We start from the raw sequence: 118,279 nt of genomic DNA, 5'->3' as shown, positions 1-118,279 counted from the left end.
AACGACGCGCCACAAAGATGATTCCAACCTTAAGGGCTCAACCGTACGAGGAACGACTCAAGCGACTCAATCTCTTTACATTGGAGAAAAGACGCCTACGAGGGGATATGATTCAAGTTTTCAAGTATCTGAAAAAATTCAATAACGTCGATTACTCCAAATTCTTTGAACTGCAAACCAACTCAAGAACTAGAAATAACGGTTTACCCATTCAGTCTAGTCGATGTAACACAGACATCGGAAGGAGTTTCTTTTCAAACCGAGTCATCCGTCACTGGAACAATCTTCCTTCAGAAGTAGTAAATGCGAATACTATCAACTCCTTCAAATATAGAATCGACCGTCACTTCGCTGCGTCGGGAGTAAACTGAATATTGAGGTGTCTTCATCTGCTCCTCAATATCGAGGTGCTTTCATCTGCTCCTCAATGTCGAGGTGCTTTCATCTGCTCCCCAGGCCCCAAGTGGCTGTCGAGCAGATTAAATCACCTAAGCGGGCAACCTCGTAATGAGCCAACAGGCTTTCTGTTGCCTGCCTTTCCATGTTTCCATGTTTCCATGTCCATACTAAGCTTCTGCTGCACATCTAATATTTTTTATTTATTTATCTGTCACCCTGTGTTGGCCGTTTTCCTACAATAATATCTGTAAACGTTTTCTTACACATCCTGTCTCTTATTATTTAAATTACTAGCCTACTTTTATTACGGCCTCTTTCTAATCTACTAAATGCTGAATGAACTTTTGCTACTACTACTACTACTACTACTACTACTACTACTACTACTACTACTACTACTACTACTACTACTACTACTACTACTAGGACTACTACTACTACTACTACTACTACTACTACTACTACTACTACTACTACTACTACTACTACTACTACTACTACTACTACTACTACTACTACTACTACTACTACTACTACTACTACTACTACTACTACTACTACTACTACTACTACTACTACTACTGCAACTACTTCTACTACTATTTTTTTTTTTACGGGCCTCCATCTATTAGAGTTGCGTTTTGAGCGGTATATTCTCTCATATCCTTTCACAAAGCAATTCATTGGCCCCACCCCGCCAATGACTGTGGCCGACTACCATCTTTATTTAATATTACAAACTTTACTTAACATTTTATTTTCTACTACTACTACTACTACTACTACTACTACTACTACTACTATTACTACTACTATTTTTTTTTACTACATAAATGATACCTCCACCCATGTTTATTTTCCCAACACATAATCATGGAGGGCTCCATAGCTTGGAGGTCATTAGCCCCAACTCTGTTCGCTAATGACTGTGGCATCCAACCATATCACTAATACTACCTAGCACTAAATCCCCTATCACCTATTACGTCCAGATCCCCCTTTCCTTAAGTACTCAAGTCACTCCCGACCAACCCTAACTACTACTACTACTACTACTACTACTACTACTACCACCTATTACTATTACTATTATTATTACTATGAATACTAATATTACTACTACTACTACTACTACTACTACTACTACTACTACTACTACTACTACTACTATTACTATTACTATTACTACTACTGCTACTACAACAACTACTGCTACTACTACTACTACATAAATGATACCTCCACCCATGTTTATTTTCCCGACACATAATCATGGAGGGCTCCATAGCTTGGAGGTCATTAGCCCCAACTCTGTTCGCTAATGACTGTGGCATCCAACCATATCACTAATACTACCTGACTACTACTACTACTACTACTACTACTACTACTACTACTACTACTACTACTACTATCACTACTATTACTACTACTACTACTACTACTACTACGGGCATCCATCTATTAGAGTTGCGTTTTGAGCGGTATATTCTCTCATATCCTTTCACAAAGCAATTCATTGGCCCCACCCCGCCAATGACTGTGGCCGACAACCATCTACTACTACTACTACTACTGCAATTACTACTACTACTACTACTGCAACTACTACTACTACTACTACTACTACTACTACTTCCAGTAATTATAATAATAATAATAATAATAATAATAATAATAATAATAATAATAATAATAATAATAACGGTAATAAAAATAATAATGGTAATATAATAGTAATAATAATAAAGCTATTAATATCATATTATTATTATTATTATTATTATTATTATTATTATTATTATTATTATTATTATTATTATTATTATTATTATTATTATTATTGTTATCAGTAATTATATTATCGTCATCATCATCATCATCATCATCATCATCATCATCATCATCCTAATTACCACCACTTAATTATTATTTCCTTATTATATCCACTGCTCCACTTCATGAACATGGGAGTTCATAAGTCTAACATGAAACGCTCCACGGTTTACTTGGACTCCACGAGAGAGACTGGTATGTGTGGTGTTCATGCTGAAGGGTTGTTTACCGCCCTGCAAGCGAGAAAACTTTATTTAATGGTGGAGGACAGGGAGATGAACGTTTTTTTATCGGTTTCCGGTTGACCAGTCTCTTGGTATTCCACATTTTCAAAGCTTATCTCCCTTGATTGTCTTTTTCCTGTTTATTATATCAGTGAAACGGTCTCGTAGCATAGTCATCGTTCAGTTTTTTCCTTAATTATTATGATAAGATTGTGAATCCAGTCCACTGGCCTTCCAATCTACTTTGGTTTGTCCGCTTAGAGTAATTAATCAATCAGTCAATGGGGGCATACGCCTTGGGCGTGCCGCCTCGTCCACCCTTAAGACAGTAAGGAAGATAGATTAGACATACTGTATGGTGTCCAGGCCACTCAACATTGAGTCTATTAGCGGGTAACTGAGGAGTCCAGGCAATGTCACCTGGTCACCCTGATGTCTCGGAGAAGTCTTTGTTCCTGCTTCACCGTAGATACAAAGGCAAATTTTCAGCTTAGTGGCTCCCTAGGTTTTAACAGGTATGGGGTTGAGATAGTTTAGATATCGAAGTTCTGAAGTCTTAAGGTCATTTATGGACAACCCCATGATGCGCTGCACCTCAGTACACGCATAGTGATAGCAACTATACAGGCGCCCAACCTTAGGCATCTGCCACCTTCCTCTTGTAAACGTTTCTATTATATATTCATTTGGATGCCTAACAGTGTAAATGTGAAACAAATTCAAGTGTACTTTGTGAGTAAAGGAAAACGTATGCTTCGATTCTGAAAATGAATAAAAAAAAAAAATTATGCATGTACGCTTATATCCCAAAGCTCTCATCGTGAAGGACGTGGCCGTGGCGTCGGGACTTCCCATTGCTTCCCCAGGAATCCCCAGCAGGATGTTACCTGGATCGCTTACGTGTGATGATGTATGGTTGACAGCTACCGTTTTCAGGCTTAGGACTGTCCCTGTCATGTTCGAACACGTTAACTGATGGCCATGTGTGACTAAACATTTTTCATCCTTAAAGTAGCGATAGACGATTACAAGTTGTTTACCACCTCTGGAGACTTACAGGTGGTCAGGATGTTGTGCCGTCCCAGGGGAATGTTTATCCGTCGGGGAAGCTCCGTGTCCACACATTACATTTGTCAATTAACTGCGAGAATATCCCCAGCCAGTAGCTGCTTCAGCATTTATGGCTTACCATCAGTTATGATCACGGGTTCCCGAGTCAAGAATATACCGACAAGCTTTGCTCGAGTGTTTACAAGAAGGGATGGGTGGTGTGCCCACGCCTGTGGCGCAGCTGTAGGGGCGATAAACATCCAGAGTAAAAGATGTAACAGGCACGCACACTGTCCGGAGAGGTGGATGGAAAGGGATAGGTAGACACATCTTTACTTATCAAAACTTAATTAAGTTAAATATTACAAATTAAAGACAGCATGTCTAAAATGTGTGTAGAGAGCACGAGAGTATACCAACGACGTTAAAGTAATGGACTCATATCAAAGTTAACTGGATTTTCGATGAAAAAGAAACTGTAAAAAAAAATCAGAGTCGCAGATGTCTTCCCAAGTGATTCTGAAGAAAACTAAAAAGAAATGATCGAAGAATTCCACAAAGAGGGGGAAGTCTGAGACTAAGACTGAAAATGAATATGAAGGAAACAAAAGTCATGTTAGAATTAGTTGGCTATAGAACAAGTAATGATCGATAACGAAACACGTGGGAGAGCAGAGTAATACACATATCTAGTAGAAATAATTAATTAATGGAAATCCAACCCACGAAAAAATAATTTAGAAAGAGAATGAATAAAATGGAGTGCTTTGAGTTAACAAAATATTATAATGAATAGTAACCTAGTATACCCTCCCTGAAGAGAGGGGTGTGCAATGAATGTATTCTGCCAGTCCTAACATACTGATCAGAAACTTGTCATAGACACACGGAGTGACAAACCAAGAAATTTCAGCATAAATAGCTAAAGAACTTAAAAAAGAGAAATGAGTTTTAAAGTTACCAAAAATTACGTAAATCTCTATTGCAAGGCTAAATCTCCAGCAGCGATGGAGCAATTGGCCAGGGCGGCAACGGCGACCAGACCTCCTCCAATTTAGGGGATTTAACAACGTTTGGGTACTATTACATCAACTATGAAATCTGACCCTGGCAACGAACAGTCTTAGGATTCCGGCAAGTGAAAACAAATTTGTTATATTGCTAAAAGCCAACTCCATTAATACACTATGCATGACTTTCATACATTATGAAAAAGCATGTACCCAGCTAAAACGTCAACAGTCATACAGGCACTGAGGAGGCAGAAAGTAGGTGAGCCTACATAAAGTTGTTGAAAAATGTATAGGCCTTTTGAAACAGCACGGCAACAACTAAATTCCATAAAAAAGTGAGAAGATTCCACTAAGAAGAAAGGAGTTAAGGAAGGCGACACACTATCTCCGAAATTATTTACGACTTGCTTAGAATAAATATTTAAGAAGTTAGTGAGATACATAGGAATCAAGATAGGCATTGAATATTTCCTTGGAGTAGTGGTTAGTGTACCTGGCTACGACTCTGCGGGCCCGGGTTCGAATCACGGGTGAAATTAAAGCATTTTGAGGAGCGGGATGGTGTACACTAACATCAGACACAGAGAGAGGAAGATAACGTTGGGAAAGGCTCTTGTCCCGCAGTGGAACAATAATTACTGAAGTGGACAACATTATGGTTACCATGTTAAAATAATAGTCATCATCACTGCTATAGTCATTATTATTTTTGTTAATATTATCATTACTATTGTCATCTTCGAGGTTTATAATAATGAATGTAATAATAATAAACACTTGCCTGCGCCACAAGGGGCTGGGGCCGACCATCAGGCCCTATCAAGAGAGCTATAGGCGAAAACGTAAAATAAATAAATAAATAGATAAATAAATAATAATAATAATAATAATAATAATAATAATAATAATAATAATAATAATAATAATAATAATAATGCTTGTAATAATGAAAAAAAAAATAATAACATTACTATCATCAATATTATTTTTCATTATTATTAATATTAATATAATTATTATTATTATTATTATTATTATTATTATTATTATTATTATTATTATTATTATTATTATTATTATTATTACTAATATTAGGTGTATTATTATTACTATTATCAAGTCAACAAATTATATGAAATGTATGGTCACCTACAATGGGGTATATTCATTCTTAGCAGGTGTCACCAGTGACCGAGTATCAGGGCCCACGAAGCTTGAACTATTCTTTCAATTATCCTAAATTACCTGTGTTTCTCTGAGACTTGTAACAATTACACTTCAATACAGCAAGTGATACTTTTGTTAACAAAAATGTTGTTGATCATTCTCGTTTTTTAATTTATTGGTAAACGAGAGAAAATAAATGACCGATGCAAGGTTCTATTTAAAAATCTTTCCTGCATGAAAGCCCTTCGAAATCAAGCAGCATTGAGCTTTTCAAAAAAATTATATCTATATTACAATATTTGCTGTGTACCTGCTTTGGGTGTATCAGTCTCGCCTTTGACGGAATTTATCAAAAACCTTAAAAAGTCAAGCGTCTCGACAGAAACCGTAGCATTCATTGTTTGATCTTCCGGGGGGACGCTGGCTTCAGCTTCCAGTGTTACGCTCCGCCCTCAACCTCTGACCTCAAACCCCATCACCATTGACCTGCCCACCCTCTTCATGGCGGCAGGCATCCACATAAGGTCTTGGTCCACCCCAAATAAAATGCAGCAGTCATTTGAGGGTGGAGTGTAGTAAGTTGGAAGCGGACCCAAACACTTAATAAATTCCGTCAGAGGCGAGACTAATGCACACAATGCAGGTACTCAGCAAATATTGTAATACAAATATAATTTTTCTAAAAGTTCAGTTCTGCTTGATTTCGCAAGGCTTTCATGCAAGAAAGGATTTTAAAGAGGAAAAACCTGCATCGGTCATTCACTTACTCTCGTTTACCAATAATCAAAACAAAGAGAATGCTGAAGTACATTTTTATTATCAACAGTATCACTTATTGTATGAAGCGTTAATTGTTACAAGTCCCAGGGAAACACTGGTCATTTATGATAATTGAAAGAATAGTTCAAGCTTCTTGGGCCCTGAGACCAGGTCGCTGGTGACACCCACTGGCTGGCAACTCTGTAGACCTTGCCTTCCCTTCGTCTCTCCCGCAGACCTTCGTTCCAAAAATGCTAGTGACTATAGGTACGCACCGCCCTTCCCTTCGATCTTCGTCGCTAAACCTTCGTGGCTCTTGGTACGGGCCTCAGTGAATATACATACCTCATTGGAAATCACAAACAAATGCAGCCAGAGTTACCGTGACAGACTGTAAGCTTTAAAGTATTTTGAGGAAATGGATTCTCATCAGTTGTTAATAAATTTCTGATTTTTCGTATTATAATAAATTAAATGTTCTACGATATACGCTATTGAAAAATTATATATAAAATATATGTCCAAGGCTAGTGTTTCAGCGGCGTGAAGTCTAAATCTCTTCCCACCCTGAAGCGACTGATTCTTGCCGGAACATATTTTTGATTTTGATTATTCAAATATAAAGTTGCGTGGACTATAGACTTTTTGAGATATAATTAGATATAATTCTTTACACACACACACACACACACACACACACACACACACACACACACACACACACACACACACACACACATATAAACATTCCTCTGATAGCTTAGTCGGTAAAGCGCTGCGCTGCCAGGCTTCTCGGCCTGACAGGCGGCGGTTCGAGCCCCGCTCAGGCCCATTTTTTTCCGCTGACTAGGAGTGGTTACTGTCCCCCTTTGAGCAAGGGGGATGAGGTGTGTGCTGTGTGAGGTCCTGACCGTACCCAAACATCGATTAATGAGCCTTGCAGTTGCTCTAATTGGGAGGGTACTTGCTGGTGATTGCGGGTCCAATTCGTGATCAGGCCGTGGCGAAATACACACACCAGTCCGATAACTCAGTGGATAAAGCTCTGCCCTGTCAGACTCCGGACTGGTAGACTAGGCTCGGACCCCGCTCAAGTCAGGATTTTTCCGCTGACAAGGAGTGGTTACTGTCCCCTTTTGAGCAAGAGTGATGGGGTGGTGTGGTGTGTGAGGTCCTGGCAGTACCCAGAGATCGACTGTAATGACCTTGCTCTAATCGGGAGGGTGCTTGCTGACGATGGCGAGTCTCTCTCTCTCTCTCTCTCAACTGTTTTTGTAGCATGCAACTGGAAAATTAGAAGAGGTCTTTCATGTTTTACTACTCTTTAACATTGCAATTAAAAAGCATGTTGGAGAAGCTGCATTTTGCCTCTTACAGATTGTATGAAGATGAAATGAATATTTTGCTAAATCCATCTCTAAATCTATCTATAATTCCTTTTCAAACTCATATATGTATATACGGATAGAATTACTGGAATAAACATACTGAAAAGCTAAAAAAAAAAAAAAAAATTGTGGTCTAAACCAAAAAAAACTGGTTTAAACCAAAAAAAACTGGTTTAAACCAAAAAAAAAAAGGTTTAAAAAAACATTGGTTTTTGCCAACCCTTGTTTCTCTCTCTCTCTCTCTCTCTCTCTCTCTCTCTCTCTCTCTCTCTCTCTCTCTCTCTCTCTCTCTCTCTCTCTCTCTCTCTCTCTCTCTCTCTCTCTGTCTGTCTGTCTGTCTGTCTGTCTGTCTGTGTGTGTGTGTGTGTGTGTGTGTGTGTGTGTGTGTGTGTGTGTGTGTGTGGAGCGTTAACATCTGCGCATGACAAGTGTTCCACAGGCTAATGGTAAGGGGGGGAAGCTGTACACCATGAACATTAATAAAACTCGAACGTATACGGACAGAAACTGGTAAACCAACACTCGGAAAGGCACCAAAGCTTGCGAAATAGACATTCTCCTTAATGTGTTTTTTTCTTCTCAGTTACGGCTGAATACTGACTGGAAATTATCGTAACTCGTTGCGTCCTTAAATTTACATAATTACTGACACAATAAAAAAATAAAAAAAATATGGAGGCTGTTTTGATAGCAAGCCCAAGGCGCACCAACAGCCCTACACAGTTTTTTTTTCTTGACTAGTCTTGTTTTGGGGCACTACGCGCCTTTAATCCTTCCTGAAGTCTGTGTCATTCGATTAAAACCGGCAGCGTATCTAACCAAACATTATTGTTGTTTTATCTATACTTTTTTTTTAATTTTCCAATATCACCGTTTCTTAAAACTTTCTTTTTTATCATTACCTAAACCAGTAGTGTCAGTGCATCGCTTGCTAATGTCATGGCATGGTCAAGGAGACAGTGGCGGTGACCCTGTGCAAAGAGACACAAAGTTGCGTCCTCACCAAGGAATATAAGGAACTCGTGGCCTTTTGATCTCCATGGGTGAATTGACATTCTCTTAGCCGCTTATGTCCGTGCTACACTGCATAGGTACCCACCTGAAAAGAAGAAAAGAAAATGACGGAAATACTTACGAAAAGGCCAACAGCCAGGACGAAGACGAAGTACAAGACAACTACCAGAATGTCTGGCCACTTCATAGGCATTTTCTCCCCCGTCTCATCCGCCATGTTGCCGAGCTGCTGCCGAGAGTCTCTCGAGTACTGTAACTTGCACTCCCTTCTTGGTGAATGCCACGCCGTACACTGCTTATGCTCGTCGCTAGTCCCTGCTCACCCGTAACTCGCTGCTGTTGCAGCGCCTGCGCTCATTAAATCTTTCCCCACACTCTCACTGCGCACGCTCCACCTTCCTGAAATTCCGCTCCCCCCAGTTAGTACTAGGTATTGTTACGACTTGTTAATCAGTACACTTTGGCCTTATCTACACTGCTCCAGCTGATGTGTGCGCTCGTCGATAACTCACTTTCCGAAAATGACATGGAACGAGCTACACTTTCAAGAAAAACTTAAGTGCCTGTTATCTGTTGAACCATATTTTCGAAATATATTATATACTCGCATACCAGATCCGATCTGTGGGCTACATTTTTTTCTCTATCTTTGAACCAAATATCAAACTTTGTAAAGAAAAAAAATCTCTCTCTCTCGCTGGTGGTTAAATCAGAGCACGTTGTTTATATGACATGGTCGTAACTTTTAGTCAGAAAAGTTCGTTAGTTACTCGTCTCTTAAGATTAATTGAGCAGAAAGTTTTGTTTCATGTTATGTTGCAAGTTCTGTCCCCACATTCTACAAGGCCTTTCAGAGACTCAGGTAAAACACTGATAAAAAAAAAAAGCAAGACAAATGGGATATGCCATCCCAAGTTTTTTCTCTAAGACTAACCAGACAGAAGAAGTTATTGATTTTTTCGTATAAATTAAAAAGGCGCAGAATGTCAAAAATCTTATGATATATATTCAGTCGCAATTTACTCTAAACGGTCTAACAGTGCAATGAAACTGTGATTAAAATAATGTGAAAACTGACTGACTCAAATGCATTTTTTCTTTCAACTGGGTAATCAGACCTCGTTTCGCAACATCAGTGCCCTCTCTGTCCTCACCATGCTAGGGGTGTCACAAAATCATAATTTTTTCAGGGCAGGGAATACGTCAATAAGAAAATCCAACTACAGAAATCGAGAAAAAAACGAAAAAGATCACGAAAACTGTGAAAAAAATTATGTGTAATGGTTAGCCTTTTGCCTGTATTTTGTCAAAGTTTTAGTCCGTTATCCGCAATAATTATATCGATGTGTATGTATTATTCACCTCCCCCCACTCACTCAATTTACTTTTCAAGACAAAAACTTTCAAAAACTGCACAAATCATCCGGTGGTTTCTGGCATGTAGACAAGTGACACATACAAGAGACAAAGAACACCAATAGGCTGCCAGCCTTCACTGAGCGAGAAGGTTTGTATATCTCTGTCGCAGCCAGGCCCAACTTGCCTTGAAGCGACTTGCTGCTTGTATGGCATTTTTCAGAGTAATGACTTGGTCTTCAAAAAATAATGTAGCTCTGAAGTGACCTAGAGTGAAGAGTGCTGAGGCAAGGAGGGCAAATAAGCAGCGATTACAGGAGGAGCGAGGAGAAGATGAAGGAAATGACACGTCTCACAGACGAGATAATACCTTGCCTCTATGGAGGGCAAAGAGGTAATAGGAGCTCAATTAGCTATAAATACAGCTAAACTTACAGGTATAATGTATATCATAAAACACAACGTATATGCGTAAAATATCTTCATAATATGACGCCACACATTGAGCACTTTATCAGCTCGGATCTTGAAAAAAAAATTTGAACTTTATATCTCGGCCAGTTTTTATTTGATTATAATGAAACAAAATTAGAAGCAAGATGAATGATCATTTAAGAGTACAGATCTTTTTTGTTATGTATGTGAACACTGATTTTGATATTTTTAAATAAAACACCTTACGTATTTGTTTAATTATAAAACGTAAAATGTTACAAGTGACACAAAAAAAACATTCTGAGCTTTTGAAGCCCACCAAGAATGTTGTTAACCTAATTAATTTGAAAGTGGAAGCACCATAATGAAGTTATAAAAGTCAAAATGTTGAACGGGGGATTGGGGGAGTAAAAAAAAAAAGGGGGGGGGGGTTAAGGTATGATGATGCACATCCAACCACTACATCAGGACATACATTTTAGATTGGTTCACCCATAATCAATGGCGGTACAGCATACCTTGATCTTTGCCGGACTCTGACCTTAAGATCATCTATCTGTCATAACGTATAGAAGGATTATCTGACGAGGATAAATCTGTCATATGCTCTGAAATGCTATTTCCGATGAAAACAACAATATATATTTGAAATTATCAAGTGGAAGATCTATGTCGGTGCGTGTAGGTTATTTATATTTGTTGACTTGCCACGGGGAAGAGTTAAAATTATTCTCAGTGACGTCATGAGTAAGAGAAATAGGTCACCACCTGTAACAAGATGATATTAAATATGGCAAGGCTTTCGTTTGTCCGCGAGGATGAGTTGATCAAAGTCATCGCGGCTTGTTACCGGGATCGGTGGAGTTTTTTGGTCAGGCCATCTGTACTGCAGGGTCTGAGATGCCTTCTAGGACTTTAATCGCCGTCCGCCTCGCTGCAATAATGTTTTTGTCGTTGTCCGTCCGCCCCTCCGTCTGTCTGTCTACCTCTCAGTTACTTAAGTGTCTGTAAAACATATTAACATATAGTTACCAAATACATATGAGAACATCATTAGTTGAAAATCACAAAGTGATTAACTTCTGGAAAACTCTGATAAAACATTAGATTTTTGGAAATGAATTTTAAAGACTGACTGACTGGATGTCTTAGTGTGGCAACATAGGAAAACCCTCTTGTGCTTTGAAGGAAGACCATGAGTGCGTTCAGAGGAGGGAACAAGAGGTTAGAAGTGTTTCGACTCTGGCCATGCCTAGTTCACGCAGGGGTAGTTCAGCCACTTCCTGATAAAATACGAGAAAAAAAATGGATGAATGATGACCACTTCCAAAATATAATTATGGGCAATGTGGTGGGTGATACGTTTTCTCTTGAATAAGCTTTTTCTTTTTTCACCCCGAAATTCATTTCGAGAGTTAACTTCGATGATTATGTAAAAGGTAAAGCAGCACTGTGGCTGTAGAGTTATTACTTATATGTGTATAGTGTAAAGTAGATATATATTGATTATGTAAACTAATGTTTTCTTAAGGATTAAAAAAGGATTAAAACTTTGCTTTGAGGTCATTCATATTTGTCATACTTTGAAAAAGGGAATTCATGTTTAGAATCACGGTTAAACCTCAACTAATATGGGTCATACGGCATGTGTAATCATATAATATAAATTATAGGGAGAGATAGATAGAAGATGCATACATACATACATGCATACACACATACATACATACATCAATACATACATGCATGAACAGATATCTTACACACACACACACACACACACACACACACACACACACACACACACACACATACACACACACACACACATTCTAAACGATTGCGTATATCATTTTGTTTGACTGGCTCTTCGTCACTGGAAGTAAAACTCCATAAATTTTCATAGATAACTTTAATCAACGCCTCAAATGGTGAGAATTGTAAGCTCTCCCTCGAAGAAGATAGAATAAGCGGTTCTCCTCCCATCCCAGGTGTATCCTTGGTAAAACGACGAAACATAACAAATAATATTGACTTGTCCTATGTTCCACCGTGATTTATCAAGAGTCAAGGTTTGAGTTTCGTTCCAAGATGTGCGGTGTGTTATAGGGAACCACTCATGAGATTGGTAACTGAACCTCATACTTGGTAATTAACGATAGTTATATCTACTGAATTTTAGGTAAAAGGGCATGTCGCAATAAGTGTGAATGTTCAAACGCAGTTCCTAAGCGGAAGAGTCAAGTGCCGTGATTCGGAGAAGGAGATAAGGAACGAGTGGCCCAAATGCGTCTTGCACGGAGCAGCCCGCCACTGGAGAGGCACTTGAGAAGCTGATCGACAGGTAACAGAGAACGTGATAACAGAGGGAAATGCGCCAGGTTTTACGCCTTGATTAATAGGTTAACTAACAAAATCTTCTAAATATAACTGAATAATGTCAAAATGCAGCCTAAAATCGTATTTTTTTCATATCTGTTCTTTCGGTTAATGATTCCGTCGTAATACTTTTAAACTCAAGAACATACTTCGTATTCATTGTTCAGTGCTGCCCGGGAGTTGATGGAAAGCTGGCGCTGCTTATTCTGTCTCCTGACGGTTACTGAGCTGAGTTGCTTCACGTGGCCACCAGGGAAAATTTATGTTTCACCGGACTCAACGGCAAGTATGCCGTGATATAATGCTGTATGTACCGTCACTTAAAGGTATTTTAATCAATGCCGTGCCATTCCTATGTTTGGTAAATTAAAAAGTAAGAGTGGCGTGGTCACATTTTTCATATGAACTCACAGACCAGGCATTTCTAAAAGTTTAGACTAGAGAAATCCAGTTTCCATGCAACGATAATGATCACCAGCATATTACAACTTTATTTTTGCTTCGGGACGAGGCAGAAACTGTGTGTGTGTGTGTGTGTGTGTGTGTGTGTGTGTGTGTGTGTGTGTGTGTGTGTGTGTATGCAATTCACTATGTGTGTAATTTAACTTCACTCTTCTCTCACTAAATCAGCTTCCTCGAGGTTGGGCGTTCTGTACCGTCTCCGCCAGTTCTTTTCCCCCGCAGTTGCTATGGGGGAGCTCCACTCACACAGCACTTTTAGACACAGTAGTCTAAGGCTCTTCGTCTCATCAACTCCTCTCCTCTTACTGACAGTCTTCTACCTCTTAAATTCCGGCGCCATGCTGCATCTCTTTCTAACTTCTATCGATGTTTTCACGCTGACTGCTCTTCTGAACTTGCTAACCGCTTGCCTCTCCCCCTCCCGCGGCCCCGCTGCACACGACTTTCTACTCAAGCTCATCCCTATACTGTCCAGATCCCTTATGCAAGAGTCAACCAGCATCTTCACTCTTTCATCCCTCGCGCTGGTAAACTCTGGAACAATCTTCCTTCATCTGTATTTCCTCCTGCTTACGACTTGAACTTTTCAAGAGGAGAGTATCAGGACACCTCTCCTCCCGAAATTGACCTCTCTTTTGTCCACTTACCTTAACTCTTTTTATAGAAGCAGTGATTTGCGGGCTTTTTTTAATTATTATTATTATTATTATTATTATTATTATTATTATTATTATTATTATTATTATTATTATTATTATTATTATTATTATTATTATTATTATTATTATTTTCCTTTACTGAAAAAAATCACTACGGCCTGATCACAAGTTGGACTCGCAACCTCCAGCAAGTACCCTCCCGATAAGAGCAAGCTCATTATAGTCGATCTCTGGGTACTGCCAGGACCTCCACACACCACACACAACATACCGCGACAACGAGGTCACAACTCCTTGCCAGACGTCGCGTACCTACTCACTGCTAGGTGAACAGGGGCTACACGTGAAAGCAGATAAACCCAACTTATCTTCACCCGGCCGGGGAATCGAACCCCGGTCCTACTGGTTGTGAGGCAGACGCTCTATCCACTGAGCTACCGGGCCGTGTGTGTGTGTGTGTGTGTGTGTGTGTGTGTGTGTGTGTTCGCGGGCTTGTGTGTGTGTGTGTGTGTGTTTGTGTTTGTGTGTGTGTGTGTGTGTGTGTGTGTGTGTGTGTGTGTTCGCGGGCTTGTGTGTGTGTGTGTGTGGGTGTTTGTGTGTGTGTGTGTGTGTGTGTGTGTGTGTGTGTGTGTGTGTGTGTGTGTGTGTGTGTGTGTGTGGGCGCGCTTGTGTGTGTGTGTGTGTGTGTGTGTGTGTGTGTGTGGGCGCGTGTGTGTGTGTGTGTGTGTGTGTGTGTGTGTGTGTGTGTGTGTGTGCACGGGTGACTGGTGTTTAAGAAAGAGCTATATTTTATACCAAAGGAAGAAGCTCAAGGGCAAACAAAACCATCAGCAACAAAATGAAGTCCGCTAGACGTTGCTCCGAACAAAAGCAGAAGGAACGAGAGGCCAAAAGAGAGGTCAATTTTGGGTGGAGAGGTGCTTTGATACTCTCCTCTTGAAATGAGCTCAAGTCATAGGCAGGAGGAAATACAAACGAAGGAAGGCTGTTTTAGAGTTTACCAGCGGAAGGGATAAAAAAAAATGATGCTGGTTAACTCTTGCATAAGGGATTTACATAGAATAGGGAGGAGCAAGAGTAGAGAGTCGCGTGCATCGGGGCCGCGGGAGGGGGGAAGGCGTGCACTTAGCCTAAAAATATCAATAGAAGATCGAAAGAGATGCAACAGTGCGGCGGAATTTAAGAGCTAAAAGACTGCAAGTAAGAGGAGGGGAGTTATTGAGACTAAGCTTTTAACTCCACTCTGTCTAGCCTAGCTGTGTGTGGCGCCCCCCCCCCCCCCCCCCCCACACACACACACACGTGAGATGCATATCTACATCATACGAGGATGGACGATGCCCCTGTATATGGAAAACATCTGTGGGAGTTGAAAGAACTGGCGGAGACAGTACAGGACGCCTAACCTCGAGGAAGCTGATTTAGCGAGAGAGGAGATATGAAGTGATATGGATGTTCCAGATTATAAGTTAAGAATACACCGAGAATGTTTATTATAGAAGACGGGGACAGCTGTGTGTTATTAAAGAATAGGGGATAGGCGTTTGGAAAATTGTATCGTGCTGAAAGATGGAGAAATTGAGTTTTTGAGGCACTGAAGCACACCAAATTCCTCCTGCTCCATTCAGAAATAATAGCAAGGTCCGAGATTATGCGTTTTGCTACGTCCAGCCGAGAACCACGTAGTTCCTGTAGGTAGGGTCTTTTGTCAAATGATGTTGAGTAATGTAGAATAGAGTCATCAGCGTAGAAGTGGATAGGACGGTTTGCTTTGGAAAGAAGATCATTAATGAACAACAAAAACAGAGTGGGAGATATAACAGAGCCCTGAGGGACACCACTGTTGATAAGTTTAGGGGAAGAACAGTGACCGTCTGCCACAGCAGAGATAGATCTGCCGGAGAGGAAACTGGATATAAAAGTAGAGAGAAGAATAGAATCCGTAAGAGAGTAATTTAGAAAGCAATGTGCCAGAATATGCTAAAAGCTTTCGAGATGTCAAAGGCAATAGCAAAAGTTTCACCGAAACGGCTAAGAGAGGAAGACCAGAAGTGATGTGAATCGAAAATATCCTAATACGTAACATTTTGAGGGTAATATTTACGAGAGGGTAGCCACCTCTTGCGAAGTTAATTAATACCCACAATATGATTTTTTTGTCCCTGAATGCAGTGCAGTAACAAATGACTTCCGAAAAATAGAAGGTGGGTCGAGGAGGGTGAAGCCCTCCCATTAGGGGGGTCGAGAGGGGCGAAGTCCCCCCCCCCCCCGTGAACCCCTTGGTTACCGAACCAACAACCAAATGTAAACGAAACGTTTCCTGCCGCACCGACCGCCCACGCACTCATCCGCATTGTACGTGGTTTGTTTCAACTCATTCCCACACCCACCCTATGATATTTATTTTTGTTTACTAGATAAACTCCCACAAGATATCATTTTAGTAAAAAGAATATGGTGTCAATGCTAGAATGGACAAAACGAAAAAGGAAACGCTGGGCCCGTGTCTCGGTCTTGGTTTAGAAGTAAAGTTCAGCATCAAGTCTATCATTGTACCCATTCTAGCATTGATGTGGCAGCGGTGGTATTGTGTCAGGGCTTATATAGAAACAACGATGGACGAAACGCTTGGTTTTGATCTTGTTTTGGGAGTAGATAGAGTTACTGTTGTGTATCAGCAAGATATTGAGAATGGGAATACCTTGCTATGTTATTATAACCCCATCTGCGATTCTCTTTTCTTTAGTTCGTTCGTTGATAGAGCTCCCCGTTTGTGGATTTTATTTTACTTTTTTCGCTGAATAAGTAAGCTGACTGTGTTTCCTGCTGTATTCTTGGGCTTCCTCGAGTCAAGGTTACGGTAACTGGCGACGACTACGAGGATGGGATTGGCCATAGGATGCAGAGGGTAAGGTTGACGTCACTGAGAAACATCTAGATCAGTGGTTCCAAAAGTGGGCGGTACCGCCTACCTGGGGGCGGTGAAAAGGGTCGGGGGGAAGTAAGGAAGAAGAGGGCGGTATGGGGACGGCTGGGTGGCATTAGGAGTAATTAACAACTTTTTGTTTCTATAAAATCTGAATGATAAAATCTATGTCGCAAACACTAAGGCTTAGCTAAAGGAACATGTAACCCTTGTTTTCAATGTTTTTTTTATAATTTGCAGCATAACAGTTACCGAGAAAGAAGTGTGTCTTCGTATATGTGTGTGGGGGGTGGACGCTAGAAACTCATGGGAGCCAAGGGGGCGCCAGCCTGGAAGAGCTTGGGAACCACTGGCCTAGATAGACGAGTTTCCCAGTTGGTGTTTGCATCCTTAAGGGACGCCGAGTTGTTCCTGCTCCAGGGTGAGGTCGACCTGCTTGTCTAGGCTTCTTTCACACGACGCGGGCCAGACCCGCGTCCGTGCTTGTTGGCGAAATCATGGAAACATCGCTGTGTCTCCGCCACAACACCGCCGTGACACCGACGTGACACGGCTGTGACACCGCTGTAACACCGCTGCAACTAGTGCGACACTGCTGAAACACCACTGTGACTCCGCCGTGACTTCGCTGTAAACTACAAAATGGAGAAGGTCGAGTATTTTCCTTTCATTCCACATACGTCTGTGCCTGAGAGTGTGTGATTTCACGTGTGCGGGATGGTGTCGCCTTGCCCTGAAATAGAATTGTTACAATTGGAGTTGGACCTTCTAGCAGAGGAGATCGAGACAGATCATGTCTTAATGGAACTGCGGGAAAAAAATCAAGAAAGAAGCAAAAGAAAAGGTCGTACTGGACGAGGCAGTGGCTTTTGAGGCGACAAGAGTTTGGCCATTATGATAATTTAATCCAAGAACTCTCTCTCGAAGATACCCAAAGCTATAAGAACTACCTGCGGATGCCCAAAGAACTGTTTGACGAAATGGTCTCAAGGATTACGCATAGGATTGAGAAGGACACATTCTGGAGAAAGGCACTTGAACCTGGGATGCGCCTGGCAATAACACTACGTTATCTTGCTGCAGGAGACAGCTACAAAAGCCTGTCGTATGCTTTTAGAACGGCCTCTAACACAATAAGCAAGATCATTCCAGAGACCTGTGAGGCAATAATCAGCGAGTACTTGGAAGAAGTAATGCCATGCCCTAAAAATCCCGAGGAATGGAAGAAGGTTGCCAAAGAGTTTTCAATCTGGTGGGACTTTCACCACACCATAGGTGCCCTGGATGGCAAACATGTGGCCATAAGGTGTCCTCCTTCAGGCGGGTCTCTATACTTCATCTACAAGGGATTCCACTCCATTGTACTGTTGGGGTTGGTAGATGCTGATTATAAATTCCTGTACGTTGACGTCGGGGCTTATGGTCATTCACCTGATGGTGATGTTTTTTTTTTTCTGACACGCTGAACGGATAGCGAGACGGCCCCGCGTTCAGGAGGACGCGAGTTCAATCCCCGACCGGTGCCACCAAGCTGGGATTTTTCAGCCGCCGCCGAGTGGCTTAAAACCTCCCACATGCTGTCCAGAAGACCACCTATCAACCCGGACTCTAGATTCTAGGATTAAAGATGAACTCCGGGAGGGCAGCATGAGCCAATGCAAGATGGCGCCACTATAAACACTCGCCTGCGCCAGAGCGGGCTGGGCCGACCATCAGGCCCCACCGGGAAGAAGCCTCAGACCGACCATCAGGGATTCAGGATCCAGCGGGAAGAAGCCTACCTGCGCAATAGGCCAAGACGTAAAAAAAAAAAAAAAAAAAAAAAAGGCTCTAGAAGCGAGCACAATTGGCTTACCTGATCCTGAACCCCTGCCAAACGACAACAAGCCAGTTCACTATCATATGGTGGCCGATGATGCTTTCGCTCTCCGAACGTGGACGATGAAGCCCTTTCAGGGCAGGCACATGAGCCAAGAAGAACGTATCTTCAACTACAGACTGTCCAGGGCAACAAGGGTAGTTGAAAATGCCTTTGGAACTATGTCAAGCAGGTAAGCTTAATTACTGTGGATCTCCTAAAATTGTGTTTATGTTTGTAATGAAAGTAATGTACCTATGTATTTTATGAACATAAAATTAGTGCTACTTTATGTCGTTTGATTATTTTCAAGTGTTCCGTATTTTTCTATATTTATTACTTCCATTCCAGATTTAGGTTTCTTTCAACAATCCCCTTGCTTCCGAAGAACGTAGAGTCGGTGGTTATGGCTGTTTGCTGCCTCCATAACCTAATACGAATGAGATACCCTACCGAACATTCCAGGCAGATTGACGTGGAAGACCCGGAAACACACGAAGTGAGACCAGGCCAATGGAGAGAAGGGGATAACCTTGTACCAGTGGAACCTCTCATCAGGAACACTTCAACTGCGTCAGGAAAGAGACTAAGGGAATACTTGAAGGAGTACTATAATTCGCCTGCAGGTAGAGTCCATTGGCAAGACAATATGTCATGAAGTGCAACTGTTGTACTGAGTTCAAAAGATAAATAAATATATAGTTCTTTTAATATTTCATAAAGTAATTAGAGAGAATGTGAGTGTATTGCTACTCTTTAATAAAGTAAGTTATATAATAAACCTTTTTTTATATTGTATTGTTAGAGGCCAGCCTATATATAAGCATAAGCTTTTCAGGCAAAAGTGAAGACAATAGATATATAAGAAAAAAAAAAGGAATATTGCAAATATAACTTTGAACAAAAAAAAACATACAAAATACAGAATACTGAACATTAGTTAGAAATATAACAGTGGTAGGATATACATACATAATAGAAGCTCGGCGAAATCAATAATACCATAATTAAAAATAATAAACCAAAGTAAAATAAAGAAAGAGAAAAAAAATAATGTATAAAGAAGCAAATGAAATTATATACAGAATTATAGGATGAAGCAAAATGAAATAATAATAATAATAATAATAATAATAATAATAATAATAATAATAATAATAATAATAATAATGATAATAATAACAATAACAATAACAATAATAATAATAATAATAATAATAATAATAATAATAATAATAATAATATTACAATAATAATAATAATAATAATAATAATAATAATAATAATAATAATAGAGGGAAGGACAGAATAAATGGGTAATTCATTACGGAACAAGTGTGTATACACATGTAGCTTTTCTAATAATTATCTCAAGTAATAAACGGAGTGCGTGTGTGTGTGTGTGTGTGTGTGTGTGTGTGTGTGTGTGTGTGTGTGTGTGTGTGTATTGGAAATGTCTTCGCGTTGAGGTGTGAGGAAGGGAGACGGACAGATATGATATGGGTGCAGGTGTGTCTTATCTGAGTAGAGGGAGTAGCGGGGAGAGGTGGGCTGGAAGGGAGGGGTAAAGGCGTTCAAAAAGGTGGAAGAGAGAGAGAGAGAGAGAGAGAGAGAGAGAGAGAGAGAGAGAGAGAGAGAGAGAGAGAGAGAGAGAGAGAGAGATTTACATAGATTTACATAGAAAATCAGACCACACAGACCCCATGGTCCAGACTTGGTGGTCTGTCCTTAAACCTAAGTGATTTTACATTAATCAGAAGACTCCAAAACGTTGCACTTCTACTCTAGTTGATATTAAGTTGAAGGAAGTGACGGTCGAGCTTATTTTTGAAGGAGTCAATCGTGTTACACTGGACCACTGATGGTGGAAGCTTATTCCATTCTCGCACTACAACGTTGGTGAAGAAAAATTTTGTGCAGTCTGAATTTACTTGTCTACATCTGAGTTTTACGCCATTGTTCCTCGTGCGCAAAGTGTCATCGATCATAAACAATGTTGATCTGTCTACATTCGTGAAACCATTAAGTATTTTAAAACATTCGATCAATTTTCCTCGGAGGCGACGTTTCTCAAGAGAGAACATGTTAAGGGTAGAAAGCCTTTCTTCGTAGGATTTGTTGCGCAAGGAAGGGATAATTTTCGTTGCCCGACGCTGAACACCTTCTAATTTAGCAATATCCTTTGCATGGTGGGGAGACCAAAACTGTACCGCATATTCCAAGTGGGGTCTGACTAAACTGTTGTAGAGCGGGAGTCTTACATCTTTATTCTTAAATAAACAGTTTCTTTTAATGAAGCCCAACATTCTGTTCGCTTTATTTGCTGCATCGATGCATTGCTGTGAGAATTTGAGGTTTGACGCTATTTTGACCCCCAAGTCCTTGACGCATTGAACGCTTTTGAGTTTAACGCCGCGCATTTCGTAATCAAATTTCTTATTCCTCGTTCCAACTTGAAGGACCTGGCACTTGTCTACGTTAAAGGGCATCTCCCATCTATCCGACCAAGCTGAAATTTTGTGCAAATCCTCTTGGAGGCTTTGCCTGTCTTCGTCAGTGAGAACCGAGTTACCAATCTTTGTGTCGTCTGCAAATTTACTAATGCGGTTATTGAGTCCAACATCCACGTCGTTGATGTAAATAATGAAGAGCATTGGGCCAAGAACCGAGCCCTGAGGGACGCCACTAGTGACCGGCGCCCACTCTGAGTTAAATCCGTCAATCACTACTCTTTGTTGTCTGTTGCTCAACCAATTCGCGATCCATTGGTTTACCTGACCGTCAATACCTATTTGCTTTAATTTGTAAAGTAATTTATGATGCGGGACTTTATCAAACGCTTTCTGGAAATCAAGATAGACTACGTCCAGTGATTTGGTTACGTCATAAACAGTGAAGAGGTCGTTATACAAGGTTAATAGCTTTGATAGGCAGGATCTTTTGTTTCGAAGCCATGTTGTGAGTCCCCAATTAATGAGTGGCTTTCAAGGTAACTCACAATTTTGTCTCTAATTATGCCCTCAAGTAGCTTACCTACAACCGAAGTTAGACTAATGGGCCTGTAATTACCTGGTACTTTTTTGTCTCCTTTCTTAAAAATCGGTGTCACGTTAGCCTTTTTCCAATCTGAAGGACAATGCCTTGTCGCAAGGACATATTGAATACGGTTGTGAGGGAGGAGAGTATTTCGCACTTTGTTTCTTTCAGCAGAGTTGGATATACTTTATCAGGTCCAGGACTTTTATTTGTTTTAAGTGATTTGAGGGCTTTAAGGAGTTCATCGGGTTTTATTTCAAAGTTAGACAATACATGCTCGATTTAGATTAGTACTGGTGTTGGTGGTGGTGGTGGAGGACTGTTATTATTAAACACCGAGGAAAAGTAATTATTTAATAGGTTTGCAACGTGTTGGCTGTCAGTAATAAGAGAGAGAGAGAGAGAGAGAGAGAGAGAGAGAGAGAGAGAGAGAGAGAGAGAGAGAGAGAGAGAGAGAGAGAGAGAGAGAGAGAGAGAGAGAGAGAGAGGGGGGGCATTATATGTTAGTCAGCCATTCAGGTCAGGTCATGACCAGGTCGCGACAGCTATTGGTTGAGCGGTCGGGAGAGAGGGGGTGTCCGAAATGGGCTAACTTCCTTGCCAAACCTGGAGGTTACACTTTTATCGTATCCGACAAGAGGTAGGAGGAGTTGTAGTGGTGTCACGGCGGTGTTTCCATAGTTACAACGGAGTCACGGCGGTGTTGTAGTGGTGTTACGGCGGTGTTTCCATAGTTGTAACGGAGTCACGCCGGTGTAGCAGTGGTGTCACGGCGGTGTTTCCATAGTTGCAGCGGAGTCACCCCGGTGTTACAACGCGTTTTCCTCCACCATCATGGAAACATCGCTGCAACACCGCTGTGACACCGTGGTGTACGAGGAAACTCTGTGGTGACTCCGTTGTAACTCCGCTGTGACTCCGCCGTGACACGGCCCACGGAAACACCGGCGTGACTCCGCTGTGACTTTTTTGGACAGTTCAAAAAAGTTTCCATCAAGACGCTACTCGTGGAAACAATGGAAACACCGGCGTGACTCCGGCGTAACTCATGGAAACACCGCTGTGACTTGGGAGGAAACACCGCTGCAACTAGTTGCACTGGGGTCACGGTGGAGTTTCCATAAAAAGTTTCCTATGTGGGAAGGCTCCTTTACACACGAATTATACTGTACCATTATACGGTGTGTGTGTGTGTGTGTGTGTGTGTGTGTGTGTGTGTGTGTGTGTGTGTGTGTGTGTGTGTGTGTGTGTGTGTTACACACGAATTGTACTGTACCATTATACGGTGTGTGTGTGTGTGTGTGTGTGTGTGTGTGTGTTACACACGAATTATACTGTTCCATTATACTGTGTGTGTGTGTGTGTGTGTGTGTGTGTGTGTGTGTGTGTGTGTGTGTGTCTTACACTTGTATATGTATATTTCTTAACCCATCAAGAAGCTCAGATGTCTTGACATTAAATTCTTTAACATTTAAGACTTCGATGATAAGTTTTAATTAATGTATATGTGTCATTATCACTTAATGAATACATTATTTGTTCAGCACATTCGTATACAATAATAGTTAAATAACAGTTTGCAGTCAGTTACCTTTTCATTATGTATGTTAAAATAAGTAATAATACTAATAAACAAACAAACAACAGAAGGAAAACAGTGAGGTTGAGGCCTGACAGCAGCCCAGGCTGAGCTATCCCTACCCGACTGACGTCACGGAGGAAGTGAAGAGGCCTCCCGTCTAGTTGGCCTTGTTCATGCCCCCTCCTTGTTTTCCTCCTCCAAGATTATTACGATGTGGGTGTTTCCTTCAAAATACGAGTGTAATATTTTTTGAGAGAGAGAGAGAGAGAGAGAGAGAGAGAGAGAGAGAGAGAGAGAGAGAGAGAGAGAGAGAGAGAGAGAGAGAGAGAGAGAGAGAGAGAGAGAGAGAGAACATAAGAACATAAGAACGCAGGAGTCTACAAGAGCCGGTAGGCCTGTACGAGGCAGCTCCTTTGACCCTAAGCTCCCGTGTATCTAACCCCACCTAATATCGCTGTCCATGAATTTATCTAGTCTATTTTTGAATGTGACAATTGTATTGGCACTCACCACATGACTGCTAAGCCTATTCCACTCATCCACCACCCTGTTAGTAAACCAATTTTTGCCTATGTCCCTGTTGAATCTGAATTTATCCAGTTTGAACCCATTACTTCGTGTCCTACCCGGTTCTCTTACCAACAAAACCTTATGAACGTCTCCCTTATTAAAGCCCTTCATCCATTTATAAACCTCGATCATGTCTCCACGCACCCTTCGCCTTTCTAGAGAATGCAAGTTTAACTGCTTGAGTCTTTCCTCGTATGGCAAGTTTCTCAACCCCTGAATCATCTTAGTCATCCTCCTCTGCACCGATTCTAACATTTTGATATCCATTCTATAGTAAGGTGACCAGAACTGAACCGCATAGTCAAGATGAGGTCTAACTAATGCTAAATATAATTTGAGGAAGACTTCGGGGCTTCTGTTGCTTACGCTCCTTAAAATAAATCCCAGTACCCTATTAGCTCGATTTCTAGCTTGAATGCATTGTGCCCTTGGACGGAGATCAGAGCTCACTAAGACCCCTAAATCCCTCTCGCACCCAGACCTGCTTATGGGAGTGTCATTTAAGCAATAGTTATGTGAGGGGTTGTTCCTACCTACTCAGAATACTGCAGTTCCCTACATTGAACTCCATCTGCCATTTATCCGCCCAGTCATACAATCTGTTGAGTTCACCTTGGAGAATACTAGCGTCCCGATCCGACTCAATTACTCTACCGATCTTGGTATCATCTGCAAATTTACTAACATCACTACTAATTCCTGTATCTAAGTCATTGATATAAATAATAAACAAAAGTGGACCTAATACCGAACCTTGTGGGACCCCACTCGTAACACATCCCCAGTCAGATCTTTTACCATTGATTTGCACTCTTTGCTTCCTATTGCTAAGCCACGCCTTGACCCAGTTCAAAACTTTACCCTCTACTCCGTGAGCCTGTAATTTAAGCAACAGTCGTTGGTGAGGAACTTTGTCAAACGCTTTACTAAAATCAAGATAGATTACATCATAATTTTCATCTCTGTCAACCGCCTCAAATACTTTATTGTAGAAGGACAAAAGATTGGTGAGGCATGACCTACCTTTTGTGAACCCTTGCTGCGAGTCGTGAATTAAGCTATGTTTCTCTAAATGCTCCCGAATGTTCCTGGCTATTATGGACTCCAGCATCTTGCCTATAACCGATGTTAAGCTAATTGGGCGATAGTTTGAAGCAACTGACCTGTCCCCCATTTTAAAATCGGCGTCACATTAGCTACTTTCCATAGGCTCGGCACATAGCTAGTATTTACCGACATCTTAAAGATGTCGGTTAGTGGGTCACTGAGTACATTACCTAATTCCTTTAATACCCTCGGAAATATCCCGTCAGGACCTGGCGACTTGTTCTTCTTAAGCTTATCAATCTCATCCTGAACTACTTGCCTGGTAATGATTATATCCCTCAATTTGTCGCCATCCCCGCCCTCGTACACCTGAACTCTTTCCGGTATAGTCGTTCGATCCTCCTGTGTGAATACTGAAAGGAAGTAGTCGTTCAACAATGTGCTCATATTTTCGTAATTTTCTACTAGCTCCCTGTGTTTGTTTTCAGCGGTCCAATTTTTTTCCCGTGTTTTTGTTCTATACATCTGAAAGAAGCCCTTAGGATTGCTTTTCGCCTCATTTGCTACTTTGATCTCATAGTTCCTTTTTGCTATCCTGGTGTTTTTCTTAACTAATCTAGATAGTTCGACGTACCGGCCCCTGAGATGTGTTTCACCATTCATTATTTTCTGATAAATTCCCTTCTTTAACCCAATCTCGTGTTTTAGTCCACGAGTCATCCACTTAGGATCATTGTTTTCTTTTCTAAGTGTTCGCTGTGGTATATGCTGTCCTTGCCCCTCTACTATTACTCTAACTAAGTTATTGTAAGACATATCTACCTGGTTCTCCTGGCTCTCCAATCCGCAGTTCTGGCCTCATGAATCCTAAATTATCCCAGTTTACCCTTCAAGATGTCTTCGAAGCCCTCGTAATTTGCTCTTCTGAAATCTGGCACTAACACTGGGTTTGGTTCGCGGGTTACCGCCCAGTCTAAGCTAAAACGAACCGTTCTGTGGTCACTATTTCCTAACTCTCCGCCCACCTCCAACTCACGCAGCAAGTTCCCATTATTGGTTAGGACTAAGTCTAATATGTTATCTCCTCTGGTAGGTTCAGTAACTACCTGCTTAAGGAAATTATCTTGTATAACTTCAAGAAAGTCCTCGGCTTCCAGGTCACCCACTAGATCTTCCCAGTCTATATTCCTATAATTAAAGTCCCCCATTACGCAGACATTTCTACTCATACTCGCCCTGCCAATCTCCTGTAGTAACATACTCGTGTCCTGCCTGTTAAGGTTGGGTGGCCTGTATATAACTCCTAGAGTTAGTTTTTCTTTCCCTTTGTAAACGTCCACCCAAACTGATTCTGAATCCATGCTAGTTTTGACTGAGTTGTTAACTAAACATTTAAGTGAGTCTTTAACATATAGCAACTCCACCTCCCTTTCTGCCCTTCTGTCTTTGTGAAACATCTGATAACCCGTTATTTCAAATTCTGATCTAAAATTTCTATTAGCAGTGTCTATCCATGTCTCAGTGATCGCTATTATGTCAAAATTTTCTGAACAAGCTTCACCCCTTAGTAAGTCTATCTTGTTTCTGAGGCTCCTGCTGTTAGTATAGAAGATTCTTAGCCCGTCCTCTGTTACTCCTCTAGAATTACTTCTAAGCTGCCTGGTTATATTATGAGCTAGATGTCCTCCATTACCCTCCCATTGCTCCCATTACTCCTCCCCTCGCCTATACTAAAAATCCTCAGGGTACCAAGTGCTCGCTCAAGGGAGTCTGAGAGAGCCTCAACACCCTTGAACGTCAAGTGTATCCCGTCACGGGCGTAGAGGGCGTCGTTGCCAAAGAAGAGGTCCCAATTGTCGACGAACAGCCACCCATTGCGCCCGCAGTGCTCAGCAAGTCTGCTGTTCACTGCTATCGCCCTGGACAGCCATCCATCGCCAACGCCCCTCCTTGGCAGGACGCCACACACTACTGGCGACCCACCAGCGTCACGTATCCTGCCTAACAATTCTCTAAAACGCCTGAGAAGGTCCTCGCTTGGAACACGAGAAACGTCGTTTCCGCCACAGCTGAGAAAGACAATGGGGTTCGATCCCTCGCTTGCCATACACGCCTCAATCCTGTCTGATATATGGCCCACCCCTGCCCCTGGGAAACACCCTCGTCCTGTTCTTATCCTTGGAGCAAAAATACCTGTCAACATAACGAACCTGAAGATCACCACCAACAAGAACCTGACGGTCGGAAGAGGGGCCAGGAGGGGTGGATGAAGGGGAGGGGAGCGCGGGACGGGTGGGGTGGGACCTGCTGTGAAGAACGAGGAGAAATTGTGGAAGAGGTGGAAGGTGGAAAGGAGGAGGAGGAGGAGGAGGAGGTGGAGGAGGAGGAGGAGGAGGAGGAGGAGGAGGAGGAGGAGGAGGAGGAGAAGGAGGAAGAGGAAGAAGGAGTAGGAGAAAGGGAGGGTGAGGTGGTGGAGGGAGGAACGGACGAGGAGAGGAAGGAGGAAGAGGGGGAAAAGGAAGGTAAGGGACAGGTGATGGAGGGAGGGACGAGCGAGGAGGCGGAGGACAAGGAGGAGAAAGAGGGAGAGGAGGAGGAGGAGAAGAGTGGGCGGGAAGAGGGGAGAGGGGGGACGGAAGAGGAAGGCGAGGAATTGGAGGCGGAGGAGGAGGAGGAGGAGGAGGAGGAGGAGGAGGAGGAGGAGGAGGAAGGAGGAGGAGGAGGCGAAAGGGAGAGTGAGGTGGGGGAGGGAGGACGGACGAGGAGAGGGAGGAGGAAAAGGGGGAAAGGGAAGGTGAAGGACAGGTGTGGGAGGGAGGGACGAGCGAAGAGGCGGAGGACATGGAGGAGAAAGAGGGAGAGGAGGAGGAGGAGGGTGGGCGGGGAGAGGGGAGAGGGGGGACGGAAGAGGAAGGCGAGGAGGAGGAGGAGGAAGAGGAGGAAGAAGAGGAGAAGGAGGGGTGGGAAGCGGGGAGAGCGGAGATGGTCGAGGAGGAGGAGGAGGAGGAGGATGGGAGGGGCTGTTGTGTGGGAGAAGACAATACTTGAGGGGAGGAGGACGAGGAAGAAGAGGAAGAGGAAGAGGAAGGGGAAGAGGAGGAGGCGGGGCTTGTTGCTGCTGCACTAACTAGTAAGTCCACCTGGGCGGCGAGAGTCGTAACCCTATTCTCTAACTCTAAGATCCTCTGATCATCCTTCTGAGTCTTAACGCAGAACCTACAAACGTCCTTGGAAAGAAAGTGCTGCTTGGCCATGCGAAGGCCACACCCAGAACAGCGCTTGAGAGAGAGAGAGAGAGAGAGAGAGAGAGAGAGAGAGAGAGAGAGAGAGAGAGAGAGAGAGAGAGAGAGAGAGAGAGAGAGAGAGAGATAATAATAATAATAAACTTTTATTTCCACTAAAAAGTGGTTATTCTAAACATCTAAATATACATGGTAGGTTATACATATAAAGATACATGGTGTATTATACATCTAAATATACATGATAGAATATACAGAAGGCAGTAAAGTAGATAATACATTCATGCAGAGGTCAACAGCTTCTTTTTAAGAATTGATTTTAATGTGGTCAGATTATGAGTCTTTTATTTCATTCGGTAGTTGGTTCCATAATTTAGGACCTAATACATGAAAGGCTCTTGCACCTGTGTCGGTGTTGGTTCTCGGGACGTAGAGATTGTTTTGTTGTCTTGTTGTTGAGTCAGTCATATAGTTAACAGTTGGGAGAGAGAGGATGTGGTCTGGGTAATCTTTTATTTTCTGCTTAAACACTTTTGTGATGAGGTTAAAGGTGAATAGGTCTTTGATTTTAAGCCATTGTAAATCTTTAAATAATGGAGTGACATGATCGTATTTCCTGGCTTTCCCATCTGCCACTTTTATCGCGAAGTTTTGTAGTTTTTGCACTTTGTTTATTAAAGTTGAGTTTGTTGTCCCCCATATTGTGATGCCGTATTTTATGATGCTTAATACCAAAGTCTGGATAACCATTAAGCGTGTTTCTTTGTTGAAGAGATCTTTGTGTCTGTTAATGAAATTTAAGGTTCCCATTGTCTTCCTAGTCATTTCATTTATGTGTCTGTCGAAGGTCATGTGTGAATCCAGATGAAAGCCAAGGTTCTTAACATGGAGGAGGGGTTGTATAACGCCATCAGCACATCTGATGGTGTTGTTGTTAGGTATGTGTGCCAGGAGTTGGCGTGTGCCTAGGAAGATACATTGTGTCTTATTGATGTTTAGCTGAAGGCCGTTCTGTAGAAAATAGGTTCTTATTTGTTTCAAAGTGATCTCAGTTTTATTAATTAAAGTATTTATTTCGTTGATATTACCGCTGTGGAGGAACTGTGTGTCGTCAGCGTATTGTACTAGAAGGCAGTTATTGATATAGGTAGATATGTCATTTACATGGATATTGAATAATGTTGGGCCTAGTATTGAACCTTGGGGGACTCCAAAGGCTACTGATTTCTTGGCTGAGACGATGTTTTTAATGCGGACTGACTGTGACCTGTCATCGAGGTAATTGTCAAACCAGTAGGTGTCAACATTAATCTGTTGAAGTTTTCGGTGTAAGATGGTGTGGCTGACACTGTCGAAGGCTTTAGAAAGGTCGCAGATTGTTAAAAGTGATATTTGTTTGTTATCTATATTATCATAAATTTTATTGGTAATGATTTGCAGCGCTGTCTCTGTAGAGAGTTTTGGTCTAAAGCCGTGTTGGGTTGGAGAGAGAAGTTTGTTACGTTCCAGGAATGACATTAATTGATTGGCAACTACCTTTTCTAATATTTTTGAAAAAATTGGAAGTAGAGAGATGGGACGATAATTTCCTATTTCGTCTGGGCTACCGTTTTTATATAGTGGGGTGACAACAGCGTTTTTCCAGGAGGCAGGAAAAATGCCTGTGACGATTGAGGTATTTATGATGGTTGTGAGGTAGAAGATGATAACTATAAGTGAGTCTTTGATAAACCTTAGGGAAATGTTATCACAACCAAACGATTTAGTATTTTGAAGCTGTTGTACAGAGAGAGAGAGAGAGAGAGAGAGAGAGAGAGAGAGAGAGAGAGAGAGAGAGAGAGAGAGAGAGAGAGAGAGAGAGAGAGAGAGAGAGAGAGAGAGAGAGAGAGAGAGAGAGAGAGGTCATACTGATAACACCTCTCACCTTATCAATTAAGTCAACATTTCCCAGAAAGTATATCTCTATTTTCCTTGTTTAATCATTGATAGTTAAGCCATCGCCGGACAGCTTTTTACTCAAACACTGTCGTACTGATTTTTCTCTCTTATATGAAGATGTAAACACGTGAGTCATCATGGCTGATTATCGGGAAAGAGGAGGCAGGTGTGAGGCTTTGGGTGCCTGCACGTTGTCTGGAGGTCGAGTGGTCTCCCGAGGCTTCCTCACGTGGCGATAATCGTATTGCTGGAGACACTCGTGAATGAAAAACATGATGGCAGGTATGGCTTTCCTTAGTAGAAGTGCATGACTCCTTCCCTCCATCGGCTTCCTTGTAAACGATAAAGGAGAGAATGATCGAAATCTAGAGAGGTTGGATGGACACTAGTAACCAGAGCTGGGCACTTCCGATCGGTAGTCCGATCTTCCGATCTTATCGGAACAGCAATTGGCGATTGGAATGCATAGATTGGATCATCTTTGTAAAAGGTAATCGGACTGTGGAGATCGGAACTTCACAAACTAACTTCCGATCACCGATCACAGAAAAGAAAGTGGTCAACGTTGTCATGGCAACAAGTGACTGCGGACTTCTTACAATTATTTTTATACACGTTGCTAACAAGACCTAAGCTAAAAGAGGGGGCTTCGCCCCTCCTCGACCCCCCCCCCCCCCACCTTCTTAACCGGGGGGAGGGCTTTGCCTTCCCTCGACACCCCCACCCACCCGTCGGGCTCCTCCCGCAACAAGAGGAAGAGGAGGAAGGAGGTCTCGCGAGACAGCGCAATACATGCCGCCTAGACCACGGGACCAAACTAACGCCCCAAACCCCTCTCATCCAAGAACTTACCTAACCTCTTCTTGAATGTATCTATCGTGTTGGCGCTCACCACATGACATCTACGTCTGTTCCACTCATCCACCACTGTTGGTAAACCAATTCTTGCCTATGTCTTTCTTGAACCTGAACTTATCCAACTTAAACCCATTGCTACGTGTCCTACCCGGTGTGGTGTCATCTGCCATCCACGTATCCTAAGGTATTCCATCCAACCTGCGCATGCGCGGGATTTGTTTACAAACAAAGGGTGGATGAATTGCGACACGGTACCGTGTCTTTATCGACTGCCTGTCGCGATATGTCCCACCTGAGTTTTTATTTTTTATTTTTTTGAAAGTAAATGTTGACGTATGTTTTGAATTTGAAAATTGCTTGAAATATGGAAGTTTCTTCCTGCACCCTTTGTATGTCAGTAAATTTAATGAGGTAAATGAGGTATGTCGGTAAATGTGATAAATGAGATAACCTGCTCCCCTTGTATGTCGGTAAATGTGATAAATGAGATAACCTACACCCCTTGTATGTCGGTATATGTGATAAATGAGATAACCTACACCCCTTGTATGTCGGTATATGTGATAAATGAGATAACCTGCTCCCCTTGTATGTCGGTAAATGTGATAAATGAGATAACCTACACCCCTTGTATGTCGGTATATGTGATAAATGAGAAAACCTACACCACTTGTATGTCGGTAAATGTGATAAATGAGATAAGCTACACCAGTTGTATGTCGATAAATGTGATAAATGGGCTACCCTACACCCCTTGTATATCGGTAAAAGTGATAAATGAGTTACCCTACACCCTTTGTATGTCGGTAAATGTGATAAATGAGGTAACTTACACCCCTTGTATGTCGGTAAATGAGATAACCTGCACCCCTTGTATGTCGGTATATGTGATAAATGAGATAACCTACACCCCTTGTATGTCGGTAAATGTGATAAATGAGATAACCTGCACCCCTTCTATATGTCGATATATGTGATAAGTGAGAGAACCTACACCCCTTGTATGTCGGTAAATGTGATAAATGACACAACCTGAACCCCTTTGTATGTCGGTAAATGTGAGAAATGAAATAACCTACACCCCTTGTACGTCGGTAAATGTGATCAATGAGATAACCTGCACACCTTGTATGTCGGTAAATGTGAGAAATGAGATAACCTGCACCCCTTGTATGTCGGTAAATGTGATCAATGAGGTAACCTACACCCTCTTGTTTGTCAGTAGATGTGATCAATAAGATAACCTACACCCCTTATAAGTCGGTAAATGTGATAACTGAGATAACCTGCACCCTTGTATCTCGGTAAATGTGATTAATGAGATGCCTTCCACCCATTGAATGTCGGTAAATGTGATAAATGAGGTACCCCACACCTCTTGTATGTCGGTAAATGCGATAAATGAGGTACCCTACACCCCTTGTATGTCGGTAAATGTGATAATTAAATGTGGTAACTTTTTTTTGTTTACATCTCAGCCTTTTTTTTTTTTTTTTTTTTTTTTTTACATTGTGGCCTATTGCGCCGGTAGGCTTCTTCCCGGTAGATCCTGATGGTCCAAGCCTATAGCGCCGAAGGCTTTCTTCAGGGGCCTGGTGGTCGCCCAAGCCCGTCATGGCGCAGGCAATTTTTATAGTGGCGCTAGTTATGCTTGGCTCATGCTGCCCCCTGGAACTCTTTTTTGATGCGCTTGTACGGTTTCTTCTAGAACCCGGGATGATAGGTGGTCTTCTGGACAGCCTGTGTGTAGTCTTAAGCCACTCGGCGGTGACTAAAAAATCCCAGGTGGTAGCGTGGGGATTCGAATCGACATTGTCCCTGGCGTGATATGAATGCTGGCCCCGCACGCTAATCACTCGGCCACCGCCTACCCTTGTATGTCAGTAAATGTGAAAAATGAGATAACCTAAACCCCTTGTATGTTAAATGTGATAAATGAGGTAACCTGAAACCTTGTATGTCAGTAAATGTGATAAATGAGATAACCTGCACCCCTTGTATGTCGGTAAATGTGATAAATGAGATAACCTACACCCCTTGTATGTCGGTAAATGTGATAAATGAGATAACCTACACCCCTTGTATGTCAGTATATGTGATAATTGAGATAACCTACACTCTCTTCTGATTGATGGTCATGTTTCTCGGATTCTCTCCATTTAATGGTAGGCTATCTAAATTATGGGGTCCATGTCATTGAATTTGGCCATTTTCCCATAAAAGCTGCCATGCTGTCTTGCCGCCATCTTGCCTGGACAAACTACGATATCAACACTGTGTTTGTAAACATCGGGTTCCGCACATGCGCAGATCAGGATGGGATGTTTAAGGATACGTGGATGGCAGATGACACAACACCGGCTCACTTAAAATCAAAACCTTATTGCTTATGAACGTTCTTCTTGTAACTAATTTATTTATGGACCAATATCTTTTATTCAGAAAGCTATTTAATCAGGAAGGATAGGAGATTAATGATCACTATCGCTCGTTTTTATAGAATAGTAAAAAATATTTCCTAGATATCGATGATAAAATATTAAAAAGTTGAAAAAGTTTGTCAAAAATCTAAATCAACTTCAAACAAAAGTTAAAATAGCGAACATAATTCCTTTTTCATACTTTCAGAAATTGAATAAAAAGAGTAGACTTAAATAAATGTCTAAAATAAGAAGTTAAGATAACATTTTTTCTTTACCATGTCCTATATACCAAAAGAAAGAGGAAAAATAAAGATATTAATTTATAAGCAAATAATTAAGTTATTACTTATTTGAAATTACTACTTACAGAACGCCTAAAATAGGTGTTTCTTGTAATTATTATTAAAAAAAAATAATAGTAATTATTATAAGTTTTAACGATCGGATGATCGGAAGGGTGATCGGAACAGCAGTACTTTAAAAATGATCGGATGATCGGAATCGGAACAGTTGTCCAAACTGCATCGGATGATCGGGGATCGGAACAGCAAAAAAGTGATCGGTGCCCACCACTGCTAGTAACTGATTATGGCAGAGAACTTACATTTCTACCATTGACCGGAAAAAAAGATGTATTCATCAGCCTCCTTGTAATCGATGCATCAGATAATGTGAGAAGACTATTATGGACGGAACAAGTAAACTGTCAATAACGTGCTTCTCAAGTTGTTTTCATATTACTTAATGTTGTGAAATAGACTAATTTTTGGGGGTGTTAAAGATGAAATAGATTAGCGAAAACTAGAAGGAATGGGTGAATGATAATAACTGTTGGCACCCATAATATATATATATATATATATATATATATATATATATATATATATATATATATATATATATATATATATATATATATATATATATATATATATATATATATATATATATATATATATATAAAGTAAGTGTCTCTTGTAAACGATGCAATGTAGTGACCAAAAAAATGTAGGAGCGATAGAGGAACACTTTATGACTGTAAACGTAAATAAATACAGACTGTTTTGTAATCCTTCGTGTGCTGGATATATGATCTAGTTTCCTGGTTGACTAGACAACCTCAACCTCAGCTCGTGCACAAACAGTATATGTGAAGATAATTTCTTTCTTGTGACCTTTATTAAACAGCATCTTTTTTTTTTGTCAACTATTAACCACATGTCTTATGATGATCATGATTGTTGTATTATATGTGTTGTTACTATTATTATCATCATTATTATTATTATTATTATTATTATTATTATTATTATTATTATTATTATTATTATTATTATTATTATCATTATTATTATTATTATTATTATCATTATTATCATTATTATTATCATTATCATTATTATTATTACCATTATAAGTTGTAATAGTAGTTGTAGTAGTAGTATAATAAAACCATTTTCGCCAGTCCGTTTTGGTGTTGGCCACTGCGGGTCAGCCCCGCCCCCCCACTCTGCCATATCTTTGTCTCCAATTATCAAAAAAATGCATAGGTGCGAAGTACAGGCCTTACACACACACACACACACACACACACACACACACACACACACACACACACACACACACACACACAATGGCGGATCCAGGGGGGGGCGCCGCCTCCCTCAGGACCTAAATTGCGCCCTTTCAAAGATTCACTGAGATCTGGGGGGGTAGGTATCATTCCTGTGAACCATATTACTAGGTACTAGCCTACTAATTATAATGATAATAATAACACTACTACTACTACTACTACTACTACTACTACTACTACTACTACTACTACTACTACTACTATTATTATTACTATTACTATTATAAAAACTACTACTACTACTACTACTACTACTACTACTACTGCTACTACTACTACTACTACGTACTAATACTAGTACTACTTCTACTACGTACTACTACTACTACTACTTCTACTATTAAAAGAAATAATAAACATACAAAATAAATAAAAGAAATTGCGAACATTATTGTATTTATATTTGTAAAAGAAAAAAAAAGAAAAAAAAGAAGCGCGCCAAGCGGCGCCAGATGGATTTGGTGGATTCAAATTTTGTTTTCTTCCTTTATTATGTAGATCTAACAGATCTAACCTTCAATTGCAATGCTAGCAAATATTATGTGAATATTAAACAAGAAATAGGCATATATATATATATATATATATATATATATATATATATATATATATATATATATATATATATATATATATATATATATATATATATATATATATATATGGCGCCCATCTTGTATATCAGTTCCCCCCTTCACCTGGAGCTGGATCCGCCACTGCATACACACACATGCACACACACACTCACTCACTCACTCACCCGGTCTGAGGAACTGCTGGACAAGTACCGTAGGCTCATCCAGCAGTATAAGTATAAATCCTCTAACATTTTCATTTCAGGAGTTCTACCACGGACGTGGGCGGAGAGCGACTTCTTCAGCAAGGCCTTCAACCTCAACAACCGCTTACTGACTCTTTGCAGAGAGCTTGACGTTGAGTTCTTCAACGCCTGAGACAATTTCTACGGCCAGAGTGAGCTCTTCCACAGGGACGGAATACACCTGTCCCCCATCGGGACAGCCAGATTCGGAAGGCTCCTGAATGACGCAGTACGTGACACCCGATCAAAAAACTGCTTTCAGCCATGTCCCTCCACCCCGCCCGTGTAAATAGACGCCATGCATCACAACAAATGCATAACCATGAACCCGCAAGTACCACCACCTCTATTACCAAGTCCCAAGATAACTTAAAAGTCCTTAGTTTCAATGCGCGTAGCCTAAGAAACAAGTTTGATGAACTAAGATGTCGTGCTCTGACAGAAAATTTTGACGTAATTGCTATACCCGAAACATTTATCAACACCACAAATATTGATTTAAATACAGAATACAACATAGATGGCTACAGACTCTTCAACAAAGATCGTGTAAACCATAGAGGTGGTGGTGTCGCCCTTTTTGTCAAAAGCTATTTGCAACCCACTGACAGAACACCAAGAGACATTAACGTTGAACATTTGTGCGTGCGAGTAAACATTAGGCGTTTTCAGTTGTGTCACCGTCAAGTCAAACGATCGCAAACAAAACAGCATTACGTACTGAACATGAATTACAGCCCCGCTGCCAGACGACATCTAGGCACCACCGCCCGGGAATAACTCGTGTGCATCACTCTCCAGACCCAAATACTCAGAGTGCACATTGTTAGAAGTAGGAAGATGGAGGAATTCGACGATTTGTTCCTAGAGGATGACTACAGATCGCTTGTGCTTAATCCTTTGTATGGCCTTCATCCAGCGGCACAGACGAATTCTCGGTGGCAGGAGTTGTGTTTACGTTCGCATGCACGAGTTCTGAGCCAACTCTAATTTTCTCCTTATTTTAGTTTGATATCAATTATAATATTCCAAAATTATATATTTCCTCGCCCGCACATGATGATTATGTTAAGAGATGATGCAAGAAACGCACCAACATATGAAAAAAACAGCTCTGCTCCAGGATTAAAGTCATAGCCACGAATTAGAGTCGCACAACGCTGCCTAGCGGTAAAAAAGATGCGAAATATCATCAGAGAAGGCAGCATCTTCCCTTTTTTCCCTTGCCTTAAGGCATTTTCAGGTTCTTTTTAATGTGAAATGACAAGAAAATAAATATTTCTTTATAGAGCACCAACTTTCTGGATCTCAAAGAGCATCATATTTATTCTTCAAAACATTCCTACGGGAACTCGACTGCAGTGTGGTGGTGTGTGGTACTACTCGCTGATTGGCTGATGAAAAATGTCTGTTCGCGTTTGCTAGCGAGAGCCTTTTGGACAAACATATCCCGGAGCACGTTTGACCCCGTTCCCATCTTTCTGCCTTCATTTGACTTGTCGGTGATACTACTGAAAACGCCTCTTGCAAAAGTCAATTTAAATATATCTGTCACCTACAGGCCTCCGGGGCAATCACTCGATGCCGATCTTGAAATGTACAGCTTTTTAAGGCAGTCACTTAATAACAATGACTCACTGATAGTAGGAGACTTTAACCTCCCCCATATCGACTGGGCGACACTGTCAGGTACAGAAGGCGAGTCACATAGAATGATTGAATTTTTAGAAGAAAATTATCTAAGCTAAATGGTTTCTGAACCAACTCGACAAAACCTTATTGTTATAACGACCCAAGATAACCTAGTCAGTAATGTTACGGTAGGAGAACACCTCGGTTCTTGCGATCATAAATTAGTGTGCGTCGACATTAGAGCTCAAACATTAATGACTGAAAATAAAGTAAAGGTGCCCAATTTCAAAAGAGCTAACTTCAGAGAAATCTGACAAAACTAACAGAAATACAACTATCAGATGACGGCAATGTAGTGGAAGCCTGGCTAAGCTTTAAAAATCATTTACTCACTCAGCAGAACACATTCGTCCCTTTTTCTGTGAGAAGCGAAGTAACACTACTAAAAGCCCACCTTTTTTTTTTTTTTTTTTTTTTTTTTTTTACAGCAAAGGAGACAGCTCAAGGGCACAAAAAAGTAAACATTAATAAAAAAAGCCCGCTACTCGCTGCTCCTAAAAAGAATCCAAAGAGGTGGCCGAAAGATAGGTCAGTTTCGGGAGGAGAGGTGTCCTGATACCCTCCTCTTGAAAGAGTTCAAGTCGTAGGCAGGAGGAAATACAGATGAAGGAAGATTGTTCCAGAGTTTACCAGCGTGAGGGATGAAAGAGTGAAGATGCTGGTTAACTCTGCATAAGGTTTGGACAGTATAGGGATGAGCATGAGTAGAAAGTCGAGTGCAGCGGGGCCGCGGGAGGGGGGGAGGCATGCAGTTAGCAAGTTCAGAAGAGCAGTCAGCGTGGAAATATCGATAGAAGATAGAAAGAGGGGCAACATTGCGGCGGAATTTAAGAGGTAGAAGACTATCAGTATGAGGAGGAGAGCTGATGAGACGAAGAGCCTTTGCCTCCACTCTGTCCAGAAGAGCTGTGTGAGTGGAGCCCCCACACATGAGATGCATACTCCATACGAGGCGGACAAGGCCCTGTATATGGACAGCAACTGTGCAGGGGAGAAGAACTGGCGGAGACGGTACAGAACGGCCAGCCTCGAGGAAGCTGATTTAGTAAGAGATGAGATATGAAGTTTCCAGTTGAGATTTTGAGTTAAGGATAGACCGAGGATGTTTAGTGTTGAGGAAGGTGATAGCTGGGTGTTGTCAAAGAATAGGGGATAGTTGTTTGGAAGATTGTGTCGAGTGGATAGGTGGAGAAACTGTGTTTTTGAGGCGTTGAAGGACACCAGGTTCTTCTTGCCCCAATCGGAAATAATAGTAAGGTCTGAGGCTAAGCGTTCTGCAGCCTCCAGCCTTGAGTCGTTAAGTTCCTGAAGGGTGGGTCTTCTATTAAAAGAAGTTGAATAATGCAGAGTGGAATCATCGGCGTAGGAATGGATAGGACAGTTCGTTTTGGAAAGAAGATCATCAATGAACAACAGAAAAGAGTGGAGATAGGACAGAACCCTGTGGGACACCACTGTTAATAGTTTTATGGGAAGAACAGTGACCGTCTACCACGGCAGAAATAGAACGGTCAGAAAGGAAATTGGAGATAAAGGTACAGAGAGAAGGATAGAAACTGTAGGAGGGTAGTTTACAAAGCAAAGATTTGTGCCAGACCCTATCAAAAGCTTTTGATATGTCCAGCGCAATAGCAAAAGTTTCACCGAAACGGCTAAGAGAGGATGACCAAGAGTCCGTTAAGAAGGCTAGGAGATCACCAGTAGAACGCCCCTTGCGGAACCCATACTGGCGATCAGATAGAAGGTCAGAAGTGGAAAGGTGCTTTTGAATCTTCCGGTTAAGGATTGATTCAAAAGCTTTAGATAGACAAGAAAGTAAAGCAATAGGACGGTAGTTTGAGGGATTGGAGCGGTCACCCTTCTTAGGTACAGGCTGTATGAAGGCATACTTCCAGCAAGAAGGAAAGGTAGATGTTGACAGGCAGAGGCGAAAGAGTTTGACCAGGCAGGGTGACAGCACGGAGGCACAGTTTTTAAGGACAATAGGAGGCACTCCATCAGGTCCATAAGCCTTCTGAGGATTGAGGCCAGAGAGGGCATAGAAAACATCATTTTGAAGAATCTTTATAACAGGCATAAAGGAGTCAGAGGGGGGATGAGTAGGAGGAATATGCCCAGAATCGTCCAGAGTGGAGTTTTTAGAAAAGTTTGAGAGAAGAGTTCAGCCTTAGAGACAGATGAGATGGCAGTGTTGCCGTCAGGACTGAGGAGTGGAGGAAAGATGAAGAAGTGAAGTTGGAGGAGATGTTTTGGCTAGATGCCAGAAGTCACGGGAAGAGTTAGAGAGCAAGGTTTTGACATTTTCTATTAATGAAAGAATTTTTGGTTAGTCGGAGAATAGATTTGGCACGATTTCGGGCAGAAATGTAAAGTTCATAATTAGCATTAGTTTGAAGGCTCTGGTATCTTTTGTGAGCTACCTCTCTATCATTGACAGCACGAGAACAAGCGTGATTAAACCAAGGCTTTTTAGCGTGAGGAGTAGAAAGAACGAGGAATGTATGCCTCCATTCCAGAGACAATCACCTCTGTGATGCGCTGAGCACACACAGAGGGGTCTCTATCCTGGAAGCAATAATCATTCCACGGGAAATCGGAAAAGTACATCCTCAGGTCGTCCCACCGAGCTGAAGCAAAATGCCAGAAGCATCGCCTCTTCGGTGGGTCCAGAGGGTGTACAGGAGCGATAGGACAGGATGCAGAAATAAGATTGTGATCGGAGGAGCCCAACGGAGAGAACAGTTTGACAGAATAAGCAGAAGGGTTTGAGGTAAGGAAGAGGTCTAGAATGTTGGGCCGATCTCCAAGACGGTCAGGAATACGTGTAGGGTGCTGGACCAACTGCTCTAGGTCGTTGAGGATAGCAAAGTTGTAGGCTTGTTCACCAGGATGGTCAGTGAAAGAGGATGAAAGCCAAAGCTGGTGGTGAACATTGAAATCTCCTAGGATGGAGATTTCAGCGAAGGGAGAGTGGGTCAAGATGTGCTCCACTTTAGAATTCAAATAGTCAAAGAATTTTACATAGTTGGTAGAGTTAGGTGAGAGATAAACAGCACAGATGTATTTAGTAATAGAATGACAGTGAAGTCTTAACCAGATGGTGGAAAATTCAGAAGAGTCAAGGTCGTGGGCACGAGAGCAAGTGATGTCGTTAAGCACGTAGGCGCAACATCCAGCTTTGGATTGAAATTTAGGATAGAGATAGTAGGAGGGAACAGAGTAGAGATTGCTGTCAGTAGCCTCAGAAACCTGTGTTTCGGTAAGGAAGAGAAGGTGAGGTTTAGAGGAGGAGAGATGATGTTCCACAGAATGAAAATTAGAGCGAAGACTGCGAATGTTGCAGAAATTGAGAAGAAAGAGGTTCGAGGAGTTATCAAGACACCTCTCGGGTCGGCAGCCAGAAGGGGAGTCCTCCCTGGGGGAATTTGTGGTCCCCCCCCCAGGCGGGGACTCCGAGGCTTGGTGTTTGTGCGCCATTTGGTTTAATAGCGTAATTAAACACTCAGTCAGGAGAGAAAATTGGTTTACAGGCTAAAGAAAGAACAAAGCACTCCCGAAAACATTAGATTTTTTCATGATGCTAGGCGATGAGTAAAAAGATTAGTATGTCAGGCAAAGCGTAGATATGAAGAAAATATTGCAGTCAACTGTAAAAATAATCCGAAATACTACTTCAGTTACATAAACAACAGAAAGGCGATCAGAAGTGGAATTGGACCTTTAACAAACAGGGACGGTGCACTAGTGACTGACAGCCAACACATTACAAACCTCTTAATGACACTAGTGATACCGGTATCCAGTTCTCAAACTGGTTAGCGGTACTGTTAGTACTGCTAAGGTACCGGGTTGCATATTTCCGAACTGTACTCACCTGCCGCACCAGCAGTGAGAACGGTAGTGCAGAAACCTTTCAAGGGCCAGGGGGTCACTCAACAAACTTTGACATTCCCGCGCACTAGCACGCTCAGGCCCTTCCTCTCCTCTTTCCTTTTCTTTTCTTTTCTTTTCTTTTCTTTTCTTTTCTATTCCTCTCTTTTCTTTTCCCTTCTCTTCTCTTCTCTCTGCCAGAAAATTATGTATTTTTTTCATTTTTATCTAGATAAGGTAAAGGTGGGTGCATATGCTATAGCTGTGCAAGGCTGCGGTGCTCATCTCTGAACCATTGGCCCTTTGAGCCTGTGGTAGGTAAGAACCAATTACTCCGGGACACGGGCCAATGTGAAATCCAGGATTGCCACAGTTTACCTTCCCCAGGTTTCCCCAGATACCCATTTATTGACCAGACCATAAGGGAGGATGAACAGCTGGGTGAGCTGCATGCTGACTGCCCAGGCTGGGATTTGAACCTGGGCCTCCAGAGTAGTAGCCAGGGACTCTAACCACTGCTTCACAGATGGAAAAAAATAAATAAATAAATAAATAAATAAATAAATAAATAAATAAATAAATAAGTAAATAATAAAAAAAGAATGAGTCTCCTTAAAATCTGGCATGGAAAGGCTCCGAGTCTCAGGAAACATTCCTACTCTACCCCATGCAGACCCTAGGTACTGACTAAGATGGTCTGGCCTCAACTTATTGAAACATCAAACCAAATGGCTACCAAGACTCCATTTCTGTCATAGTGAATATTTAGATGGAGGAGTGGCAGTTGAGTTTGTTTCTAAAAGAATCATTCATGTCACACTTAACCACTAAAGGTTGGATCCATCATTTTCTCATGCTACAACACTGGTAAAGAAAAATTAGGTGGTTTGAGTTCATTTGTTGACATTTAACGTTTGTACTTTTATTTCTCTTTCATAGTGTGTCAGTGATTATAAACAATTCAGATTTGTCCACATTCGTAAATCCATTATATACATATTTTCAAACATTCGATCAGTCTCTCTCTCTCTCTCTCTCTTTTTAAGGCTAAGCCTTAAAAATCACTTACTCACTCAGCAGAACACATTCGTCCCCTTGTGCGAGAAGCGAATTAACACTAATAAAAGCCCACCGTGGTTTAATAGCGAAATTAAACAATCAGTCAATGAGAGAAAATTGTTTTACAGGTTAAAGAAAGAACAAAACGCCCGAAAACATTAGACTTTATAATGATGCCAGGCGAGTAAAAAGACTAGTAGGTCAGGCAAAGCGTGAATCTGAAGAAAATATTGCAGCCAACTGTAAAAATAATCCGAAATCTTTCTTCAGTTACATAAACAACAGAAAGGCGATCAAAAGTGGTATTGGACCTTTAACAAACAGCGACGGTGCACTAGTGACTGGCTGTAAACAACAGAAAGGCGATCAAAAGTGGTATTGGACCTTTAACAAACAGCGACGGTGCACTAGTGACTGACAGCCAACACATTGCAAACCTTTTAAACAATTACTTTTCCTCGGTGTTTAATACTAACAGTCTTCCTCTCGCTACCACCAACACCAGTACTATTGTAAATCTCGAGCATGCATTGCCTAATTTTGAAATAACAACCGATGAAGTCCTTAAAGCTCTCCATTCACTTAAAACAAATAAAAGTCCTGGACCTGACAAAGTATATCCAACTCTGCTGAAAGAAACAAAGAGCGAAATACTCTCCTCCCTCACAACCGAATTCAATATGTCCTTGCGACAAGGCATCGTCCCTTCAGATTGGAAAAAGGTTAACGTGACACCAATTTTCAAGAAAGGAGACAAAAAAGTACCAGGTAATTACAGGCCCATTAGTCTAACTTCGGTTGTAGGTAAGCTACTTGAGGGCATAATTAGAGACAAAATTGTGAATTACCTTGAAAGCCACTCATTGATTGGGGACTCACAACATGGCTTCCGAAACAAAAGATCCTGCCTATCAAACCTAGTAACCTTTTATAACGACCTCTTCACTGTTTATGACGTAACCAAATCACTGGACGTAGTCTATCTTGATTTCCAGAAAGCATTTGATAAAGTCCCGCATCATAAATTACTTTACAAATTAAAGCAAATAGGTATTGACGGTCAAGTAAACCAATGGATCGCGAATTGGTTGAGCAACAGACAACAAAGAGTAGTGATTGACGGATTTAACTCAGAGTGGGCGCCTGTCACTAGTGGCGTCCCTCAGGGCTCGGTCCTTGGCCCAGTGCTCTTCATTATTTACATCAACGACGTGGATGTTGGACTCAATAACCGCATTAGTAAATTTGCAGACGACACAAAGATTGGCAACTCGGTTCTCACTGACGAAGACAGGCAAAGCCTCCAAGAGGATTTGCACAAAATTTCAGCTTGGTCGGATAGATGGGAGATGCACTTTAACGTAGACAAGTGCCAGGTCCTTCAAGTTGGAACGAGGAATAAGAAGTTCGAATACGAAATGCGCGGCGTTAAACTCAAAAGCGTTCAATGCGCCAAAGACTTGGGGGTCAAAATCGCGTCAAACCTCAAATTCTCACAGCAATGCATCGATGCAGCAAATAAAGCGAACAGAATGTTGGGCTTCATTAAAAGAAACTTTGTATTCAAGAATAAAGATGTAATACTCCCGCTCTACAACAGTTTAGTCAGACCCCACTTGGAATATGCGGTACAGTTTTGGTCTCCCCACCATGCAAAGGATATTGCTAAATTAGAAGGTGTTCAGCGTCAACGAAAATGATCCCTTCCTTGCGCAACAAATCCTAAGAAAGGCTTTCTACCCTTAACATGTTCTCTCTTGAGAAGCGTCGCCTCCGAGGAAAACTGATCGAATGTTTTAAAATACTTAATGGTTTCACGAATGTAGACAGATCAACATTGTTTATGATCGATGACACTTTGCGCACGAGGAACAATGGCGTAAAACTCAGATGTAGACAAGTAAATTCAGACTGCACCAAATTTTTCTTCAACGTTGTAGTGCGAGAATGGAATAAGCTTCCACCGTCAGTGGTCCAGTGTAACACGATTGACTCCTTCAAAAATAAGCTCGACCGTCACTTCCTTCAACTTAATATCAACTAGAGTAGAAATGCAACGTTTTGGAGTCTTCTGATTAATGTAAAATCACTTAGGTTTAAGGACAGACCACCAAGTCTGGACCATGGGGTCTGTGTGGTCTGATTTTCTATGTAAATCTATGTAAATCTATGTAAATCTCTCTCTTTCTCTCTCTCTCGACTTATCAGTTGTTGCTGCCATCTTTACTGTCTAAGGCAGTGGTTCCCAACCTTTTTCAGCTTGTTACCCAATTTAGCATGCCACATTAAGCATGTTACCCCTTTCACAAAATGTTGTCAACATTTATATATATATGGCTAAACTAAAACACTAGAGATAATTTCTTTTATTTATTGTATTAGTACATTTTGCATCTCTAATGACTTACCAAAGATGTCAAGAGCATCAGTGAGATGGTTGGAGTTGCATATTTGAAGCTAGTTGAGGAATTCTTGGCTTCGTGGTTGAAAGTGCCAGCCTGGCATCGTTTGCAACATTCAAGAGAGTCCTCTTTTTTGTTTTCATCCCCAGCACAGTTGAGAACCCCTTCTCGCACAGATACGTTGTTGAGAATGATACCAACAACTTCAAGGCTCTCTTGGACAGAGTTGGCGAGTCGGCTAGTCGTGAAATCCAAAAGGAATCTGCATTTTGGTTTTGGAATTCGATTTTCAAGGCTTCATTGGCTCGCATTGTGATCCACTCCTCCTTTGCAGGGAAATCATCATCATGAATGGCCTCATCAGGTACAGAGAAGGGATGAATGATCCACTGACGACTGGCTGTTTCTTGGTCACTCTGGAAAGTAGTGATGCATGCTTGTTTCAAGCCCCTTCAAATGGTCGCTCATCTCTTTGTTGATGGTCTGTAGAAGAGATCCAGTATCATGACTATTCTCCTCAATAAACTGGTCTAGGGTGGGGAACTGGGCGATCACTCCTTTCTCCAAGCGCCGAATCCAGAGTCTCAGTTTCGCCAGAAATGCAGCCACAGTGTGACGGGCATCAATGACAGTCGTGTTTCGGCCCTGGAGTTGCAGATTACCACTGTTCAGCTCCGCAAATATGTCAGCCAAGTAACAAAGTCGAGCAAGCCACTCCTTATCAGTGAACTTGGTAGCAAAAGGAGATCCTTTTTGTTCCAGAAATTCCTGAATAGCCTTTCGGAGCTCAATGACACGATGTACAACCTTGCCTCGTGACAACCAGCGAACATCGGTGTGGTAAAGCAGAACTTGATACTGTTCTCCCATTTCCTTGCACAGCTCCTTGAATATGCGCGAATTCACATCCCTGGACTTGATGAAGTTGACGATTTTCAACACAAGACTAAGTTAACATTAATCCTAATACCAATGCTTACTTGATTTTCAGAATTCTTAACATTTTTCTGTCACCCCTCCATTACCCCCGAAAAATTGCTAAATTACCCCCAGGGGGTAATTTACCCCCAGGTTGGGAACCAATGGTCTAAGGACATAAAATATACAGAGTGTTTGTGTCATAGGTATCAATTTATTTTTAGTATCCCAGAGCTGTAATGGAAAGGATTTTTTTAATATATATAATTTCACAAATATGGAAAGGAAAAAAATCACTAATGTATCTAGCAAATAACTAGGAAAAAAATGATCACATGTTTACCCCCCAAAACAAAAGCAAGAATAATATATATGTACACTAAAGATATCAAAATAATTAAATATTTCAATATTTAGTACATGTACAGAAATTACTGATAAGATCAAGTTTTTGCAGCTTCAAGTCCCTGAGACTTTAGATTAGAATTAAATCATGAAGTAACACTACAACATTTTTATGAAAATGGTTTAGACCAGGAGTTCTTTACACATAAATTCTCATTGTCATTGGTGCTCACCACATCACCCCTCAATGGCATTGCAAGTAATACAATTTTTAAGTAATAGGTACTACATAGTGACACAGTAAGTTCTCACCAATAACCAATAATGACATACAATATTGTATTCAAGAATAACGGTAGGTTGGAAAAGATGTGCATTTATTTTGATAATGCTATCTAGATTCTCTTGAGTAACATATATTATGTGGAAAGTGTGTGAGTGCGTCACGGATAGAATTTGTTTGCTGCTACGTTGGTGATGTGGTTGCCTGTCCCGGTTCACTTGCACTGTCTAGACACTCAGTGAAGTACTGTTATGGCCAAGTATGACATTTTTAACTCTATAGCCAGTGGTTACTAGGGTCTGTGGTTAATAATGGGTTCTGCAGTTTTGCCTGTTGGAGCTATGAGAGATGATGCAGGGTGTGATTTGCTGCATGAATGCCAAAGAATTTTGGGATGGGTAAGGAAAAAATTTAAGGCACCCACAAGAAACCTCCACTGAGGGCAAAGATAAGACAGAATGATGAACTTCTTGAAAGTGGTGTATTATACGTAGTACACTGACATGTGGAAACAGAACTGTTTAGAATTAACAGTGCTAAATATTAAGAGAAACTAACAAGTGACCAACAAGAGTATTGCAGTGGCTAAATATTTTTTGGTTGTGATGGAAATGTGAGGCAAGCTATGGAGTCAATTGTGAGGAGGGCTTCACATATAAGCTACCTAATTGTTACACAAATAACAGTTTTACTAGTAATCTTATTTATTCGCCATCCATTGGATATTATTGGTGAGACTCTACTGTCCATTTGTTTTTAAAACCATTCCTATGAAATATGGTTGCACTATATATTGCAGATTTGTTAAGTAAATAATTAGTAAACAGAAAAAAACCCTATATATATCTAAATTTGTAACAATACCAAAGCAATATTCACTGTATCAATGATAATAAAGTATATAAAATATTTGATTGGAATTGCAAGGGACCAAATTACAATGAAAATTATAAATTATTTTACTAGTTTGCTGGTATCTACACTACATCAAACACTATATCAATTTTTATTGAGAATCTTTTTGACAAAGACCTTCATTACCTCTCTGGAGTTAGCATACAACCCCTTTAGTTAATATACAACACCTTGAAAGGAAAGTACCCAATGATTGAGAACCCCAGGTTTAGATTAGTGGCCCTTAAAGTTTTAGATGTGACCCAATTAGACTTTCTGTATCACCCTCATGACCCCATCACAAGGTTCTTGATAGCACTGCACACAGTGAAACATTTTGTCCAAAATTTATTTAGCTAAATGCCTGTTACAAAAAATATCCTGTGATCTAGTACTAGGCTACAACCTGTATTTTAAAGAATGCATGGCATTTCTACAGATGAAAGGACTTTGGTTGCAAAAAACGTTGTTTCATAAAGAATATAGAGGTAATTAATAAAGGACATTTAATTATGCAGATCTACTCATAGTTGTACTTTCTAAATTCTGACATAAAATTTGTTCAACTTTCATTAATAATAATATTAGTAATAATAATCATAATAAGGGGACCCTGTTTCCCAAGAAGTTATGGTTGGGATTCATCCTTCTGTATTAAAGAAATTATTGAATATTTGCTGGCGCTGAAGACACTTTTCTGAAGTTCAGACTAAAAAAATAGCATGCAACAACAATGAATGTTGCATTACCTGTAGGCTTAACCTAGGCCTTTAGGAAGTGTACAGGCTATGGTGGTCAAGCAGATGCTACTCGTCTTGGCAGTGTCCAATGACGACAAGAATGGAACCCCTTGTAACTGATGTTGGTGTTAGTCTTACGATAGCCACTGTTATTGTTTGGTATTAGTCTTGATTTTGGTGTTGGGGTTGTCAACTCCAGGATGTCATTTGTTCATACTGAGAGGTTTTGTTTGCTTGCCATGTTTGTGTGGTAATGAAAAAGCTGTTGTAAAATCAGTAATACATACAGTGCTAGCAGTGGCAGGTGATGCCGATGCTGCATGAACCTGTTGTACTTGGGAACAGGATGATTAATAGAGTTGAATATGGTATTAAAGATGATATTCACTAAAATGAATAACTTGTAGGCTACTCTCAGCTCTTAACAATCTGAACATGCTTGGGAAAGGAATCACTCAGGTTTACAAAAGTTCCTGTTTAATATTGCCCCATGTCTCTTGAATGGCACCTTTAACCTGGTAGCAGCAGGGATCATGTTTCTTGATGGTCCCTCTAAGCGAGAAAAATTCATCACTTACATAAACCATTTCTTAATATATATCAAAGAATTTGTGATCAGTTTATGTATCATCTATTTTGGGGGGTTTAAATCATGGCACAAATTTGGCCCTTTGCTCCTACACCGTAAAGCCACAAATTTGGCCCGTTGCTGCTACTGGGTTAACCCCCTCTTTACCACAGCTTCCCACTGATTTAAACATGTGCCTGCAGTACATAGCTCCCATTCCCCTGCTTCATGTAAGGCTATCTTACAAGACCGCTCATACACACATGCTGACAGTGTGTCTGCCTAGTAACACTGTCTGTTAGTTTCTCTGTCCTCCACCTGTTTCAAGATCTTAATCTGACTCATACTTATTTTGAGTCTTCTCAACTCCTCGCAATCTATCTCATAGTTATGATCTTTTTCACTGCTATCTGAAGGAGGATATTACCTCCACCAAACAGTAAAATATTAGTCACTCGAGTAGCAAGATTATTGAAAACAGAGAATCTTCGAAGGCCTGGGATAATTATATTATCCTACTTAAGCATGAGAAATGGACTCTATAATTGATTGGCTACAGGTTGTGACTTTGACAGATGAGTGACTGTAGGTAATGGTTAATGCATTTTTTTATCTTTCTCGAGAATATTGGCATGTGGGATATGAAAAGCTAAGATCCGCACTCATGATTTGGCTGTACACCACGTCCATGTAACAGTCTGGTATGTGTGTACCACACTCATATTGCTCAGTACTACAAGGACGCTTCTGCACATGTGCCTGCAGTACCGCAGCTCCCATTCCCCCGCGCTTCGTGTGAGGCTATCTTACAAGACCGCTCATACACACATGCTGACAGTGTGTCTGCCTAGTAACACTGTCTGGTAGTTTCTCTGTCCTCCACCTCTGTTTCAAGATCTTAATCTGACTCATACTTATTTTGAGTCTTCTTAACTCCTCGCAATCCTCGTGGGATCTGAAAAGCTAAGATCTGCACTCATGATTTGGCTGTACACCACGTCCATGTAACAGTCTGGTATGTGTGTACCACACTCATATTGCTCAGTACTACAAGGACGCTTCTGCACGTGGTACACACATACGTCAAAACAGCACTGCAGGTACAAAGGGTTTTAAAGCATGGAATAAGGAAGTGTCACGTTCATGTAGATGATGTGTTTAGATTGCCCAGAGGTTTTTGATAGGAATAAGATCCAGTGAGTTGCCAGGCCAAGGTGTTAGCAACTTTACATCATTAAGTCCAAACCAGTTCACCACTAACTTTGTAGTGTGACACAGTGCCCTGTCTTCCACGAAAACATCACCTTCACACCGATTCATACAGTCAGCTCATCCAGGACAAGTTCAAAGTAGTTTTACTGGTTTACTGATTTTGAGGTCCAGCATTGCACAGTTGTGAGTGAATCCTGTGTTTACATCTAATTCCTTGTTACTTGTTCTCCCTAACCAATGCACATATCACTCCAGTCTGGGGCTCTTTGAGCTTTTGTGGTCCCATAGTGAGAATCATGGGGGGAATGATAAGGGGGAGTGGCAGTCAGATGGGGCCCAATATGGGGCATTAGACAAGCATTCATCTATTCCCTGTGGAAGGCTGATAGCCACTGGCTTCAGAAGACTTTTGGGACTAACAAAGAGCTGTCAGTAGAGTTGACAGATGTAAATATTTTCCAGATCATCGCAGAACAGAAGGAGAAAGAAGGGGTTGAGTGAATTTAGCTGTGGTGGATGGTGTGTTGCTATCCACGTCATCTGCCACCACCAGCACTGTACAATATATTGCAATGGTCGTATGAGGTTAAACCACACACTCCCTCTACCAAGCCTTGGTTGTTGATTGGGCACCACTAGTCAAACAGTCTCACCATTGGTAAACAAACCTCTAGAGTGAACAGGTCACCTTCCACATGGTGCTGTTCTTACAGAATGGTTATGTGTGTGTATTGTATGGAATATAGTCATCTCAGCTTATGTCATTAATTGGTTCCAAAAACTGTCATATAACTCATCTTTTACATAAACCAAACATAATGCCTTAAAATGACTAATAATAATGTAAAACTTGCCATAAAACACCCAGGAAGCTGAAGTGTGGGAAGTGCGCATGTGGGTGGAGCCTGGGCAGGTCAGTACACGTACACGTTTTATTGTGAATATTTCATGCTTGGCAGTTTCATAGCTTTGGAAATATGGCAAATAACTGTGCAGTATATGCATCCTTTAACATAAAGCTGAAAAGTTGGCTCAGCCATTTGTTACTTTCGGTTTCCCAGAAATGAAGAGATCAGAATAAAATGTTTTATCTTAATATGGTTATGTCCTGACAGTCATTACATGTATTTTTTAATATTTACTGGTCTATATAGAGGTGGATGTGTATATTACTAACTGTATTCTATAACATTATATATATTTTTACTATACTATATTATCAATATAACAAATATATAACAATTATAACTATGTATAGTATAACTTTACCAAAAAGTAAAAAAAATCATTATGAGTATAACTAATTGTTCATTAGGTAAAGATATTTTGTTATAACTTTAACATGGTTATGTCCTGAGTTAGTACATGTATATTTTAATATTTACTTGTCTATATGTATATAGATGTACACAATTTCAACTGTATTCTATATCTGTAAGGAGATTTTCGACAAGTTGGGTGAAGGAGATGGAAAGAAACAAGGGTATGTTGAGGTGAGTTTCTTCTCGACTAGTTTAACCTTTGCTTCTTCAGGGGAACTGAGGTGGCTCAGGTGTCATCCTGCTGTATATCATATATACAGCATATGCTATATGTCCTATATATAGCAAGATGACGTACGAGTCACCTCAGTTCCCCTGAAGAAGCAAAAGTGAAACTAGTCGGTAATAAACTCACCTCAATACAGCTGTTTCCTTCCTTCTCCTTTACCTATTCTATATCATTATATATAATTATATCATTTATTGAATCAATTGCTTTTGCTTTTTCTAATTCTTCTCAGGACTTCTGGCACCTAGCCAAAAATATCTCCTCCAATTTCACTTCTTCATCTTTCCCTCCTCTCCTTAACCCGGTAGCAGCGACGGGCCAAATTTGTGCCATGATATAAACCCAAAAAATAGATGATACATAATCTGATAACAAATGTTTGAAATATATTATGAAATGGTTTGTATGAGGGGTGATTTTTTCTCATTTTTCTTGCTTTCTTGCTACCGGGTTAACCCTGACGGCAGCACCGCCGTCTCATCTATCTCTAAGGCTGAAAAGCTTCGCTCAAACTTTCTGTAACAACTCCACTCTGGACGATTCTGGGCATATTCCTCCTACTCATTCCCCCTCTGACTCCTTTATACCGGTTATTAAGATTCTTCGGAATGATGTTATCTATGCCCTCTCTGGCCTCAACTCTCAGGAGGCTTATGGACCTGATGGAGTGCCTCCTATTGTCATTAAAAAATGTGCCTCTGTGCTGACACCCTGCCTGGTCAAACTCTTTTGCCTCTGCCTGTCAACATCTACCTTTCCTTCCTGCTGGAAGTATGCCTTCATACAGCCTGTGCCTAAGAAGGGTGACCGCTCCAACCCCTCAAACTACCACCGCCCTATAGCTTTACTTTCCTGCCTATCTAAACCTTTTAAATCAATCCTTAACCAGAAGATTCAAAAGCACCTTTCAACTTCTAACCTTCTACCTGATCGCCAGTATGGGTTCCGCAAGGGGCGTTCTACTGGCGATCTTCTTGCTCTCTTAACTGATTCTTGGTCATCCTCTCTTAGCTGTTTCGGTGAAACTTTCTCAGTTGCGCTAGACATATCAAAAGCTTTCGATAGAGTCTGGCACAAGTCTTTACTTTCTAAACTGCCCTCCTTCAGATTCTATCCCTCTCTCTGTTCCTTTATCTCCAGTTTCCTTCCCAGCCGTTCTATCTCTGTGGTGGTAGACGGTCACTGTTCTTCCCCTAAACCTATCAACAGTGGTGTTCCACAGGGCTCTGTCCTATCACCCACTCTCTTCCTGTTATTCATCAGTGATCTTCTTTCCATACCAAACTCTCCTATCCACTCATATGCTGATGACTCCACTCTGCATTATTCAACTTCTTTTAATAGAAGACCCTCTCAACAGGAATTACATGACGCCAGACTGGAGGCTGCAGAACACTTAACCTCAGACCTTGCTATCATTTACGATTGGGATAAGAGGAACCTTGTGTCCTTTAATGCCTCAAAAACTCAATTTCTCCACCTATCAACTTGACACAATCTTCCAAACATCTATCCCCTATTTTTCGACAACACTCAGCTGCCACCTTCTTCAACACTAAATATCCTCGGTCTATCCTTAACTCAAAATCTGAACTGGAAACATTACATCTCCTCTCACTAAATCAACTTCCTCGAGGTTGGGTGTTCTGTATCGTCTCCACAAGTTCTTCTCCCCTGCACAGTTGCTATCCATATACAGGGGCCTTGCCCGCCCTCGTATGGAGTATGCATCTCACGTGTGGGGAGGCTCCACTCACACAGCTCTTCTGGACAGAGTGGAGTCTAAGGCTCTTTGTCTCATCAGCTCTCCTCCTCTCTATCTTCTATCGATATTTTCACGCTGACTGCTCTTCCGAACCTGCTAACTGCATGCCTCCCACACAACTTTCTACTCAAGCTCATCCCTATACTGTCCAAACCCCTTAAGCAAGAGTTAACAACCATCTTCACTCTTTCATCCCTTACGCTGGTAAACTTTGGAACAATCTTCCTTCATCTGTATTTCCTCCTGCCTACGACTTGAACTCTTCCAAGAGGAGGGTACGTATCAGGACAGCCGGTAGGCTTCTTCCTGGTGGATCCTGATGGTCGCCCCAAGGCATTATTATTTCTTTATTGATTCATGAAAAACTACAACAAATAAGGAAGCCATTGATATATTATGTATAATGATAAATGCAGGTTTGGGGGAAGAAAGTAGCTGAGAAACAAAAATTTTCGGCGCGCTAAAAAAACTGCCTCGACCGGCAAAAGACCCAATGTTTGAAATGAGCGCGGAAAAGAAAATGTATTGAAACTTATGGTGCATGAGAGGGTTAAGTGTTTTAAATGTATTTATTTGAGTGATCTGGCCACAGGGCACTACATAAACCCATAAAAATGTTGAAAAAATATGAGGATTTTGGGGCCTGGAACGGATTAATTTTTTCTACATTAATTTCAATGGGATAAATTGCTTCCTAATTTGAACATTTTCAATCCGAACAGCCCAAATGAACCAATTAAGTTTGAATCACGAGGTACCACTGTATATATATATATATATATATATATATATATAGATATATATATATATATATATATATATATATATATATATATATATATATATATATATATATACCATGCCTTAACAAGTTATATTCTGTGTGTTGTTTATGCTAGTTTAGGGCTACTTGACTATTATGAGCAAAGGACCAGTTAGACAAGTTCAAATGTATGCAGAGGTCCAGATAAATATTGTATCTGAACCTTAAGCTCCAGTAGAAAAATATGATTAAATAATATGAAGGTCCTGGCAATGGATTCTTGCAAGTGGATTTCCTCGAGTGACTTTAGGGCCTACAATCAGTCGAGGAAATACACTTGCAAGAATCCATCGCCAGGACAATGTTATTTAATTATGTTTTTCTACTCCTGGAGTCTGGGGTCCAATTACAACACTCAGAAGGTTCAGATTTGGACCGTGGGCCACCAGATGCGTAGTCCTATGCTAGTTGTAAGGTGTTTGTCATCACTCTGTGTGACCACAAACACCTTACAAATAGCATAAGCAACACGTGGATGAATATAACTCATTAAGACATGGTATACATACATATATTATACGGTGTATATGATATACATATTGCAATATGGTGTTGGTCCTGACCAAGTCTTAGTCTTGGTGATCCCCTGTGCACTGGTAACTAAGTGAAGACTCAGCAAAGGTAAACAAAGCTTCAGAGTTAGATCACCTTCCATATGGTGCTGTTGTTACAGTATGGTGTACATGTGTATTGTATGGTATATATATTATGATATGGTGTTGATCCAGTCCAAGTGTTGGTTTTGGTCATTTGGAGTAGGTAACGTTACTGAGTCGAAATGAAGTACGGCTGGGTATGACTGTATGTTACAATATGGTGCTGGTCTAGCAGTATAGGGTAGAAATGTACTACAAGTCAGGAAACAACCAACAAAACATCTTTGTAAAATTGGTAAAGGTCAAGGGCAAAATATTATTTTTTTAAATCAGCACTTCCAAATGGGGGGTGGGGTGTCTTAAATATTGATGCATCTTCGATGCCAGCAAATATGGTACATCCTTTATTGTCCCCTCATATGACATAATAGAATATGAACATGTACTCAATCTCCATGTTTACAAGATAATGATAACTAATGATTAACCCCTTCCCGGCGGAGGATCTATATATAGATGTTTCGAAATTGGGACTTTTTGTCTGCGCGTCTATATATAGACGTTTGCTCTCATTTGCCCACACTAGATTGTAGCATGGTCTGTATATAGACGATTCCTTACTACTAACAAAATTAACAAAAATCTTTATTTGGCATCTCAAACCCCGACACTTACCGACATTGCCTCTCAAGGACAGTCACCGCTTGTGCTTTGTCGGTGGCGGATGTGCTATGCACATCAGCTAACACTGGGAATTTATGCATTTTTTTCCTATTTTATTTTATTATTAGTCTATCATGTCAAGGAGAAAGAGACCTCTTAAGACGGAAGAAATGACTTCTTTGGCAGCTGAGGATATAGATGCTGATTTTTTGGATGTTTTTGATGATACTGACTCATCTACTGTCAGTGATTACACTGATACAGAATCTAAACCTTCATATAAATATATCAATATACATATAACCAATCAAACTTAAATAACATCTATATATAGATTCAAATGTTTGTTCAGTTTTGCGGCAGAGTCTATATATAGACGTCAATCTGGAATGCCCACTTGCAGGAAATCTATATATACACGTATGGATGAAAGTCGACAGCATCTATACAGAGACGATTTTTTTTTTTTTTTTTTTTTTTTGATAGTACATACATCTGCCCTGCCGCCGGGAAGGGGTTAAATAACAATATATACAACAATGTGTTTTAAGGTTATTAATACAAATCAATGGCTATATATATAAAAAAAATGCCCTCATGTTAATTCAGTAAAGAGAATAGGATGCCAAAAAATGAATTTATAAAATGGGTTCAGAGGTGTCTTGATACTCCCCTACTGAGAGTTCATCAGAGGAATGAGGAAAGATAGTGGAGAGGAGGCTGTTCCAGAGCCTACTCTGTGATAGGGATGAAAGTGAAGATACTGATCAATTCTTGCATTAATCAGTAAGTAGGAATGAGGTTGAGTAGAGAGATGTGCAACAGGGTTGTTAGAGGGATGGAGGAATGAAGTTACCAAGTCCAGAAGGTAGTGATAAAAGAAAGCAAGTGAAGCAACACCAGTCAACTTTGAGAGGATAAAGACAGTTAGTTAGAGGAGTTGAGGCAAATGGCCCTTGGCTCTACTCTCTTGAGAAGAGGTGATAGACTGGGATAAAGATTACAATTTAAAGGAATTAGTTTTGATTTTCAGATGGCAAAAAAGAGTGATTAATACTGTACTGTAAGTTTTTTACAAGAAATAAGAAAAAGGGCATGGAAAGGAGAAGTGAAGTGAGTGGATAGTGTTCTCAGGGCAAGGGAGCATGTCAATTCACTGCTTATGAAAATACATAACTTGATACATATTTTTCATTAGGTACTAACTCCATATTCCTCTGCTTCTGGATTATTTAGTTGTGCATTATTATTTATCCATTCAATAATATTAACTATTCACTTCTTATTTTTAACTACTGCTTCACTGAAGTCATGCTTATTTCAGAGAGGAGCGAAGATGCTGATTTCTCTTAAAGAAGTGTATGTAACAAAAAGCTGCATAAATACAACCTTCAAGCTCTTTACTTTCAACTTTGTTTTACAATATGAAATGATAAATTAAATGTTTTTGTAATCAAAGAGTTTTGGCTTTCCATTTCCTGGAAAGGACATTACAAATGCTATATTACTATACTGAATTATGACCCTTACCACAACTATTTGGTATCTCCTTTGGTGCATCTGTTACCTGAGAGCACTGATTTTCCATAAGTACAATACTTTCAAAACAATATCAACAAACCATACATATATTAAGTTAATACCTATTGACCTAGAGCAAATTTTGTAATATCACACAACAAGATGAAGTGTTGGCACTGTGAGGAAGGAGGAAATGTGGTATGTGGGTATGTGTGTGTGAGATAGTTTTAAATTTAAGGAGAGTTCGCTATGATTTCAAAAAAGCCTGAGGGCCTTGGCTTATTTGTTGTGCATATTGGTACCCTTATTTTCATCTGTAAGTTTCAAATGAATCATGCATTTTTTTTCCTTTTCAAGTAATTTTTCATTATTTTGCAAAAACTTTCAAGTTGATCTCCATCACTTTTGCACCCACTTCTTTTGTGATTACACATCAAATACTTTACAACTTGCCTACCAAAACTGTAAAAAATAGCAAAATCTTTTCATTTAGTTATATAAAAACGCATGTGGAAATTCACAAACCAAAATCTCTTCGCATAACATGCTAAAAATATTCTCTAAGAAATGAAAATGCTTTAACAGTTTTATTCTATGATTAATCAAGTTTTATCCCTAAATCTTTATTGCAATTATGAAAAAAATAGAGGGGTAGATAGCATATACGTTTTCTAACATCTTGCTCAGGGTATAATGTGATTCAAGTTTTTCTCAGTTTCGTACTGCAAACCTATTGATTCTGGTTTCCTTAGGGTTCAATAATCGCATACTAAAACTTGCCCTCATGATCTGGCACCTACTTCATTCCCTATAAAGGATATTACTCACTTGGTTGCAAAGGAATCATGAGGCCCCACCTCATTCATTTTGCCACGTTTCATATCTGCTAAAATCCGCCTGGTTTGTAATAACTCCTGGCACTTCCACTGATTTTTCTATTCATTTTGGGCTTCTAAAGTGTTCTTTTTCTCTGGGTATCTGGGTTTCAATCCTTCTACCTTCTCATTTCTTCCAAAAATGGTAGTGAGGAGGTTACTATTGCTAGAGTCAAAATTGTTCCAGAAGTGTTACCTGGGTGTCAAATTTGACTCTGAAGAATCAAGCATGTTTGATATTCAAAATTTTTTGCCCAAATTTTGGAATGCAGTGAGTCATTGGGATTCTGGGTTCTGCCTTTCAGGTGGGCAGCTGCCCTCCTACCTGAAGCTCAATTTTTTAAAGTTTGTGGGGAATGATGCAGGATGTGAGAGTAAGGAGAGCAACAAGTGGCGTGTCATGTGTTTGGTTTCAGTCTAAGCATGTTGCAGCTCCTCACCATCTCACACACCTGTCTTCCTCCCAGGTTAAGTTGCCAGAATATGCAGGAATGTATTAATATGCAATTATTTCATCAGATATTAAAAATAGGTCAAAAAACCTACTAAATTATCAAACACATGCTCGGCGGCATGCCACACATTCCTGGTGGCTATTTAAATTCTCCCGACCCAGGAGATTTAAATTTTCAGAATCTGAAAGAAATTTGCCATTCAACATTTTTAGGACAGATGGATTTGCCAAACTGGATAACTTTTTTTTTTTTTTTCAATATACTATAGCGAACTCTACCCTTAAGTGGTTCTGCTTACATTATATGACATATCTTTACACAGATATTGTCCAAATGTTACACATATTCTCCCACTTGAAGTGTAGTGAAAATATTTGGCAAAAAGTGTAATCTATACAGTGGAGGAGCATGTGTGGCTGTATCCTTCAATTTTCATTATGACAATGCATTTCTTGGATTTCTCAGACTTCGTGATATAATTAGAAAGGCAACAGGAGACACCTTGTACAAGGATGTGAACTAAGGACCAAAGGCAGTATGTGGCTGTTTCATGGTAAATCACTATTGCACTCTTTAAAAATAATTTTATAATTCAAATCATATCATTATCATAACATACAACATATGGGATGAAGACCCAACATACTAGGAACAGACAACAGCATACTCTGAAACTGCTAGAAATGCAACTAGTGTGCAGCAATTTGGCATAAAAATTCATCAATATCACACATAAATACTCTATGGCTACTACCTTAAGGCTATATTCACAATGTTGTCAAAGCATTGCTGTAGATAGATGGTTCAGTAAGTGGATAAAGTAAAAAGTACCAGGTTACCAAACCTAGCACATGACAGGCCATCAGCTTATTGCGTGTAGGAGAGGGGGCCTTCAACATTTCTTTCACTTCTGGAAGGCCTATGTGGTTGCAAAATGCATGAACTGCAAAAAGGGGGAGAAAATGCCCTGGAAAAAAAAAAAAATACAATCATCAGATATCTTGTGGTGTGGTTCATGCAAAAGTAGTTTTATCTTGGGGAACGACTCAGTAAATAGAACACATTTATGTATGCAGCAGGGTCCCTTGTCTAGGGATAAAAAGACTGAAAAAATATCGCTAGTTCTGAAGTCGCTAGTTTGGGGGAAACTTTAAATAGTAAAACATGAAAACAGACTGGAATTTTTCAGAATTTGTCTTTATTTGTTCTATTTCACCTGCTTTTAACAACTAACTAACATTTTTTTTACATCAAGGGAGACAGCTTAGGGGTAAAAGGCCTGCTAGACACTGCTCCAACAAAAGAAAATGGAACAATAGGTCATAAGACAGGTCAATTTCGGGTGAGGAGGTGTGTTTATACTCTCCTCTTGAAAGAGTTCAAGACTTAGGCAGGAGGAACTACAGATGAAGGAAGGCTATTCCAGAGTCTACCAGCAGAAGATAAAAGAATGAAGATGCTGGTTGACTCTTGCATAAGGAATTTAGATAATATAGGGATAAGCAAGAGTAGAAGTCATGTGCAAGTTCAGAAGAGCTGTCACCTTGAAAATACAGAAAGAAAATAAAAAGAAACGCACTACTGCAGTGAAATCTAACTGCAGTGAAATCTACGAGGTAGAAGACTGCTAGTAAGAGGAGGGTTTTGACTCCACTCTGTCTACCAGAGCTGCATGTGTGGAGCCCCCCCCACACAAGATACGAGGGCAGACAAGGCCCCTATATATGGATAGCATCTGGGAAGGGGAAAAAACTGTCAGAGAAAATACAGAATACCAAACCAAGAGGAAGCTTTTTTAGTGAGAGAGGAGGTATGAAGTTTCCAGTTAAAATTTTGAGTTGAGGATAGACTGAGAATGTTTATTGTAGAAGTTGACAGCTGAGTGTTATCGAAGAATAGGGGATAGGTGTTTGGAAGATTGTGTTGAGATGACGGGTGGAGAAACTGTTGTGGCATTGTAGGACATCAATTTTTTCCTGCCCCATTCAGAAATGACATCAAGATCTGAGGTTAAGTGTTCTGCAGCATACAGCCTAGAATCATGTAATCCCCAAAGGGAGGGTCTTCTGTTTAAAGATGTTGAGTAGTGCAGTCATCAGTGTAATAGTGGATAGGACAGTTCGATTTTGGAAAGATCATTAATGATCGACAGAAAGAGAGTGGGAGATAGAACAGAGCCCTGCAGGACACCACTGTTAATATATTTAGGGGAGATAGAACAGAGCACTGTAGGACACCACTGTTAATATGTTTAGGGGAAGAGCAGTGAATGTCTACCACAGCAGAGATAGATCGGTCAGAAATGAAACTAAAGATAAAAGTACAAAGAGAGGGATAGAATCTGTATGTGGGTAATTTAGGAAGCAAAGATATGTGCCAGACTCTGTCAAAAGCTTTCAAGATTTGAGAGCTTTTGACAAAGTTCCACTGAAACACCTAGAAGATGACCAGGAGTCAGTTAGGAAGGCAAGAAGGTTACCAGTAGAACACCCCTTGCAGAACCCATACTGGCAATCAGGTAGAAGGTCAGAAGTAGATAGATGCTAAAGAATTTTAAGGTTAAGGATTGATTCAAAAGCTTTAGAAAGTCAGGAAGTAAAGCTATAGGATGGTAGTTGAGGGACTGGAAGTCTCCCTTCTTAAGCACAGGTTGTATGTAGGCATACTTCCAGCAGGAAGGAAAGGTAGATGTTGAGAGGCAAAGACGAAAGAGTTTGACCAGGCAGGGTGTCAGCACAAAAGTACAGTTTTTAAGGACGATAGGAGGCACTCCATCATGTCCATAAGCTTTCTGTCAGAGCCACAGCCACAGAGCCATTCTGCCACAGAGGGGATACAAAGTGTATAATTTAACTGCAAGGCTGCTGAGAAGACAGACAGAGGTGTGCTAACAGTCAGTCGTCTTGGGAGGAAACCATCGGTACGTTATGACAGCAAGACACACACACTGCCATTGTGTGTATCTTGATGTCATAACTGCCCTCCCTTTGTACTGTCTATGGAAAACTGGAAATCATTGTGAGAGAGGCACAGCTACAAGGATTGAAACAATCGTTCACATCAGGTCCAGCCATCGAAGCTGATGAGGGAAGCTGTGGCCCTTATGGTCAAAATTATTGGATGTGATCTCTCCCACAGGGCTCTAGCTGTTATTACAGACTCACAATGGATATTCCACAGTCTTATCAAGGCCACAGTCTAATAGACTGGATGTGTTACAAGAGTTTGATGAACAGAAGCAAGCTTTTGGTGAGCCATACCTGTCTTGGTAAAACTCTAGAATCCCACCCAACTCACTCTAAAAGTTAACACATTATTTGTTGAGATTGTATTTGCTAATTATCACTCTGGTAACCGTTTCCATTATTATTACTCGTTTATGAGATTTAAAAATGCGGGGAAATATTACTATTTCAGTGGTGATAGGTTAGTTTAGTATATGCTCATGTGAAGAGTCTTCAGCTAGAAACTCCTCTAAGTTGGGTTATAAGTGCATCTTTATTTAATAGCCTAATGTATAAGGTTGCACAGTCTTCATTTTCATGGGTACCAATGTCATTATAATATGTTGAAGACATTTGGATTTTCCTACAGTATTCTCTAAACCTAGCTATTTTGACCCTCAAGCAAAATTAAACGGATTTACATGGCCTTAGCATTTTACTGTATTATTTTTTCAATCAACAATAAGTATTTAAATGAAATTAAATGTTATTGAATTATAATCATTGACGGCTTATCTTCACAATTAATACCTTGGAATTGCACAGAACATTTATTGCCGCAATAGTGTGTGTGTGTGTGTGTGTGTGTATTTACCTAGTTGTAGTTTTACAGGGCCTGGGCATTATGCTTGTGTGGTCCCGTCTCCGTGTCTGCATTTATCCAACTTAACTTTAAAGCTTTGCACACTCCTCGCTGATGCTATATCCTCGCTCAGACTGTTCCAAACCTCTACATTTCTTTGCGGGAAGCTATACTTCTTTGTGTCTCTCAAGCATCTCCCCTTTCTCAATTTTTTACTGTGTCCTCTTGTATTTCTGCTTATGTTTCCTTCTGTTAGTAGCAGTTCTTCATTATCTACTTCATCTATTTTGTTTAATAATTTATAAATTTGGATTAGGTCTCCCCTTTCTCTTCTTTGTTCCAGTGTTGTTAAGTTCATTTCCTTTAATCTTTCCTCATATATTAATCCCTCCAACTCTGGGACCATTTTTGATGCCATCCTCTGTATTCTTTCTAGTTTCTTTATATGCTTCTTCTTATGGGGGGACCACACTACCTCTGCATATTCTAATTTTGGTCTAATCATGGTAGTGATTAGCCTTCTCATCATGTCCTTGTCCATGTAGTTAAATGCTACTCCAATATTTCTCACCAAGTTACATGTGTCTCTAAAGATCCGATTTATATGACTGGTTGATTATCATCCCTCATCACTACTCTCAGATCTCTCTCTTCATGCACTTTTTTTAATGTTTCACCATTTCTCATTTTGTATATCCAGATTGGTCTTGTTTCACTTTTACCCATTTCCATAACATGACATTTTTTCACATTAAATTCCATCTCCCAATCCATACTCCATTTCCAAATTGTGTATAGGTCTTCTTGCAATATTTCACAATCTTCTTTGTTTCTTATATGTTTTTGTAATTTAGCATCATCAGCAAATAGGTTTATGTAGCTATTAACTCCTTCAGCCATGTCATTTACATATACCAGGAAGATTATCGGTGCTAATACTGAACCCTGTGGTACTCCACTTTCTACATTTCTCCATTCTGATTTTATGTCCTTGACTACAGTTGTGTGTGTGTGTGTGTGTGTGTGTGTAAACTAAGATAAGTGGTATTATAAGAAATTTTTGAGAAGATTCACAGGATGATCTGTTGCTGGAGGCTCCAGTTCCTGGATATAGACTAACTTCATTTAGACCTGTAACCTCAGCGTCTCTGAAATCGATAATAAAAAGGATGAAGCCAACTTATTGTGCCAATGATCCATTGCCCATTGGTGAGTTACTTCATAGTGATAACATCGACTTATTAATTGAAATCTTGGTTGACCTTGTGAACATCAGCATTTTTAGTCATACTTTCCCTGACATGGAGAAAAGGGCGATTGTGAGGCCGATACTTAAGGGTGCGTTGGATCCGCAGTGCTTGAGCTCATTTCGTCCGGTGTCGAATTTAACTTTTCTTTCCAAGATCATGGAGAATGTAATTCTAGAACAATTAAGCGAACACTTGCAATTAGTGGAGGCTCTACCGGATAACCAGTCGGCATATTGACGTTTGTATTCTATGGAAACTGCATTGTGCTCGGTGGTAAATGATATGCATGAGTTGATGGATGTAGGGAATTGTGGGATTCTTATACTAATAGATTTGAGTGCGGCTTTTGACACCGTTGTGCACGATATCTTGTTGCGTGATTGTGAAAAAATAGGGATAGAAGGAGCGGCATTAGCGTATCTTAAGAGTTATCTTGAAAACCGACCTTATTGTGTACAGATTGGTGGAACCTTTTCTGAAGTGAAGACATTGGAACAGGGTGTTCCACAGGGAAGTGTTTTGGGTCCTGTCCTGTTCTGTATTTACACCATTGAGCTGTCTTACCTGCTTGCCAAGCATGGAGTTGCTTTTAAGTTGTTTGCGGATGACCCGCAGTTTTATTTCTCATTAAGGGATGTACAGGACACTGAAGCAAAATTATCGGCTATAATGGTTGGCACTGGGTGCTGGATGGACTGCAAACAATTAAAACTTAATGAAAACAAGACGGAGTGTTTGGTTATTGGTAGAAATTTTGATATCAACAGACGTGACGTTCGTCACTTACAAGTGAATGGGGGAGTTATGAATGTGAGTGACAGCGTGAGGAACTTGGGTGTGTTTTTAGACAGTAATCTATCATTCAAAATTCAAATTCAACACACAGTACATATAGCAAATTATCATGTGAAAAATTTATCTTTTGTGAAGAAATACCTTGACGAAAATCAAATGCTGATGCTCATTCACAACCAGGTTATAAGCAGATTAGATTATTGCAACTCTCTATACTATGGTGTGCCTGACTATCTATTGAGAAAACTGCAACTAGTCATCAATCGGGCAGCTAGATTCATAAAAGGACTCTCACGCCGGGACAGGATCACTCCTGCTCTTATAGACTTACACTGGTTACCGATAAAAGCAAGAATAGTGTTTAAGAGATGTGTTATGGTGTATCAGTCTTTGAAATCGGGAAGGCCTAGATACATTAGGGAATTGCTCAGTGATTTTTATGTCGATGCCAATGTGACCTTGCGACATAATATAGAAGAGTACAGACTTGCAGAGCCTAGGTTTAATACTGAATCTGGATGGAGGGCGTTTAGCAGAAATGCCCCCCGCCTATATAATATGCTACCACTTAGTGTCAAGCAAGCGGATAATGTTGACATATTCAAGAAAAAATTGAAGACTTTTCTGTTCGGTCAGTGCTATGATCTGGAAAGTAAGACTGTGAGAGAGCCCTACAGATGTTGAAAGGAAGATTGAGGGTGGGAGTATGGAGCGTCTACAAAGATGGAATACTCCCATGAAGGACTACAATCAAGTAAAATCGTGTGTGTGTGTGTGTGTGTGTGTGTGTGTGTGTGTGTGTGTGTGTGTGTGTGTTTTTTACCTAGTTGTATTTACCTAGTTGTAGTTTTACAGGGCCTGGGCTTACGCTCGTGTGGTCCCGTCTCCGTATCTATAATTATCCAACTTTTCCTTGAAATTTTGCACACTCTTCGCCGATACTATTTCTTCACTTAATCTGTTCCAAACCTCTATATTTCTTTGTGGGAAGCTATATTTCTTTATGTCTCTTGAGCATCTTCCCTTCCTCAACTTTTTACTGTGTCCTCTAGTATTCCTGCTGGAAGGTTCCTCTCTTAGTAGCAATTTCTCATTATCTACTTCTTCCATTTTACTCAATAGCCCCAGCCCGATAGTGGTGCAGGCAAATTTTATTTATAATGGCTACCATGATATCTGACATATATAATATATATAACTACCACCTTAAGAATGATGCTGTACACATAAAAAAAGCCAGGTTTAGTGATTATAAGAACACTGTAATCAATAATCAGACCCTGATCAAACTGAAATAGATCCTCATGAGCACAGTGTCTGTAACGTTGATTAAGGGGAGCGCATGAGGCAAAAAATATTGCATTTTCCTATAGCATTACCATTTTCTGTTTTTTGCCTCTTGAGAGAAAGTTGGGGTCAGGGATAACTGTGTTAAAATATTACTGAAATCTGACGCCTGTATTTAGGCAAGAATCCACCTTTCATGACCCTCCCGCACACTGAAATGGCGCGCAACTGCTCAGCCGCTCCATCCTATCCCTTTTTGATGGGATTTATATGCTTTTTTGGCTGTTTTTTGCTGATTTGTTAATTACAAGTGGTCCATGAAGGATGACAAAGGTGGCCTTAGCATCAGGTGACTCATTTTAAAGAAAGAGAAAGAGATAGTGAACCGGAGCACACTCCTACATCTGTCTCACCTGCATTCAAGCTTTCTTCCTTGCTTTTGCAATGCCTTTAGTCAGAAAGAATAGGGAGGCAATGAAGGAGAGGGTGAGTACTGCTTTGGCAGCTCACCTTGCGAATATAAAGAAGCTGAATTAGGCAGAAGAGGAAGAAGCCCCATGATACCTGTATAGTTTTGTACATAATATCCATAGAAAAGGAGAGAACCAGGTGCCAACAAACCAGAAACAGTTACACTCAATGTAAAAACAGTATATCAATCATATATAATAGTTTTGGTTGAATAGCTACTCAGGTACATGATGAACTTGTAACTTGAAACTTAAATTGGTGATTTCTCAAAATGTTAGTTTTTTGATAAACAAGATGTAATGACTTTTTAACTTACTAAGCTATATTCACATTGACTGCTTTGATCAAAAGAAAAATGAAGGGGCTAAATTTTGATTGATCGTTTTTATTTTGTTAATTATTTTTAATAAGATAAATAAAAAAGATGAATTTGCCAGTTGAGCACAAAAAAAATCTATATAAAATATTTAACAAAGAAATCGCAAATATCAATCAATGAAAAAGTAGCAGTGTGGTTATTTTCTGTTTTGCAATAAAGGAAAAAGGTGTAAAACCACATATCAAAAAAGTATTAGAAAAGAAAAAACTGAAAAAAATGGCTCCCAGAAATGAAAAAAAAATTGTATATACAAAAAGTATGGGTGCTATCTCTCAAACCTGGTCATAAATACCCACATTGCACCTAGTGTCTAGTATATGAGTCTCAGATAAAAACTTTAACCCCTTCACTACGGCCGGGCCAAAATAGTGCCCTGCACCACATCCGGGATTGCTGCGTGCGCCAAATTTAAAATATCGCTATTGAATATAACAAGTTTTCAGCCATAAACTCAACATAATCATCATGTATTATATATGAAAACATGCAGAATTAAATGGTGCACATAGAGAAACACTACGGCTGGGCCAAAACAGTGCCCCGCGCCGTATCCGGGATCGCTGCGCGCCAAATTTCAAATGTTGCTATTGAATATAACAAGTTTTCAGCCATAAACTCAATATAATCATCATTTTTTATATATGAAAACATGCAGAATTAAATGGTGCACATAAAGAAACATAAATTAATTGATAATTTTGAGATGTAAGCATAAATATAGATAAAATAACTCGTATATTGGCTAAAGCAAGCCAGGACGCAGTAAGCGCGTCCTCGGATATGGTACAGGGCACGCAAGGATGCAGTATACGCGTCCTCGTGTTGAAGGGGTTAAGTTTGATTTTTATTCCCTGTGTCACCAAATACGCCCCCTTAAGGTGGCCTATGAAATAGCCCAAGTGAATGGCCAGCTAATGACTTATAAAAAGGAGCTGTCTGTCTCCTATAGTACTCCTTCATTTATCAAAATCCTTAAGCAGACATTAGAAGTTAAAAAAGGAAGCTGCACATGCTCATCTCAATCCCTTTGGCCTCTGATCCTATGGTGAGTGAACAGGGCAAGTGTAACATCCAGGTTACCACAGTTCACTTTCACAAGGTTTCCCTAGGTATCCATTTATCGACCAACCTAAAAGGGAGAATGAACAGGTAGGTGGGCTACAAGCAGACTGCCCCGGCTGGGATTCAAATCTAATCCTGCAGTTTGGTAGATAGGTGTGCTAATGACTACACCATGGAGGCATGAATCAAAAGTGATGCCAAAAATGACTTGTACATATATCACCTTCTACAGACGACAATGAGATTATCCCCAGCATCCTGCACTAGAATACTAAAAGAGTCATGGTTGATGACAGCTTAACTAACTTTTAATTTTTTTCACCACACGATAAATGAATGCATATACTACTATGACAATGGAACCTACTTCCTGTTAACCTGTATAGAAAGAATTGCCCTACCCTGACCTGCACTGGCTAGGACTTTTTTTATTTATTTTTTTAAATTTTTTTTTTACAACAAAGGAGGCAGCTCAAGGGCAACAAAAAAAGAAAACAATAATAAAAAAAAAGCCCGCTACTCGCTGCTCCTAAAGTAAAGCAAAAGAGGTGGCCGAAAGGAAGATCAAATACAGGAGGAGAGGTGTCCTGATACCCTCCTCTTGAAAGAGTTCAAGTCGTAGGCAGGAGGAAATACAGATGAAGGAAGATTGTTCCAGAGTTTACCAGTGTGAGGGATGAAAGAGTGAAGATGCTGGTTAACTCTTGTATAAAGGGTTTGGACAGTATAGGGATGAGCATGAGTAGAAAGTCGAGTGCAGCGGGGCCGCGGGAGGGGAGGAGGCATGCAGTTAGCAAGTTCAGAAGAGCAGTCAGCGTGGAAATATCGATAGAAGATAGAAAGAGAGGCAACATTGCGGCGGAATTTAAGAGGTAGAAGACTATCAGTATGAGGAGGAGAGCTGATGAGACGAAGAGCCTCAGCCTCCACTCTGTCCAGAAGAGCTGTGTGAGTGGAGCCCCCCTACACATGAGATGCATACTCCATACGAGGGCGGACAACGCCCCTGTATATGGACAGCAACTGTGCAGGGGAGAAGAACTGGCGGAGACGGTACAGAACGCCCAGCCTCGAGGAAGCTGATTTAGTAAGAGATGAGATATGAAGTTTCCAGTTGAGATTTTGATTTAAGGATAGACCGAGGATGTTTAGTGTTGAGGAAGGTGATAGCTGGGTGTTGTCAAAGAATAGGGGATAGTTGTTTGGAAGATTGTGTCGAGTGGATAGGTGGAGAAACTGTGTTTTTGAGGCGTTGAAGGACACCAGGTTCTTCTTGCCCCAATCGGAAATAATAGTAAGGTCTGAGGCTAAGCATTCTGCAGCCTCCAGCCTTGAGTCATTAAGTTCCTGAAGGGTGGGTCTTCTATTAAAAGAAGTTGAGTAATGCAGAGTGGAATCATCGGCGTAGGAATGGAGAGGACAGTTCGTTTTGGAAAGAAGATCATCAATGAACAACAGAAAAAGAGTGGGAGATAGGACAGAACCCTGTGGGACACCACTGTTAACAGATTTAGGGGAAGAACAGTGACCGTCTACCACGGCAGAAATAGAACGGTCAGAAAGGAAACTGGAGATAAAGGTACAGAGAGAAGGATAGAAACCGTAGGAGGGTAGTTTAGAAAGCAAAGATTTGTGCCAGACTCTATCAAAAGCTTTTGATATGTCCAGCGCAATAGCAAAAGTTTCACCGAAACGGCTAAGAGAGGATGACCAAGAGTCAGTTAAGAAGGCTAGGAGATCACCAGTAGAACGCCCCTTGCGAAGCCCATACAGGCGAGCAGATAGAAGGTCAGAAGTGGAAAGGCGTTTTTTAATCTTCCGGTTAAGGATTGATTCAGAAGCTTTAGATAGACAGGAAAGTAAAGCTATAGGGCGGTAGTTTGAGAGATTGGAACGGTCACCCTTCTTAGGCACAGGCTGTATGAAGGCATACTTCCAGCAAGAAGGAAAGGTAGATGTTGACAGGCAGAGGCGAAAGAGTTTGACCAGGCAGGGTGACAGCACGGAGGCACAGTTTTTAAGGACAATAGGAGGCACTCCATCAGGTCCATAAGCCTTCTGAGGATTGAGGCCAGAGAGGCATAGAAAACATCATTTTGAAGAATCTTTATAACAGGCATAATGGAGTCAGAGGGGGGATGAGTAGGAGGAATATGCCCAGAATCGTCCAGAGTGGAGTTTTAGAAAAAAGTTTGAGAGAAGAGTTCTGCCTTATAGATAGATGAGACGGCAGTGTTGCCGTCAGGACTGAGGAGTGGAGGGAAAGATGAAGAAGTGAAGTTGGAGGAGATGTTTTTGGCTAGATGCCAGAAGTCACGGGAAGAGTTAGAGAAAGCAAGGTTTTGACATTTTCTATTAATGAAAGAATTTTTGGTAAGTCGGAGAATAGATTTGGCACGATTTCGGGCAGAAATGTAAAGTTCATAATTAGCATTAGTTTGAAGGCTCTGGTACCTTTTGTGAGCTACCTCTCTATCATTGACAGCACGAGAACAAGCGTGATTAAACCAAGGCTTTTTAGCGTGAGGAGTAGAGAAAGAACGAGGAATGTATGCCTCCATTCCAGAGACAATCACCTCTGTGATGCGCTGAGCACACACAGAGGGGTCTCTATCCTGGAAGCAATAATCATTCCACGGGAAATCGGAAAAGTACATCCTCAGGTCATCCCACCGAGCTGAAGCAAAATGCCAGAAGCATCGCCTCTTCGGTGGGTCCAGAGGGTGTACAGGAGCGATAGGACTGGATGCAGAAATAAGATTGTGATCGGAGGAGCCCAACGGAGAGAACAGTTTGACAGAATAAGCAGAAGGGTTTAAGGTAAGGAAGAGGTCTAGAATGTTGGGCCGATCTCCAAGACGGTCGTGAATACGTGTAGGGTGCTGGGCCAACTGCTCTAGGTCGTTGAGGATAGCAAAGTTGTAGGCTTGTTCACCAGGATGGTCAGTGAAAGAGGATGAAAGCCAAAGCTGGTGGTGAACATTGAAATCTCCTAGGATGGAGATTTCAGCGAAGGGAGAGTGGGTCAAGATGTGCTCCACTTTAGAATTCAAATAGTCAAAGAATTTTACATAGTTGGTAGAGTTAGGTGAGAGATAAACAGCACAGATGTATTTAGTAATAGAATGACAATGAAGTCTTAGCCAGATGGTGGAAAATTCAGAAGAGTCAAGGTTGTGGGCACGAGAGCAAGTGATGTCGTTGCGCACGTAGGCGCAACATCCAGCTTTGGATTGAAATTTAGGATAGAGATAGTAGGAGAGAACAGAGTAGAGATTGCTGTCAGTAGCCTCAGAAACCTGTTTCGGTAAGGAAGAGAAGGTGAGGTTTAGAGGAGGAGAGATGATGTTCCACAGAATGAAAATTAGAGCGAAGACCGCGAATGTTGCAGAAATTGAGAAGAAAGAGGTTCGAGGAGTTATCAAGACACCTCTCGGGTCAGCAGCCAGAAGGGGAGTCCTCCCTGGGGGAATTTGTGGTCCCCCCCCCAGGCGGGGACTCCGAGGCTTGGTGTATGTGCGCCATTTTGAAATTGTAATTTTGGGAAAAGGTGTATATGTTGTGTGAATGTAGTGTGGTGTGGATAAAGAGAGGATCTGTCTTTAGAGAGCATGCTGAACTACTCTCCGGTGTCGGTGAGACAATAGGGAAACGGTTAGTGAGGACATGGGAAGGGTCTTTGGAGGGCTTCAGCTCCCTTCTCACCTCCCATATATACCTCACCGGGAGTGGCTTGCGCCCGTTCGGTAGGTGTCTTCCTACCTACTCCAGCCCTACTTGCATATTATGTTTAAAAAGGTCCATGTCCTGCAAGGAGTAATTAACCTGGAGTTTGTGATTTGGATTCAGGGGTGTTAGCATGTTTAATAAATCAGCTAACAGTAAAGAAGATTCCACAGGTAATCAGGTCTCTCATGAGGTCTGACATCACCTGGGCAAGGTGGGCATATTAAAATGGCACAGCCACCCACTTACTAAAAATGAAAAGATTTATGACATGAATTGCTGCAATAAGTTTTAATTTCAATATTTTGGTGGGTGATATGGTGGTAAATCCATGGTATAGTCAGACTCAGCTATGAAGTCCATTTGGGCAGGGCCCACTCAGGGAATCCACTGGGCACAGCACTGCCAAACCTAGTCTTATTTATCAGAGTAAGGGCAATTGTGGGCTCAGCCTCCATCACATTGTAAATAAGTTCTTTCTCCCATCTGTGGAGCACACGAGAGTGAGTTGGAGTATCAGCCATTGCAGGTTGAAATAAGGGAGGAAGTGACATGGTGTCCTTGATTGCTGACAACATCAGAGAGCAATGTCTTCTCTTGTTATTGAATTTATACAGTTCATTGCTATTATTCTAAAAAGCAACACATTCATAACACTATACAGCCTTATTTAATGTATACAGAATATTTAATACACAATTTCAAATAATAAATAGCTGACACAAGGGAGAGTGATGTATTGGGGGGGTATGGGGCAGGGCTGTGGAGAGGCGTGAGCTCCATCCAAACAGACTCCATATTTAAGTCTGACTAGAATTAAAATGTTGCTGAGAGGCCAAGTGTAATCACTAAAACATATTACACAATGTTGCACAAGTTTTTGTCCAACACTAACAATATGAAATTGGTATTCAACAACATTTTTAAAATAAAAATATTCATAATTACCTGTTCTGATGAAGAGAAATGCAGAATAGAAACCAAACACTGAGGTATACAGAAACTGGAAACCTGTAAAGAAAAATAGATGTCATGTGGTTGGTTCATGTGATTGCACAACCAGCTTAATTCTGTAATGAATGAAGTGTAAATTGTAAAGAAAAATAGTATATAACAGAGAACTTGGCCTGTTCAAAATGCAGTATACTGAAAAATTACAGGTTAGGCTATTTAATATTTTGTTTAATCCTCTTTTCACTCTTAAAACCCCTTAATTACTGATGAACTACCTGTTGTAAGTCATGGAAAATTTTTGCTGATGGACTGATGAACTACTCCTGTAATTCATAACTACAGTACCCTCTCAAGTTTTGCGCTATCCAAGTTTCGCGATCCTTGAGTTTCGTGGTTAGTCATAAATTCTTACCATCCTGACTTTCGTGCATTATCACCCCGAGTTTCGCGCTGCTTTGACATGTAGGGGTCACGTCTACTTACCATTGGTGTCACGCACGCTACCTTAAAAGGTAGTATCACACCTAAACCTAAACCTAAAACTGTCCGAATTGACCTCATACATGTCCGAGAATATACTGGGATTCCAGGGTAGTTCTCCAAACACATTTTCTATAACTGTCCGAATTTGATGAAGGTGTCCGAAATGACCCCAAATCGGGTTAGATTCAGACACCCTTTATTATATTTATGAAAAATTTATATGAAAGATTTTAAATATCACAGTACTATGAGTCGATACCCCAGTGGACCAGCCTCACATACAATACTTAACATCACAAGTTGATCTAAAATCTAAATTAGAATTCACAAAAAAAAAAAAAAAAAAAAAAAAATCGTCCGAATTCACCCCAGTTGACGGTACTGTAGAAGAGGGGGCTGGTCATCCCTATCTGGAAAGGGAAAGGGGACTGACAAGACTGCAACAACTACCATGGTATTACACTGCTCAGTGTGCCAGGCAAAGTGCTTGCCCACCTATTGCTGATGCAAATTTGCAGACAGCTGCAAAGACCTGAACAGTCTGGGTACATGCCTGGTAAGTCAACAACTGACCATATCCTAGTTGCGTAGTGGTGGAGTGCTGATGCGTTTTGACAGGGGATGCTTGCAGCTACGTCTATCTCAAGAAGGCGTTTGATTCAGTGCATTGCGAGGCACTCTGCTGCAACTCCGTGGGATTTCTGCAAGGACCATTCGTTTGGTAACTGGCCTGACTTCTGGGACTGAGAGTGATGTGAAATGTGTGGGTGTGTGTGTGTGTGTGTGTGTGTGTGTGTGTGTGTGTGTGTGTGTGTGTGTGTGGGGGCTTATCTCGCTTCTTTCCCGTGAATGCAGGAGTGAGGCAGGGCTGTGTCCTTGCCCCATTGCTTTTCAACACTTGCATGAACTCGGTACTAGGCAGAGTTGTGGACCAGGGTCATTGTGGATCATCCATTAGTAATACCAGGGTTACTGACCTTGTGTTTGCCGATGATGAAGTAATCCTGGGGCTGGATTCATCATCTTACCAGCCACGTCTACGGTATCTATCACATACCGAAGCGCTACCACAGCTGCGGCATCTTTCAAACACGGCATTCATCAACGCTATGGTAACGCTCCGGTAACTCGCACCCTAGCAATGATTGGTTGGGGTGGAGAGCCAATCACATGCAACCTTTGATGCTGTATTTCATCTTTCACGTGTCCTTTGTTTACTAATACAGTCGTCCCTCAAATAGTACGGTTTTGGTTTTATACGGATTGTCATGGAAGAATTTTTTTAAGGATTTTTAAATTTCCCGCTCGTCGCACCAAGTAGCCATGGCGTGAGTGGCAACACTATTCTACCAAAACACCCGCTGAAAGCACCCCAAAGCATTCGAGAAAGGTGTTCACCTTGCAGAAGAATTCAGATTTAGGAGAAGTTATGTTTTGGGATGAGTTACGTTGCAGTAGGGAGAGCATACCACATGAATGAGAGCAGTGTTTGCTGTATCTATCACAGTGTAAAAGAAATTCTTGCCGCAGTAACTGCCAGTGCTCCAAGAGTGCTGAAAGAGTGGAGATAAAGGCCGTCCTTTTCTGTTTGTTCATAAATTAACCTATTATAAACACATAAATAGGCATTTTCTTACCTTAACCCTTAAGGCGCGGGGTTGTATGCCGTGTCTGTCCTCTCACGCGGGCATATTCAGGCTAAAACATACTTCACTTCAACCTTGCATACCTTTACTGCTATTTAACACACGTGACTGAATGAAGTATCATTGTAAAGTAAATACCCTCACCTGTCCTTTGACATTAATTTGAAATCTATATGTCCATTGGTAGAGCGCATACAGAATATTGAATAAGATCACTGAAAACGCATTATTATAGACAGTTTTCCACCCTTAGTGGACTTCCCTTCTATGATTTAGTAATAAAAGGCATAAACTTTATACAGTTTTTGTAAAAAGTACCTAAAAAAACTTAACTTATGAGCCTTCCTGATGTCCTTGATTTGTTCTGAGGTCAAATGGCCCCCTTCTTATGGGTGAGAGGAGGTGGAATGTCTAGCGGACATCTTCTCAAAGCTAACACTGGCATACACTGACCAAAAATTAGTCAAGAGAGCATGGTTGGGTATTGTTTGAAAGAAAACGACATGCTTACTCTACTTCACCACAAACAAATTAAATTTTACAGTGCGTTAAGTGGGGGAAATGGCTTGTCGACACCCGCGGTTTGAGCCCAGGCACCAGCCATCGACACCCGCGCTTTAAGGGTTAAACAAGAAATTGGTGGGCAGGAGTGGGCACTCCTACGGAATCTGGGTCCCGACTGGGTCAGCTTTTACTCGCCGGTCAAAGTTACCAGTTATGCATTTTCTGCTGCAGTGTTACCACACTGGGCAAGTGAGCCATCCTGGCAGCTCTCCTTTCCACATTGTCAGCGAGCGAGCCATGTCATACACTCATACTCTCTCTTACTCTCTGCCACAGTTTCTATTGCTCTCTAAATCATACTTGAAATAAGATACGAAACGGTAATTGTTGAGATTGACTCCGCGCCTCCAAATTACGACATTACGCCTCCATATTATATAGTTAAGGGACGCATATTTAAACTACGCCAACCAAACTTCAAATAACCTGACCTCTAACAGGGGGGCTTTGCCCCCCTCGAGCCCCCCAGCGTAGTAACACTGCACTGTGACTGCAGCAGAAAATGCATAACTGGCAATTTGGGCCCGTGGGTAACAGCTGAGCCAGGTGGGAACTGGATTCCCAAGAGTGTTTCAAGGGGGGGCATTCATTTTATATGGATTTTCGAATAGTAAGGGGGTCCTGGGTCCCTAACCCTTGTACTATTTGAGGGACGACTGTACACAGACTTCAAAATCAAGACGTGTATTGTACAGGGGTAAATACTGCCTTAAAACAAATAATTGGCGTTGTAATCCTTCAATTAGATGTGTTTTTTATAAATGAATGCACGTTACTTGTATATTTATCCTTGAAATAAAAATATACTTGCTAATGTATATTCTGAACATTTTTGTATGTTACCTTCATAGTTTTCCGTCGCTAATGTCAGCAACGTGCCTCGCTATCACAAGATTACATCAGCTGTGAACATGTGGAGAAAAGGTGGCCCCATTTCCCTGCGGAAGAGGTCTTTGCCCTTGTCACAGGGGTGAAGGAGAGATGGCAGGTGATTACAAGGCCACTGTCATCATGCCTCACTGCTGCAGCCAAGCAATGGGCGTTGACATGGGAAGCTGTGGCTGCTGAGGTGAATGGCGTGAGTGGCTTCGTGAGGAGTGTGGAGGAGGTCAGAGCAAAATTCTACGATGTCAAAGTCCACAGCAAGAATATTGGAGACTTGAGATGGGAGGTGACTGTCATAGATGAGAACATATTCCCTCTGCAGTGTTTTAACAAGCAGGGAAAAGTCATATGGGTGGACAGTTCCACAGACTTACATACTATAGACTGCTCGCCAAGGCCCTCCAAGTGAAGCCGGCCTGAGGCCGTGCACGGGTGTGCCCAGTTCATCCCAAACCGACGACTTCACACACCTCACTCCCACCCTGTTTCCTGACCCCAACATTCATTTTTAAGACAAATGGAGACCACCATCATCTTCCTGAGAAAATTCAGCATCACACTAGCATAAAATTGTAACAATAATGTGTAAATACACATGAAAATCAGAGTTAAATGAATAGTTTTCGTCACATTGCTTTTATAAGCCCAAATTCTAAATCTGCATGCTTTTCTGCTTTTGATGGTGTAGGGCACATCATGAAGTAAAAATATACATAGGCTCAAAATCGCCTTCGAACATAAGCCACGGCAGTGTCTACCCACTTACCACGCCTGCGGTAACTCACTTACTTTGGCATATAAGATGCATGTTCCCCTAATTATCATTAAGGAAGGCTTATATGACCATTATATTAACTTGATATTCAAGAAGAGAACATTTAATAATCATTGTACTCACTGGATATGAGGATGACTGCTGGAAGGGCAATGCCAGCACGCAAGCGATCCACGGCATGATGAAGGTGTGCTGTTGGGAAGCAAAGTTAAAACACTATGTTGATATAGGTTGTAATGCACATCAAATTTACAGTCATCCCCTGACAATGCTTGAATCATCACTCGGGGATATGCACATTTACAGGGTGCCACACAAACATTATTTGTAGGCAGTTCTGCAGTTTGTAGGATATTTCATAATATGATGTGTATTAGAGTATACAGGTGATTCTCCTACTTTGCGGGTTTTTACTTTGCAAATCTTATAGTTTGCGAAGTACACTAAAAATTATATATATATATATATATATATATATATATATATATATATATATATATATATATATATATATATATATATATATATATATATATATATATATATATATATATATTTTTACAGATAATTTTTTTTTCTTTCTTTGGTGTGAAAATACCATGAAGTGGTGGACAAGGTTTGGTGTTGTGAGGTCAAACTAAAATCAATGACCTAAGCTGAAAATGACTTACTTACCTGAGATTTAACACAAGGGTGAAAAAAAGGATAAGGTTGATTAGAGGCTGCAGCAGCAGCAGCAAAAGGAGGAGGAGGAGGTGGTGGTAGAGGAGGATCATAGATTGTGGACACACACACACACATACACAGCATTTTGACCTGGGGATGACCTCGGACTAACACCTACTCGCCTCCCAGAGGAGGATTACCTTCTCACCTCATCCCTCTACCACACCGCACTCCTCCACCTCTTCGCCCCTCAAGCATCATCACGACTTTCCCTTCGTTAATGTAAATTACCTACCCCCCACCCCTTTCATAGTTTTTTTATTTTTTATAGTTGCACTTTATCTTAATATGTACATTTTCAGCGTAATGGCTGCAATTTCCGACATAAACCGATTATCATTATTATTATTACACACACACACACACAGTGTAGAAAGAGGCATTGCATCTAACATGGTGTGTAATTCACCTCTTGGTCTGCTGCGGGTCTTTCTCGAGACAGCCAGCCGTTCCCCTACGGAAGAGCACAGAGCTCGTAGTACTGATCTATGGGTAGGACTGAGACCACTCACACACAACGCACCAAGACAATGAGGTCACAAATCCTTGCCTGACGTATCTATTCACTGCTAGGTGAACAGGGGCTACACATGAAAAAAGATAAACCCAACTTATCTTCACCCAGCCGGGGAATTGAACCCCGGTCCTTCTGGTTGTGAGTCAGACGCTCTACCCCTGAGCTACCGGGCCGTGTGTGTGTGTGTATGTATTTACGTATTTTACCTACAGTACCCTTTCGAGTTTCACGCTATCCATCTGGGGAGGCGGTGGCTGAGTCGTCAGAGTAACGGCTCCGTGTTCAGGAGGACGCGAGTTCAATCCCCGCCCGGTGCCACCAAGCTGGGATTTTTCAGCCGCTGCCAAGTGGCTTAAAACTACCCACATGCTGTCCAGAAGACCACCTATGAACCCGGACTCTAGATTCTAGGATCAAAGATGAGCTCTGGGAGGGCAGCATGAGCCAATGCAAGATGGCGCCACCATAAACACTCACCTGCGCCAGAACGGGCTGGGCCGACCATCAGGACCCACCGGAAAGAAGCCTTGGACCAACCATCAGGATCCACCAGGAAGAAGCCTACCAGCACAATAGGCCGCAATGTGTTAAAAAAAAAAAATAAATAAAAAAAATAAATAAATAAATAAATAAATCTGGACCTGATGGTCAGCCCCAAGCCCGTCATGGCACAGGCAACTGTTTATAGTGGCGCCATTATAATTGGCTCATGCTGCTCCCCAGAGCTCACTTTTTTCCCTTGTTATCTCAAAATATGTACCTTGGAAAAAGGAAGAAGGCAGGAAGAGAGAACGGGTCGTTTTAAAGCCACTGATGAAGCCTCACGATTGGCTGAGCTCTGAAAATACGCTTGTGATTCGCTGGGAGTACAATGACATCATTGCTGGCGCTAACCCAATCAGCGGCCTCACTTGCTTAAGGTGGTGTCACACTGGCCGTTTTCCTCTAACCGCTGTGGCTACTGGCAACGCCCGTGCGCCCATCCGGGAGCGAGTTGTCGGTTGTCCGTAAACTGGTGTAACACTGGTCCTTTTTCTTCCCACCGCGTTGGCGGCAGCTTGGGCAACCGGCAACTTTTCCGGTGTGTGTCACACACATAAGGGGAAATCAGAAGGGTGTGTGGGAGGGGAGGGGCAGAAGGGAGTCAGGTCATGTCATGACACAAACACAGCAAGGGAAATGAGAAGGGTGGGGGGAGGAAGGGGCAGAAAGTAGAGTCAGGTCATATCCTGACCAAAGCCCTGAGCTGACTCCTTTCTGCCCCTCCCTCCCCACATCATTCTCATTCCCCTTCTGTGTGTGTGTGTGTGTGTGTGTGTGTGTGTGTGTGTGTGTGACAAGTCAGGACATGACCTGACCTGAGTCAGGTCATGTTTGACCGAAGTCCTGATCTGACTCCTTTCTGCCCCATCCTCCCCACATCCTTCTCATTTCACCTTCTGTGTGTGTGTGACAGGTATGGACATGACCTGACCTAAGTCAGGTCATGTCCTGACCAAAGCCCTGACCTGACTCTCCTTTCTGGCCCTCCCTCCCCACACCCTTCTCCTTGTTTTCATCCTCTGTATCTCACCCTTCACAAGAGGGGCTCATAACCAGAGTGAAGCTACACACCTCCTCTCGAGTCGAGAGCTTGCGTGTTATTGAGGCTGCACTGAGTTGAATCAAACGCGACAGGGAGGAGGCGGCGGGAAGTTAAAAAGCGGTTAACATGTTAATAAGTCTCTCTCTCTCTCTCTCTCTCTCTCTCTCTCTCTCTTGCCATAGCCACAATGTTTAGAGGAAAACGTCCAGTGTGATACTACCTTTTAAGGTAGCGTGTGTGACGCTGATGGTAAGCAGACGTGACCCCTTACATGTCAAGCAGCGTGAAACTCGGGGTGATAATGCGCGAGTCGGGATGGTAAGAATTTAGGACTAACCGTGAAACTCGAGGATCGTGAAACTCGGATAGCGCAAAACTCGAGAGGGTACTGTAGTTGTAGTTTTACCGGGCCTGGGCTTACGCTCGTGTGGTCCCGTCTCTGTATCTGTATTTATCCAACTTTTCCTTAAAGCTTTGCATACTCTTTGCCGATACAACATCCTCACTTAGTCTGTTCCAAACCTCTATATTTCTTTATGTCTCTCAAGCATCTTCCCTTCCTCAATTTTTTACTGTGTCCTCTTGTGTTTATTCCTTCTTTTAGTAGTAACTCCTACAAGTAACATCTACTTCTTCCATTTTGCTCAATAATTTATAAATTTGTATTAGGTCTCCCCTTTCTCTTCTTTGTTCTAGTGTTGGTAGGTCCATTTCCTTTAATCGTTCTTCATATGACAATCCCTCCAGCTCTGGAACCATTTTTGTTGCTGTCCTTTGTATTCTTTCTAGTTTCTTCTTATGGGGAGACCACACCACCTCCGCATATTCCAATTTTGGTCTTATCATAGTGGTTATTAACTTTTTCATCATATCCTTATCCATGTAGTAGAATGCTAATCCTATATTTCTCACCATATTATACGTATCACTGAATATCCGATTAACATGACTCTCGGGCTGTTTATTATCTTGTATTGTCACTCCCAGATCTCTCTTTTCGTGAACTTTCTTTAATATTTCTCCATCTCCCATTTTATATGTCCATTTTGGTCTCCCTTTATTCTTGGCCATTTTCATTACATGACATTTCTTCACATTGAATTCCATCTCCCATTTCAAACTCCATTTCCAAATCTTGTTCAGGTCCTCTTGCAGAATTTCAGTCTTTACTGTTTCTTATATGTTTTAGCAGTTTTGAATCGTCTGCAAACAGGCTCATATAACTGTGTACTTCCTCTGGCATATCATTACATATACTAGGAAAAGTATTGGTGCCAATACGGATCCTTGGGGCACTCCACTCTCTACAAATCTCCATTCTGATTTTATGTCCTTTACCACTGTTCTCATCTCTCTTCCTCTTAAGTAGCTTTCCATCCAGTTCTTCCTTTCCTTTTCAATCCTCCTTTATATTCCAACTTCCATAGCAGTCTTGTATGAGGAACTTTGTCGAACGCCTTCTTCAGGTCCAAGTAAACGCAATCCACCCATCCGTCCCTTTCTTGTATTTTGTCTGTCACTCTTGAGTAAAAGCTCAGTAATTTAGTTACACATGAGTGTCCCTTTCTAAAACCATATTGTTTATTTGTGATTATATTATGCTCCTCTAGAAATCTGGGGCTTCGTGGTGCAGTGGTAAGCACACTTGGCTCACAACTGAGAGCCCAGGTTCGATTCCCGGGCGGAGTGGAAAAATTTGGGCGGCTTTTCCGATACCCCACGCTCCTGTTCACCCAGCAGTGAATAGGTAACAGGTATTAATCAGGAGTTGTGTCTTGTCTCCTGGGATCTGTTCCATTCTATAATTCCTTCCCCTCCTGTCTCTCTCTGGCATATGACCACAGATGTTGCGCCGACTAAACAAAATTTTCCTTTTCTAGAAATCTCGTCCATTGTTTCTTTATCACTTTCTTACATATTTTACATACTACACTGGTCAATGATACAGGTCTGTAGTTCAAGGTTTCTTCCTTCTTTCCACTTTTGTATAGGGGGGACAACTTCGGCCCTCCGCCACTCCTTTGGCACTTCCCCAGTTGTTATTGAGCATTTTATGATATCATATACCAGTCCAACCAGCTCATTTCTGCATTCTTTCAATATATAACCTGAGACTCCATCTGGTCCTACTGCTTTCCTCTTCCAGCTCCCCCATCATTTTATACATCCCCTCTTTATTTACTATGACTTCTTCCATATGAATATTTATCTTGTTTTTTTGTGGTTTGTTGAATGTTGATTCTTTTGTAAAAACTTGTTGGAACTTTTTGTTTTGTAGCTCAGTCATGTCTTTGGGATCTTCGATTATCATATTCCCGTCACTCAATCTTTCTATTGTTTCCCTTGGTTTGATCTTTCCATTTATGAATCTATAAAACAGTTTAGGTTGTTCCTTGCACTTTTCCACAATATCCTTTTCATATCCCTTCTCTTCTTCTCTCCTTATTTGCATGTATTCATTTCTCGCTACCTTAAAATCATCTTCATTCCTTTGGTTTTTATTTCTTTTCAATCTTATCCATGCTTTGTCTCTTTTTTTTCTTTTGCCTTAACACATTTTGCATTAAACCAGTCCTTTTTTCCTTTTTCTTTAGGTTTGTATTCTGGTACAAATTTCATTACTCCTGATTTATATGCCTTCATGAAAATATCATACTTTTCTTGCACTTCACTTGTTCTCTTTAACTCATCCCAGTCTAGCTCTCCATAGTATTTCCTGAGATTTTCCACGTCTGCCTTCCTATAGTTCAACCTGTTTCTTTTGTATGATTCATCCCCTTCACTTCCTTCCTCCTCTGTTTCCATCTCTATTATCACGTGGTCACTCTTACCCATGGGGCATCCATACCTTGATTCATTTGTCAGGTGCATTCCCTTTGTTAACACCAGGTCCAGTCTTGCCGGTTCATCTTCACTTCTATATTTTGTGTTTTCCTTCACCCATTGCATCAAGTTTTCCATTGTCAGTCTTAAAAACCTTTCCCCCCATGCCATTTCACTACCTCCACTTTCAAACATCTCCCTGTTTACCTCCTTACAATTTAAAATCACTAACTAATAGAACTCTTTTGTTTGTCTTAAGTAGTCTACTTAAACTCTGGATGGTATCTTCAATCATGGTCTCATATTCATCTTTACTCCATGAGCTAGTTCTTGGTGGTACATACGTTGCTATAATTGTTATCCTTTCTCTGTTTTTGTTCTCCAGATTTACACTCACTATTTCCGCCTTTCCTTCTCATAAACTACTGATTTTACTAATAACTCCTTTCTCGTCATTATCATCACTCCTCCACCACCTTTGCCCTTTCTATCTTTCCTCCATACACTGTAGTTATTATCAAACACTATTTGGATGACTTCATTTGGTTTAGTTTCTGTTAAGCATACTATCTTGGGCTCCTTTTCCTGCAGGTAGTCTTGTAATTCCAGCTTACTAGATATTAACCTGTCTACATCAGTATACATCACACTTAATCCCTTATTAGTTTCAATCTTGTCTAGCTTCTGCTCTCTTTCGGCTTTTCCCTAATGTACCATTTCTCGACTTGATCTCCCAGAACTCTCCAAAAAAATACCTCTCTTTCCTCTTCAGATCGTACATTATTCCTTTCTTTTGCCTCTGCTAGAAGTTCATTCCATTTCTTCCTTTCTTCTTCACTTTTATTTTTATTTATATATATTTCCTTACATCCTTCTCTTTCCCTTAACTTAGTTGTTCTGTACAATATTTCCTCTGTTGCCTTCTGCGATCTTAACCTCAATTTTACTGACCTAGTTTTTCCTTCTATGTAGGGGCCCATCCTGTAGATTTCCTCCACCTCCTCCTAAAGGTTTTGCAGTTCCTCATCATTTAAGTTCTTAAGTAAGTCTTACCAATTTCAGTTCTTCCTTTTCCCTTTTAGGGTTGTATATTATGTTCTTTTCCTTCATGCCATATATTGCTACGCTTTTCTTGTTATCTGCCACATCTCTTACTAATTCTTCGCTTTTCTTCAAAGCCTTAACCACCTCTTTCTCTACATTTTCCTTGTCTTCTTTCAGCTGCTGTTCAATCACTTCTTTGAGGACTACATTTGGTTTTTCATTTTCAACATTCCAGGTCTTCATTTCCCCCAGCACTTCCTCCCTGACCCTTTGTTTTTCCTTGCTCACTATTTCTTTCAGATTTTCATTTTCCTCCTCTATCTATATTAAGCCATAAACTCGCCTCCATTCCATTTTCTATACCCTTCTGACCTATTTTCAATCCTCTGTTCCTCTTACACCCTCAACCCGCCTCCATTTCATCCTCTATTCTATTTCCTTCTATTCCCAGTCCTCTCTATCTTATGTCATTAACTCGTCTCCATTCCTTCCTCTGTACCCTCCGAAAACAATCTCTATCCTCTGTTCCTCTTACACCCTCTACCCGCCTCCATTCCATCCTCTACTCTATTTCCTTCTATTCCCAGTCCTCTCTTTATTTCATTAACTCGCCTCCATTCCTTTCTCTGTACCCTCCGAAACCAATCTCAAGCCTTTATTTCTCTTATATACCCTCAACCAGCCTCCGTTCCATCCTCCGCTCTACTGACTGTTCCTCCATTCCTTCCTCTACCCTACTCGGCCTTCTTACATTCCATCCTCTACCCTCCCTCCTGACCCTTCCTTCATTCCCAGTCCCCTCGGCGTCGCTGGCTCCCCACTGTGACAAATCGCCTCCCGGGGTGCGCCTCGCCCGACCCTGGGACGCCCGTGCTCATCGTCCTCTTAAATCTTACAGCAGAAGCATCAGCAATTGTCCCTCCCTTGCCGGCTGTGCCCTTGCCTTAGATTGGGGGCCAGAGAGATGAGGGGGAGGTAGGGAGTGGCAGTGGGAGAGGGGGGCAGCTGTGTAAAGGGATGGAAGGATTGAAGTAATGCTGCACGGGAGGAAATATGTAGGTGTAGGGTTGTGTAGGTTAGTTGGGTGAGAGAGTGCAGGTGGGGGTTGATGTTTGAAGTGAAGGGATGTTGGATGGGGAGGATAGACGAAGGGGAGATAGGGGGACCGGGGCAGCTAAGTGAGGAATTGTATTGGGGGATGTTGGGTGGACAGACTTTGAAAGGGAAGGATATATGTGAGGGAGCGACAGGGGGACTGGGACAGCTAAATGAGGAAGGAATTTGAGAGGGGGATAATGGATGAAAAAGTGAAGAAGGAGACTGCTAGGTAAAGGAGTAATGATGCATGGAGAGTGGCCGAAGACGATGAAGGAAGAAAAAGTTAGTTTCTAGGTAAAGAAGTATCAGAAATTTTAAATAGGTGAGCAACTAAAAAAGGAGGGCAAGGGATGAAGAGGCGTGTGGGTAGTAAATGGGAAAGGGAAGTTTCATTTAGTCGGCGCAACATCTGTGGTCATATGCCGGAGAGAGACAGAAGGGGAAGGAATTGTAGGAGAAGGGAACAGATCCCAGGAGACGGGACACAACCCCCGATTAATACCTGGTACCCATTCACTGCTGGGTGGACAGGGGCGTAGGGTATCAGAAAAGCCGCCCAAATTTTTCCACTCCGCCTGGGAATCGAACCCGGGCTCTCTCGGTTGTGAGCTGAGTGTGCTAACCACTGCACAACGAAGCCCCCCAGGACACAGTAAAAAAAAAAAAAAAAAAAAAAAAAAAAAAAAAGAGGAAAGGAAGATGCTTGAGAGACAAAGAAATATAGCTTCCCACAAAGAAACATAGAGGTTTGGAACAGATTAAGTGAGGATGTAGTATAGCATAACTTTAAGGAAAAACTGGATAAATACAGATATGGAGACGGGGCCACACGAGCATAAGCCCAGGCCCTGTAAAACTACCACTAGGTAAATACACACTCACACAAACACACACACTCACACACACATGAAATTTTGAAAAAACAAAAAGAGAATTTTAGGCAATTTTACATTGGGAAATAAGAGCATTAAGGAAACATCAATGGAAAAGGACCCGGGAGTATATTGAAAACCACATATTTCATGACATTTCTGAGGGTAATATTACCCTAAAAAGTGTTTGAGTTGGGTCTAGCTGATGATGTGTAATTTTCATCAGGCCTCATACTATAGAGACTGGAAAGAGATCTATTAGCAGGGGTCTACAGAAAGTTCAAATAAGACAATAAATGATATTTATAATACATTTAAAATCATTCTTAAAAAGTAAAACAGCAAAACAGAATAGATATTATGTTAAGAGTTAACCATATTTAAATCATATTTCAGAGGAACTCACCCACACCAAAGAAGAGAGGTGCTATGAAGATTGCCTTCCCAGGACTGACACACTGCAGCAAGATGGGTAACATGCAGGCTCGAAATGTGAATTCTTCAGAGAAAGGAGCTACTAGCTGGTTTCTCCACCAGATAGGGTTTTGTGCCGTGTTATACCAATATAATGGATCTGAAATATTTAACAATTACATCAACAATGGCTACTTACACTTAATATTTAATTTAAAATTTTCAAATACATATAGAACCCGACATAAGAAAAATACAGAACCATAACAAATAAATTACATATACTCTTATCCCCCTTTATTCATGGGGGTTAAGGGACATGAACCCACGCAAATAGCGAATTTTCTGTGAATGTTTGGTGCCCCCCCAAAAAGCCCCAAGACACACAAACAAACACAGAACATTTTTACACAAACAGTACCAAATAAAGCATTTCTGTTACCTGACAGCAGCATAAAATATCATAAGTAGCATTATACATCAGCTCTACGTACTATAGACCGTACTGTGATTCATGTAAACTTTTTACAAATATGTAGTCATTGAAGTCTCACTGTTGGATCTTCACCACAAAGTCTCTGCCATTTTCGTTTTCAACTTCAAATGCTTAACCCGTGTGCTTCAGCTATGGGAAAGCCGAGAAGTGGCCGAGAAACGGCAACATTACACTGCATTTTGAGACTAAGAAAAGAGCATGGAACGTATATCAGAGTACTCCTCTCATAACCATAAAGCCATTAAAAATATTTACTTTTACTCAAACTCCATTCTTTTTGGGTGGTGTTTGTTACAAAATAAACAGTCTCGTGACACGTGGCATCTAGGCGAGTTGCTTGTTGCCTACTTTAGAGAATTTGACAAGTGATTACTGTATGGATAGCTAATTCAGTCTGCCATGACTTTATAGCACCACCTATGACAAATAATCCCACCTCAAGATCACTCACCCACCACAATGACCCAGGGCATGCATGGTGGGTTGCTCTATGCCGCCACTGCCTACAATTAGCTCAAATTAGGGGTTTTGAGCCGAGCCCCAAACGGGATCCGCCGTTTCAGCGGACCAACTCGCAGGAGCCCAAAAATGGGTCCGCCAACGCTGCCGGGTTAGGTATATCATATCATGCAAGCTTTTTACCGATGAATGCTTCCTTCGATAAAATCAGATGATAAGAAATATGAAAGAGATATACAGTACCCTCTCGAGTTTCGTGGTTAGTTCTAAATTCTTACCATCCCGACTTTCATGCATTATCACCCCGAGTTTCGCGCTGCTTTGACACATACGGGTCACGTCTACTTACTGTCAGCGTCACGCACGCTACATTTAAAGGTAATATCACACTGGATGTTTTCCTCCAAACATTGTGGCTTTGGCAAGAGAGAGAGAGAGAGAGAGAGAGAGAGAGAGAGAGAGAGAGAGAGAGAGAGAGAGAGAGAGAGAGAGTCGCTGAAGCCGCAGTTGAAGGTGGCTGCCTTACGATTGGCTGACAGTTCTGAAAACACGCTTGTGATTCGCTGGGAGTCCGATGACGTCATCGCCGACGCTAACCCCATCAGCGGTTTCACTGCCTCAAGGCGGTGTCACAATGGCTGTTTTCGTCCAACCGTTGGGGCTACGGTCAACGCGCCCGTACGCCCAACGGGGAGCGAATTCACGGTTATCCGTAAGCTGGTGTCACACAGGGCTTTTTTCTTACCAACGTGTTGGCAGCAGTGGCAACCAGCAACTCCAACTTTTCCTGGTGTGCGTCACACACGTCCAAGGTCGGTTGCCCGTATCCACATCCACAACGTAAACACAGCACTTGCCCTGTATCAACATGGCGTCATCTGCTAAAGTAAGGGCTGTCGCAGCTTGTGCTGCCATTACCCAATTTATGGACTTGTTGCTGCAGTTAAATGGAAGGAAGAAACAGTTGTTGGTGTGGCATGCACATTCCACAGTGGCCTTCCACATGTTATTGTGTTTATTCTACATTTTCATTGCTTATTTCTGTCTTTGTCTTGTTTATGTTTAAATGACTGGAGTATTGGGATGGGTGTGGAATGTGATAGTTCCTTCATTCCTTGCCTCCACCTTGTGTACTCTGGTTTCAACTCGTGCACATAGAGTTTGTGGGTTATACTTTTAGGTCCTCACGTAGTAGGTGTTTCGCGTAGTGTGAAGACGCATAGTAGGCATGCCTGCTGTACTTCCAGTAAGAAACTACAAGCATTCTGTGGCAGCACACACCAAGAGAAGCACACAGCTACTCAAGGCAAGACTGATACACTGAAAGCAGGTACTCAGCAAATACTGTAATATAAATAGAATTTTTTTAAAAGTCCAATTCTGCTTGAATTTGCTGGGCTTTCATGCAAGAAAGATTTTTAGAGGAAAACCTTGCATCGGTGACACCTGGTAAGGATGAATATGACATGCCCCGGGAGCTTATTTTTCTATTTCCTCTATTTTCCAACACGTCCTCTGCGTGTATTGAAACACACAAGAAATTAATCAAGATCAGGGTATTCGCCGGCTGCTTGGGATTGAACCCGCGACCAACGTGACGGGAGAGCCACTCCTTACCGAGTCGGCCAAAGAGGTACCCCACTGGCTAAGTGGGTTATGGGAGGCTCGTTCATCAGGCATAGTTGCCGCACTACACGACTTTCCCCTCTATGTAGATTAATTTCTGTGTTGAGACCTTTAGACTGACCCATTTTGGTGCACAATTTCACAATGTACCCGTAAAGACATACCTCCAACACTTCCCATTTTCTATTACCCTCGGAGAGCATGGGCCATCCTACCTGTTACCCCTTCGGGGAAACTCAACAGAACCGCAGGATAGGATGCCACCACTATGCCACCAGTGTCATGCCCCGGGAGCTTATTTTTCTATTTCCTCGATTTCCCAACACATCCTCTGCGTGTATCAAAACACACGAGAAATGAATCAAGATCAGGGTATTCGCTGGCTGCCTGGGATTGTACCCACGACCAGTGTGACGGGAGAGCCACTCCTTACCGAGTCGGCCAAAGAGGTACCCCACTGGCTAAGTGGGTTATGGGGAGGCTCGTTCATCAGGCATGGTCGCCGCACTACAAATATACCCGTGTTACTAATATTATTGGCCTGGTTGTACATACAGGTGGTCATAAGTCACATACATTGTAACTTGATGGCTACCTGTATACGGAAATGGTCAAAATAGTGAACTTTTCAGCTCACATAAAACAAGGCTCATTAAATGTGAAAGGTTTGGATCCTTTGAATATAATAGATTTTCAGATATTTTTTATTTATTTTCTGCCTATGGTGATGGTAGGCTTTCTTGGTGGGGGGCCTGATGATCTGCCCCAGCCTGTTATAGTGCAGGCAAGTATTTATAGTGGTGCCATCTTGCTTGGCTCATGCTGTCCCCTGAGGCTCATCTTTGATCCTCTCTTAAGAGAATCTAGAGTCCGGGTTGAGAGGTGGTCTTCAGGACAGTATGTGGGTCATCTTAGGCCACTCAGCAATGACTGAAAATCCCAGATTGTGGCGGCAGGCGGGACATGAACTTGCATCCTCCTGGACAGTGTGTTCACACGCTAACCACTCACCCACCACCTACCTCCCCGAATAATGTCACTCACTTCCCCAATTGGTTTGTTAAAGCAAGGGTTTACTGTACTTGATTATTACAGAAAGAACCATTCATTAGTAAATAATTCCTATGGTATTAAATGCTTCAGCATCCGAAACTGAAAAAAAAAAAAGGCAAAGACTTCGTGATGAGTACCCAACAATAAAGTGAGATTTTACTGACTACGTATTTCTAAGAAATTTACGTAAATTACAGTACATTTTAAAGCAAGTAAAGCTGATGAATGATGGTACTTATGATATTTTATGCTGCTTTCCTGTAACAGAAATGCTTTCTTAGATATGGTTTATGTGCAAGCCTGCTCTTGGTGTTTTTTGCAGGTCTAGAGGATTTTTTGGAGGGCATGCCAAACTTTTGAGTAATTCACTATTTGCAGGGGTCTGAGTCTCCTAACCCAACAAATATTGAGGGACAGGACCTTATGCATATTGTATAAATTGAAATGGAGTTTCACACATACCTAAGTACATGCGGAGAGTGGCTGTCAGTGGAACAGATAGATGTGATTGTACAAGAGGACCCAAAAATAGTATGAAAGTGAGAATAAGTGGCAGAACCAATGCTGGTAGTAGGCCCTCCCATCTAAGGCCCATTTGAGACCATAAGGTCACCTGCAAAAGAGTTGATATTGAGGTCACTAAAGTATATTAAGTTCATGACAAAAATAATATGCACCATCTTTTAAAACGCTGTTTAAAGACAAGACTTCTATAACCTGTAGACATTCATTCAAATGAACAACTTAATTACACCTTACCTCAGGAGAGTCATGACTTCCAAACCATATGACAAAAAATGGTGACACTATCGTCATGAAGAACACACTGATGCATCGTTTCTTAATTGTAGATGGATGGTCTCTGTAGGAAGTATAACAAAAAATTAATTTCTGTCGATAGGAATGTACTATGAAGCTCCACAACACAATTAAGAATTTAATCATCCAAATTGTCAATTCAAATTAACTAACAGTATTCAAATTATACAACACATTAGACAGGCACAACAAACAGGTAATGCTCGCAAAGTATCAGCTAGACATGTTCACTATCAATGCATGGAAATGATGAGTCTAAGAAAAATGTAAAAGTTTGGTAAAAAAACATTAAAAATATGCCTCCTCACAACTGCATTCTCATGATTGTTTTGTGCAAATCTCTCACTATTTCTCACAAAGCACTTCAGGGAGTTACATTTTTCTACTAATTATATTTTTCAGTTTCCAATAAAAGCTTTCCATATTTGGTGAATCAGTGGGTCTAATATTCATCAACAAATAACTACAATTATATCCAATATGCAAAAATTTCTTGACTCCTGTGGAAATAATGAGAAATTAATAAATAAAAAATAAGCTTGTTAAAGCATTCCATCATCAGTCAGATAAAGTTATACTATAAGGTTTTACATTCAATTCCTTGGAACTAGGAGTATAATGGAAGATAATGCCAATATTATTTTTTTCTTAACATAAAAAAAAAAAAGCATATACAATATTACGTCTAATATTTACATAAGAAATGTAAGAGGTGGGCATTTGATGGAGTAAATGAGAATGGCAATACCTTGGTGATTTCAATACAGAGTTATTTATTTTTGGTAAACACCTTTCAGGACAAGTTAATTTACTAGTATAGGTTGGCAAGGGAAAATGTGAGGAACTTAGACTAAATAGCTGTGGATAGTAAGTTGAAGTATGATGTGTTTGATGTAAAGTTTGTGAGAGGAATGTTCAATGGTTCTGATCCCCTTGAGAAAGTTTGCAGAATTAAGGATGAGAGAAATAAACATTAAAAGGGAATGGGAAGATAGAAAATGAGAGGAAGGAACTGGTGAGTGAGAGATTGCATGACAGTGCTTATATGTTAATCTAAAGAAGGAAACAGGAGTTACTGGGAACAGAAAGAGTAGAATAGAACACATTGCTGAAGTGAGGTGTTTGAGATTTTTAAAGAAGTCAGTGAGAAAGTGAATGAATATATGGTGTGTGGCATGGGAAAAAAATGGAATGCAATTCAATTACTTTTTAATCTTCTTCTAAGTTTTGGAGAGTATAAGCTCAAATACACAGGTACCTGCTGCACTTACTATCAAAACATGCAATGGTATGTAAATAATAATCTGTAGAAGTGAGATATGTTTAGGCACTCACAGAATCAAAAACTAACATAGTGGATGTTGCATCACCACAGCCCAAACTGTGTATGCTTTCTTTTGTTTACATGCACCATTTGACTAACTGTATAGAAATGCTCCTGCATTAATGCAATACTGGTGAGTTTCCTCCTTTGAATATCATATATTTTTATATTACTTCATGCCTATTTCTGTATGTAAATATCATTTGAAATATAAAACTTAGCCACTTCTTTGTACAAGAAGAATGTATAGCAGAGAGAATATTGGCACTATCAGGTATTTTTTCATCATTGAAATTGAAGTAGGCCTATAATTGGGTCTATGGAAATATAAAATGTAAATAAGATAAGGAAGGGTTTCAAAAGTAATTTTCACTGTTGAAAATAAATTATGTATGGCACTGACAAATTTCCATGCACAAGCAATATCAAGAAATACTATGGCAAGATTTATCTTTCTTCTCATCGATATATTACTTATATACTTATCATTCTGCTTGATTCCTAAGGACATCCAGAACAGAGGTGGGCGCGGTACTGAAAAATCAGTATGTAGTGTGGTTGCGGTAGTGCGGTACTTTTTCCGGAGTAGTGCGGCTGCGGTAGTGCAGTCACATTTTTTTTATCTTTCCCAGTGCAGTGCTGCGGTAGTCACTAGTCAATATAAAAAAAAAAAAAAAAAAAAAAAAAAAAAAAATTCAATGCCTATCTTGGCTATCCACTGACTAACTAATAACTTGTGATATACAAAAAAAAAAAAAAAAAAATAAATAAATAAATAAAATAAATAAATAAATAAATAAAGGAAGACTGGGGGGAGAGAGGGAGGTAAGGGAGGAGGAAGGGGGGGACAGGGGAGTACAGGATGGGAAGGGGAGGAGGGGAGGGAAGGGAATGCAACTTTCCAAGGGAGGAGTGGAGGGGACAGGGAGGGGGGAGGAGGAGATCAGCGTCATGTGAGAGAGGAGGAAGTGGGGGGTGGGAAGGAAGGAAGGAAGGAAGGAAGGAAGGAAGGGTGGTGCGAGCTGCAGCAGCACTAGCCAGGGATATGGGGGAGTAAAGGAGAAGGGAATTGATGGAATCACAGCAGAAATGTTGAAGTGTGGAGGAGATGAAGTCGTGAAATGGATGGTCAAGATATGTGAAGTAGCATGGGAGGGGGGGGGTGGTGCCAGCAGACTGGATGAAAGCCATCATTGTCCCAGTTTACAAGGGGAAGGGCAGGAGAGGGGAATGTGGGAGCTATAGAGGTATAAGTCTCCTGAGTATACCCGGAAAGGTATATGGAAAAGTCATAACAGAGAGGGTGCAAAGACTTACAAAAGAGAAAATCAGTGAGGAGCAAGGAGGCTTCAGGAAAGGAAGGGGATGTGTGGATCAGATATTTGCCTTCAGGATGGTAGTAGAAAAAAATAATAGCAAAAGGAAAGAAACTATACGCTGCCTTCATGGATTTAGAAAAAGCTTATGAGAGAGTCGACTGGATTGCATTGTGGGATGTTTTAAAGATTTATGGTGTGGGAGGAAAACTGCTTAGTGCAATAAAGTCTTTCTATGAGCATGCATCTGCATGTGTCAAAATTACTGGAGAAACAAGTGAATATTTTGAGATAAAAGTGGGCTTAAGACAAGGGTGCGTCATGTCACCATGGTTATTCAATATTTATATGGATGGTGTCATTAGAGAAATGAAGGGCAAAGTTGGAGAAGTTGGAGTAAGACTGTTCAATGAGGGAAGGAAGTGGGTACTGAATTTGATACTGTTTGCTGATGACACTGTGCTCATTGCTGAAAATGAAAGTGACCTACAAAATTTGGTCAGTGTTTTTGATAGTGTCTGTAATAGGAGAAAGCTGAAAGTAAATGTCAACAAAAGTAAAGTGATGGTTTGTGAGCGAAGTAGAAGTGAGGTTGCAGATTTTGTATGCCCATATAGAGTGGGAATTGAATGTGAAAAAGAATGCAAAATAATTTTGAATGGTGAAGAAATGGAGGAGGTCAATGAGTTTAAGTACCTTGGATCAGTTATGTGTTAGCATGGTGGTATGGAGGGTGAGATAAGAGAAAGGGCATTGCAAGGAAGAAGGGTGGTAGGGTCTTTGGGACGAATCATGAATGGCAGAAGTGTGAGCATGGAAGTAAAGGGAGATTTGAGAAATACAATAATAGTACCAACCCTCACATATGCAAGTGAAACGTGGGCCTGGAATGAAAGTCAGAAGTCTAGAGTGCAGGCAGTGGAAATGAGTTATTTGAGGAGTGCTTGTGGTGTGAGTAGAATGGATGGAATGAGTAATGAAAGTGTGTACGAGCATTTTGGAATGTGTCACAGGGGTGAAGGGAAGAAGTGTGGAGTGGTGGAAGAAGTGAAGCGACAGACCTTAAAGTGGTTTGGCCACATGGAGCGAATGGAGGAGAGTAAGATGACCAGAAGAGTGTATGTGAGTGAGATAGAGGGAAGGGAGGGAATGCTAGAGGACGACCTCCAGTGAAATGGAAGGATAGGGTGCAAGAGTACGTTAGGGAGAGGGGGGAAAGATCTTTGAGAAACTTTGAGCAGGCAAGGAGGGAGTGTCTGGATAGAGAAAGTTGGAAGCTCTTCTGCCGTGGCCATCCCCTGGTGGGAGCTCCTAGGAGCAGGCGTCGATGAAATGATGATGATGATGATGAAGGGGAACGGGTGGAAGGAGAGGAATTCTCCAGCGTATGAGTGAAAACGAAAGATTACTAATATAGGAAAGTCATGACGGGAAGAGTGAAACATTATTCAAACTGTCCAACATATTAAGACAAAACACATCAACTGCAACTGGTAATAGCGACTCCCGTGGGAAAGCTGTAAGCCCTGGCGTCTCAGGCCTCAGCGAAGAAACCAAGTGGAAATTTCAACGAGATGATTATAATAATAATAATAATAAATTATTATAATAATGATAATAATAATAATAATAATAATAATAAATTATTTTTATTATTATTATCATTATTATAATCAAACAATATTGATTTTGGCTACATTGGAGAGAGAGAGAGAGAGAGAGAGAGAGAGAGAGAGAGAGAGAGAGAGAGAGAGAGAGAGAGAGAGAGAGAGAGAGAATTATAAAATAGAGAAGTTACAATGAAGTTAAAAAACAGACATAGTAAGTACTATGGTCTATGTTATGCATCAATGAAAAATTTGTACAGGACATGAGATTGAGCAGCGATCATGTTAGTGCTTGCTTGTACTGTTGTACACTGCCATGTACAGTCGTCGTCAGAGGCAGTCATGGCGCGCCGCCTTGGGTTGAGTGGCAAACAGATTTACTCCAAGTTATTCATTTAGTATTTAATTTTGAACAATAACTGAAAAGTCAGAATGATAGAATCACTGATTCTGATTACTGATACCGAATGACTGAGTCTGATTCACTGTACACACACACACACACACACACACACACACACACAAAAAAAAAAAAAAAAAAAAAATGTGAGCATGCCGCGCTGCAAATGTCTTCGATGGTTTTCTAAGTACCGCAAAAAGCACTGCAGGATTTTTTAGTGCGGTTCGCGGTAGTGCTTTATTTTCAGAAAGTTTGCGGTAGTGCAGTACTTTTTTTGTGATGTGGTACTACCGCATTACCACACTTGCCCACCTCTGATCCAGAAGGCAATAAAAAGCAGAGTTGAGTTGTCATATAGAATGTGTCACTATACACGCAAACACTTTATGTAAATCTTAGCGATGCCCTCCCTTGCCACTCTATTTCTTCTCCAACTCATTGCATAAGAGGAATGGAGTATATTTATTCTTACCAGGTATCACCAGCGACCTGGTCACAGGGGCCACAAAACTTTAACTATTCTTTCCATTATCGTAAATTACCTGCGTTATTCAAGGACTTCTAACAGTTACACTTCAATACAATAAGTGATACTGTTGTTAATAAAAAGTAGTTCATCATTCTCGTTGTTTTATTTATTGATAAACTAGAGAAAATAAATGACCGATGCAAGGTTCTCCTCTTTAAAAATCTTTCCTGCATGAAAACCCTGCAGAATCAAGCAGCATTGATCTTTTAAAGAAATCCATTTATATTACAATATTTGCTGAGTATTCTCCTCTTGAAAGAGTTCAAGTCGTAGGCAGGAGGAAATACAGATGAAGGAAGATTTTTCCAGAGTTTATCAACGTAAGGGATGAAAGAGTGAAGATGCTGGCTAACTCTTGCATAAGGGGCTTGGAGAGTATAGAAGAGTAGGAAGTTGTGTGTGGCGATGCCGCGGGAAGGGGGGAGGCAAGTTCAGAAAAGCAGTCAGCATGAAAATATCAATAGAAGATAGAGAGGCAACATGGCAGCAGAATTTAAGAGGTAGAAGACTATCAGTAAGAGGAGGAGAGCTGATGAGAAGAAGAGCCTTAGACTCCGCTCTGTCCAGAATAGCTGTGTGAGTGGAGCCCCCCCACACGTAAGATGCATACTCCATACGAGGGCGGACAAGGCCCCTGTATATGGATACCAACTGTGCGGGGGAAAAGAACTGGCAGAGACGATACAGAATGCCCAACCTCGAGGAAGCCGATTTAATGAGAGAGGAACATAAGAACATAAGAACGTAGGAGTCTGCAAGAGGCCAGTAGGCCTGTACAAGGCAGTTAAGATTTTGAGTTAAGGATAGACCGAGGATATTTAGTCCTAGTATTGAGGAGGGCGTGTTGTCAAGATGCCTGACGCCCTAATGTTTTTGATAAATTTTGTTTTTTTCACTCTTATTATCAATAGACATGAAGCCCCACTGTACACCCATAGTCTAAGGGATAAGTGTAATTTTTTTTGTGATTTAGTGGAGTGTGCCAATTGTTTGCAGATAATCAACATTAACGGAAGTCTGTACCTTAATCTTCACGAATGTGGGGATCACTTGCATTCCTATCTCTATAACAATTTATCTCACAATTCAGAAACTTTACATGTTAATGGTTTATAGTCTGCCTTCATACACTTATTGTAAGAATGTTTGCTCTCTGGATTTCTTGTTTGATTTCTAATCATCATCATTATCATCATCTCATTGACGCCTGGTCCTAGGAGCTCCCACCAGGGGATGGCCACGGCAAAAGAGTTTCCATCTTTCTCTATTCATACACTCCCTCTTTGCCTGCTCAAAGTTTCTCAAGGATCTTTCACCCCTCTCCCCAACGTACTCCTGCACCCTATCCCTCCATTTCACTGGAGGTCATCCTCTAACATTCCCTCCCTCTATCTCACTCACATACACCCTCCTGGTCATCTTACTCTCCTCCATTCGCTCCATGCGACCAAACCACTTTCAAGTCTGTCATTTCATTTCTTCTACCACTCCACACTTCTTCCCTTTACCCCTATGATACATTCCTAAACACGCATACACACTTTCATTACTCATTCCATCCATTCTACTCACACCACAAGCACTCCTCAAATAACTCATTTGCCTGCACTCTAGACCTCTGACTTTCATTCCAGGCCCACGTTTCGCTTGCATATGTGAGGGTTGGTACTATTACTGTATTTCTCAAATCCCTCTTTACCTCCATGCTCACACTTCTGCCATTCATGATTCGTCCCAAAGACCCTACCACCCTTCTTCCTTACAATGCCCTTTCTCTTGTCTCTCCCTCTGTGCCACCATGCTTACACATAACTGATCCAAGATACTTAAACTCATTAACCTCCTCCATTTTTTCACCATTCAAAATTATTTTGCATTCTTTTTCACATTCAATTCCCACTCTATATGGGCATACAAAATCCATGACCTCACTTCTACTTTGCTCACAAACCATCACTTTACTTTTGTTGACATTTACTTTCAGCTTTCTCCTTTTACATACACTATCAAAAACACTGACCAAATTTTGTAAGTCACTTTCATTTTCTGCAATGAGCACTGTGTCACCCACTTCCTTCCCTCAGCATACATTTTTTACTCCAACTTCGCCCTTCATTTCTCTCATAACACCATCCATACAAATATTGAACAACCATGGTGACATGACACACCCTGCCTTAACCCGTGGGCTTTGGCTATGGGAAAGCTGAGAAGTGGCTGAGAAACGACAACATTACACTGCATTTTGAGACTAATAAAAGAGCATGGAATGTATATCAGAGTACTCCTCTCATAACCATAAAGGCGTAAAAAATATTTACTTATACTCAAACTCCATTCTTTTTGGTTGGTGCTTGTTACAAAATAAGCAGTCTCGTGACACGTGGCATCAAGCCGTGAGTCGCTTGTTGTCTTCTTTAGAGAATTTGACAAGTGATTACTGTATGGATAGCTAATTCAGTTTGCCATGAACTTTCTGCATCACCTATGACAAATAAGCCCACCTCAAGATCAATCACCCACCACAATGACTCAGGGTATGCATGGTGGGTTGCTCTATGCCGCCACTGCCTACAATTAGCTCGAATTAGGCATTTTGAGCCAAGCCCCAAATGGGGTCTGCCGTTTCAGCGGACCGACTCGCGGGAGCCCAAAAATGGGTCCGCCGACGCTGCCGGGTTAAGCCCACTTTTATCTCAAAATGTTCACGTGTTTCTCCACTAATGTTGACACATGCAGATGCATCCTCATAGAAGGACTTTATTGCATTGACGCTTTCTATCCGTGACGCAGACGTCGGTGTCACAGTATGGAAAGGGTCAAGAGGAAATTGAAGAGGATTAATCCTCTTCTAAACCCTCTCAATCCTCCTCTAAATTCCTCTTAATCCTCTTCCATTTCCTCTTAAGAGGTTTAGAAGAGGACTAAAACCCTTTCCATACAGCGATGCCGTCGGACGCCGATGTCGGTGTCGCTGGAATGAAGGGGTTAAGCAGTTTTCCTCCCACACCATATATTTTTAAAACATCCCACAATGCCATTCAATCGACTCTCTCATAAGCTTTTTCTAAATCCATGAAGGCAGCGTATACTTTCTTTCCTTTTGCTATTATTTTTTCTACTACCATCCTGAAGGCAAATATCTGATCCACACATCCCCTTCCCTTCCTGAAGCCTCCTTGTTCTTCAATGATTTTTCTCTTCTGTAAGTCTTTGCACCCTCTCTATTATGACTTTTCCATATAACTTTCCAGGTATACTCAGGAGACTTATACCTCTATAGCTCCCACATTCCCCTCTCCTGCCCTTCCCCTTGTAAACTGGGACAATGATGGCTTTTGTCCAGTCTGCTGGCACCTGCCCCTGTTCCCATGCCACTTCACATATCTTAACCATCCATTCAGTAACTACATCTCCTCCACATTTCAACATTTCTGCTGTGATTCCATCAATTCTTGCTGCCTTTCCATTTTTTAATCTTTTTATTGCTTGATTTCCTTCATCATATGTTATACTTCCTTCTTTATATACTCCTCCTATACTACACCCAAAACTGCTGCTGTTAGCTGCTGGAGGTCAATCTTCAAAATTCATTAAGTTTTTAAAATATTCTCTCCATCTCTCTTTCACAGCTTTCCATTCCATTCCCATCCATAACTTCATTTATTTTACTTTGGGAGATATTTTCTGCATTTCTTTTGTTTTTTTACTTCTTTCCAATATGATGTTCTGTTCCCTTTATATTTTCACTTAGTCTTTTTCCAAAGTCCTCATCAACTCTATTCTTACTTTCTTTTACTGCTTGTTTTAATTTCATATTGCATTCTCTATATTTATTTTTCCTTTCCCTTTTTACCTACTCAGCCACATTTCTTTCTTGAGTTTTCTTAAAAAGTTCCCTTTTCTCTTTTACTATCCTCCTTATCTCTTCTGTTGACCATGGATTTCCTTTTCTTTTTCCATCCCTCACCACTTTCATCCCTGACACTTTTTTTGTTGAAGTTAACATTACTTCTTTAAATGTTCCAAAACCTTTTTCCATATCTGTACCATCTTTTACACTTTCCCATTTCTCACTCAAGGCCTCTGCCATTTCACATTTATACTCATCTTTTATTTCTTTTTCCTGTAGCTTTTCTATCTTCAATATTTCCTTTTTTACTTCACCTTTCTTTTTCACACACCCACTTTTCCTTCAACTTTAATTTTGCCAGCACTGCAAGATGGTCAGAGCCATCGATCATTCCTCTTACTACCTTCGCATTACAAATATCTTTTCTATGTCTTCCATCTACTGCCACATAATCAATCAATCCTTTCTGCTCATAATCTTCTCCCCACCTCCAAAGTATCGGTGGATATTCTTGTGCTGAAAAAAGGTGTTCGCTAGGAACATTCCCCTCTCAGCACAAACGTCCACCAGCCACTCTCCATTTTGATTCTTCCCAGGTATCCCCCATTTTCCCACCACATCCATCACACATTCATCATCCACTTTAGCATTCATATCTCCCATCATAATAAGTTTCCTTTCTTTCTCAGAACTCTTCAAACATACATTCACTTCCTCCCCAAAAGCTTCCCTTTCCCACAGTCCTTTTTTACTTTTCACATTTACTGGTGCTAAAATACACCCCCATGCATACTTTACTAAACCTACTTTTCCTTTCACCCACACAATTCTTGATCTCTTCCAACCATAATCAGTCACACCATTCCACACTCTTTCAGACATCACAATAGCACATCCTTCCTTACTCCTGCCTCTATACTTCTCATCCACCCCCGTCCATACAACCCCCCCAGGCACACCCTCCCATATACCTTCTCTACCATCATTCATACCTGTTCCTCTAATATGCATTTCACTCACTCCCAACACATCCACTTTACCATTCACAAAATTTTCAATCATCCCTCTCCTCTTTTCTTCATCACCCAACCCATTCACATTAATAGACACCATTCTCAAGCATTCCCTACTCTCCTGCCACCCCATGGCCATTGCTCCTGCCTTTAAACTTGATAAAAGTATTAGAGGCCACCAATGGGTGGCCAGTCCAATGTAGTTTTATATAGACTTGCTCCTTGTCCAGGCTAAAAGGATTAAAAACAAACAGCTGATGGTTGCTGCCCTCCTCCCCGTTGGTTTCTACTCTGGCAAAGAAATCATTGTGATGGGTTATAGGGCCTAGCATCTAGCTTTCCACCCTGCTAGGCATCAACATTTCAATCCGGCCTGCAAAAGTACAGGAAAAAAATGCCAAACAGCGGTGGCGGAGGCTGAGTGGTCAGTGTGTTGACGTGGTGAGCCTGTGGACCTAGGTTCAAGTCCCACCAAAACACGCTGATTTTTCAAACCATTGCCGAGTGGCGAAAGATTACCCACATGCTGCCCAGATATTCGATCAACCCTAACTTCAGTGATTTTAGTCAAGAGGAGTACTGGGGAGCAGAATGGTTTAAGCAAGAGTCATATACCACAGCAGCCACCAAAAATAAAATTCGCCTGCACCGCCAACGGGCTGGGGTCATCGAAGAGACCCCTGCAGGCAACCTACCAGCGCTTTAGGCAGAAAAAAAAAAAAACCTCCACAGTGACATCAACTCAGCTGACCTGTCTCCCAACCCCACACAATGGGTGTGCTGTCAACCATAATTATGGCATTTCTGCAATAGACTGTCTGCTAAATCCCAAATTTTTTATAAAATATGGCTACTGTAGGTACCTATGGAATAACAGAACCCATAAGTAAAGTTCCAGTGGTGAGTCATGCAGGTCAGGTCAAGAATGGGTTGAGGCAGGGCCGCTGGGGCTGGTAAGTTGTTGTAAAGTTCTTTCTACTCCCTAACAAAATGCAGATCATTCATAAAAAAGAAAAAATTGTGTACAAGTGAAAGAGAGAAGAGTGTATGTGAGCACACGATACGGGAGGTCAATTGGAAATGTGGCAGAAGGGTGAAGCGGGGGAGCTACGTCACGGCTGCCACTTTAGACTGTATGGACCATAGACACACACTGCCCAGTAGACTTTGTTTTCACCAATGCCAACTGACATGCCTGTAGGTACATGTTCAGTTGACCCACCACCAAAATGGCCTTGTTTGATAAATCCCAGCATTTACCAGCGTGGCCCAAAAAGTTAATTAAAGACAAAATTTGTTATATTGAGGTCCATAAAAGCAAGGGCTTACTGTACTTCACCCATAAGGTGGCTCAGCATATTTGTAAGTGAACAATGGTATAAGTGAAAACATTTAATTTTGTTTAAGCAGGGGTGTGGAGTTGGAGTTAAAATTTTTTGGCTCTGACTCCAGGAAACTTTAAAGTTGCGACTCCGACTCCGGCCCCCATGCCCCTCCCCCTCTATTACAAATCTTTTCTTTTTTTTAGATGCTGCCTGTAATGCCAGTAGACTCGCTTGAGGTCTTTTTTTTACATGTATTTACATCCAAATTATGTGTACTCTATATAGACAAGATCTTGATAATGTAGAAGAAAAAACTTCACAACTACGTTACACGATAAATGATTACATTATGGAGTCAGAGTCGGGGGTATTTTTACTGACTCAGACTCCGGCCAAAAGTAGCCAAATCCGACTCCACACCCCTGGTTTTAAGATTGACTTTTGAAAAAGTTCAACTGATGAATAATTTCTTTAACAATGGGGTAATGTTAATAGTAGAAAACTTTATGTAATGGATGGATAAATTCATGGGTTTTGATGATTGATGGTAGCAAGTATATTACACAGATGTCTTAAGTAGGCTGACTGGCCTTGTAGTCTTTTAACATTCTATTAATATTTAAGTTAGGAATTGTGCTGATTTTCACTAAATTTCGTTATAGGAGGAGGTAATTTTCAACAAATTCAAGAGTATAAAGTGATTCAGCACACATCATAATCCCTTAATCACTTGTTATTTTGAGATAAACACAAAATGCAAATTATAATAAGGTAAATTTTGTAAAATTATTGTTATTATGTATTACATTTCAATTACTGGATAAAATACCATGAGTATCTCTCTCCAGCCACCTATAACTTCCACTCTTGCTTCCTGGCTTTGGTTGTCTCCTCAGCCCGTTGCTTAGAGTCACTACATTAATTTTTAGCAACTATAGGCTACTATTTTTTAAGTTTATGTGGGGCTCTATTATTGTCAGGAAATGCAGAGTGGCAGCGCATAAGGTCAGTGGTGGCCTTCCTTCACAATCTTGAATTGAGTATAATTCACCGTACTTTGTTTGTGCAGTATTCTCAAAATAGCATGTGACCAAGGGTTCTCTTGTATGCTGATTTGGTTTCTGCTTTCAAAATTGTGGAAAACTACCTGATAGAAAAAACTTGGAGGGACCTAAGACAAATATTTTTCAATTTTTTATATCTTTCGTTTGCAGGCAAACTTTAAAATTCAGCATAAAAATAAGCTGGAAATAACTGTTGTAGGCTAACCAATGAACACTATTGCAACTGCCACAAAAAAATGGAAGTCTTAAGCCTTACCCAGAGTACAGACATCCAAGGCAACAAACACATAATATTGAGGCGACACAACTGGAGACTATCACGTGACACAGCATGCAGGTCCTACAACAACCAAACAGTTAAATCCACATAAGGAATTTTCACATACCTTGTTCTGAAATTAACACATTGGACAGGTGACGACCCAGAAAGAGAGGAAGAGGTTTAATTTGTAAATGTTCCTCTGGCTCTAGATTAACACCCCCACCCCTCCCTTCTACTTGACATGCCCCTCGACCAAGCCGCGGCACAAACCACTCAGTACTTTTTCTCAGTATTGCCTCAAGTATCTACACTTATCAACAAATACCTGTGCGTGATGGCATGCGGCACACTAACCCACTATAACACTGACGATTCAATTTCAGGAATGTCTGTTTGGCTACATGGGGAGCGACTGACGGGTATGGCCTGTGTTCCCTTACCTTCCCTGAGTTGCATTCCACACGTAGAGACTCCCGACGTAGAGGAAGGACAGCAGGAAGCACGCGAAGACCTCCTTCAGACACGAGCCACTCATGGTGACCCGCCGCCGCCACTGTTTACTTTGGCTCCCTCCTGTGGTGCCACACTTTCAGTTGGGAGTTATCGTACTACCTCCTCAATATTGTGTTTTCTCAGTAGAATTGTTGTACACGCTCCTAAAAATTATCGTCCTCTTATCGTACACACACACACACACACACACACACACACATATATATATATATATATATATATATATATATATATATAGATATATATATATATATATATATATATATATATATATTTTTTTTTTTTTTTTTTTTTCAACAAAGGGGGCAGCTCAAGGGCACACACAAAAAAACAATAATAAAAAAGCCCGCTAGTCTCTGCTCCTAAAAAAAGAATCAGAAGAGGTGGCCAAAAGCAAGGTCAGATTCGGAAGGAGAGGTGTCTTGAAACCCTCCTCTTGAAAGAGTTCAAGTCGTAGGCAGGAGGAAATACAGATGAAGGAAGATTGTTCCAGAGTTTACCAGCGTGAGGGATGAAAGAGTGAAGATGCTGTTTAACTCTTGCAAAAAGGGTTTGGACAGTACAGGGATGAGCATGAGTAGAAAGTCGTGTGCAGCGGGGCCGCGGGAAGGAGGGAGGCATGCAGTTAGCAAGTTCAGAAGAGCAGTCAGCGTGGAAATATCGATAGAAGATAGAAAGAGAGGCAACATCGCGGCGGAATTTAAGAGGTAGAAGACTATCAGTAGGAGGAGGAGAGCTGATGAGACGAAGAGCCTTAGCCTCCACTCTGTCCAGAAGAGCTGTGTGGGTGGAACCCCCCACACGTGAGATGCATACTCCATACGAGGGCGGACAAGGCCCTGTATATGGATAGCAACTGTGCGGGGGAGAAGAACTGGCGGAGACGGTACAGAACGCCCAACCTCGAGGAAGCTGATTTAGCGAGAGAGGAGATGTGAAGTTTCCAGTTGCGATTTTGAGTAAAGGATAGACCGAGGATGTTTAGTGTTGAAGATGGTGATAGCTGAGTGTTGTCGAAGAATAGGGGATAGGTGTTTGGAAGATTGTGTCGAGTTGATAGGTGGAGAAATTGAGTTTTTGAGGCATTGAAGGACACAAGGTTCCTTCTGCCCCAATCGGAAATGATAGCAAGGTCTGAGGTTAAGCGTTCTGCAGCCTCCAGTCTGGAGTCGTGTACTTCCTGTTGTGATGGTCTTCTATTGAAAGAAGTTGAATAATGCAGAGTGGAGTCGTCGGCGTATGAGTGGACAGGACAGTATGTTATGGAAAGAAGATCATTGATGAATAACAGGAAGAGAGTGGGTGATAGGACAGAGCCCTGTGGAACACCACTGTTGATAGGTTTAGGGGAAGAACAGTGACCGTCTACCACCGCAGAGATAGAACGGCCGGAAAGGAAACTGGAGATAAAGGAATAGAGAGAGGGATAGAATCCGAAAGAGGACAGTTTAGAAAGCAAAGACTTGTGCCAGACTCTATCGAAGGCTTTCGATATGTCTAGCGCAACAGAGAAAGTTTCACCGAAACGGCTAAGAGAGGATGACCAAGAGTCAGTTAAGAGAGCAAGAAGATCGCCAGTAGAACGCCCCTTGCGGAACCCAAACTGGCGATCAGATAGAAGGTTAGAAGTGGAAAGGTGCTTTTGAATCTTCCGGTTAAGGATTGATTCAAAAGCTTTAGATAGACAGGAAAGTAAAACTATAGGGCGGTAGTTTGAGGGATTGGAACGGTCACCCTTCTTAGGCACAGGCTGTACAAAGGCATACTTCCAGCAGGAAGGAAAGGTAGATGTTGATAGGCAGAGACGAAAGAGTTTGACCAGGCAGGGTGTCAGCACGGAAGCACAGTTTTTAAGGACAATAGGAGGCTCTCCATCAGGTCCATAAGCCTTCTGAGAGTTGAGGCCAGAGAGGGCATAGAAAACATCATTTGGAAGAATCTTAATAACAGGCATAAAGGAGTCAGAGGGGGGATGAGTAGGAGGAATATGCCCAGAATCGTCCAAGGTGGAGTTCCTACAGAAAGTTTGAGCGTAGAGTTCAGCCACAGAGACAGATGAGATGGCAGTGCTGCCGTCAGGGTTAAGGAGAGGAGGGAAAGAGGAAGAAGTGAAATTGGAGGAGATATTTTTGGCTAGATGCCAGAAGTCACGGGAAGAATTAGAAGAAGCAAGGTGTTGACATTTTCTATTGATAAAAGAAGTTTTGGTAAGTCGGAGAATAGATTTGGCACGATTCCGGGCTGAAATGTAAAGGTCATAGTTAGCGGGAGTTCGAAGGCTCTGGAACCTTTTGTGAGCTGCCTCTCTATCTTTAATAGCACGAGAACAAGTATGATTAAACCAAGGTTTTTTAGCATGAGGAGTAGAGAAAGTACGTGGAATGTATGCCTCCATTCCAGAGACAATCACCTCTGAGATACGCTGGGCACACACAGAGGGGTCTCTCTCCTGGAAGCAGTAATCATTCCACGGGAAATCAGAAAAGTACATCCTCAGGTCGTCCCACCGAGCTGAAGCAAAATGCCAGAAGCATCGCCTTTTCGGTGGGTCCAGAGGATGTACAGGAGCGATAGAACAGGAAACAGAAATAAGGTTATGATCGGAGGAGCCCAACGGAGAGAACAGTTTGACAGAGTAAGCAGAAGGATTAGAGGTAAGGAAGAGGTCTAGAATGTTGGGTCTGTCTCCAAGACGGTCGGGAATACGTGTAGGGTGCTGAACCAACTGCTCTAGGTCGTTGAGGAGAGTAAAGCTTTAGGCTTGTTCACCAGGCTGGTCAGTGAAAGAGGATGAAAGCCAAAGCTGGTGGTGAACATTGAAACCTCCCAAGATGGATATTTCAGCGAAGGGAGAGTGAGTCAAGATGTGCTCCACTTTAGAATTCAAATAGTCAAAGAATTTTACATAGTTAGTAGAGTTAGGTGAGAGATAAACAGCACAGATGTATTTGGTAATAGAATGACAATGAAGTCTAAGCCAGATGGTGGAAAATTCAGAAGAGTCAAGGTCGTGGGCACGAGAGCAAGTGATGTCGTTGCGCACGTAGGCGCAACATCCAGCTTTGGATTAAAATTTAGGATAGAGATAGTAGGAGGGAACAGAGTAGAGGTTGCTGTTAGTGGCCTCAGAAATCTGTGTTTCGGTGAGGAAGAGAAGATGAAGTTTAGAGGAGGAGAGATGGTGTTCCACAGATTGAAAATTAGAACGAAGACCGCGAATGTTGCAGAAATTGATAAGGAGGAAGTTCGATGAGTTATCAGGACACCTCTCAAGTCGGCATCCAGAAGGGGTGTCCTCCCTGGGGGAATTTATGGTCCCCCCCCTCGCGGGGACTCCGAGGCAGTGTTGTTTTTCGCCATTTTGAATTTTGAATTTTGGAAATAGGTGTGTGTGTTGTGTGAATGTAGTGTGGTGTAGAAAGAGAGAGGAACTGTCTTCAGAGAGCATGCTGAACTGCTCTCTGGTGTTGATGAGACAAAAAGGAAATGGTTAGTGAGGACATGGGAAGGGTCTTTGAAGGGCTTCAGCACCCTCCTCGCTTCCCATATATCCTCACCGGGAGTAGCTCACGCCCGTTCGGTAGGTGTCTTTCTACCTCCTCCTCCTTCTCAAAAGCTTTAGAAAGACAGGAAAGTAAAGCTATAGGGCGGTAGTTTGAGGGATTGGAACGATCAACCTTCTTATGCACAGGCTTTATGTAAGCGTACTTCCAGCAGCAGGAAATGATTAATGTTGAAAGGCAGAGACGAAAGAGTTTGACCAGGGAGGGTGTCAGCACGGAAGCATAGTTTTTAAGGACAATAGGAGGCACTCCATCAGGCCCACAAGCCTTTTGAGGATTGAGGCCAGAGAGGGCATATAAAACATCATTCTTAATTAGAATCTTAATAACAGGCATAAAGAAGTCAGGGGGGGAATGTGTTGGAGGAATATGCCCAGAATCGTCCAGAGTGGAGTTTTTAGCGAAAGTTTGAGAGAAGAGTTCAACCTTAGAGATAGTAGAGATAGATGTGACGGCAGTGGTGCCGTCAGGATTAAGGAGAGAAGGGAAAGATGAAGAAGTGAAATTGGAGATATTTTTGGCTACGTGCCAGAAGTCTCTGGAAGAATTAGAGAAAGCAAGGTTGTGGCATTTTCTATTGATGAAAGTATTTTTGACGAGTCGAAAAACAGATTTGGCATGAATCCGGCCGGAAATGTTAAGATCAAGATTAGCAGGAGTGCGAAGGCCCTGGCACCTTTTGTGAGCTGCCTGTCTATCTTTGATAACACGAGAACAAGCGTGATTAAACCAAGGCTTTTAGCATGTGGGGTAGAGAAAGTACGTGGAATGTGTGCCTCCATTCCAGAGACAATCACCTCAGTGATGCGCTGGGCACACACAGAGGGGTCTCTCTTCTGGAAGCATTAATAATTCCACGGGAAATCAGAAAAGTACATCCTCAGGTCGTCCCACCGAGCTGAAGCAAAATGCCAGAAACATCGCCTCTTCGGTGGGTCCAGAGGCTGTACAGGAGCGATAGGACAGGATACAAAAATAAGGTTGTGATCGGAGGAGCCCAACGGAGAGAACAGTTTGACAGAATAAGCTGAAGGATTAGAGGTTAGGAAAAGGTCAAGAATGTTGGATGTGTCTCCAAGGCAGTCGGGAAGAGGAGTAGGGTACTGAACCAACTGCTCTAGATAAATGAGGATTGCAAAGTTGTAGGCTTGTTCACCAGGCTGGTCAGTGAAAGAGGATGAAAGCCAAAGCTGGTGATGAACATTGAAATCTCCTAAGATAGAAATTTCAGCGAAGGGAGAGTGGGTCAAGATGTGCTCCACTTTGGAATTCAAATAATCAGAGAATTTTACATAGTTGGAAGAGTTAGGTGAGAGATAAACAACACAGATGTATTTAGTAATAGAGTGACAATAAAGTCTTAGCCAGATGGTGGAAAATTCAGAAGAGTCAAGGTCGTGGGCACGAGAGCAAGTGATGTTGCGTACTTAGACGAAACATCCAGCTTTGGATTGAAATTTAGGATAGAGATAGTAGGAGGGAGCAGAGTAAAGGTTACTGTCAGTAACCTCAGAGACCTGTGTTTCGGTGAGGAAGAGAAGGTGAGGTTTAGCGGAGGAGAGATGGTGTTCCGCAGAATGAAAATTAGAACGAAGACCACGAATGTTGCAAAAGTTGGTAAAGAAGAAGCGTGAGGACGTCCAGGACGTCCACCTCTCGGGTCGATTGCCAAAAGGGGAGTCCTCTCTGGGGGAATTTGTGGTCCTCCCTTCAGGCGGGGACTCCGAGGCATTGCTGTGTCGCCATTTTGAATTTGAAAATTTTGGGAAATGGTGTGTGTATTGTGTGTATGTAGTGTGGTGTGGAAAGAGAGATTAAAATAGGGAAACGAAAACTGAGGACACAGTAAGGGTCTTTGGTGGGCTTCCTATATATACCTTACCGGAAGTGGCTTACGCCCGTTTCGGTAGGCGTCTTCCTACCTACTCCTTATAAATGCCTATTTGATTTCATTTCAGGCACATCAAAAGTCATTATGGCTCTGCAAGTGCAAATTAAGATTATTTAAATTATTTACTGCATGTAAATAACGATTAATATTCGAAATAACTTGAAATAGTCAATAATAACTGCTGAATGTGATGCTGCTATTTCGAATAATTCATGTTATTTACATGCAATAATTAATAAAATTCCTTATGCATAGGCACTTCGAAAAAATAAATGGGGATTCACAGAACGAATTATGAATTGGTTGGATACGTAAATGATGGCACGCTTCAATTTAAATAAACACTCCCTAACTCCAATTACCACTAAATAACCGTACTCACCTGGTCTAGATGCAGAACCAGCGTCGAGCGTTACAAAGATCAAATTCCCTATACCACGGATCCGTAATGTATAGAGAGATTTCGGTGATATATATTAATCGCCCGAAAACCACACGGGAAATCAGTACAATGTATACTTAGCTCTGGTGGTTTATGATTTATGGAATGAGGCGAGGCGTAGTGATGTTTGAGTCGGCTGATTGAATTTTCTGCAGATGCTTATGGGCCATGGACAATGTAGATTTATGCTACATTGAGCATTGTACTTATATACATGTGTACAATAAAAGGTCAACTATGAAGGTTGTGGAAAGGCGGACTGTATAATTCACTCGGGGAAGAGGATGTTGACGGGCCGCTGTCTCATAATCGAGGGAGAGGCTCCGGGGCCTCAGTGTACATGACGTCAGTTATGGTGAAGCTTCGAAACTTCGATGCGTGACGTCACTTATCTGTCACGTCAGCCAGTTCACCAGACAGGAATCGCTGGTGTAATGGTTTCTCTTATTTAACATTTTTACCGTCACAAGTTAATAATTTTACTAATTACTTGAAGTGCTGTTGACCCCAGATAGGGCAAAATTTCTCCCTACTGACATACATTATAATGAGAGGTATTTTTATATACAAAAAATTCCGACAGGCACTTGCAGAGCCAGATGCCATTTTATGTACCTGCAATGAGATGAATTATAGGTATTTGAAAGACCATAGATCGTTTGAGTATGATCTGACTATATTGTTTGATACAAACTTGCCTTTCGTGTGCCTGTATGGTATATTATCGATGCAAATCGACATGTTTGCGGTTTATATAAGAGGCCTTGAGGGTTCTTTGTTTACACAAACATTTAAATACATCACTGAAAATAAAAAGTTGAGCTTCACCCAATCACGAGCTAAAGTCGGCCATACACACGCAGGCCCGCCCTGTGCAGCCGACAAAACGGGTCGGGGCTAGAGGCGGCCTGTGTGTGTATGGGGGATGGTTTTCATTCGGCCAGCTGTCGCGGAGGCTGGATGGAGAACAGTCGGCGCTTGAAAATTCCCTCCAGCGCCGCCTGCCGCCTGCGTGTGTGTGGGCGGTAAGGCGCTACCATGGTGTTGACAACATCGCTACAATGATGATGTCTGACGTTTGGGAGGATAAAGAGTTTAGTTGCGAGCTTATAGAACCTAATAAATAATTTTTATGTTGTATAATCCACACGAAGCAATTTCCAGCATGTCATTGTCGGAGAGCGGATCCATGTCGTCATCACGGTGGTCCGACGTGAACTGTATGTTTTCATGATGCGAGCTGTGTGTGTGTGGGCCTCGACGACCCGCTCCTTTTCGTCAGCCGGACAGACCGGGCCTGCGTGTGTATGGCCGGCTTAATAATGTGCAGGTGCCACATTTACGTTCACGAGTGGACAGATAGAATGAAACTGACTATAGTAAGCCGTATTATTTTCGACCGTGGTCCTGTTAGGCCATTAGAACTTTAGGCCGATTGCAGCTTTAGCCATACGACGTTTAGGCCGTAAGACATTCTGGCAGTAAAATGGTTTGGCCACATTGTTCTCTAATAAGTTTAATTTCATATATTTTATTTAAAAATCTAACCTCTCATTTTTTGTTACAATTTGAAGAATTTGACACTTATCTAAGTTTTGAAGGAAATCTCCTATCTATCAGACTAAGTTGAAATTCAAACAATCTTGGAGACTTTGCCTGTCCTGATCTAAGAAGGCCGAGTTTACAATCAACGTGTCACCCAGCCAAAGGGGGGGCGAGATAGGCGAGTCACTCAGTCGAGGGAATATTGAGGACAGAATGGTGAAGGAAGAAGATATATAGGTCTAAGAGGAGAAAAAATGGAACGGAAAAGAAGGGGAAAAAGAGGGGAAATAAGAAAGGAGAAACATAAGAACAAAAAGAAAAAAAGCGTGTTCACCCCCACTTGACCTCCACAGTCACCCCCTACTCTTGTATGGGGAGTGTGGGTGGCTGTTGACTAGTACATTGGGGTTCTTGGTAGGGGGTGATAGAGGGTGGCTGGGTGGTGGTGTAAAAGTGTAAATGAAAGGGAGCGGCGAAACATAATATGGAGACCATCAGATGCCGCTGGAGTTTCATCAGATGATAGAGTAACTAATCTAAGTATAAGTGAAACTTTTCCAGCCTCTTCTGAAGATGATCTTGAAGAAGACGAGTAGTTTGGGGTTACAATTGATGAAAATGCCAAGGTGTCAAGGTCCTCTGGTGAGGAGATACCTGTTGCAAAAATTTCTGAAGAAGCTAGGTTTGACAACGTTGTCATTCCTCTCATCGAACTGGCAAACACATTGCCCACTGATCCTTATACATGTTTATAGATAAACCACTCACATAAAAAAAGAAAAATTGAGGGTCTCCTCAGCAAAGGTCTTTGTCAGCCTGGCTTGAATGATAAATCTGTTCACAAAAATTGGTACCACCCAAAACTCCAAATGGCATGCAATTTTACAAAAATCGGTTGATATATTTCCGTCAATGCTTCCCTTGTCGGCTATTTGCAAACAAAAAATCATCCAGTCTAGGAGGTTAATTTTAGTGACCCGAAATTTGGTACTATTATATTATTTTCATTCATTTTGTTTGAGTCCTACTGTAGATGCGTACTAATTTATGGTAGCAGAAACCGAAATGTTAGTCTACCGTAACATCATTGGCTAGATTATCTTGGGTCACTCTAACTGTTAAGGGATGAGAACCTTTCGTCGTAAGGTTTGTGGCTCATGGAAGAGATCATCTTTGTTGCCCTACATTGCACATCTAATTTAGTAATGTCCTTTGTGTGGTGGGGAGACTAAAACTGTACCCATATTCTAAATGAGGTCTGACTAAACACTGTGGGTAAGTATTTCATCTTTATTCTTGAATGAGAAGTTCTCGTAACGAAGCCAATTATTCTTTTCGCTTTGTTTGCTGCATCACTGCATTGCTGTGAAAAATTGAGGTTTCACGCGATTTTGACACCCAAGCTATTGGTAGCTGAACGCTTATAAGTTTCACGCTACGCATTTCGTAACTGAAACATTTTTTTTTTTTATCATTTTGCAGAACCTGGCACTTATCTATATTAAAGGGCATCTCCTATCTATCGGACCACGCTGAAATTTTATACAATCTCCTTGGAGGCTTTATCTGAATTTGTCAGTGAGAACCAAATTATATCAATCTTTGTGTCGTCCTCCTGATATTACTGAGTCCAACATAAACGTCATTGATGTAAATAATAACAGCACTGGGCCAAGAACTGAGCCCTGAGGGACACCACTCGTGACAGGCGCCCACTCTGAGTTGAAACCATCTATCACCACTCTTTGCTGTCTGTTGCTTAATCAATTTGCGATCCATTTGTGTACTTTGCCGTCAACACACACACACACACACACACACACAGAGAGAGAGAGAGAGAGAGAGAGAGAGAGAGAGAGAGAGAATATTCCGGGCAAGGAAAACTGAAACTAGTTAATTTGTAGAAAACTTATTTTATTTAGGTATTCATGTTTTACATAGGAAGCAGAAGCACTAACATACTTTCAACTCTCATGAGCTGACTGCAGAGTGACAAGATGTCGAGTGACCAGAAGCGGGCCGCGCCGGGAGGTTGCGGAGGGAAGGTGGAGGGAGGCCGCACGTCTCGGGTGCATACTGTATGTGTGACCAAAGTAGTTACGTGAAGGGAAAAAGTGCAAAAACTAGTCACTGTGAATATAATAGTGTTGGGATATGAGGAAACCAGGGAGGCGTGCAGACGACGAGGTGCCGAAACATAAGGGCGAGGGCGGCGAGACCAGCTTGTAACCCGACGAGAGTGTAAAGAAGTGTCTGACGTAATCATAGACGTATAAAGTTATTGATAAAGGTAATATAGAATATATGATATTTATACTAAGTTGACTCTTCCAAGATTCTTAGAGATGGACAGGTTATATATATATATATATATATATATATATATATATATATATATATATATATATATATATATATATATATATATATATATATATATATATATATATTACACACACACACACACACACACATATATATATATATATATATATATATATATATATATATATATATATATATATATATATATATATATATATATATATATATATATTACACACACACACACACACACGTACACACACACAAGAAATGCTATAATGTTTATGTATATGAATATACGTATACCGCTGGTGACGGGGAATAAGCGCCGAAGTGATGTTTGGGTGTTTGGGTGTGGTGGGTGTGGGTGGGTGTGGTGGGTGGCAGCGTGGTAAAAGCCGCAGCGCTGGGCGGCTGCCACCGGCCACGAGAGGCACCCATCGGCGTGCTGTGCTGGCGTGCCGGGGGGTGAGGGGTGGAGAGCGGTTCGTGGAGTTTGTCATGTCTGGTCAGACCAGAGGCATTCCGCTTGAAAACTTACTAATGATGGTATTAGAAAGATATATCGGAAGGAAGAATTTCATTGTTTAAATAGTATTACACATTACATATGATAAAGGTACAAATTCACTTGGAAGAGAGAATGATGAGGCATATGCTAATATTTATATGAAATATAACAAACATATTCAACAAGGCCAGCTAACCTGGTTCATCTATTGTGTGTGTGTGTGTGTGTGTGTGTGTGTGTGTGTGTGTGTGTGTGTGTGTGTGTGTGTGTGTGTGTGTGTGCGTGCGTTTTTTTTTTGTGTGTGTCTGGGCCAGGTGCTGGCCGGCGCCCCGCCGCCAACCTTCACAGTGACGGTCACCGACCCACCAGGTAACCACAAGGACAGTGTAGCGTCGTGTGGTTAGACTGCTCAGACTCGCTCACAACTGAAATCTCACCTCAGCATATTTGTGCGTATATTTCACGTGTGCATATTTTCCCTTTTGATTATTTGTTCTTTACTAAGGACTGGAGGCTCATTCTTGCGCTTGTTTCTCGTGCCAGGTAGTGGCTGAGGCGCCTCCACGCCAGCCTGTCACCGCTTCTGCCCCTGCCGACTCCACACTACACGGTCTTTGTGTGTGTGTGTGTGTGTGTGAGTGTGTGTAATTCACCCACGGCCTAATCACGAGCTGGGCTCGTCATCACCAACAAGTACCCTCCTGACCCGAGCAAGCTCATTCTAGTCGATCTCTGGGCACTGTCAGGACCTTCACACATCACGCATTCCATCCCCCTTGCTCAAAGGGGGGCAGTAACCGCTCCTCTGTCAGTGGAAAAATCTCGGCCCGAGCAGGGCTCGAATCTCCGCCTGCCGGACCGTGAAGCCTGGCAGCGCAGAGGTTTACCACTGAGCTACCGGAGCGCTGTCTGTGTGTGTGTGTGTGTGTGTGTGTGTGTGTGCGGCCAACATGTACACTCACCACTGGTAACGTTCTGGTTTTCCGATTATGTCGACGAGGAACAAATTCAACGAACCTCAGAACGATCCAGCTGATGCCTCCGTCCTTGGCAACAGAAAAGCAGACGCAACATTCTTTTTAAATTAAAAGGTGTTGATGTTATGCATTTTTTAAATCTTACAACAGAGGTAAATCATGTCAGTAATAAATCTACGGATGGTGTATTTACATTCTAAATGCAGAAAACAGTGCGTTCAGACTCGAACACATAAGTGTTTGCGTTTCTTTTTTATTTATTTAGTTTTATGTTTATTTAGTAATTGGTTTATCTTATTACATATTTTATTTTATTTATATATTTTCTATTGATTTATAACTTATTTACCTATATCTTGTTACATGTTAACTCGCTTTTATATACATGGGAGGAACAAGGGGAGTGCTAGTGGAGGTGCGAGTGGTGGCAGAAGCATGGGTGGATGAAGCCAAGGAGGTGACGGGTGGTGGCGGTGACAAGAGGCAGCAGGAGAGGAGTAACCCAGGCCAGCTGCCTAAGGTGAGTAGGCAACCATCCAGCTCTCACACTCCGCCTTTAAGCCACCCACCGGACTTTGTCCAGGCTGCATCTATTTCAATTTCACAAAATAAATTGTTTAATCAATGAGTGGACTCGAAAGTACGGGTGTGCATTCATAACTTTGAATTCTTTGGTTCAACAATCGTTTAATTCCCTAAAAACATACTTGGTTAGATTTTTCCCAGGTGTTGTAACACTTTTAGAATTTGGTAAAACATAAAACCCCTTTTTTTTACCGTGTTGAAAAAGAGTTTGTCTTTGTTGGCATTGTGATAATAAAGTGTTGTTTCGGGTGTCTTTCGGTAACGAAAATCTTATCCATATTAATAGTAAATGAGTCATATCTTTCAAACACATTTTTCACAACATGCAATATTCCATATAGTTGCCTAATAAACGTATGCACAGATTTTTCAGCCTATATGGTGTGGAGGCACGTGAATGGAAGGAAGGAAAGGCAGCCAGCTCTCTCCTCGATGGCACTGGGACCCATGAGGGCAGATAAGTTACCGGGGGAAGTCAGGTTGTGTTAGGGCATGGTGGCTACGAAAACTTTGGAACAGCTAGATGGCGATGCACGCTAAGGCAACGTGTGCAAGCAGGGCAAGGACATGCTTACAAGAGAGAGGGAATGAGGATGGAGAAGTAGTAGCACAAGGACTGGTATGAGTGTATCTAGTGTGTGCTAAGGGATTGCTGTGCATTGGAAGGCCTGGTTACGTCAAAAGGGTCCGGCTGGAAGGATCGCGGGAGGGGGTAGCGAGACAATTACTTACAACCACTAATTCTCGGGTTCCTGAGCAACACCTGCAGGGACCGGCCGGAGGGAGGGCACAACAAAGACTACCCGGTTCGCTCAGACCCAACCAAGAGCAATAACTTTGAGAGCACGGGTGGGAAGCATAGGAGTCATCCTTGATATGTACGTACAAAGAGGGTCCGTGGACGTATGATGATCAGTTACCATCAACTGGCATTATTATTATTATTATTATTATTATTATTATCATTATTATTGTTATTATGGAGGACCAGCATAACACGAGGTTAGAACCACCGTTCACAAGATACAATATTGAATGAAGTCCCTGATTTATGGCTTGCCCGGCTGCTGCTGTGGGTGTGTTGGCTGACCGGCTTGTCTGCGGGGCTCCTCCAGCCGACTGCCCCTCTCAGGTATCCCCTCAGATTCCGGAGTTAAACTGGATTTGAGCGTCATTACTCCCCTGTGTTGACTAACTACACAACAGTACACCAAAACGACAAAAAACACGCAGACAAAATTGATGAGGAATGAGTTGTTATTGTTGTTGTTGTGGTGGTGGTGGTGATTGTGGGTAATGGAGGTGATGGTGGTGGTGGACGAGCGAGTGATGATGTGTATGGAACATGAGGCAGCCGTCGACGCCGACGTGTTGGGGACGCTTGGCTAACGTAGGGATCAATAAGGCTGGCGCAGTTTTACAAATGGATCTTCATATTAAATTAACGAATCATCAGATGCCGCTTTGAAGGCGATTCTGTTGTTTGATTCAAACTATTCAAGTTGAAAGGTTACGAAGAATAGGAAGTTACTTTTATTTTGACAATTAAAAAAATAACCATATCCTTACGCCCTTCAGCACCAAAGGAAAAAATGAACATAAAAATTCCTAAAACTTTATATGATGCAAAATATCGACCTTGTGTTGGGAAATAAAATTGGACCGTAAGACATATCGGTCAGTGTATCAGTAAGGGTAATTATTCTTTTTCCAGACTAGGTCTTACCGTAATCCTGATCAAGGCTAAGAAACAGTAAGGACAATTCGCCGAGCACTTGTTTCAGCCACAACACGAGCGTCGTCTGTTGCTCCGTATCACAGCATCGTGAGTGCTCAGAAGGTGGGACGGGGAAACTGCGGGAAGTCATATTATGTAGATTAACGCATTGAACTTCTTACAAATAAGGTCATTTGGGAAGTATATGAGCCACAATTATGGTTGCGACGCAAGGAAGCTGTTTTGTATTCTAGTGAACCATAAAGACTTGTTAAATCAGTGGATGGTAATAATTGGTTTAATTTACGTGCCCATATCTCGTTTCATACCTTCCGCAGTACTCTTCTGTTGCCATATATGTCTTCTAATAACATTCAAGTTATTTGAAAAAAATGTAGGGAAGAGCGAAAGCAAAAACGTGTGGAAATATAGATAAATTTGTGCAAACCCGCGCTGCCGCATGCAGCGAAGAAGCTCACAAGTCTCGTGGCAGCCCAAACCGTAGCAAGACTTGCCATCACTAAAATGCAAAATAAAAGTGTTTACGACAGTGTTGAGCTCTTCCATACGGAAGAATTGCTTTCCTCGACCCATTTTGAGTCACTGAAAGACAGGTAAATATATCTCTAAAATACCTAAAGGGGGGTTCAACCTTTCCATATCCCTGTGTTTGAAAATTTCATCCATTTGGTTACTCTTCCCTCCGCGGCCGCTCCACTTTACACTGTTCATTGCTATTTTCCTGCTTCTTTTGGTCTGCGCTATTCTCAATGTTTTTCTAAAGGATATTATTATGGTTAGTAGAACGAAAATGTCATCAAAAGTTTACTTCGTAAGGGTGAAAACAAAATAAGGGTACGTTAAATTCAATCTTTATCTAGGGCGTAGTAGTGAGTACGAGTAGATGAGTGGACAGAATTAAATATGCTCGAATATGTTTTTGTTCTTTCACAGATACACATCATACACTTACAATATAGATAGATAGACACATTAAAAAAAGAGAGCACAATGAGTCCACCGAAAGAAGAAAAATATAAATCTGAAATAATTGTTACCTACGCGCAATTCTATATTGTCGCAGATTGATAACAATAATTGGATATACTTGACACTAGACAACTTATAATACACTAATAGTCAACGCGTCAATCGCTAAAACAGATGTACTCAAGCATCCCAAAATTTCTGGATCCCCCTTGGATACCACTCTGATTTCTCCTCTTTGTTACTGACTCGGGAAGTTACTGATGCATCAGAATTAAGTATGTGATATAGGATGACTATCATACAAAGCTAATATATTTTACTTCGTGATTTCAAGATTTACTATAAATACGGCAAAACTGAAGAGCAAATGATCAATTATGGCGGAGCAGGAAGCCCAGTGGGCACCACTTTACGCGTTGTCTGAGACGTCACTGATTGATGACATCATTAGCAGTTGCAGTGAACTATCCATATTGTATTTTATCTTTGATTTTGATAGTCCCTTAATCTGTACGCTCTCAGGTTTTGTGTAAAAACAGATGATGACAAGGTCTGGCAAAAGTGAGGGACGCTGTGGATGCTTACAACGGACTGCACTGATG

The 118,279-nt window shown here is 41.3% G+C and overlaps 1 protein-coding gene and 1 long non-coding RNA gene across 3 annotated transcripts in view; both read right to left on the bottom strand.

Annotated features, from left to right (window-relative positions):
* LOC126995375 (uncharacterized) overlaps nucleotides 1-11,641 on the bottom strand; it is a 49,547-nt gene extending 37,906 nt beyond the window's left edge. The window contains exons 1-2 of one of the 2 annotated variants that reach the window (XR_007750220.1): nucleotides 11,492-11,641; nucleotides 8,972-9,249 (exon numbers count right to left, since the gene is read on the bottom strand). This is a non-coding gene — a long non-coding RNA (uncharacterized LOC126995375). Of the gene's footprint in view, nucleotides 1-8,971; nucleotides 9,294-11,491 lie in introns of those variants that run through there. The other variant, XR_007750219.1, reaches the window with a different exon arrangement.
* Nucleotides 11,642-55,167: 43,526 nt separating this feature from the next.
* LOC126995373 (CAAX prenyl protease 2-like) lies at nucleotides 55,168-103,211 on the bottom strand. Its single transcript, XM_050854878.1, has 7 exons — nucleotides 103,059-103,211; nucleotides 89,866-89,968; nucleotides 89,569-89,719; nucleotides 85,465-85,632; nucleotides 76,517-76,585; nucleotides 72,035-72,097; nucleotides 55,168-59,276 (listed from the first exon to the last, which is right to left on the bottom strand). Exons 1-7 carry the CDS (start codon nucleotides 103,151-103,153, stop codon nucleotides 59,077-59,079), a joined length of 849 nt encoding a protein of 282 aa, XP_050710835.1. The 5' UTR covers nucleotides 103,154-103,211; the 3' UTR covers nucleotides 55,168-59,076.
* Nucleotides 103,212-118,279: the final 15,068 nt, after the last annotated feature.

Source organism: Eriocheir sinensis, chromosome 8 (genome assembly GCF_024679095.1).
Source record: "Eriocheir sinensis breed Jianghai 21 chromosome 8, ASM2467909v1, whole genome shotgun sequence".
Lineage (NCBI taxonomy): Eukaryota > Metazoa > Arthropoda > Malacostraca > Decapoda > Varunidae > Eriocheir > Eriocheir sinensis.
This window is presented reverse-complemented; position numbering and strand designations above follow the sequence as displayed.

Coding starts and splice junctions, on each gene's coding strand:
- LOC126995373 (XM_050854878.1), bottom strand. CDS start 103,153: ATGAGTGGCTCGTGTCTGAAGGAGGTCTTCGCGTGCTTCCTGCTGTCC. Junction 76,586..85,464: donor ACCTCTCTTCTTTGGTGTGG/GTGAGTTCCTCT, acceptor GCTTCCCAACAG/CACACCTTCATCATGCCGTG. Junction 59,277..72,034: donor ATTTCTCTTCATCAGAACAG/GTAATTATGAAT, acceptor TTTTTTTTCCAG/GGCATTTTCTCCCCCTTTTT.